Consider the following 144179-nt stretch of genomic DNA (forward strand, 5'->3'; position numbering starts at 1 on the left):
ATTCGATCCCGGGTCTCCAGGATCGCGCCCTGGGCCAAAGGCAGGCGCCAAACCGCTGCGCCACCCAGGGATCCCTAAATAAAATCTTTAAAAAAATTAAAAAAAATAAAATTAGAGAATGTACAGCTACTTGGATCCTATTAATAAGTCTTCTAGGTCCTTGCTATTCGAAGTGGCATCACCTGAGGGCTTTCTAGAAATTAGAAATACAGATTCTTGCTATTACCTAAAACTTAATGGATCAGAATGTTAAGAAAATCTCAAAATGACCCATACACAATGAGAATTACTCTTTTAGGCATTAAATTAAATCACCATAATAAAAAAATGAGCCAAACACAATAGAATGCTTTGATTTGCCATATTCATTTGCCTTTGCTAATGAAATCCTACTCCTTAGAATCCATACTTATTTCCTAAAACAATTGGAAGCCTCTTGAGAACAACAATCCTATTTTGCACTAGAAAAGAAATTTCAGCATGATGTAGGAGAGGCAGTGGATGAGTGTGATGAGTGTAGTTATGTTACTAAACTGGGGTCCTTGATTCTAATTCTGTCTTTGTAACTTAACTATGGTATCTTGGAATCTTTTGGGGACCTCAGTTGTTTCTTAATGTCTTGTTATTGATGACAAAAATCCTTTTTTAACCCCAACAGTTAAAACTAAATATTGTTGGTAATGTAGAAGTATATTTAATAGTTTTATGTAGGAAGTCACATAGCAGAGATTTTCTGTGAAATGGGGAGAAAGAAATTTCAACTTAGACTCCAATTTGAAAATTATTCTTTTACATATGAAAAAAAGAGTTCAAAGACTTCTTCCCTTTTCATTCTATAAAAAGAACACTTTGGAAAGAGATTCAGTGGCCACACTCTTAAATAGATAAATAAAAACTCTTAAATAAATAAAGACATACATACATACTTTTGTTTAAAAACAAAAACAAAAGTTTGGAAAGGTGGCAGAGGTAGTAGTGTATATTTTGAACCTTCTCAGGAACGTGTAGAAACAGAGAAAAAAAAAAAGAAACAGAGAAATAAGACAGAAAAATCAAAACCCACCAAACTTTAACAGTAATTGCAGGTGGGTAAGTATGTATTTAACTCTCAATATTACGGTGTGGGGAAAGACCATCAAGGGCTGGCAGACCACACATTTGCCAGCAGTTGCACTGTGAGGCCCAGAGGACTGGTTAGAACAGCCGCTGAAGTAGGAGGTGGGCTTCACACCTCCAATGTGTGGTGGAGGCAAGGAAACTGCAGTAAGGTTGAATAATTATGAAGTGGTCTGGGACCCATGAAATCTCAAAACTAGCCAACGAAAACTTCTCACGATAAAGATCTATTAGTTTTCTCTTGCTGCGTAACAAATTACCACAAACTTAGCAACTTAACACAATGTACATTACTAAGGAGTAGGGAAACAAGAATTCTGACTTGAGTAACTTTGGAGAACAGTGTTTTGACTGCAAACTGTGAGACTAAAGGCAAAACACACTACACATAGATACTGTTTTCTAGTTGGCAGAGTTGTTTCTATGTCTATATGGGTTAACAATTCTGAAACTCTTGAATGTGTATACTAGAATTGAACAAATTAATGGATGGTAGATGATAGAAGGCAGACTTCTCATTGTTGGAAAGAGAGGTGTGGATAGGCAAAAGGAAAAGGGCTAGAATGAACCAGACTGTACTGCATTGGAGCAAAGATATCAGTACAAACTCATGTTTAGCTTGCTACAAATATAGCCATATAGGTACAGAAATAATAATAGATATGTAAGTGTACATGAGTTCATACCTCATATATTTCCTAGCTCTGTCCACCGGGAGGACATAGAAGTCATGACACTCAGTAACAATGAGCAAACTCAGTTTCCAGATCTTGGTTTCTTTTTCTTTTTTTTTTTTTTTCTTTTTTCTTTTCTTTTCTTTCTTTTTTTTTTTTTTTTTTTTATAAATGATTGGCCATCTGATGCATAGGTCCAAAGTCATTTTTTTAAGATTTTTTTTTTATTATTATTCATGAGAGATACAGAGAGAAAGACAGAAACACAGACAGAGGGAGAAGCAGGCTCCCTGCAGGGACCCCGATGCTGGACTTGATCCCAGGACCCTGGGATCATACCCTGAGCCTAGGGCAGATGCTCAACCACTGAGCCACTCAGGCATCCCTCCAGATCTTGGTTTCAATATAATTTGCCAATAAAAGGAACCAGGGCTCCTTGGATATGGCTATGTCAAGGGATGGGCCAAGGAATCTATGAATAAGCCAAGGTCATCTTGTAGTGTCTTAAAATAAAGATACAAGCACTAAAAACACCAGAAGTATTGGGGCATGCCAAAGGGATGCAGAAGGTAGCCTGAAAGAGCTCTCAGTGGACAAAGTTGGGATATTTTGAGCAACGAAATATCCAATGTTGTATTGGGTTATTGCTCAAAGTATAAAGCAGATACCTATGAATCAATACTGAAATAGTTATATGATTGATGTCTGCAATCTTCCTCTTAAAACTTATCACCTAAGTCTAATCATGAGAAAAACACTGACAAGCCCCAATTGAAAGACATTCTACAAAATAACTGACCAATATTCTTCAGTACTTTAAAGATCATCAACCAAGAAAAATAAGAGAAACTTTCACAGTCCAAAAAAGGCTAAGGAGACATAGTGACTAAATGTCATGTGGTATACTGGGTAATATCCTAGGCCAGAAAAAGGACCTTAAGGAAAAAGTAATAAAACTGGTGACAGATTGTACCATGATGATGTAACATTTTAGCAACAGGAGAAATGGGGTATGGGTTATGTGAGGTACCAAGGGAGAGAGACTCCAGCAAGACTGGCACTATAATTTTATGCAACATAATCACATAATCACACATGTAATCATATATATTCCATCACTGTGTCCCTGTATTATTGAAAGCCTGTACTGAGAAAAGTTTGTGGGCAGAGCAATCCAAATTGAGAAGGTCAGAGATAAAAGAAGCAAAGGAAGAAAAGTATTCAGAAAAAAGTGGAGGAAGGACACAGACCCTGCAGCCCTCATAAAATATAAGGCCAATTTTTAAAAACACTGGAAAAATAGAATAAGAGAGAGATGGACAGAGAGAGAGAGTTTTTGTCAAAACTCATCAGACTGTGCACATAGAATGGTATGTTTTATTTTATGCAAATTATACCTCATAAAGATGACTAAAAATTAAAATATAAAACCATGAGACTCCTGCTAGGTAGGGTCTGAATGCTTGTGCACTCCCAAAATTCATATGTTGGAATTCCAATGGGAAAGGTAATCATATTAGAAAGTGGGGCCCATAGAAAGTGATTAGGTCATGAAGGAGCTTTGTGCTTATACAAGAGGCCCGAGAGAGTTTCCTTGCCCTATCTGCAATGTGCGCTTCCCTTCCTCTCTCCAACACAATAGACCTGCAGTCTGCTCTGGAGGAGGAGCTTCGCCAGAACCTGAGCATGCTGGCAACCTGAACGTGGACTTCAAGCCTCCGGAACTGTAAGAAAGAAATTTCTGGGGTTTGTGAGCCACCTGGGATGTAGTATTTTTTTTTTTTTATAGCAGCCTGAATGGACTACAAATACTTCTTTGCAAACTTTATGAAAGAAATTTTCAAAAGGAGTAAGTTAACCAAAATTCACATGGAAATAGATGAAAGTTTAAATTACCATAGAAGAAAAAGAGAAAAAAATGTGCAAAAAAAAGTGACAAGCCCAGATGCATTCACAGATGAATTCCAACAAAGCTTTAAAGGTCAATAATCATAATTCTACTTTAACTCTTTTATACTATAGAGGTAATACAATTTTCAAATTTATTTTACTTAGATTGTATACCAAAGATTTCTCAAATCTGTTAAAGATCATAGGGCCAGAAAAGAAAGCTGAAGCTCAATCTTACTGATGACTATTAATATAAATATCCCTAATAAAATGTGGCCAATTATACAGCATATTCAAGTGGTGTTTATTTCAGAGATGAATAATAGCTTAATATTAGGAAATCCATTAATATTATTCATTGAATTAACAAAACAAGGAAGGAGTATTATACAATCATCTCTGTAACTGCAGGAAACATATTTGGCAAAATTCATCACCCTTTTATATTTAAAAACCCTCAGTATAATAAAATTATGAGGATTCTTATTTAACACAATCAGATATGTACCTTAGATCAAAAACCAAAATGAGGTTTTTGCTAAAGTCAGGAATAGACAAAGATGCCAATTCCCCAGAATATGTGCTGTAGATATTAAGGAATTTAATTAGAAAACAGAAAGGAATCAGAGGCATGGGAATTAGAAAGGCAGAGGAATAATACATCTGAAAAGCCCAAAGGAATCCATGGGGGAAAACTATTACCAAACTAAGATAATTTAATAAAATAGTAGTTTATAGAGTCAATATAAAAAATTAAGTCTTCATGTATACTACCAAAAAAGGATAAAACCTAAAATGGAAGAAAAGACCTTTTTTATATTATAGATGATGATAATGAATGATACACAGATGGTGGTTAAAGTATGAACTTCATAAGAAATGCATAGGGACAACCATGAAAATCCTGACCTAGAAATAAGTCAGGGAGAAGCAATGAAGGATGGCTAACCCTATTTGGTATTATAAAATATATAAAGACGTCATAGTTAAACAGTGTAATACTAGCCTATTCCTGGCTTGCAAAACCAATGTGGCAAAAAGTCATAAAAATACTCAATTGTATATTGAAATGTAGTTTCTAAAATCAGTGAAGGTAATATAAGTGTATAGTCACATTAAAAATAAGATAAGGTTGTATTCCTTTATAACATGACAAATGAAAAAGAATTTCCAATTCATCAAAAATTTCTATGTAAATGTGAAAGCATAAAGGTTCTAGAAGAAAACATCAGTGCTTCTCTCTATAACATGGGCATAGGGAAACATTTCATAACTATTTTTAAAATCCATAAATAACAAGGGAAACAACTGATAACTTTGTGTGTGTGTGTATATATATATATATAATTTATAAAAAGAAATGTAGATTTTCCAAAATTATATTAATAAATATTCAGTTCACTCATAATAAGGGAAATACAAATTAGAAGTTCACTAGTATGCCAGGTCCAAGATATTCCAAAGGTTAACAAAAGAAAATGTTGAGTCTGTAGTAAAATCAACATTCTTGTTAGGTAGCCATGGAAGAGTATACAATTCCAATGGAGAGGTATTTAGGCAATATCTAGTAATACTAATGATGCATTTTTGCCTTTTGATACAGTCCTCTCTCTTCTGGGAATCTCTTCTTAACTTCTAGTGATAAATATATGAGAAATATATGCAGGAGACTATTATTGTAGTACTATGATGGTACCATCTTTAGTGGTCTGAAATCTATGAAACTACAGCCATATATTGGAATACTAAATAGTTTAAAAAATATGACTGAAAAAAAAAATATGACTGAAAAAAAAAATATGACTGAAATACTTCCAATGCATATTGGTTAAAACAAAAGGGCAAGCAAAGAATGTATATAGCATGAAACTTTTTTCAAGGCAGATTGGTATATACAAATACACAAGACACATTTGCTTATCTCAAAATTTTAAAAAGTGGGAGGGACAACTACAGTATTCAAGAAATGGTTATCCATGTAAAAGAGAAATGAAGAGGGTGTGTGTATCTGTGTAATCAATAGAAACTAGACGTACCTCCTACCTCTGAATATATGCACTTTGTAGTTTTGACTTTGGAGTAGCATAGATATTTCATATAATTAAAAATGCTTTTAAAAAGTGTCATCTATAAAAACTTAAAGCAAAATAAAACAAATTTAATAATATATATAGTTGATATTTTGAGGAACAATTCCAAGAACACTTTAAAATCCAGTAATTTGCTAAATATACCTAGTTTATATACCTGACAAAGTGTTGGTGTCATTGGGAAAGTGGGTTTCCACTTAGAAGAAACACAATACAACAATAAGATTAGGGAGGTTAAGTCAAAACCCTAAGTCCTGAATATGAATAAAATAGGGAAGTAAGATTTCTAGTTTTTACTAGAAATAGTCTTTAGAAATAAAATATATTAATCTTAGTTCCATGTTTTATTGGTCTGGTCAGAAACCAAAACAAACCAGTAATAATAAACACTCAGTAATCAGATTTTGGTATCTAAATGCCTTTCCAACACTGAGGAAGCATTTTCCTTGGAAAAATGCTGATTTCAAATTTGGAGCATGAAATGTACAAGGTGATTCCAGAAAATCTTGCCATGCTGCTTAAAAAAAGATTATAAGGACTTCTTGGGTCATAACCAAAGAACTCTGCCACAAACTTTATCAGAGCATCAGCGCATAAAATAATTGCAATATTATTGAAATATTGAAACTGAAATATATATGACTAAAGTGTTTAGGATGATTATTTAAAAAGAAAAATGAGATCAAAACCTAAGACACCATTGGTCATCCTAATACAGACTGACTATACATTTTGGTTTACCAAGGGCAGGCATTCTGGCTTTTTCTGTTGTCCCAGTATAATAAATAGTGTCCCCTGTTACTTAAAATATGTCTAGGTTTAGACAATTAATTATGTGTTTAATTTACCTTTGAGTAATGCCAGAAAGCCAGCATATTAAATAAAAACTTGGCAAATAAAGTAAAATTGAATGGAGTAAAACAGAATATAACTGTTTTTTGGGTTAACTAACTAGTAGTTGAGACAGTGTTTTCATTATGAAATATCTCAATTAACTACTGCATAAAGATTAAGATTTAAAAATTTTTTGAGTCTACAAAGATAAGGTCATTTATTCATGCTATGTTATTGGATTTAAAAGCAAAGATACACTGCTGTCAGTTTTGAACACCAAGGCCAGACATTCCTCCTCGCATTTATAATGGTAAATTCATACATTTGCATACATAGGAAATCAAAATACATAGTACAGCAGATCTTGATGACAGGAAAATTGCTGTCCTGGTCACGCAAAGCAACCCCATCCCTAGCCCTGGGGTCAGCAGAGACCCTGCCCAGGCTGAGGTGGCACGAAATTGACAAAATTTTTAAACCACAGGTTTTTTAGCCTGGATTTAATAAATAAATTTAGGCAATCAATGATCTTCAGTAAGGGAGCATACCAGATATTGTATCTTTTCTCTTAGAATTATACCACATTACTTACAAAATATTTTACCCCAAAACTTAAATCTTATCAACTTTTTTTTTAAAATTTTTTTTCTAGGGAAGTGTGGGTGGCTCAGCAGTTTAGCATCTGCCTTCTGCCCAGGGAGTGATCTTGGAGTCCCGGGATCAGGTCCCACATCGTGTTCCCTGAATGGAGCCTGCTTCTCCCTCTGTCTGTGTCTCTGCCTCTCTCTCTCTCTCTATGTCTATCATGAATAAATAAATAAAATCTTAAAAAAATAAAATATTATGGGACAACTATGTAAACTGATTGGCTATTTATGATATCAAGGAATTAAAACATTTTAGATGTATAATATATTGAAATACATTTCAATAAGCCCTTCATTTTAGAAATATACCACTGATATATTTATGGATAGATAAGTATGTGGCCCAAAGTTTTATTCAAAAGAATTGGCGGGAGGAGATTGTAAGGGTTATAGGTAAAGTCTTTGAAGCATATGTTTGTAATTATGGAAGCTGGATGAGAGATGACTGACAATTATGTGTGGAGGGATTATTATATTATTCTCTCTCCTTCACATGTCTGAAAATTTCCACAATAACAAGTTTACCTAAAACCGCAGAAAAAAATTGGATACATGCTTATTTACCTAAGTAGTGTAACAGAAATACATTTTAATAGTTGTATATCTTCTTTGGGACAAGTCCTACTTCTCTCTATTCAAGGAAACTCGAATTGGAGATGAGTAGAGCGAGACATTTCTTCCATACATGAAACATCTTATTCTCATTCACTCAGACCCGAAAGGGAGAATGAAGCCCATTCATGTAATTCCTAGACACTGCTACCCTTATAAAATAAAAATTCCTTCAGAAATAGGCTTTTCTTTGTAATCTGGTATTAAGTGGTAATGCTATTTTGTTCCTAAAAGGAAAGTCATTAAAAAATTCAATAACTGAAAATATACCCATATATGGTCTATTTCAGGACACAAAAGTGAAAAAAATTATATCTGGACACAAATTATTTTCTGCCAAACTGAAGTCTGCAAAATAATAATAAATAATAATAATAATAATAATAAATAACAAAGACTGAAAGAGCGATTAAATTTATTGCTTTTTATAGCATGAGGAACATGCTGATACTTTAATGATTTCTGCTAAAATATTAAAACACTCTACCTTTAAGTTTAATCACCACCTTGTTTAAAGAATCTCTTTTATCAGAGCCTGTGTCTTATAAGAACATATTATATACACTACCATTTGAAATCTCTATAGTAAGTACATTTTGTGGATAATAATATTTCCTTCTCTTTTTTTAATAACTTGAGGATCAGGAAATAGTTGGCCACATTTAAACTAACTTTATCAAAAGAGGAAAATCTGAGAGCTTAGCACATGGAATCAATGCTCTATTTTAACCAATAAAATAATATTCTATAAACTGAGGGAAAGGAGAAACCATTAACAGTAATACTAAGCATGTTTTTGTTTTGAAAATTTTTATTGACTATAAATTTTTCATGTGCTTTAGAAAATTATATAGCAAAAGAGATCAAGTTTTAAGGAGTGGAGAGAGCGTCAATAGCATTAAAACATTTCCTTTGACCAGACTCCTTTTAAGATATCTCATATGATATTCCTGCAGTTACTCTGATCACATAATAGAGCTTATTTAGAATATTGGAGATTCTGGTCTCATTGAATCAAAGGAGGAAGATGTAAAATTTTGGCCACAAATCTCAGATTCTTTAAAAGTGTACTATTTTTGTGTTTCATTTTAATGTTTAGATCATTTCCTCTTTTAGGCTGTGAGTTGAAGAATGCCCGAAGACTTTATAACAAGTCCACTGAAAACCAATGAATAATCTCATAAAAGATATATGCAGTTTGGGAAAGGTATCTTGTTCATTTTATATTCCCTTCATGATTCCATAATACACATAAAAATATGGTCTATTATTTAAAAAGTTATGTATAAAAGATTCGGATAGGAAAAGAAACGGTAATTGGCCTCAAAGTCTTTCATCTCTGATCATTAGAAACTCAAAAGGGCAATGTATTTATCATCTACTCATCATATCCTTCAGAAAAATAGCATTGGTGTGTAACAAGAGTGACTGGTATACCTCATATTTACTGGGTAATTGGGGGAAAATTAACTATAATTTTTGGTATACTCTCAAATTAAAGCAATATGTTACCCAGTTCAAACTACCCAACAGTCTGATAGGCAGTGTTATCTGGGTAAACCAGAGATCTTTCCCTCTGTAGCTTATTTTTAGATGCATTTGGTTCTGAGCTTTGTGGTAAAGTATAGCAGCTTTTTTATTTTAATTTTATGTCTGAGTTGTAAAGTTCCATTCTCCTTCTTTTATAGAATTAGAAAGTTTTTTTTTAAGATTTTATTTATTTATTCATGAGAGAGACAGAAGGGCAGAGACACAGGCAGAGGGAGAAACAGACTCCATGCAGGGAGCCCGACGTGGGACTGCATCCCGGGACTCCAGGATTGGGCTGAAGGCGGTGCTAAACCGCTGAGCCACCCAGGCTGCTCAGAATTAGAAAGTTTTTATCATAGATATTGTGATTATAAAATGTTGATAGAAAAACACAAGTATCCAAAAACATTCTAAATTGTATGACTAAAGTTCAGGTAAGAAGAAAGTTGCTCCCTTAATGGTAAATTTGCTGGGGAAGGCGTGGTTGCCTCAGTCAGTTAAGTGCCTGACTCTTGATTTCAGCCCCGGTCATGATCTCAGGGTCATGAGATCAGCCCTGTGCTGGGAGTGGAGCCTACATAGAATTCTCTCTTCCTCACCCTCTGCTCCTCCCCAATCCCTCTCTCTTTACCTAAAAAAAAAAAAAAAAAAAAAAAAGTTTTTTTTCTCGTAAGAAAAAGTATAATACCTAAATGAGGTTTATTTTCATTACTTTCAGAAGGAAAGGGACCTCAAATGTTAATTTGGAATAGCTCACATTTAGGTTAATGTAATTCTTAACTTTGATATAGTCAGATCTAATTAATTCTGAATCAAAGGCTGTCAAAGATAACAATTAAATATCAAGTGCTAGGGTAGGATGCCTATTTAGAAACTTGAGTTTTCCCTATGCCAGGTGAAAATTGATATCTTCGTCATGTAAATTAGGAAGACTTTTATGGAAAAAAAAAGATAAAGTGAAATGTAAGGCAATCAGTGTATATGATTGCTATATATTCTTATTGACAATGATTACATAGACTCAAGTATGTTATAAGAAAAATAAGGAAGAAGATCTAGTTAATAATCATGTTTGTTAACTAAATAACTCTTTGTGGGCCTCTTAAGTTGTATTACTCCTTATATTTTTGACCAGGTGTGTGTGTGCATGCACTCATCCTCATTATTTATTTTTTGAAAATCAGTCCTATCTTTGAATTCTCTGGATAATCACCTTAATTATGTTCTCTTCTCACACAGAGTATAACAATAGAGACTTGACAATGGCCACTAACAAGTCCCAATTAATTAAAACACACATACACACACACACACACAGTTCTTGATCATTTGATTTGGTAAGGTAGTATTTTAATCCACTTTCTCATTCTGACAAGCCAGGATGGAATATTTAAATTTATTGTATACATTTTTTCTCAAATATAAATTAACCAAAAGTGATGATGCATGAATTCAAAATTAGAGACTCAAGTATTTAATGATTATGTACATTTCCTCTAAACATGAATGTGATGGATGTGGCACTTCTGAAGGTCATTAATATTGGGGAAATTGATGAGTTATTTATTTTGTGAATATTAATAAACCTACACTTGTCTTTATAAAAAATATTACTAGTACTATGGCTACTTTTTATATTAGGTCTGATTATTTTTATTCTATTCCTTATTGCCTTTATCTGAAAAAAGAATGAGAAAAGAGAATACTTTGTGGTTCTGGATTTTAAAAATGAGCACATGATAGATGTGCATTGGGATTTAATCAGTAAAGTTTATTAATCTGTATTTGGTGCAATCACCTTTAGAAGCAGAATGGTATGATGGATAAAATTGAGCACTGAGTGGTGCAGTCGGATGAACATCTGATTCTTGGTTTCAGCTCAGATCCTGATCTCAGGGTCATCAGATCAAGCTCCCTATATCAAGCTCTGTACTCAGTGCAGTGTCTACTTAAGACTCTCTCTCCATTTCCCTCTACCCTTCCCCACCACTCTCTCTCTCCCTCTCTAAATAAAAAAGTTGGCCTGTTAAGAAAGCAAATGCTCTTAAAAAAGCAACAACAGAGAATATGAGTACAATTTCAATACGAAATAAGTTCCCTCATGACTCTGACATATCCTCTAGGTATTTTTGTGAATGCTATTTCAACTATCTATGCCTCAGTGTCTTGGTGGTCGAATTAGTAATTCAAGCTAGGTGATAAGAGAAAAAAAGATAATAACAGCACTTAATATTTGCTACTGGGCATTGTGATGTATTATTGGCATGCATTATTTCATTAATTCTCAAAAAAAAATCCAAGACAGAGATATCCCCTTTTTCCAAATAAGGATATTCATGCTTGGTGGCAAAGCTAACTGGACAAGGTGATATAACTTAAAAGATTGTTGAATCTTTTAAGTCTGTATTCTTTCAGCCTATGTTTTTAAATACTATGGTACTCAATGATTTTAAGTACTTTTACTATGCACAACTAATGCACTATTTTAGTGGTGATATTAGATTAACATTTGATTTCTGAACATCTGGGGCCTTTCATAGATTTATCCATCTTAGTAAATTATACTTCGCTTAGTATTTTTCAGCCCCAAATCATGGAGCCAGACTTTACTCCTCTTCTTTAACATCCTACATCCAAATCTGGAGTAAATTCTGGTGACGCACCTTTAATCACTGGCTAATGTAATTTATTAAAAATATGTTAGATGCTTTGTATTACTGTTTTTACTTTGCATTTAGGCTTTGATAGCATGTTTTATGTTTTGTTATGTGAATCAAATCTGTTAGGTTACATATTTAAAAATTCCTTTATCAAGATTCATTTGTAAAAAAATGCTATATTAAGCATGCATAAAAATGAGACTTCTCAATTATAAAGAAAATGGTGTCTCTAGATGTTATTTTTATATCGTGCTTGTTATATTTCAACAATAATCTTTCTCAAATAGGTTTGCTTGTGTCACAAATATAATCCCATCTTTAAAAGCATTTTAGCAGATTTTAATAGGAAAATAGTGTTGTTATAGGAAAATAAACGATTACTGCAAACTATTTTTTACTTCATACAACATGCATATCCATGCTTTTTCTCTAAAATCTGGAAATGATACATTTTAAGAGTCAGAGTCTATAAATGTGAAAGAGGCAGGAAAGCACACATTTAAAATTGAGTGTCAACTCTAAGCAATTAATAATGGCAGCCTGGAGCATCGTGTTGAAAATTCTTGCCTGTATTCAGGGTCAGAGTGAAGATCTCCTTGTCCGCTTAGTGCTGTCGGCCACAGGCATTGAAGAGGGGGGAGGCAGCATGACCCGTATTCACCATCTGTGAACTGACCTCTTTTTAAAACTTCTGAATAGTAACTTCCAGTACAGATGGGATATATGGCACTCATCTCTGCTTTCAAAGTACTTAGCATAGAGATGTGTACATACTATATATAATATATGTAATATATATTATAATATATTGAATATATTCATAATATATTGAATAACTGGATAAAATTAAGAAATCATTTACTTTTCTTAAAATATAAATTCAAATAATGCCACGCATTTAAAAAAATCATTCTAAGCGAAAGAAGCATGTGTCAAAATACATGATTATGACTGTGAAGATGTTTGTAGGTTCCTTGGCAATCTTTCCTTACCCCCAAGGGTAACAATATTCTGGTTTATATTTATAACTTTTGCTTACAATTGTTTTGCATCTATGTGTGTTTTGTACTCTTTTATATATGTTTGAGTTTGTGTAAATATTATGCTCTATATCTTCTTCAATAACTTGTTGTTATACTGAATGTAATTTTTGTGATATTCATTTGTATTTACTCATGTAGTGGCAATTCAATTATTTTCACTACCACATGCTATACCTGTATATGTACTTCACAATTTATTTATACATTTCCCATTGAAGAATAGCTTTGATATTTCCCAGATTTGCTATTATTTATAAGGCTGCTATAGACAATCTATATATAACACATCCTACATACCTGTAAAAAAATTATCTAGGGTATATGTCCAGGATTAAAATTTCTGAATAATAGAATATATTTAATCAGTAATGTTTATTAATCTGTATGTGGTGCAATCACCTTTCAAAGCAGAATGGTATGATGGATAAAATGGGGCACTGGGTGGTGAGGCCTGTGGAGCACTACCCAGTGGTGCTCTTCAATTTAATAGAGTGATGGCAGTTGTGTTTCAAAAGGGTTAGTACCAGATTTTACAAACACATGTGCCCTGCATAAGAAATCTTGCTGTTCCACATCCATGTTAACACTTGGTACCGTCAAATTTTTCATTTTTGCCAATCTGGTTACTGAAATACTATGATAATCTGATTTTAACTTATATTTATTTTTTTAAAGATTTTATTTATTTATTCATGAAAGACAAAGAGAGAGAGGCAGAGACATAGACAAAGGGAGAAGCAGGCACCATACAGGGAGCCCGATGTGGGACTCAATTCCAAGACTCCGGGATCATGCCCTGAACCAAAGGCAGATGCTCAACAGCTGAGCCACCTAGGCATCCCTTAACTTATATTTCTTTAGTTATCATTGAAGTGCTATCATTGAAGTGCATTGGTACTTTTCATATATTTATTGATCATTCATGTCTTATCTTCTATGAAATATCTGTTCAGGATTTTTGCCCTTAACTTGATTGGAATTTTTATTGATCTTTTCTAGGTTTCTCTTCATTATTGTACAAATTCATTTTTTTATTCTTTGCACTAACCCTTTGCTTGTTATCATTTTAGCAAACATTTTTCCTCAGTTTATGGCTTGTCTTAACTTTTTAATAGTAGCCTTAAACTTTTGTAAGCTTTTAAGTTGAGTGAAGTAAAGTGGATGTTTTTTGTGTCTTTATTCACTATATATCCGGTAATGTATGTATTGCTATATGTTGTAGGTTATGGGGTTATACCTTGAAACAAAGCAGATAGAAATCTCTGCTGCTATAGAAAATAGCTCATAGTGTGTAAATGTGTGTTGGAGATGGTGGCAATCAATAAATGTAGAAAATGTTAGAAGGAGATATCAAATGGATGAAAAATAAACTGATGAGAGGGAGTTATGGCTATAGGAATAAGTGAGTGTATCTTTAGATAGAATGACTAGGGAAAGCCATCCTAAGGAAGTGAGTGAGATTTAAATAAGTACTAGAAAAGGATTGAGAAGGATTCTCAAGGATTGAGATATTCAAGTCTCTGATGAAAGAGTGTCCAACTCAAAGGGAAGAGAGAGCAAAAAGTTCCTTAGGGAGGAATGTGTTTGGTTTGTCATAGAGTAAATAAAAGAAAAAGTAGTTAGAAAAAAATTAGAGTGGTGGTCAGGATGGTGGTGTCAGATTCTGTAGGACTATGAAGACTATTTTATGATCTTTGCTTTTTACACTGTGATGAGAAATTATTGGAGGATTTTAAGCAGAACAGAGATATGATCAGACTTAACATTCACCTTGGCTTCTGTGTTAAACACAGATAAAAAAGGGGCAATGGTGGAACTGGTGAGACCACTTAGAAAATTTTCATTCTGATCCAGGAGAGAAAAGAAGGTGGTATAGGCAATGGTGCCAGCTGTGGAGGTAAAGAATAATAGTGTTCAGATTCTGGAGATAATTTTAGCCAACTGATAGGATTTGCAGGAGAAACTACAAGAATGGAGTTGCCATTTATTGAGATAAAGTTTATTGGGGAAAGACTGTTTGGAATGGAGAAGCTTTGTTTTGGGCTTCTTTAATTTGTGTTGTCTATTCTTCACAGAAATAGAAATGTTCACTAGACATTTGCAGATGGGTGCCTAGATCAGAGCAAATAAACTGGAGTATTCAGCACATAGAAAGCCATGAGTGCAGGAGAGAGAGAAGCTTGAGAAGCAAGACATAGGACATGCCAATATTTTGAAGTCAGTGAGATAATGAAGACACAATAAAAGTGTGTGGTGTCCCAGATTCCAAGTGAAAAAGTATCAAGAAAGAATGAAGGATCTATGCTGCTTAAAAGTCAAGAAGATGTGGACAGAGAATTTTCTGTTCAATAAATGTTTACCTTAGGAAATATTGACGTTGAAGCCCGTAAAGATATATTCTTATATTCTCTTCCCCAAAGTTCCAAATTTTGTCGGGTTTTTTGTTTTTGTTTTTGTTTTGCATTTAAATCTCTAATTTACCCTGACCAGCTTTTTGTGTGTGGAATAAGCTTACTGGTATCTGCAATATCCTGGTCAACTCACTGCTATAATGAGAACAAATATAATTTTAATCTTCACAAAACAAATGTTTCTCCCTCATGAAACAGTCCAAATCAGATCATGAGCAGCTCATTCTACTCAGTGATTCAGACATACATACATACATACATATATACATGTATTTATTTATTTATTTTAAAGCATTTATTTATTTATTTATTTATTTTAAAGCTTTTATTTATTTATTCATGAGACACACTACTTCTCAGAGACATAGGTAGAGGGAAAAACAGACTCCCTGCAGGGATCTTTATGTGGAACTCAATGCCAGGACCCATAGATCATGACCTGAGTCAAGGTGGGTGCTCAACCACTGAGCCACCCAGGTGCCCCAGGGATTCAGATATTTAGAGTCCTTTCACTCTTCAAAGTCCTAAGCATTTTCTCCACTCAGCAGGCAACTAGAAATAAAGAATGAAAGCTCAGGAGAATGTTTTATGGAACATCTTGGAAAAGATGTACACACACCTGCTCATGTTAGCATGGCCAGCACTCAGCTGCAAGGCCATGTCTCGCCACAAGAATTCTAAGAAATATGGTCTCAGTGTGTGCCTGGGAGTAAAAGAAATATACAATTTGATTGTAAATAATCAAATCAGAAATTGTAAGTAGCCATTTTCTGTCACAGGATCTACTTTAAAAATTATGACTTTCATAAGTCATAGGCATGGGGTCTGAGAACAGAAGACTTAATTTAAGAACACAGTTATATAATTCATGGCAATGGATGTGTTTCAGTAAAACTTAGTGAAATTTCCTCATTTTGTTAAAATGATGTTGGAAAACCTTACACCTTCCTTAAAAAATTCTGAAACCATTCATTATACAAAAATAGTATTACAGTAAGAATTTAACAAATAACAATTTTTAAATAGTATACAATAAACTACATATTGTAAGCGTTTGTTACACAAAATTTAAAGACAAAATGATTTTCCACAAAAGTGAAGATAATATTGTATCATTTATTCAATACATCATACTTTTATTTTAATATTAATACTTTACTACATAAGAGATATTATTCTCACCAATATGACTGCATTTAATTATTATTTAATTACTAACTGCCTAAATTATTATTTAGGTTATCAAGAAGTATGATTGCCCTTTAAAAATGTCCTTCAAAATAAAATTATCTAAGTAAGAAGGCTTTATTCTAAAATAAAAAAAATAAATTCAGAACTAATATAACATTAATATTTTATACATATTTTGCTTTAATATTGCATCAGAAGCAAATTAGAATCCAAGCCCAGATTCACGGTTTGAATATTAATTGGTGAAGCTTCATGGACCTTTTCCAAGAGTTTGTTAAATCTCAAGTAACTATCATTAAATTGTAAGGAGTAGAAAATGCCTATATTGGAAACTAGAATTTTATTAGGTCAGTATATGAGGTACAAATACCCCCAAGTTAATATCAACAAAAATTCCTGATATGCCAGCAGAAAAATAATATATAGTTTTAGTACTGAACCTCAGAATCATGCTTTTCCATTGGAAAAATATTTTGCCTTTAATATGAGTATTTTTGTCAATAGGCAAGGGAGCCTCATATTTAGGTAAACAAACTCAAAATATATATCAAAATAAAGATGTTTTAAAGTAATATTTGAGATCTTGTGTGTGTGTTTAAAGATTTTATTTATTTATTCATGAGGGACACAGAGAGAGAGGCAGAGACATAGGCAGAGGGAGAAACAGGCTCCTAGCAGGGAGCCTGATGTGGACCTTGATCCCCCAGAATGTGAAATCACACGCTGAGCCAAAGGCAGAGTATCCCTTGAGGAGCCACCCAGACATCCCTTTTTGTATGGTTTTTATTTAGACTTTTAACTTTAGCAGTTTAACATGACACAAGTTCATTAATAAATATCCTAAGTCTATGATACTTCTCAGAAATATAATCTTAATAAATAAATGAAAAGGCTTAAATGAGTATTTTTTTTAAATAAGGAACACTGGTGTCAAGCTAGGTACCAGTTTTGATAGGAATATACTTATCGTAATTTGAAATATCATACTTTGAAATGTAATATTTTGTTTCCAATTAATTAAATGTTATTTTATTTCTTTTCTCCTTGTCTGAATTAACTAAAATGTTATTTTAGTTGCTGATAGTAATTTTTAACTTCCCAATTTTATCTCCAAGTATTTGTATATTTTATAATAAAAATAACAATTAAAAGAAAATACTAAAAATCTGATGCTTTATTAGGATAAACAGAATTAAATTTACAGCAAGTGCTCAATTCCTTGTTTGTTAATAAAGACACACATGTACATGCGTACGTATACAGAATGTCAGTGTAGACAGCATCCTATGTTGTAAGGGTAAATATTCTGGATTCAGATAGTTGTGGTTGAATCTAGATTCCACCTGTATGAACTGTATTGTGGCTTAATTGCAAAATTATTCTCAAATCAAAACTTATTATCTAATAGAGATGGATGTAACACTTGTCCAAAAAGGTTGGTTGTAAGGATTAAATAAAAATAAGATCTGATATATGCTTGGTTCAGGCTTGGGCATTAAAGTACTCAGTAACTGGTAGCTACTCTGATAAATTCAAAGGAGACTCTGAGCTTTCAGAAAGCAACCTCTTAAAATACAAAATTCTGTATGAGTTTCATTGTTGCACTGGCATCAAATTAACTTGAGCATGTCAGATTTGTGTAATAGTTCTGTCATGTAAGAAAAATAGGTTTTGGTCTGAAGGCTCTAGATTTAAGATTTTATTTTAGCAGCACCGAAAATAAATATATTATTATTACTAATTTATTATTACTAAATTATTAAATATAAATACTAAAATTATCATTTAGTATGACAAGTAAAAGTGCATTGTATATATTTGCATACCCTAACAAAAATAGGTAAAATGTATATAATAGTGTATCTCTCTACATTTACAGAAATATTTGTACATTTTTCTTCTAACATAGCTACATATAAAGATAACCATAATTATGAGGGTATTCATATATGTATACATGCTATATATCATGACTACAAGTAATTAAAAATATGAAATATTTTAGAGCTTACATATAGTAATGAGGTTAATTTTCTTAGCAGTGGTTACTTCAAGAGCTTCTCACTGCTTAAAATACTATTGAAGAGATTGTTTGATTCTGCTAAATTTTTGGAAAACCTCCAAGTTAGCAAGTATGCATTATTTTGGAATATGCCTTAAAACCAGTAAGATTATTGTAATCTATCATATAAAACATACATGGAATTCTGTCTTATGTATTGTTAAGAACAGGTTCTACAACTGTGAAGATGAATTCAGGCAGGAGAAAGAAATAAGGAAATTTCTTACTTGACTAGCACAAATATGATATGACATTGGTACACTGTAGAGCAGGCATATATTTATAGAGATTTTTTTTCCTTGTCAGGAGTATTGTTTTCGTGTCTCAAAAAAGAGATCCCGTTCATCATGGTCTCATATGTTCATTAATGTGAATACACTGATGGACATAAATAGATACCTGAGAAGTCTACATATTTGTTACTTGTTCCTCTCAAAATATTTGTCTTTTAAAGTATCTGTAATATTTAAATTTTTCTTCCCATCTTTTGACCTAAAATATGATTTGGAATAATATTGTTCCTATTCCACATGGTATTTTTAAAAATATTTGACTGATTACTGTTTTTCTTACTCAACTGTCTCTTCTGTCTCTCTTCTGTGTGTCTCTTCTGTGTGTTAATATACAGATTTTAAAATTTTTGTTAGTCTGGCTTCAAATCATTCTACCATTATAGCAACTTTTCTGTTTGATATTCTTCGTACCTGAAATATGAGATGAAGCATAGTATAGTGGATAAAAGCATAAATCCTCATGCTATTCTGCTTCTACCACTTACTAGCTGGATTATCTTATGCGACCTATTTAACCTCTGTCTGCCTCAATTTTCCCATCTGTACAATGGAGATACAAATCTCATGATTGTAAAGTCTATCTGAGATACAAATAAAGTTATTTTTTTATTATTATGAAATCCTGAACTCACTATTTAATTTGATACTTTAGTTATTATATTATCAAACAATAGACTTAAAGAGATAAAGGATGTGCAGGGAATTAAGGCCAGGGGTATGCATGATGAAGCATATATTGACATGGGGAAATAAAAGCGAAGATACGGATGCATATGAGACTTTCCTCCATAGATAGTGAAAGTTGTTAGCTTTGTGGAGAAGATGAACATGGATTCTTGCTTTACATATGGGGAATCTTGGGAAATCTATGATTGACCTTGTATCATGCTTATTGACCAGGTAGTTTTGATGTTTATTCTATCATGTTTAAGCATCTTCCATTTTCTCATCATAGATTTATTGCATTGTGTGGTGATTTCTGGTCATTTGTTAAATTCTAGTCTAGACTGTGTGTTCTGTGTAGATATATTTTTCTTTTTGTGCACTCTGATATTTCCCAACCAATACCCTTGGAAAATTCTGAATGAAAGTTTTGAATGAATTTTGATTAGAGTGTAAATATGTTCATAGGTAGAGCTGAAGGATATTGTTTTTCTGAGCTATCTATGCAATGATGGAAATCCTTGTCCAAACTCAGATTTGCCAAATATTCCAAAACTTTCCTTTTTAAAAATAAGAGTAGAAATAATACATCTGGAAGAATCTAAGAAAAGCACAAAATAAAAATTGAGAGCAGGAAACTAAATTTTGGGGGAGGAATGAAAACTTTGGAAAAGAAAGATAAATATGAGAAGGAAATATCCACTAGTAAATGGAATTAATTGGATTTGCTACACCTGGGTGACTTGAGATACAAATAATTTTCTATCTAAAGATAAACTCTATGCATTTATCCATGGCCACAAAAGGAGACTTATAAGGCAAGAAAAAGTGTTATAGGTAATTTTTAAGCTTTTAGGTTTTTGCCTATTCACATTTACAAAAATAACAAAGTACTATTTTTCTCTTATGGAATACTCAGAAATTGTAATGGTTTGAAGACCTTACTTTTCTCCTGGTCACTTTTATTTCTTGTATTAGTAGATTGTGTTTTTCCTCTCTCAATTGATTTTCAACAACAACAACAAAACAGACTTGGAAAAATATAATTCCCAGGAGACTTGTTAATCTAAATGAGATAGCTTGAAAATAAAAACAAAAGGAGAAAAAAAAAAAAAACAAAAGGAGATTGAAAAAGCGTAAATCAGATTCTCTGAATTGTCACATGAATGAAGAAGGCCACAAATAATTTCTTAGAAGAGATATCCAAACAAAAGTGATCAGAATACAAATAATGAACAAGATACAAATTTTCAGGGCAGCCCTGGTGGCTCAGTGGTTTAGCGCTGCCTTCAGCCCAGGTTGTGATCCTGGAGACCTGGGATCAAGTCCCGTGTCAGGCTCCCTGCATGGAGTCTGCTTCTTCCTCTGCCTGCATCTCTGACTCTCTCTGTCTCTCATGAATAAATAAATAAAATCTTTTAAAAAAGATAAATATTTTCAAAAGAAGATATTTTTTACTTTATTGGTATTGATTGGCTTGATAAAGTTAGACCCACAAATAGAGGGTTGCAATGACTTATAATCATTGTGAAAAGAATATGCCTGAGGGCACCTGGCTGGCTTAGTCACAGGAACATGGGATTCTTGATTTCAGGGTGTTGAGTTTGAGCCCCACATTGGGTGTAGATTAGTAAAAAAATAAGAAGAATAAGATACTAAATACTATATATATATATATATATATATAATATTTGGAACAACATAACTCTCTCTCTCTCTCTATATATATATATATATATACATATATACATATATATGTGTGTGTGTGTGTGTGTGTGTGTGTATCAATGGGAGAATGGTAGTAACATCAGATCAAGTAAAAATTCCCTAAATTTGATAGTGAAAACATGAACAAAAATATATGGGTGCAAAAAAATCTGGGCAGAATAAAAGTTAAATTTTTATGGGAGTGTGAACTAATGAATGTTACCTAAACATGGCTATTTAAAATGACATTCATAGCCATGGCCTAATTCTTCTCCATTAGATTCTAGAATTTATAGATTTTACCAGCTTTAGTTTTTAGAAAAATTTATAACTGCCTGCAGGTGGACATGTGGGAACTTTTACTACAAACACTTGACCAGATATAGATCACAAAATGGAGCAGCAAAGAGCACATAATTCTATGGGGACTTCAAAATATAAGTTAGACACTAAGAGAAAATGTTGATTTTTTTCCCTTGCTAACAATTTCATCTCTCAGAAGGTAAAGGAAAAAATAATGAGAACTGCTAATATAGATCCAAATAAATCAACACAGAGAATATGTTATATGAAATCACAGTGATGTGACTTTAGAGAAACTGATTACATCATATGTGATTACATGTGCTGTTCTAAGTGATACTTTCAACTATTATAAGTGAATAAATGAAGTTGGAAAAATTGTTCTACAAGAAGCTCTCAAATGGTGTTTTGATCATACAATCATGAATGACCTTGGTGGAAAAAAATATGGGACACTGTATACAAAGACCAAAGGGCTTTCTATGGCATTCTTTATGAACACAAATTAAAAATTAAAATATGCCTGTGGTGCCTGGGTGGCTTACATGGCCAAATCTTGATTTCAGCTCAGGTCATGAACTTGAGGTCCTGGGATCAAGTTCTGTATCAGGCTCCTCATTTAGTGAGGAGTCTACTTCAGATTTCTCTCCTTCTGCCCTCCCCATCACTAAAATAATTAACAAATCTTTAAAAAATATATACCAAAGATATAGAGAAGAGTTAGAGAAAATGAGAAAACACTAGCGAGTGTATTTCAGAACAGAAATAGAGTGATTCTCAAAGTGCAATTATTATTTTCAAAGTCCTTGAAGAAAATAAAGCTTTCTAGTTATATTGTGAGCAGGATTGTGAAAATTCTTCTAGGTTAAATACTATGAGAATAAAGCAAAAGAGGGAAAGATTACCTTCTTAACTTCAATTTTGTTCCCATCTCTTCTGTCAAGGAGAATAATCTTCATGTGGAAGAGCAAAACTAAAATGGTGAAGAGGAATTAAAATTTAAAGTCATGAAGAGATAGGAAGAGAAGAAAAGTAAAACAATTCTCCAGATGACTTCACTTTTCTGGCTCAGAAAATATCTAATTTAGGGCACTGAGTAATTTTGAAGATAAGATCAATGTCAGTAATCTTTGAGGAGTTATTGATAATAGAATAGCTGCCATGGGAATAAAGAAAGGCAAATGTCCCAAGTTTCTGAAAAGGTTAGGCAGTGTCTTAAAACTGTAGACCAGGGATCTTGACATTTATGCTCAGTAAAATATTTCAAGGGAATACGAAATGGATGGATGGTTTTGAGCACTGAGAAAGGTCATGATTAGCAGTAGTCAGCATACGTTCACCAAGAATAAGGTGTGGTAGACTCTTCATTCCCTATAGTTGACATGTTGACTAGGTCAGTAGTCCAGAGGACTCAAATGGAAATAGCCCATCTGGATTAACAAGGTATTTTCACTCTTCTTTTGTGCAAGATAAAACTGCATAAACTATATGGCAATAGTGATGGGCAGACTCATCAATAATTTAATGATCTTAGCTAATGAATATTAACTACTTAAGGACATAATCCTAGGAGAAATAAGATTACCTGCACTTTTTTAAAGCTTTTTTTTTTCCCCCAGTACCATGAAGGACATGTTAGGTGACTGCAATGATAGGTGTTTCAGATTTCATGTCATGAGTCCAAGCAATAAAGATTGATATACATTCATCTATAAAAGTGAAGTAGTGGTAAACTATAGCATGTGACATTTATAAGACACCAGCTCACCAGGCAGATACTTGCAGCAAAGTTGGAAACATAGGCTCTCTTTATGATCTAGGAAAGTACTTAAAATCCCCAAATTTGGGATGATAAATCTGGTACCCTAAGGGAAAAGATTCAATGTAGTCCATACCCTTTAAAACCAGCAAGGAATTCAAGTCATAGAAGACCTTGTAGTTTGAAACATTCTTGAGACAGTTGGGAATAAGAACAGGGTGGCTTTGTAACCAAAGAAGTCAAATTGGAATTAAGAGTAACTGTAACAGTGTGCAGAACCAATGTAAGATTCCAAAGAATACAACAATCAAGATTCAGAAATGGGATTTTTACAAAAACAACCAACAATCTAAGAGTTAATTTGAAATATCATGAGCTTTCTGGCTTTGCAGAACTAGAAATCTTTTTTTAAAAATATTTTTCATTTATTTATTCATGAGAGACACAGAGAGAGAAGCAGAGACATACGCAGAGGGAGAAGCAGGCTCATTGAGGGAAGCCTGATGCAGAACTCGATCCCCAGACCCTAGAATGACTCCCTGAGCTGAAAGCAGACACTCAACCACTGAGCCACCCAGGCATCCCAGAGCTAGAATTCTTTTATAAATATAATTACTGTGATCTAAAAAACACATAACACAAGATTTACCATCTTGACTATTTTTTTTTTAATTTTTATTTACTTATGATAGTCACAGAGAGAGAGAGAGAGAGAGAGGCAGAGACACAGGCAGAGGGAGAAGCAGGCTCCATGCACCGGGAGCCCGATGTGGGATTCGATCCCGTGTCTCCAGGATCACGCCCTGGGCCAAAGGCAGGCGCCAAACCGCTGCGCCACCCAGGGATCCCCATCTTGACTATTTTTAAGGGTAAGTTTACTAGGTTAAGGATATTCACATTGTTGTGAAATGAGTCTCCAAAAATTTTTTATCCTGCTAATCTGAAACCATGCTATAGCTTTTGACAGAATTTTTCCTCCTTTTTTTAAGAGTGAATTATATTCCATTGTGTATATATATATATGCCATATTGTATTTATTTATAGATTTTATTTATTTATTTTTAAATATTTTATTTATTTATTCATGAGATACACAGAGAGAGAGAGAGAGAGAGAGAGGGAGAGAGAGAGGCAGAGACACAGGCAGAAGGAGAAGCAGGCTCCATGCAGGGAGCTTGATGTGGGACTCGATCCCAGGTCTCCAGGGTCACACCCTGGACTAAAGGTGGCGCTAAACCACTGAGCAACCCGGGCTGCCCTATATGCCACATATTAATCCCTTTATTAATCAATGGACATTTGAATTGTTTCTACCTTTTGGCTATTATAAATAGTACTACTCTAAATAGATGCACACAAATATTTCCTCAAGACTCTGCTTTCAATTATTTTGGATATATTTACAGAAATAGTATTGCTGGATCATATTGTAGTTCAAATTTTAATTTTTTAAGGAACTTAATACCATGTCCATAGCAATTGTACCACTGTACAATCACACCAACAGTTCATGAGGGTTTCAATTATTCCATATCCTCATTTTTTCTTCCTTCTTTCCTTCTTTCCTTCCTTCCTCCCTCCTTTCTTTCTTTCTTCCTTTCTTTCTCCTTTCTTTCTTTCTTTCCCTTTCTTTCTTTCTTTTGTGGCATGTTCTGTACATGTCTATTGGGTCTAATTGGTCTACAGTGTTATTCATGTACTCTTTCCTTATTGATCTTCTGTTTGATTATTCTATGCTGTTATTGAAAGTAGGATATTTAGGCCTCCTACAGTAATTATCATATTTCTGTCTATTTTTCTCTTCCGTTCTGTCAAAGTTCACTTCATATATTTAGAAGCTCCAAAGCCTCATACATAAATATTTATTGTCATATATTCTTCCTGAATTGCCTTTTTTTTTTATCATTATATAATGACCTTCTTTGTCTCTTATAACAGTTTTTGATGGACTTAATCTGGTATGGAGGGTATTTTCATGGTTGTTCTGCCTTATGCCATGTGGGCAGAGGGGCCTAGACAAATGTGCCAAATGCTGTGACTCTTACCTCTTTTTTTTTTTTTTTTTTTAGATTTTTAAAATTTATTTATTCATGAGAGCGACAGAGAGAAGCAGAAACATAGGCAGAGGGAGAAACAGGTTCCATGCAGGGAGCCTGATGTGGGACTCAATCCCAGGACTTCAGGACCACACCCTGGGCCAAAGGCAGGCACTAAACTGCTGAGCCACCCAGGGATCCCTGACTCTTACGTCTTTTGCTGGAATCCGTTTTTAGCTTTATAATGACCTGAGTACTATAGCTTCTAGGCTGGTTTCTAGAAATCTCATAGATGTATTCTACTCTGTATTTTTGCTAAGTCAGTGTCTCTGTGGAAGAAGGATGATCTGTGCCTTCTAGTTTGCCATCTTGTTTTTGTCACTCTGGAGATGGAATTTTGAAAGTTCTTCACCACAAACAAGAGAGGTGGTAATCTAGTCCTATTTTAAGCTACTCTAGTGAAATCTTATGTGACATTTTATTCGTTTTTGGAAAGTACATATTAAAAACAATATTAACTAACTAGACCATGTCTACAGAAGAGAATCCAGAATTGTAAAGGACCCAAAATTACATCATGTAAAAGCAAGAAAAAGAGCCTGGAATACCAAAAGAAATCCAAAAATGATGGCTTATGAGATTATGTTTGATAATCTTCATATTTAAACCTTTGTACTTAGCAGGGACTCAGGGGACTCAACAAGTATAACTCATTTTGAAAATGATTGCAGTATTATGGATTAGTAATGTATAATATTACCTTCAGCCAGTTGGGATAATGTATCTGTTCCCATTACCATGAATCAGCATTTGTATGTAAGTTGATATGACTATCTGTTTTGATATCTAATGATACCAAAAATACAAGAATCAGCATGCTGTTTATATTCACATAATAAATAAAAGAAAGCTTCATATATTTAAATCAGCTATCATGTTTTGAAACTAACTTAATCTTGCTAAATAGTTCTAGACATAGTCTCCTAAATTCATTCACTTATTAAAAAAAACTGTTCTATCTGTGGTATCTGAGAGATTAGGGTTCAATTAAGGTTAATTTATACCACAGAAAAGAAAAACACAGCAAACCATAGCTTTTCATCCTAGAGAGTTTGAACCAGCATATCACTAAATATGTGTTTTAGGAATAATGGAAACTTGGAGATTTTTTTATTAAATGTAAATAACTGCTAGAACCCTAAAAAGATATTTGATGAAGAAAGGTTTTAATGAATGTTTTCTTTGGAGCTATTTAATTTCACCATTGAGAATATGAACAATGTTGAAAACTGGTCAATGATATATAGATTTTTCAGTTATAAATTATAATTATAGTTACAACTAATTGAGATCCCACAATATTTAAGACATTCAATCAATTTACGTGTGATTATTTTATTGTATATTTATTTTTATTTATTTATATATTTTATTAATTCAACAAGTATTTTTCAAGGGCAAGCAAGCTGAAGTGTCCTCAGTTGAAAAAACTCCAACCAAATGGAAAAAATCAATGTTTTATTTAACTTCCTGTGGGTAAATCTCTATTTTGTGGGGGGAGATATTTGGTATATTAAAATACTTAAAAAATGAGTTGAAGATCTCTTAGAGGCCATGGAATCTCAGATAGGAATCCATCACCCTCAATGATTGTTAAACTGTCTCCCAACTTTTGTAATCTTATGAGTCTTCCTTTCTTTAAAACATTAAAGTAAAAATTTCACATTGTTTTCCTGAATAAGAAAGAAATAGAGTCTAAACTAATCAATTCCAATACAATTCATGTTGTTATTTTCATCAGAAACCTAAGTTAACAATCCTTTTTTGAGATGTATCTTTTTCATTCAATTGAAATCTCAAAAGAGTTACAGATATTTTTTTCTCTTTCACGTATAAAATAGATAATGGACCTCTTAGTATTTCTCAAGACTCCTTTTCTAGGAATATACAGTTATTATTATCTTCTTCTTGATTGTGGGCTGTGGAGGAATAGGCAAAAAAGTGTGTTTTAGTTTCAAAAAGATTGGAATATAGAATGGTTACCTTTTAAAAGGCAACATGATGAAAGGTGTATACCAATGACTAGTGGAAAACCACTGTTTAAAATGAATACTTTCATGTTTACAAATTATTTCTAGAGTCACAGATTGTTTTTATTCTCACAGAAAAGTCATACCTTTCTAATTTATTATGAATTTTTATTATTATTAGCCTTTATATATTCCCTAAATTGTATGTATTCATAATACTAGTATATTATTAGTTTGGTGTCTTAACTCACCCAATTCCAATAATACTCTTTTTTTGGGAAAATACTCTATGATATTCAATTATCTATGTAAATGTTCAGCGTAACTTGGAGATTTTATTTTTTTACATTTTTTAGCTGAGAATCTTGAAGCTTAAGTGACTTGCACAAGGTAAATCTAATTAATAGGAGATTTGCTTTAAAAAAAAAGATTTGTGGGATCCCTGGGTGGCGCAGCGGTTTGGCGCCTGCCTTTGGCCCAGGTCGCAGTCCTGGAGACCCGGGATTGAATCCCACATTGGGCTCCCGGGGCATGAAGCCTGCTTCTCCCTCTGCCTGTGTCTCTGCCTCTCTCTCTCTCTCTGTGACTATCATAAATAAATTTAAAAACTAAAAACAAAAAAAGATTTGCTTTTGTAACTTAAGTATACTGTTTTAAAATTCATCTTGATTCATTAATTTACCAATTTATTTATCCCATGACTACTTAATGAGATGTATGTAACAAGAAAGACTTGCAAAATCCCTGCTTCCTGAGAATACTCATGGTACTGTAGGAGCAAGACAATCAGTTCATGTACAAACAAACCAGAATATTTCAAAGAGGTATGAAAGAAAAAAGTAGAGTGCTGAGAGAGACTGATGGGCCTAGGGGAGAAGGTTGGCACCTTATAGACAAAATTGTCAAGGATAGTGTCTTTTAAGCAATAATATATTACTTTAGAAATGAAAAATGAGAAGAAAAAAGTAGTCTGTAGAGCTGGGGGAAGCTGTTCCATGCAAAAGAAATAGGAAGGTCAAAAGTTCTCAGGTAATAAACAGCTTGTCTCGTGTGATTAACAGAAAGAGTTCAGTCCATAAGAAGGAGATAGAAAAAGAAGCCAAAATCTAATAAATAATGGATAGGGTAGAGAGCAAGAGGCTGTAAAGATATGCAGAAGTCAGATCATGCCATCTTAAGAGTAATTGGAGAAGGAGGCAGGATTCAATGGATTCTGGAATGTTCAGAGACTGGCTTTTCAATTTTAACAAGTGTACTGGAATAGACTTAGATCCTATACAACCAGGAAAAGATCTCTAATGATCTAGATTGCAAGAATGTAAACTTTTAGGTATATTTTTTCTCTCATTCTCATTATGATGATATTAAACAGGATCATACAGGAAAAGATTGTACAAGAGAAGAGGATAAACTGGCGTGTATGTGTGTGTGTGTGTGTGTGTGTGTGTGTGTGTGTATGCGTTTCAAGCTTTAGTGTCTTATCACTATAAAAAAGGCAAATGATTAAAAAACTTTTTTTTTTATAAAATTTGTAGAATAAACATCCGTTTATTCCTAAATAGTAGCAATAAGTGTCATGACTTTTCTTTAAAAACATCAAAATGAGGCAGGCCGGGGGGCTCGGCGGTTTAGTGCCACCTTCAGCCCAGGGTGTGATCCTGGAGACCTGGGATCAAGTCCCATGTCAGGCACCCTGCATGGAGCTTGCTTCTCCCTCTGCCTGTGTCTCTGCCTCTCTCTCTTTGTGTGTGTCTCTCATGAATAAATAAATAAAATCTTTAAAAAAATAAAAATAAACATCAAAATGTTTTGATATGAATATCTTTCTTTTTCTAGGTTTTTTAATTAAATCCAAGAGCATTGCACAAAGGCTGCTCAACCATTTTGTAAACTAGTACATATTCCTTGTATATTTTGTGCACTGGAACAAAATTGTGAGATGATTACATGGTCAAGGTGACAGGTTTCACTGTGAAAGCAGCTCTCAAATTCTTTGCCTCTAGAACCTCTCAATACTCTTAAAATTGAGTACTCCTAAAGTTTTGAGTAAGTGGATTATATCTCTATATATTTACCATGAATTTTTAAAATATCTACTTATTAATTATTTTAGAAATAGCAATAAGTCCATAATATATTACCATAAATAAGATTTTTTTAATTCTAAGTTTCATAAAACAAAATTGCTGAGATTAGCATTATGTACATTCTTGCAAAACTTGTTAAAAGCTTACACAATAAATTCTTGTGTTTATTCCTACAAGCAATCTGTCATAATATACTGTCTTGGTTAACATATATAAGAGAAAAATCAAATAGGTTGGAAATGAAGGTATACTTCAATATTTTTCAGATAATTGTGGATATTCTTCTTTGGTCGTATATGAAAACTAAGTTGTGGTCCTTTCAAGGTTAGTTGCAGTGTCGAATCTGAAGCTATACCAATCAACCATTCTCACTGCATTTTGTTAAAATCCACTCGTCTATCTTGCACTTTAAATGAATCTTTGCCCATGCATTATGTTGTATCATTATGCATTGGTGTTTTGGAAAATAACAGTTCATTGAGTTTTGCACGTGCTTCAAATATAGTCCTATTTTCTTGTATGTTAAAGTAATATCCATTAATACCATCCCCTCTCTTATTACAAAAAATCTTTATGAATTGGGAAACAAACAGGCTCTGAATTTTACTTCCCATTATTTTTGCTCCATCAAAATACTTTTGACATTGCAGACCCCATTGCATTCAAATCATCTCTTGGAGCCTCCCAAGGGTCGACAGAGCATATTTTGAGAACTACTGCACTGTGACACAGGTCAAAATAAGTTTATTATTAGAGCATTTTGAAGACTTTGAAGAGGTTTAAGTAGAGGAATCATATGATCTGAGTTAAAATTTTAAAAAATCAATCTGGTTACTAATTGAAAAAGGGTTACTTGAGGGGGAGATCAATTAGGAGAAAATTTCAGTAACATAAAAGAAGAGTTAATGGTGATGTAGACTGGGGTGGTATCCGTGGAAATAGAAGTAAAAGGGTAAAATATTTGAAAGTAGAAACATGGAGTTGCTAATGGGTTATGTGGAAATCAAAATTCACTTCATGGTGACATTTATTTGGTAGCTTAGGAGAAAAGTATTTTGAAGAGTAACTAAAGGTCCTTTCCATATAATATGAATTAGGGAAATACATAACCATCTGTCTTGAAGGAAAAGTAAGTGTCTTCTTTTGAATAGTGCCCCTGTGTATTTGACCTTTCTAAACTTCCTGTACTAATGCTAGCAACTTTTTATATTTTGTGGAATTTTCTGTGTAGACAATCATGTTGTCTGACCACAGAACATTTCATCCTTTTAAGTTTGAATGCCTTTTATATATTTTCCTTGCCTTATTGCTCTTCTGAGATAAAGGCATCTTACCTGGGATTTTCTTTATCTGTTGCTAGAAAGTTTTCAATTATCAATTCATTTTCTTTTCTTTTTTGAAAAAAAGATTTCATGTATTTATTCATGAAAGACACACACAAAGAGGCAGAGACATAGCAGAGGGAGAAGCAGGCTCCCTATGGGGAGCCTGATACAGGGCTTAATCCCAGGATTCCAGTATCACAACCCGAACCAAAGTCAGAGACACTCAACCGCTGAGCCACCCAGGTGCCCTTCAATTCATTTTCCTTACCAGATATAACACAATTTGTGTCCTCACACAGTTAATGCATTTCTTCTAAGCAAATTTACTGAAGAGATAGAGAGCAAGAGTAGATACAGAGCATCTGGGAGACTCAGAAAGAAAAGAGGAATGAGTGTCACCCTTGCTTGGGGTTTGGCTTTTCACTGAGGATTGTGGTCTGGTGAAATGTCTTCTCATGCATCCGAGATCAAAGACAAGTGTTTAGATGTCTTCCATAAGTCACTAATGCCCTGGAGCCAGGGGTTTTGGTGAGTGGATGGTCTTTGAAAATGTTCATGATGACCCTGCCCAGTTGCTCCTTAGATGTTATCATTTTGCTGGAAGACTCCAAAGAAATCAAGAACTCCTTGACCTTTACAAGGAGAGCATACATTGTTCTATAAGGCATGTGTGAGGTGGGGTTGTAGGTCCTAACAAGAGCAGAAACAGGAAAAAGAACAAAAAAGCAGTTTTTTAATGGAGCATCCTTTAGTTTCCCTATATATATTTTGCTATAACAAAATACAAGTGACTGGATGGCTTAAACAGTTAAAATTTATTATTCACAGTTCTGGAGTCTAGATATCCATCAATCCATGTCAGTAGATTGAGTTTCTTCTAAGCTGTCTCTCTCCTTGGCTGCCTTGCTCTGTGTCCTCACATGGTCTTTCCACTGTATGTGTACCTATGCTTTCCCTTTGTGTGTCCTAATCTCCTCTTCTTACAAGAACCCCAGTCAGATTGGATTAAGACCCACCTTATTGGGCTCATTTTAACTTAATTATCTCTTTAAAGGCCCCATATTTAGAGCCAATATTCTGAAGTACTTGGGGTTAGGGATTTCACGCATAAATTTTGGGGTGACATAATTGACCCTATCACACAAATATTTAGAGACTTCCCGTATAGCTTTCTGTTACTAATTTTCTAGTTTCGTTTTACCGTGGTCTGAGAACATAATTTGCTTAATTTCAATTCTTTTAATTTTGTTAAGGATTTTTTTTTTTACCTTCAGAATATTATCTATCTTGATGAACATTTCACGTACAAATTAAAATTAAAATTAAAATGAATATGTATTCTGCTAATAGAGTGTCCTATAGATGCTAGTTAAGTCCATTTGGTTGATAATAATTTTCAAGTTGTCTATATCTTTACTGATTTCCTGACCACTTATACTACCATTTACTGACAGAGGAATGTTGACGTTTCTGAATACAATTGTAAAGTTGTCTATTTACCTTTTCAGTTCTATCAGATTTTGTATCTTACATTTTAAATCTCTCTTATTAGGTGCATAGACATTTAGTGTTGTATCATTTTGAAAACTTGACCTTTGGCTAATATATAATGACCTTCTTTTATCCTTGGCAATATTCCTTGAAGAATTTGTCTAATACTAATGTACTTATTCCAGATGGGTATGGCTTTTGTTGTTGCTATGATTACCCTTAGCACATCACAGGTTTAAATTATTTGGTGTTACTTTGTGTTAGAGCTGGGGCTGGTGTGCCAGAGGATTTTTCTCAATGTCTAATCTGCTTTTAGCTGTAAGTCTTCCCTTTGTCCTTGCTCTCGTCCCTTTATTAGAAGAAGCCTGCTTTCACTTGTTAATTCAGTGCTTGTTGGCCTGATGATGAAGGTGGAGGAGAATGTCGTCTGTTGTTCTGATTTAAGAGTATGTATTAATCTTAAGCATTGTACTGCTTTCCTGGGTCTCTTTGGTGTTGGGTCTTATCAGTGATCCTGTCTTATTGACTACTATAGGAGACTACCAGTGGTCTATGTTAAGGATAAATTCATGTTTCTCTGCAGGGGTAAAGAATTTTTTTTTAAAAAAAATTTTCCCTCCATTTCCTTTCCTTTAGCTTCAATTCATTTTATTGTGCCTTAAGGGCATCACAGTTATCAGCTCTTTCTCAGTTGTAGAAGGCTTTTGCTTCATAGAAAGATGGATCTGGGCAGGGCTTTGTGCCTTTCCTGCAGTGGCTACAATTTTTCTTCCCCATGCCTGTATCAAAAGGGATACTTTAAAACAAAACAAAACAAAACAAAACAAAACAAAACACCAAAAAGGATACTTTCTTAGGATCTTTGTTTTGCTCTCAGTTTTTCTTGCAAGTACCAATGAGGTCAGTGGAAAAGAACCTGTAGAGCCTGTAGAGTGGGTGTAAATTTCTTTTGTGTCTGCAGTTATTAGGGCTTCTACATTGTCCTGCAAGCTTCTACATTGTTATGCTACATTGCATAACATTGTTATGCAAAAATAGGCAAGTAGCAATTTGTTAAAAAATAATTTAAGTGAAGAGTTTACACCACTTACATGGTGTCCAGCATCATCTACTCCAGATAAACAAGTACTCACATCAGTGTCTCACCTATGGTGAATTGTGTTTCCTTAAATTTTAGGTTAGTTATTTGACTTGTAACCTCAGTTGTGATGGATGTAAAAAAACCTGTGAACTTAACATTCTGCAACATTATTTTGTCGTATGGATAGGAGTGATGCTCTTTCTGACTTTCATCCTAAGCAGATACCAGATTTACTTTTGAACTCTCGAAACAGAAAGGTTTTATTGCATTAATCTTTAGATTCAAAACTTCTTAGACCCTAGTTTGAACTACTAGATATAAACATGCCTAAAATACTGCTATAACTTTGCTTTTTGCAGGTTCTTCATTACATCAAGATGCTATAATATGTGCCTTTGATATCACACTAAGAAATTATCCATACACACTTGCCATTCAACTCTAATCCTTACTTTTGTTTATAAAGATCATACCATCAGAGAAATTTGGGACAAGTATTATATTTTTAATTTTTTGGAAGTCAAGATAAATTAGTCTTTTCTTATATACATACTTTCTTCCTTAACTAGCTGTAGCAAATATTGATTTCCTCTTATATAAACCTCATAATGTACCAAAAGGTTGAGTTGTTTTTACAATAAAAGACCCTATTACTTAGTATTATCCCATGAAATTTAACAACTATGAAATTGAAACAATTTGGTATACAGGTCATCTTTTGAACCTTCTTATCTATAGGGGATTAAATAGTTAATCAGACAATAATTTGAAAGAATTACCACTTATAATAACATATAATTTATTTGAGTCATTTCCATAATTTTATCTTTGAAGTCCTTCAAGTCTTTTAGAAAGATTCTTTCTAATTTCAGTATTCCTTCGATTATTCTTTCAGTTTGAACTATAATGCTTATATGTTTACCATTAGTTAATTTAATATCTTGGTTGTTTATCTCAAAATAAAATTTGAATTTAGGTACTCCATAAAATATCCATGAAAGAATGGGATTGAAAATTTCTCATTTTCAATAATTCTTTTTTTTTCTTTTTTAAATTGATTCTTTAACAGATTCCAGCCTTAATTATATTAGAAGAATTTTTAATTGTCATTTTAACTTTTCTTCTAAAGAAATTGCATTAAATAGAAGCAATGATTTATTGAACAGCTAAAAAGTCTGTATTTTAATGAGTGGTGGGTTTTCAATCATTATGACTCACATTTTTAGCTTATATTTTTATTTCATCTTACCTGTTATTTATTGTTCTATTCACTTGGTGATCTGTCTACTCAAAAATTTCCTTTGAGATGTGCCACTTCCAGTAATAGTGGAATAGGAAACAGGAAAACTCACACACTGAAAAAAAAAAAGCTGGAAAAATAAATCTGAAGACACTGGAAAGTTAAAAAGCTAACAAGGAATTATGGGGTCAAGATCTAGGAAGGTTGGAAAGTAAAGGAACCCTGCCTGAAAGGTGAACCCATCATTTTAGGCTCCTCTCACTTAAGAGATTTTGTTCTCTTTGCAGATTTTGAGGACTATTGAAGGGGTGGCTGAATTTGAGAAGTGGGACAAAGACTTATGGAGCCAGAGGATGAAAACCTAATCCAGGGCCCTCAGGTTTTATATTAGGTCCTCAGGGTCTATAAACTAGGAGTAAGGGTTAATCAGAAGTAGTTTAGTCATTACATGGACTGAAGTACAGTTTCAACCCATCTCCTTGCAATGAACTCTATGATCTGAAATTGCAAGCACCCCTAGCTATCTTCAAGAACAAAAGCATATTCTCTCTGAAGGAAGATATAATCGTTTTAGACCTCAAATTATTTCTAAACATTATAAATCCTGGCACCATGTTAAAATAACAAGGAATATAATAAAAGTACATGTTTTAGAACCTTAGAAAAACAATGGAAGTAGAAATATAGATTTAAGTAGTTCCAGAAAATGGAGTCATGAGACACTGACTCAAGTGGCTGAACTTGTTAAGTTTAAGGATTTCCAAGAATATGGAGAATTTTCACAGAGGACTGGAATATGCAAAAATAAGGCAAATAAAAATTTAGGAACCAAAATTTAGGAACCAAGAAAATTTAAAACTCTGAGTGTGTTTAATGTTAGATTTGACATGGATTCAGAGATCATTATTTGTATAAAATTTAAGACAGAGAAATATCCAGAAGAAGCATGGAAAAACAAAAGGATAGAAAATGCATTTAAAAAATCACAAGGGAGAGATGAAATACTGAAACGATTTTACATATATGAAAGAGGAGTTATAGAAAGAGAGGGGAGAGCCAATGGAGCAGAAGCAATGTTTGAAAATATAATGCTAATGAGAATTGTCTGGAACTGATAAATGACATCAAGCTTCAAGAATCATTGTGAACCTCATGCAGAATAAGTACAAAGAAAGCTAGAGAAAAATTCAAAGTTAGCAATTACAGAGAGAATATGTTAAAAAGTTCAATGAGGGAAAAAATATATATTACTCTAAAAACAGCAAAGATTTGGAGTGTATGGGTTGCTCCATCATGTCTGACTCTTGATTTCAACTCCCATCATGATCCTGGAGTCCTGGGATCAAGTGCCATGTGGGGCCCCCTGCTAAGCCGGAAGTCTGCTTGAGATTCTCTCCCTCTGCCCTTCCCCTCATTCTCTCTCTCTCTCTCTCTCTCAAATAAGTAAATAAATCTTCAAAAAGTATAAGTAAATAAAAATAGCAAAAATTAGCTCAATACCTGTCTTCTCGATGACAACAAAAATAACAAAGCTGAAAGTCAGAACGTTGGAAAAATGATATCCTTTAAGTACTGAAAGAATGTTGGGAAATTCCTTAGTATATTGAGGTTGAACAGGGATGTAGATAAGTATAGGAATAGTTATGAGACAAAAAGGAATCACTGCAAATCGAAGTTCTGAAACAGAAAAGGTATCATCTGGCTCACGAGAGAGAAAAAGGAACAACAGGTCCCTAGATTCCACAGAGTTTCCACAGCAAGCTCTCTTTTTGCTTTAAACGAACTTATAGACTCCGTTTCTTTGAGACAAAAGAGTCTCCCTGAAAGACAGCTAAAACTTTGGTTAGAACAGCCAAAAATTGACACGAGGAGGACACTTGGGATACTGCTTTGTAATGATTCTTCCTTCTTTCTTATAAACTGCAAATGGTACTAACAGACTGTGTCTATAACAGATTCTACTAATAACTCTGTGCTCCTTTCATAAAATAGGTTGGGTATCTTCATGAAGGAATTTAAAAAAAGTGTGTCTAGAGTCTCTTGTGGCTTTGAAAGCATCATGCTTGCTTACTATTTCTGTTCCTTTAAGAACTTTAAAAGAACAGGGCACTACTGCTTCTCAAGTGACCTGAAGAATTTTGCTGGATGTTACCATTGTTTCAGCATTTGCTAAAAGAAATCCTAAAAGCAGCAGGTGCAATTGTGTCCCTTCGAATGAATGATGTCTCAATTGGGCCTTCAGGTGGGCAGCTGAAGGAGGGAGCAACTGTAATGTTCCTAATCCCTAGATTAGTAAACCTGCTCTGGGGTCTAAAAACATTTGGAAGATTAAATGGTCTCTTTTCCATGTAGTCAGCTAGAAGCATTGCAATTTCTGTTTGGATTTTGTTTGACAACGCTTGAACAACCAAAGAAAAGGCATGAACATATTTATACCCACTATTTTTCCCTGACTACCATTAAAAATATATATTAATGTACAGTCTGGTGCAGAGAAGGAGGCAGCCTCTAGTTCGGTCATCATGGCATGTGGACCACTTTCAGCATGGGCAGAATGGATTTAGCATCAAATGGGAAAGGGCATTGTGGTCAGTGCTTCTCAAAGTAGGGTCTGGTAATACTAGTTTCATAATAATACTAAGAGGTATTTTGCCTTTTCACTCATTTTCTCCGAAATGCACAGTGAGTTTTCCAGAAGCTATGTATGATTTGTGCTATCACAACAGACTGAACACAGAGCAGATATAAAAATCCATCTGTCTTCTATTAAGGCAGGTAATGAACATATTTGAAAATCTAAAACAACAACCAAAAAAAAAACTATTTTTTCTTTAATTTTGGGAAAGGTTTTTTAAATAAAGTATGTTATTTATGTTAACATAAAGTGAATTTTGTATTACTGTTTTAAACTTAATAAATAAATCTTTTTAAAGTGCCTGTTTTTTCTTCTAATGTGGTATGTATTAAGAAATGCAACTCATATAAACAAAAATTCTTTGGAGTCCTCAATAATTCTTCTGAATGTACAAGGACTCTGAGATCCAAACCTGTATAAGCTTTTATATTAGGTATTTTCTTAATAAAATGACCAGTTCTTTAACTTTTTATATCTTTTCTATGAAAAATAACGATACTTTGTATATACTTTAACAACTCTCTCAGGTTTCTTTCTTTCTTAAAGATCTTTATTTATTTGACAGAGAGAGTGCACAAGCAGGGGAAATAGCAGGGGGAGAAGGCTCTGCAGGGAGTCCCAGGACCCTGGGATCATGACCTGAACCAAAGGCTGACGCTTAGGCAACTGAGCCACCCAGGTGCCCCAACAACTTTCTCAGGTTTCTCTAAGCAGTTAAGTTAACATTTTCAAATTGCCTAACCGCGTGTTGTTGTTGTTGTTGCTCATTCATACTCTTGAACCTATCCTGCTCAGTTATTACTGTGAAAACTATGCTCATTCCATGCTCAAATTTTCTACCACATCCACAACCACTGAATGCAGTTTAGGTATATCATTTTCCTAAAATTGAGGTATAGTAACTTTTCTTGAAAAAAGTCTTTTTCATTTTAATTCCAGCACGATTTATTGAATATCTACTGTATATTTCCTCCTAGCCATTGAAAATAATAATATAAATAGTACGATGATGAAGTACATTATTTTCAGTTGGTAGGAAATAATACATAAAATTATCAAAGAATTATGAGGCAATACATAAACACAAAATAGTGCACCTTGATGGAGAATTGGTATAATAGAATGTTTAACTTTCACGTTTTTCATATTACTTTTTTAAAGTACCTAGGTTGAAAGTTTTGAAATACATGGTTTCATTTCTATTAGTGACCACAAAGATGTGGCACGAAAACGTAAAAAAAAGTAATGGCAAACATGAAGACATAGAAAAAAAAAACCATAGTATTTTCCGAAATATCTATTATATAGTTTAGAGTATATAATATAAAGTTCCGTGTTTCCTAAACATATGTATCAATCAAGATTCTTCAGAAACACATACAAACATACAGATTTGTTTTTAAGGAATTGGTTCATGCGATTGTGGAAGTTGGCAAGGGTGAAATCTGTAGAATATATATCAAAAGGCTAGAAATTTAGTCAGGATTTAATGCTGCAGTCTTGAGGCAGAATTTCTTCTCTGGGAAACTTCAGCTTTTGTTCTGACAGCCTTTAATTGTTTGGATGCGGTCCCACCAAGATGATCAAGGACAGTGTCCTTTAGTTAAAGTCAATCGATTGCAAATCTCAACTATATCTACCAAATACCTTCCCAGCAACACCTCGATTAGTGTTCGATGAAAGAACTGGGTACCGTAGCCCAGCCAAATTGATGTATAAAGCTAACCATCGCAATATACTACTGTATTTTTCTCTGTGTGATAAAAGTGAGAAAATGGGGGAAAGAACAGGGCAAACAAACAGAAAAAGTGGAAATGATTGTTTCCAACGGAATGTTTAGCATTCATTATAATCAGTAGCATGAGAATTTAATTAATGCAAAGGTCAAGTTCAGTTCAGATCCAGACACAGCATCTACATTTTGCCAGCCACAAAGGCTCTGGGATTTATCCATAATGTAATCCCAATGACTATAATCTAGGAGAGAAGACAGGTATGTAGATCATCTTCAGCATCCAACTGCAAGTTTGAACGCCTACAGAAGCAACAACATTCCAAATAATATATATTGTATCTGTGTTTTTCAGATCAATACACAATCCTTTCAGGATATCCTAAGAATGAAAAGTTTCTAAGACTTTTCCCCCACCGTTTGCTACAGGTTATTTCCTTATCAGAACAGAAAAGCCATGATTAAAACAACAGCAATGACAAAAAGGTATTAGCAACATATTGCCTGCCTGTGAAAGTTAGGGTGTATCAGGAAAGGCGATTTTGCTGGGAGGGGGCTGAGCATGAAACTGTGCACAGCAGAGTCACATTTCTCATCTCCTTTTTTGGTCTGCATTCTATTGACAGAATCTGTGACAAGAAACTCAACAGTTGTGTTGTTCCCAGATTGAAGGGCTTGTATTTGTAGCCGTCCCATCTTTTGTTAGAAGTAAGCTCTAATACAAAGTTGACGGAGGATACCATTATCCACTGATAGTCTTAAGATCATATTACCCAGATAATCTTGTCTTTCTTCTCCCAAACTCTTGGGTAGAATCCAAGAAAAGAAAGAGGTGCCGAATTACTACATTTGTTATTGTACAGGGCTGTAACTCAACCCTCATTGTCCTTCATTATTTTTTCAAGCCATCAGGGCTAATTGACAGCAAGCTTTTATATCTAGATTTGTTCCCATTAGAAGTCCTTGTGTCCTTGACTACACAGGTAAGGTAAGAACTTTAATTACTGCAGTAATTAGATGTATTGAGGCAGCTGTGCTTTGGTTTAACCAAAAGTAAAGCTCAGAAATGAGCTATCTTTCTGCAACTCTGATAGGGATGCTATGCTTAGTGTCATTTTCTGAACAATCAAAAACATGGCAAGGAGGCAAAAACATGGCTTCAGTCTGAGGAAATTCTGCCCCTTTTCCAATTCTAATCACCTTCCTTACTTTATCCCTAGTTTGTTATTTATTTTTTATAGTCTTCACTTATTATTATAGCAGAACACTGAGATCTGTAAGGAAAATACTATGAAAGACACAGGATTAGCTTTGAAAAATCCATAGCCTTATGGTATTAACAAGAAACCAAAAAAAAAAAAAATCTCTAATGTAGTACGATGGCAAATTAATTGATTATGTACCATATATTACCATTTGGTTTAGTTTATGTGACAAGAATACATGCAGATAAGTATGTGCCACCTAAATGTACATGTTTTCACCTGCATTAACTAACCCCGCCTTACCTGATCGATGCCGGAAAATATTTTTTTTCTTTAAGATAATTCCTACTCTCTTAAAAGAGAGTATTTTAAATACATGGAAGATATGAGATATTAATTTTTGGTTGAATATTGAATTCATTGAAAATCCTCTAAAGCGTGATTCTAAAAGTAAATAGATCAAGAACTTACAATCTGTATAGATGGGCTTTGTCAATTCAAAATTACACTTTCATAACTTGAAACGCATTGGTCTAATATATTCCATAATCTGGTGTGCTAAAGAGAAATCTAAAGTCAATTTGATTTAACCTTTTTGTAAATGCCTTGTTTTTTCCCCCTCTATTATTATATATGTTGTTCTCATTGTCAGTTGCTGCTCTGGTTGTGTATTGATGGATTAAAAAAAAAAAAGCCAAGCCAAAACTTTAGTGGCTTAGAAAACAATTGTAATTTACTTATTCACAAATTGACATTTTGGGCCATGTTTGGCATGGATGGCTAATTTCTTATGTCCATAGCATCAGCTAAAGTGGCTCAACTAGGGCTGAGGACCCACGTCCAAGATGGCTTCCATCATGTGGCTGGCAATTTGTGTGTATTACCACCAAAAGAAGGGGGAGTGATGGCACATTATATTCACTGTTCCATAATAATTCTGAAATCGATCCAAGCTCATATTCCAGTTCATTTAGTAGGGCTTAGTACTCCTGCCTAGGAATGATTCTTTATAGGGTTTTGTTCTGACCTGTGGGTTCTTGGTTTTACCTTTTGAGTCCTCTCGTCTTTTCCATAAAGAATGGTTATTATTTGCTGCTGAGTAGTTTTATCAGCTTGCTTTATCTTACAGTGGTCCAGGGACCTAAAGGTCATTTTTCATTTCATACTGTCACTGTTCAATTAAGTACAAGGCAGCAGTGTTTTCAACCACAGAATTCCCTTAAAAATTCAGTGGATTTTTAAATGAATCTTATTTTGTTCATCCAGCCAAAGTCATAACCAACAACTGTTTTGGGTAAGTTCTCTTCCATCTTTGGCTTTGCATAGAGAAGACCTGTCATCTTGATATTTAAGATTATTAGAGGACATTATCTGACTGAGGGAATTTCTGAAACAATTTTTGAATCTGCAGAGGCATTGAAATGATGCCATATTTCCACCTTGGATTTATATTTGCTCTGGAGTTCATTTTCATTTGAGGAACTTGGGGAGGCCAATAGTATTATCATCATTTAAAAAAATTTTGGGGGGGCAGCCCGGGTGGCTTAATGGTTTAGCACTGCCTTCAGCCCAGGGCGCAGTCCTGGAGACCCGGGATTGAGTCCCACGTCAGACTCCCTGCATGGAGCCTGCTTCTCCCTCTGCTTCTCTCTCTCTCTCTCTCTCTCACTCTCTCTCTCTCTCTGTCTCTCATAAATAAATAAAAATAAAAATCTTTAAAAAATCTATTAAAATGTTTTTGAACTCAGTAAGAGTTTATATCTCTCCTTAATTTCACTTGAAGATTAAACAATAACTTTTTTTTCAAGATTTTATTTATTTATCCATGAAAGGCACAGAGAGATAGAGATACAGGCAGAGGGAGAAGCAGGCTCCATGCAGGGAGCCCAACATGGGACTTGATCCTGGGTCTCTAAGACCACACCCAAGCTGAAGGAGGCACTAAACTGCTGAGCCACCTGGGCTGCCCAAACAATAACTTTTTTAACTCACTTCTTTGCTTTCTTATTTTATCAAAATCAGTAGGAAGGACTCAGATGGCAAGTACCCTGTCTATGAACCTCATAGTTAAGTCAGACCGGTAATTAGGTCTGTTTTCTACCTTCATATTAACAAAGACCAAGTGTGGTTATGCTGTTTGTCTCTATGTAATAAGGGTTTCTATTCCTCCAGCTCCCAAAAATATCTTCATATACCTTAAGCCATCAATCACCAAGCCATAAAATATCTACTAATATTCTCTTCAAGTTATTTTATCTTTCCCTAACACCTTTCTCAAAGTACTTTCAGCTTCCACCTGCTACCTGGGCCCCAAGCAACATGTCTTATATTTCAGTATGATAGCACCCTATTTCTAATTAACAAAAATGGTTCTGGTTACCTATTGCTACTCAAAAACTACCTCAAAACTTTATGACTTAAAACAAAAGTAGCATTACTTTTGATCATGATTTTCCAATTTGGTGAAAGGCTTAACAGAAATAGCTTCTCTCTCTCTTCCATTTGGCATCAGTTGGGGGCAAAGGATAGAGATTGGACCGACCGGAAGATGTTCACAAATTTGCCCATTGATGGCTATTTGTGGAGACCTTCACTGGGAGTGGTTCCTGGAACACCTACACATGGCTTTTCCATTTGTCCTGGGTTTGTTCACAATGCAGGGGCTAGGTTCCATAGGTAAGTATTCTGAGAGCCAGACAAAAGCCACATCACCTTTTATAACCAAGTCTTATAGGTTACATAACACTATATCTGCCATATTTTATATATCTGCACAGTGAAATAGAGCCACACATTTTCAAGGTAGAGAAAATAGACTGTGTCATTTTACGAAGGAATAGCAAAATTCAGGAACAGCATATGGAATTGAAAATATTGCTCTTTACATTGTAGTAACTTATGGATGAAATATTTGCTAGTTGTGTTACAGATTAAGTAAAATTAGATTATAGATTATCTATATTTATCTAAGATTATAGATTAAATGAAATTAAATAATATGAATTAGCAAATCACATATGGACAAGCAATCAATGCTATCTAAAATAAGAAAATTCTGCTAAAATCTTAACCAGTAGCAATATATCATTTAAATCCTAGAGGGACAACAGGGACCATAATTATAAACAAATGTAAAAATTCCTAATGAGGGACATTTTAATGATCCAGTAAACAACCCTCTTCATAGTATGATAGAATTTCAAAAATATTTCTTCTATATTCTGATTAAAACTAACCCAGTTACTTGTATTAACATCTTTAAATTTAGTCATTGGTCCCTGGAAAAACTTCATTGCGTGCCAAAGTGAAGTAAATATATTAGCTCCAGATAAGATATTTCGCTTTTAGAGCATCAGAATTATTTGGAACTTACTCTACAAACTGTAACAAGATACTTCTAAAACAATCTTGAACTCTACATAAATTAGCCCAATGTAAACCTAGCACAGTAAGGACAGAAAGACCAATTTTAATCACCTTCTACAATATCATTCCAACACTTTTGATGCTACCCACAGCCTCCTGAGAATTACAATGTTTACAAATATAATTTTCACATCATCATACTTAACCACATACCACTTTTTAATTATTAATGAAATGTTCATTTTTATTTCACAACAAAAGTGTCTTCATTTAAAAACTAGAATAAGGCAAAAAAATAAAACTACTTATAATTTTACTTAAAGAAAAAATCATATGCTAATATTTTACAATATTGCTCTAGTCAATTTTTTCTTGTTCTACATCCCTACCTTCTCTTGTCTATGCTCTTCTTTCTCGTCTGTCCTCTATAATTATCATACACAGCATTTTTTGTCGGTGTTAGTCACTGTGCTTGAAAGTCATGATTAAAAAATTTATATACAGTTAAATGTGATAATACTCTACACCTGTATTTAAATAATTTCATATGTTTCAACATATGAAGTTTATGTGTCCCTTCTATATGTTTAAACATTTATTATCACAGAGTCATACATCTCTTATTAGAAATGGATCTTTTGTATGTAATTAGCATTGCTTCTTTTGCTGGAGATTTTGAGGTTAGAAACTAGAGTCTGCATCTGGTCATGTGAACTCTCTGAACATCACTAAAGTCCCTCCAAGTCTCTAAGGGGAATGGAGTAAATCATGACATCTATTCAGAGACATTTCATAAGTGAACATATTTCTGATTATGAAATCCATTCAATTTAAACACATTTGAAGCGTTGCTTATGCCTATGAAAGAGCAAGCACAATTCTAGAGGGAAATGGGTTGCACCAGTGGTTTTTATATTAAAGGAATGTTTGCTTCAAAATATGATTTATATTATTTAAAAGTTCTCTTTCAGCGATGTTTCAGTCTGGATTTCAAGTCTCATCACACTCCCACTGTTTTCTGACTTCTTAAGAGCCACTGAGATAGTATGCCATGATCAAAACCCAGTGTGCTTGAACAAGTTAACTGCTTAGTAAAAACATTATCTCTAGGAAAAAAAAAGGACAGGTACAGGGACAACCATCAGCAAGATTTTTGTTGTGGCAGGATGATTTTTTTTCAAACTTCCCATATTAAAGGGGAAGCTCAGATAGCAAAAGGTACACATTTCAAAGGTATTTTCAAACAGAGAGTTTCTTTTCTGTGTCTGTTACCTGAATGAGTAATGCATCGTAAGGGATAACTGACCAAGAAATGGATTTTAAGCACGCAATGTAGTTGGACTTTTCCTCTTTTTCATTTGAATCTTGTTCGATGACCATTTTTTTCAGATGCTTTCAAATGTTTCCAATCTATCATAAGAGACTTCTTCTTATACAGCACAGTCCCTCTGTCTAGTGGGCACATCTCAGCATGACTCCAGTGTTTATAGGGGGGCATGATTCCTAATAGCCTCGTTTTTCAACTGCAAGCAGAATAAAGGCTAATTGCAACAAACCACCTCAGTTTAGTAAAACTAGAAGTCTCCTGGCCAGTCAGACAAATCCATTAGGATTTTATTGGGTCCTAAAAAGAGTTATGTGATTCCCTAGGATCCAATCCTTGTCAATCAGGCATGGTAAATTGGATTCTTGAATAGGGAAATCCCTTAGGGAGAGTAGATGTTATCTAGATCAGATGCAGTGATTTTTTCGACTCTGTGCTCACTAGGTTCTGTTCTCTCTTTAGTGAACCAATAAAACCATAATAAGTATTGATTAACCCATTACTGAGCATTATCCACTGGCTTCTGCCTGGCTGTATTTAAACACTACATTGTACTTTCACAGCGCCACTGTACAGACACTTGCCTAGCTTTGGCCCTCTTGCCAAGATGGTACCAAGGGCATTTCCTTTCAGCGAAAACGAAGTATTTCTATTGCATTACCTCTATCAGTTTCTAAGATATTCCACTGGTTTTCTGGAGACAAAACTCATGCAATTGGTTCTGGTACAATTGCATATTGTACATTTATGCAATTATGTACACATTGTACATGTTTGCATACAATTATTGCATACAATATGTACATATTGTACATATATGCTTAATTCAAGAGTTTTAATATTTTCAAATCTCAGGTAATATTTTCCACTGGGGGAAAGATAAAAACTTCATCACAAGACCTAAGGAAGTTTTCCATGTTGATAAAAAAACTGTCTTGTACGTTAGTCTAGCATCGTGTGTCTTTTAACAAATGATGTAACCCTCTGTTTATTTATGATGTCAGGATAGGGAGTTTTCATTAGCCCACAGCTTGATTTCATTACCTATTGAAAACTTCATAACATTCTGGAGACCTCCAAATTATAGTTTGCTTGATGTCATGAAGTCTTAGTGGAGGTGTTTAAAGATTCCCCTGTAAATTGACTCTTTATGCGTGAAGATAAAATTTCTGGCAAGTCTGATCTATAATATTTTCAGAAATTCCTTCCAAGTACTAGCCATTTTGTGGCTCTCTGATCTTTTTTCTGTGTGCTACTTAATAGTTAGAAATGCAAAGATCAGCCAGATAAATTAAGTTTGATTAGAGGGGACAAGGTCATGTGCTGAATGGAGATGGGTCAATCTCAGGCATCAGAGCAAAATACACGTATTTTTTACATTCGCATGAGCTATTATGTGTTTAGAAACTATTTTGCTTCATACTTATTCTGACAGCATACAGTTTTTAGAAAAAAATATGCTTTCGGAAATTGATGTGTATTTATGTTATTTTGGAGTTTATAGTTTCTAAGGCTACGTTGCCTTTTGTGTTCATTATGGAATAGTCATTTGATCAAGTGATTTTCAATACATTGTCAAAATAAATTACATTCACTTCATTAGATGTACAGGAAGTGTAGCTAAAGCAGGGACAAGTATTAATTTAGGACTCTGCAGAAACTGACACTCCATCTTATGACCCTGAGGCTGTATTATTCAAGATACCTAGTGATGGAAGGAAGTCTGTCTCCATAGCAATTACCTAAATCTTTTATCAGTCATTTCTGGAAAGAAAATTAGAGCAATTGTGTCAGGATGGTCATATGGGCAGAAATTGCACACTCATTCAAACCACTTATGTGTCTGACTTTGTCCTTGCTTGATCGCTGCTTTTGTTTACTACTCTGTGTTTGAAAGCTTGATTGGACATGAGCAGATGTGCCAAACTGTAACCACAAAAGCTTGGCCTTTTGTTTTTTTCTTTCTTTTTTTCTTTCTTCTTTCTTTCTTTCTTTCTTTCTTTCTTTCTTTCTTTCTTTCTTTCTCTTTCTTTCTTCCTTCCTTCCTTCCTTCCTTCCTTCCTTCCTTCCTTCCTTCCTTTTTCTCCTTCTTTCTTTCTTCCCTTCTTACTTGCTTGCTTTTTCTTTCCTTCTCCTTTCTTTTTCTTAGCAATACCACTAATTTAGACTGCTTCTGTCTACTAAGCAAATTACTCAGATAAGGCTAACAGTATTAAGGAAATTCAATGATATATAGTAAAATAAGTTGCAGCAGTTCTTTGTCTTTATGAATATAAACACAGTAACATTTAATAGTCAGGTAATTGCCAACCTGAAATTTTGTAGAAAATTTTGCAAAGAATGTATTTCTCTTTGTCATATTATATGACATGTGTATATTAATTGTTTAGATAATCGATGTCACACCAGTAAACGTGTCAGTGTGGAGGGCCATTGTCTAAATACAATTACATTGATCCAGCCTAGAAGTTTTAAAAATATTCAGACAAGTTAAAGGAAGAGTTTCAGTTGCACTGTGGGAAAAGCTTCAAAAATCCCTCTGAACATTTAGATTTTTGCCCCGTTGGATTTTGAAATAAGAATAAAAAGCTTAACTCTTGATCAATAAGAGTTGCAGTTTTCATTGAGTGGTATGAACAACACAGTCTAAGCTCTCCCTTCAATTCCTTGTTCGGGAAAATTTACAATTAATGGCTTTCTACAACAGCAGAGATATCCCCTTCTTCATGACTCAGCTAGGGACCTGCCAGACTAATCTATTCCCAGTGGGCTGGCCATGGTCCTTTACTCTATCTGTCTTAGCATATTGATTTCTGAGCTGTCTTATTGGTTCCTAACATAATTATAGCAGGAGTGGGTCTCTTAGTACAGCTAATACATTTACACCATGGCATCTAGGGGAGCTTATTATAACGGCATCCGGTAGTGCCGTTATAGTTAAGGGTCAGTTTCTATTTATATTATAAACCTCATTCTTCAGGGAGTATATATATTAGCAGTTTTAACTTATATTTAAAGAAACAAAAAAGGCTGGCTTTGTGTCATCCAAGATTCACACATATCTGCCCTTGAAAGTTAATAAAACTGAAGTCTCCATGCTTGCCATACTTCTGGCATTTTCAGGAAAACAAATGATATTTTCTATTCTTATGGGATCTTTGACTTAGCAACTAATTTGACATGTAGTTCACTTGTGGTATCAATAGAGGTGTTTTTTATGTCCTAAACATTTTATGAATAGCATATATGATTACGTTTTCATCTTCAGAAGTTATGATGACTTCCAGGCCCCAAAGATTAAATAAATATGTTTATCCACCAAACGGAGATTTGACAGAAGCAATATTTTTTGAAATAGAAAAATTACTAAGATGATCGGTTAATGAGATATTCATAATAGAGAACTCTTTCTAAACATAGTAGCACAATATGTAAAGAAAGAAGTGTAGTCCATATCGGGCAATTTTGTTCACTTTGCAAAATTTAAGACACACAGATTTTAAACGAGTGACTAAGTTTGGTTTGCACTTTGTAGATTTGAAAAATACGAAGCTGCTTTGTCTCAAAAACAGCATGGTAACTTGGGAGTTTGGAGATCTGAACACAGATGACTCCCTTAATTTCTGGATATGTGTTTGAGGCTTTCAGGGTAATGGCTTATTAGTGGACATTATACTGAGGCATTGTATCCCAGGACCTTCAAATTCAATATAAATTTCAGGATATTCTAAAACTTCCTTTCCAGATTTTAGATGTTTTCTCGGACCATTCTTATAGTGATGAAATATGGTGCTTACGATCCAAAGTGAAATCTTTAATTTTCCCATAACTTTATTTATGCTATGTAAGCTCTAATTAAACTATGATGAAATGAAATTCATGTAATACTCAAATTGGCCCTGGAATTATTTCTATTTTTATATATCAAAACAGTATAAGAAATTGATAATATACTTAATATTACATATATAATATACTTAATATTACATATACATTTAAATATATATATATAACTGGCATATACTATATATTGATAGACTTTTCTAAGTCAAGATTTACTTCTCTAAGGAAAATGAAGTTGTAATCTGAACATCCATTTATAAATTGTGTTGTATCAGTTTTTGTACTTCCCCTTGCTAAAGTACAAAATTTCATCTAATATTATTGGGATGTGGTTTGATTCATCCATTTCTCCTATTTTTATGGCAAACATTGTTCTAAAAACAGAGAGTGGGAAAAGATTCAAAAATAAAAAGAATAAACCATTCCTATTGCACAAAAGCTTAGTGTTTAGAAAAAGGGAATGTTATAAATGCCATAATGGAGGTAAGTAAAAAATATTGAGAGATTTAGAGCCCAGATGAGATAGTGATGATTCTGATAAACAGTCAAGAAAGGCTTAAAGGGAGGCACCTAGGTAGCTAAGTGTTGAGCATCTGCCTTAGGCTCAGGTCGTGATCCTGGGGTCCTGGGATCAAGTCCTGCTTCTCCCTCTGCCTGTCTCTGCCTCTCTTTGTGTCTCTCATGAATAAATAAATAAAATCTTTTTAAAAAAGAAAGGCTTAAAGAAGGATATAATATGGAAGCTATGTTTTTGAAAGATACGTAGATAGTTTGACTGTATAGTAAGTAGCTTCAAACTACCGGCTGATCAGTTGATTTGTCAGTGTATTTATTCACCTGTCATACGGTCCTCCTTGCATAGAAGGCTGTTTTCAATGAACATGTATATGGAAACATCTATTTTTTCTCATTCTCTTTTCTTTTAATTTATGGTAGAGTAGGAATCCAAGTAACACCCTTCAGGACTACACAAGGAGCAAAAACTAATTAGAATCTGTGTGGCCACTTTAATGGCTCTGTTATAAATAAAATGCAAGTATGTTAATTCATATACTTTACAGATTCTATTTTAGACACTCAGAGCACCTCTTTTTTTAATTACTGCTGCATTTCAGTTGTAGGAGTTTGCTAATTAGTTTATTTCAGAGTCGGTAGACATTTAAGTTATAATTTTTTGGTCAACTATACTTCAATAAAAAATAAAATTAAAAATTAAAAAACACATTCTCTGGTGTTGGCCTTACTGGTTCAATTCCCAGGACTCTCCTTGACTCCTTAATGTATGACCCAGGGCAAGTTCTTGACCCTTCTTGCCTCAGTTTCCCCATTTGTGAAGTGGAGGTACTAAGAGCAGCTATCCTATAAGGTAACTTGTCTGTGAGGACTAACAAGGCTAATCATTTCTTTGGGGGTTAATGGGATCAGGCCTAGCACATAGTAGGCACATATCTTTTAAGCATTTGCTATTATGTAATGTTCTATACAATTAGACATCAAACTCTCTAGTCACTCCATTGTATTGTTATCAGTTGAATCCCAAATAGATGATAAACTCCATGAGGACAGAAGCCAAACTTTTCTGAGCATATTCTCTAATGCTGAGGAATCTGGGCTTTATTCTGTTATCTGATTTGATGATAAGGCACCACGGGATTTCATCCAGGGAGGGTTGTATTCAGATTTGGGTTTTCAAAAAGGTAATTCTGGCACCCAGGGGATGATTTTGTAAAGAGAGAGCATAGTGGGTTGAATTGTGTCCCCCTAAAATTCATGTCCACCAAGAACCTCAGAATGTGATCTTATTTAGATACAGAGTCTATGCAGATATGATTAGTTAAGATCAAGATGAGATCATAGCAGATGAGGGAAGGACAGAAAGTCAATGACTGGCATTTTTATAAGAAGAAGAAAGGAAACAGAGACACAGAAAGAAGGCACGTGAAGACAGAGGCAGAGATTGGAGTTGTGTGGCTATGAGCCAAGAAATGCCAGAAGTTGGAAGAGATGAGGGAGGATTCTTCCCTAGAGCTTTCAGAGGGAGCATAGTTTTGTAGACACGTTAATTTCAGATTTCTAGCCATCAGAACTGTGAGAGAATAACTTTTTATTGTTTCAAGCAATAAAAAAGAAAAAGAAAAAAGAAAACAAATTTTTGGTCATTGTGTAAGTGTAGCAGAACAAATCTGTGTTGCCCTTTTCTTCCTAGTAGATATCACAGCTGGACTTGAGTTAGCTGTGACCAAGTGACTGCCACCTAGTCAATCTACTGAGATAGGAAGGGATACCTGCCATTTATAGGAAAAGGCCCTTAGGACGTGAATGCACTTCCATGCTCTCTGTTTGCTCTTCTTGGGCTGGATAATATGGCCCTAGTGAGTGGTAAAACCACAGAATGGAAGGTACTTGAAGGCCATGAATCATCATGTGGAGAAGAGCCGTCCCCTAAACTTGCATTTACACCAACCAGGAACACCGTGTGAGGTGCTGTACGACTGTACAAGACATGCATATTTGTCACTGTACCCGGGACCACTTAAATTAGCACAATATATTATGAGTGTCTAGCTATACACGAAATATATAAATATATTTGTTTTTTATTAGTGCTAATTTTATAGATTATGCATATTACATTTCAATTTCCGGGATTTTCCGTAATTTTGTTCTTATTCTTTAATAGATTTTTAAAAGCTGCTATTTATTTATTTATTTATTTACTTACTTACTCACTTAGCTTTGATTTGTTTTCTTCAGAGAAGTCTTAGGGAAGACAAATGCAATGACTGTATGGGATGCAGGGTTACTAATCAGTTTTTAAATAAATTGAAAAACTCAGCTCAAATAATCAATTAGTAACTGCAGGCAGTTCAAATTTTTTACCAAATGGGCTAATAGTTTTCTACCCATAGAGATCCAGCCCAGCCCATTAAAAATCTTTCTTTAAAAAAAAAAGATGATATTTATTTATTCGTGAGAGATGCAGAGAGAGGCAGAGACATAGGCAGAAGGAGAAGCAGGTGCCTCACAGGGAGCCTGAACTGGGATCATGCCCTGAGCTAAAGGCAGACGCTCAACCACTGAGCCACCCAGGCATCCCTAAATATCTCTTTCTTATTTTAAGTTTAGGGCTGTAGATCAATGAACATAGAGAGATGCATATAATCAGAGAAATGAATTCCTCATGATGCTACCAACAGGTATATCTTTGAAGTTTACAAAATAGATAAAATTAGAATAAACTTTAAAGAGTTTAGCATTTCAGCCAGTCCTCTTGAGTGACTTAGATTTTTCTCAAAACATTTCACTAAACAACTAGATTTCTTTTCACACTAAAAATAAACTTTCGACATTTAACTTATTAAAAAAAAACATTTTGTGAGTTCCCTATGGAGCATGGAACTGTAGCTGTACTGGCACAGGAATTTTACAAATAATGAGGTGAAAACAGCTTAACCAAAATTTTCAAATCTTCAAAAGCATCCTACTCTGGTTTATAATAGAAGTGCCTACAGATCCTCAGTCACAGCAAGATGGCTGGGCACGGCAGCAATACAATTCATATTCATAAAACAAGCTTTTTCTTGGTAAAGATGGCTTTACATCTCCTGTCATAACAAAGAAGAATTGCCAACTATTTATTTCAGTGTTCCTAATTGTTGTCAAAATGTGACCTAAAACTCTGACACAGAATTTTTCAAAGTCAGGCTTGCAGAAGGCACGTGCATTTATCAACATTTATCCCACATTCACCTACACGGCAGCACTTGGACTGGCCTGTTTTTATTTAATTCTCAAGATTTTGTTGTTAATGGGAAAACCGTCCCATAAATTAGGGAGGTGCTCCATTACAAGCCTGACAGAGATTGATTTTGGTTCTGCCGCTGGTCACTACCAGCAAACTGAAGGCCACAGGACCCGCAACTCCAGCTAATGCTCCTCACTTCAAAGGTGATGGGGAACACGTGGCCCTTAAGAAGTGAGGGATGTGGGGCCACACGGCCACCTGCTGTTTGTGTTGCAGTAGGAGCACTCCCCTCCCCACCACGTGATAGGCTAAGGTAACTGTAAATAGTTTGAGTATAAATCTCACAAAAATGAAACAGAACAAATTAAAGACTCAGCCATTGAATTGTAAAGCAAGAAAATGGATCTTTCTGAAGTTGTAGCCAACCACCCTGGGGACACACACACACACACAAAACACGACTCCCCTCTAAAAGACAATAGACCCGAGATGTGAACTTAAAAAAATCCAACTTAGTTCAGCTAAATGTCACGAATTCTTTCCTGAAACTCATTAAAAGTCAGATTCTATCTACTGGAAATGTAAAACAATTGTAAAATAAAATAGTATAATAAAGAAATGTCTGTATTCTAGTTCTTTGAGAAAGAAATTACCATGAAGTTTAAAAAATATGATTTTTCTTTGACTTGCGGATAGACAACCCATTTGGATAAGATTTAAATCCTTTTCAAATTTTTCAAAATAACTACTACTATTATTATTATTTTTAAATTTTATTTATTTCTTCATGAGAGACACAGAGACATAGGCAGAGGGAGAAGCAGGATCCCCACAGGGAGGCCAATGGGGACTCCATCCCAGGACCCCAGATCACTACCTGAGTCAAAGGCACATGCTCAACCACTGAGCCACCAGGTGTCCCTAAAATAACCACTGTTATTATTAAAGGACTTATTTAATATGTTTAGAAAAGTTCAGGTAGCTTTTCTGCCTAAAAAACCGGCAAGTGATAGTTTGGATCGCAAACTACATTTAGAGGTAAAGTAAAATATATCAAACTATGATATAAGAGAAATTGTGGTTGTTTTGATACACAGGAAGGGTCCCTTCTTACTCTGATGGCATGTGTCGCTAGAATAACAGTCTCCTCCAAAATCTTGTATCACATTTTGACCACTAAACAAAAGCATTCCATTCTATTTTTTGACAATAGATTGTTTCCATAATTACATAAAGCAAAATAAATGTAAAAGTTAAAAAATGGAGGACTCAGGCATAGTGAAGTCCCATGGTCAAACAAAGTGTCTAGATTATGAGGCTTATTAAGGATACTTAAGGCATTAAACAAAATGCCCTAAATCTGATGTATTGCTTTCAAGGATTCAAAAAGACATTTTAGGGGCACCTGGGTGGCTCAGTGGTTGAGCATCTGCCTTAGGCTCAGGGCATGATCCCGGGGTCCTGGGATCCAGTCCCACAACAGGCTCACCACAGGGAGCCTGCTTCTCCCTCTGCCTATGTCTCTGCCTCTTTCTGTCTCTCATGAATAAATAAATAAAATCTTTAAAAATAAATGAAAAATAATAAATGAAAAGGACTTAGAAATATGCAAATATGCAATATATCAGTTTAGGGTTCTGATATCTACTTAGCTATCATTCTAGAGCTTCAAATTGCAGTGCTCATATAACTAAAGAGACAGTATAGATAAAATATTGTGTCTTTTCCTTATCCATTCCCTAGTCAGTAAATTAAATAATTATTGAAATGCATCAATTCCATTGCCAAATCTGAACTAGAAGGGTAAATATCTCAAATTTCTCTTCAAAAATTATATTTGATCTATATTTTCAATAATATGAAAGCAAAACAATATATATGTTATTTATAGTTTTAGAGCTTTTGTTTGTTTTTGTTGGGCAGTATAGTGCTAGGATATTTGTGTGTTGTGGAGACAATAAAACTTAACAATGTTTCTCTGGAACTGAAATACACAGCTCAGATTTTTCTATGAGAAAGGAATAAAATCAATTTTCTTAGGAGCAAATATAAACTGAAAGTGTTTTCAAGAGAAATAAAACTGTAATGCCCTAAAATTTAAAGTTCCTTTCTTTTTAAAAGTAACATCATGGGGCCTTGGGATTATTTTTCTGCTTTGCATTGTTTTCAAAGTTGCCTAATGGCAAGCATGGAATGCACATTGACTACAACTGTGTTTTGTAAGCAGGCTTCATGAAATAGCACATTTGTTGGGAGCCGAGGATGAATATCACTATAGTTATTAAATTACTGTTCTTTAAAAAACATTAGACAAATAACAGGAAATCACGCTGTGCAGCAAGATAATATAATAAGGCTTCAATTATAAGAGTTACGAACAATAAGTGAGCCTCTAAATGGCAAAGTTGAAAGTGGCCTTTTATTGTAACTTAGCATTTTCATGGTTTAGAACTTCAATCACTATTTCTTCAACAACAACAAAATATGGATTGTGTTTATCTATATGGTATACATAATTTTTAATAAACCTATAGGGTAGTAGCATTTGAGGAAAATTACTTTGTAATTTTGTAATTTAACGAATGATATTTGCAGCTGCATTTTAGTTTCTAGCAACTGAACCATTTATCAGCTTAGCTAGTTACAAATTTCTGTTTTGGTCTTAATGTTACCTTTTAGAATATGGTTTCAAAGAAAACTGAAAATGTGGAGGATGTCACCTGGGCATTGGATAGAGTGACAAGTTTATACCTACCAAGCTTCACAATATAGGACATGTAGGACATGTCCTATAGGAATATAGGACATGTAAACAACTTTTTTTTTTAAGATTTATTTATTTATTTATGATAGACCAAGAGGAGGTTACATGAGAGAAAGAGAGAGAGAGAGACAGACAGACAGAGACAGAGACACAGGAGGAGGGAGAAGCAGGCTCCATGCCAGGAGCCTGACGCGGGACTCGATCCCGGGACTCCAGGATCGCGCCCTGGGCCAAAGGCAGGCACTAAATCGCTGAGCCACCCAGGGATTCCCAACATCTTTTAAAATGTTTAGAAATTCAAAAGTCTTCTGTCAGAATAACTTAATCATTCTCATTCATTTGATGTAGCAACAATTAATCCTCAAGTTACCTTTTAATTACCCCACTGATTAGAAAAATCCTTCTTAAACATCCAGTACCTCTGAAAACATTCTTTCATTGCAAGACTAGTTTACTACGTCTGTACTCTAGTATCTCCCCTACATTCTGTGACAGCTTCCATGGAAATAATAATAACTATCTTTCTTGATCATTGACTCTGTGCCAGGCATGTGCGTGCTATTTCATTTGTTTCAACAGCTTCCTATATAGAAGTGAGCACTATTGATGTTCTCATTTCACAATGACTTACTAAAGGCAAGGCTGCAAAGTTATCAGCTAAAAATTAGTGGAGTTGGGTCTGTACTCTAGATATTTCTAATTGCAGAGCTCATTCTCCTTAATCATTCTTGCATGTTGTTTGTCACTTTAGGGATGAAATCATAAAGATTTAGTTCAAGGATAATCTAAGTAATAAATACCACTCTATGTCAGAGATGCCCTTCTACTCTAGATTGTCCATTTAAAAGAAAACCAAACCAAACAACAACAACCAACCAAGCCTGTGTACTTTGGTTCTATATACAGATAGGCTGAGTAACTTCCAAGAAATTTCCTGAGCCCTGCATGAAGAATTGGCAAGGAAGGATGGGAGTATACGTTGCTATGTACAATAGTTTGCATTAGTGATCCCAATTTTTACTTCTCCATTCATAAATCCTTTTGCCATGGCCTCATCATGGGTAGAGTGTACATTTCATCTTCTCTGACTTTGAGCTTGGGTATGTGAACTTTTTGGCCAATGAGAAATGGGCACAAGTAATAGTGTGCCAGGTTTCATGCTGGAGCCATAGGAGATCTCACACATTTATGCTTGCTGTCTTGTATCTTTTTCATTGCCAGAAGAAGAATATGCTCTGGCAAGCCTGTTGGTCTCAGGAAGATACAGAGCAAAGTTGCCCAAATGGACATAGTGGACTTAGCCCAGAGCAACCAAAACCCAGCCAGACCACAGATATGTGAGTGATAATAGATTATGTTGCTCTAAACCACTGGCTTTGAGGTGCTTTTTGTGGCTAATTCATCATGAGTAGGGAAAGAATCACATTGAATTAGCATTAGTTCAGTGATTACTATTCCAGTAAATAAAATATAGTATTGTATTGGTCAGTAAGACCTTGCCACCATGATATTTTGATTCCTAATATTTCTAAATTTTATCCTGTTAGGTAAGATAAAGTTATGGGTTCATGAGATTAGAAATATGCTTTTTTGACCAGGTTTAAACCTCTATTTCTGTCATAACAAGCTGCTGGATCAGTGAAGAACTGGCTGGGATCCTAGTATAGTAGTATAGGCAGGGAGGTAGCAGGAAAGAGGCACTCTAATGAATTAGTGTGTTAGTATATAACATTCCTCCTTTAAGGATAACTAACATACTGAGACTAAATTTAATGTGATTCTCTACAAGGAATCCATATTGTAAAGCTACATAACCCAACGGGACACTAAAATCATATTTACTACTCTCTATCTCTTCTAGCTATATCCTCTAGCTAACTCATAGAACTTTCAGTAATGACTGTTAAGAATTAAAACCGATATGTCCCAATGCCAAAAGTTCTCAGGATAAACTCCCATATAATCATAGCCTAAGTTCAAGATGAGACAACAAAGGTAAAAGGACAGCTATGGCCCAGGTCCTTGTGGCCAAAGAGCTGCCTTTAAGTTAACCTATGAAGGCAAAAGATATTATAAGTTATGATGTTTGGCTTGCCCTTGAATGCAGCTCAGAGATCCTGCTAAATGACTCTGGCCAGGCTCCTTGGTAATCATCCCAGCATGCATTCTAAAGCTTCATTACTATTCTGAGAATTCCTTCTTCTACCACCCTTTTTTTATTCAGAACAATGCCTTTTATTTTTATTTCACATAGAAAATGGAGGTTACATGAACTACCTCAATTTTCTGCCCTTCCATTTGTATACCTATTAGCATTGGCACCAATCTCAGAAATTCTTCCTATACAAAGCGTCTCTTCTAATGCAATGCTAATTTATTCATATGAGCTCTTGATTCCTGAGTCCTCAACCTTTCATTTTCCACCGAATCCTTTAGTACACAAGCATGCTGACATATCTGCCACTTCCACACACTTCCCAACTCACTCTCCTCTCTTAGCTATCTCCATATTACTCTGATTTTGAACCAGGCTTACAGAAAGAGTAGATAAACTTCCAGTCCAGCCTTAATAGAGTTATTCATATCAGGCTAATTTTCCACCTGATCCAAATGCAAAAGTGGAACAAAATACATAACAAAACTGCTTAGAAGCATCACAGAAAAGCCAATGCAAAAGGATTTGAGGAGCCATAATTCTACAAGAAAGAACACACAGAAGTGAGTTTTTCACTAATATCTGCTTTTTACAGGAGTGATTCATCACTTCTTGCTAGAGAGAATGGACTTCTTTCAAAGATAGTCAGTCTCCTTGTGCTGAAGAGAAAGAGATTGGAGTCAGGGCCTGCCAAAGCAACTAGAACTTGAGGAAAGAAATCCTATAGAGAGTGATTTGTAGAAGATTAAACTCAGAAATGGAATATTATTTGGCAATGAAAAGGAATGAAGTATTTATATGCTATGACCTGCATGTTGTAATTTATCAAATAACTTCAGAGATTAATTTTAAGTAAATTTTCAGTAAGCCAATTAATAAAAAAGAAAAATGAAATAAAAATGCTTGAATAACCCATAACTAATAAATAATGGAGAAATGATAAGACAAGGTAAAGAAGAACAGAAAACGAGCAAACAAAAAAAAATTTTAATTACTATGTTAATACTTACATGAAATATAACTGGAATATATAATTCAATTAAATGTCAAAGGCTTCCAGACCAAAAAAATAAATAAATACGTGCTGTTGATAGGAAATATATGTTACATATAAGGACAAATAAAAATGTAAGAACTATTAAATATGAAAACACTAACAGAAGAAAAAGCTGGGTAGCTATATTAGGTGTAGAAAAGGTGAACCTTAAGGCAAAAGTATTACAAGATATAAAGGGAAGCATCTGATATTTAAAAAGGTCAATTCAAGGATCCCTGGGTGGCGCAGCGGTTTGGCGCCTGCCTTTGGCCCAGGGCGCAATCCTGGAGACCTGGGATCGAATCCCACATCGGGCTCCCAGTGCATGGAGCCTGCTTCTCCCTCTGCCTATGTCTCTGCCTCTCTCTCTCTCTGTGTGACTATCATAAATTAAAAAACAATTTTTTAAATAAAATAAAAAAGGTCAATTCAATAGAAAGATACAGTATTCCTAGTTGCATACACCTACCAGAGTGACAAATTTATGAAATAGAAATTACAGCACTAAGAGGAGAATTAGACAAATCTACAATCCTATTTAGAGAGTGAAACATACTACTCTCAGCAATTGTAAAAGAACAGAAAAATATTTGAATAAGATTAAACTTAATTTGAGCAACATAAATAACCAATTTAAACTAATTATATAACAAACACTATATCCACCAGTGGCAAAATACCTATTCTTTTCAAGTACTAAGATGCATTTATCTGGTTAGATAAAGTAAGTGAACATGTAACGAGCTGATAAATAAGGAAAAGGAATTATAACATTTTAATAATAATCCAAAAGAAGTCAGTAAAAGAGAAATGATGGGACAAAAAAAATGAAAATATGAAATGGACATAAAATACATTTTAAAAGGACACAGTACTTATAAAATTCAATAGTAACTACATAAAATATAAATTGGAAAAATAATTCAATTTTTGTGAATAGGAAAATTCACTGTTATCTTTTTTAAAAAAGATTTTATTTATTTTAGAGAGAGAGAGAGCAGAGGGAGGAGCAGAAGGGGAGGGGAATGGTAGGGCAAGGAATCTCAAAGTGAGCATGGTCCAATGCAGGTCTCAATCCCTGGACCCTGAAATCTTGAGCCAAAATCAAGAGTCACTTCTTAGTTATAGAAACTAAGTACTGTAGTGGTGTAAGAATAGACAAAAAGACAAAACAAAATCCACTGACTGACACCTGTGTAACAGTCATGAAAGGATTTCTTTTCTATAAATGGAGCTGTTCTTATATCTATATAAAAAAAACTTGATCCACGCATCATACATAAATTACAGATCCATCATATGCTTTTATGTAAGAACCAAAACAGGGCAGCCCGGGTGGCTCAGTGGTTTAGCGCCTGTCTTCTGCCCAGGTTATGATCCTGGGATCCCTGGATCAAGTCCCACATCGGGCTCCCTGCATGGAGCCTGCTTCTCCCTCTGCCTGTGTCTCTGCCTCTCTCTCTCTCTCTCTGTGTCTCTCATGAATAAATAAATAAAATCTTAAAAAAAAAAAAGAACCAAAACAATACAGCTTGCAGAAGGAAAGAGGAGAATATCCTTATAACCTTGAGCTGGGCAAGATATAATAAATAGTACATATGAATATTAATAACTCAAACTTCGTCAAAATTAATATTACAAAATTCTCTTTTCTAAAATACCTTTCATTAAGGGAGAGAAAAAGCATGTCATAATATGGGAGAACATATTTGCAATGCAAAATTGAAAAAGACACATATTCAGAATACATATGGAACTCCAACAAATCAATAATAAAAAAATAGATGATCAAATAGAAAAGTCATCAAAAATTCTGATTCTGTATTTTTTTATGTTTTGAGTTTTTTTTTTAAATTCTAGTTAATTAACATATAGTGTAATATTGACTTCAGGAGTAGGATTTAGTGACTCATCACTTACATACAACACCCAGTGCTTATCACTACCAGTGCCCTTCTTAATACCCATCACCCATTTAGCTCATTTCCCACCCACCACCCCTCTATCAGTTGGTTCTCTATCTTTAAGAGTCTCTTATGGTTTTTTTTCCCTCTCTTTTTCTTTTCCCTTTTCCTATGCTCATCTGTTTGTTTCTTAAATTCCACATATGAATGAAATCGTATGGTACTTGTGTTTCTCTGGCTTATTTTGCTTAACTTAATAAACTCTAGCTCCATCCACATAATTACAATGGCGACATTTCATTCCTTTTGATGGCTGAGTAATATTCCATTGCATATATGTACCACATCTTCTTTATATATATTCATTAGTCAGTGGACGTTTGTGCTCTTTCTATGATTTGGCTATTGTTGATGATGTTGCTTTGAACATCGGGGTGCATGTGCCTCTCTATTCAGTACTTTTGTATCCTTTGGGTAAATATGTCGTAGTGCAACTTCTGGGTCATAGGGTAGCTCCAGTTTTAACTTCTTGGGGAACCTCTATACTGTTTCCCAAAGTGAGTGCATCAGGTTACATTCCCATCAACCACGTAAGAGGGTTCCCTTTTCTCTGCATCCTTGCCAATAAATGTTTCACATGTTGTTGATTTTAGCCATTCTGACCAATGTGCAGTGATATCTCATTATACTATTGATTTGTATTTCCCTGATGATAGGTGATGTTGAGCATCTTTTCATGTGTCTGTTATCCATCTGGCTGTCTTCTTTGGAAAAATGTCTATTCATGTCTTTGCCCATTTCTTGATTGGATTATTTGTTTTGGGGGTGTTGAGTTTGATAAGTTCTTTATGGATTTTAGATACTGACCCTTCATCATATATGTCATCTGCAAATATCTTCCCTCACTCCGTAGGTTGTCTTTTAGTTTTGTTGATTGTTTCCTTTGCTGTGTAGAAGCTTTTCATCTTGAAGTCCCAATAGTTAATTTTTGCTTTTGTTTCCCTTGCCTCTGGAGGCATGTCTAATAAGAAGTTGCTATGGCTGAGGTTAAAGAGGTTGATGCCTGTGTTCTCCTCTAGGATTTTGATGGTTCCTTGTCTCACGATTTAGGTCTTTCATCCAATTTGAATTTATTTCACGAATGAATGCTAACAAAATTAAGCTTCAGTAAGATGCAAATTAAAATCACAATGAAACAGAGCACACAAGTGTCAGACAGGCAAATATAAAAAAGGTGGAAAACACAAATGTTAACAAAGATACCTAACAACTCTCATACTTTTGCTGATGGCAGGGTTAATCAGTGCAACCACTTTGGAAAATTCTGGTGTTTTCCTATTACAACTAAACATACACCTACATTATGATCTAACAATTTCATTCTTAGATATTTACACAAAAGAAATGGGTACAAAGGTCCCAAACGATGGGATGTGAATTGTCACAAAAGAATGTGAACTGCTGCAATGGTTGTAGTAACTGACAACTTGAAGTAACTGTAATAACCAAAAACTCTTCACCAATAGACTAAAAAAATGAGCAGTTTAAAAATTTTTAGTATATTCATACCATGGAATACAACAGAATGCAAAAGAGCAAATTAAAGCTAGATGCAACAACATAAATTTCACAGTCCAAATTTGAGAGAAGGAAGCTAGACACAAAATAGCATGTTTTACATGATAGTATTTGTATGAGGTTAAAGAACAGGCAAATGCAATCTATTGTGATAGAAATCAGTAGAGTGGTTGTCTCCTGGGGCTAGGAGGGTATGAATAGGAGGAGGCACATGGGAGCCTTCTGGGTGCTGATATTTCCTGTCTTGAGTTGGGTGGTTGTTACACACGCATATCTAAACATACATATTCACTGAGCCTGTCCCCTGCAGCTCAATCTCTCTCTCTCTCTCTCTCTCTCTCTCTCTCTCTCTAACTGCCTTTACTCTCTCTTGATGTTTCACTATGACCACTTCACTATCTGCTGCATCCAGGTTTATCTCTCTCCACTCCACTGAATCTACTACCCTGATTAGGTTAATTAGTCACAACCCTTTTACCCAATGCAATGGGTATTTAAAAATTCTGACATTCCTTAGCCTCTATGTTGCATTTTTCATCATGTGTTGCTAGTCCCTCCCTCACTACTGCTCGCTCACCAGACTACCAGTTTCTGCTGCCTCCCTGCCCTTTCATGTTCTCGTAAGGAGGTGGCCAGCATTTCTGATAGCACAGAGGTTGCCTTTGTGCACATTATTTTAAAATGCCCCCTCAGGGCAGATGGATTACAATAAGGTATTTGCTCTGAACAAATGAATTGGCAAAAGAACTTCTCTATTTGATCTGAACCAGCCGTGCTGCAGGGATGATGGCCCTGCAAATGGACAGAGCCGTATTTCAGCCCTATTTTTTTTTTTTTTTCCCTTTACCCTTTGGCTGGAAGCCCTTGTGTGGAACTTCATCTGTATAACAATTCCTTGTGATATCTTGCCTGGAATCAGTTATCAAAATCTTTCTTAGTGTGAGTCTCAATTCAAGTATGAATTTGTCTGTGATACACCCCCAGCCTTCAGACCCCTGACACTGGCATCCACTTGCTCAGTATCATCTGCCAGTCTAAAGCAGCTAATCCATTTTTATTGTGATTGCATGTTTCCTTCCGATCTGTACTGTAACTCATGAGGGCCAAGATTGTGTCTTTTCAGTTCTGTAAATTCAGGAACATACACATATTGTGACCTATAAATGCAACCAGTAAATATGGGTAGAATAAACTAATGAATAAATCTAGTAGCAACCACAAAATAATAATCTCTACAAGAAACATGCAGTGACTGAAATGGCAGCATCAGATCCAAACTGAGGAAACATTAATGTCTAGAGTTTTTGAAAGTTAGTGGATTTACAAAGGATAAAAAAGAAAAGTTAAAGTAATGAAAGGCTAAAGTGTTAGGCTACATGAAACACCCAAGGCCACTAGAAACTCACTTCACTTATATTTATGCAGTGTATGTTTAATAGGTTTTAAATACTCTTCCCATCAATGTCTGATATTTTCCAAACTAAATAAGATTTAAGATTCTTATCTATCTAAATTTGGCTAATTTTATGAATTCTCAAACTTAGACTTTTTTTTTAAAAGATTTTATTTATTTATTCATGAGAATACACAGAGAGGAGAGAGAGAGAGGCAGAGACACAGGCAGAGGGAGAAGCAGGCTCCATGCAGGGAGCCTGATGTGGGACTCAATCCCAGGTCTCCAGGATCAGGCCCTAGGCTGAAGGCGGCGCTAAACCACTGAGCCACCCGGGCTGCCCTCTAACTTAGACATTTTAAAGAACTTGTTGGACAAAGTAACGCAATATCATCATTTGTTTTCAGATAATGAAAAGAAAAGTGCTGGGTAAAATTAACTAACCCATCCCCAAGCATTTCTACTTAAAGACTCAACACTAGATTCAATGACACAAAAATATATAATGGCACAGAAACTGAGATTTTGAAGATATTTTGCAATATTTCCAAAGCTTGTGTTTTGAATTTCATTTCTGCAGCAACTCCTATGAGTAAAATTCATCTTTCTAATTTTAAGGCAATCAAAGAATTTCATTAAAGATTTTCTATGAGGGAGGCCCGGGTGGCTCAGCATTTTAGCGCTGCCTTCAGCCCAGGGCATGATTCTGGAGGCCCAGGTTCAAGTCCCATGTTGGGCTCCTTGCATGGAGCCTGCTTCTCCCTCTGCCTGTGTCTCTGCCTCTGTGTGTGTGTGTGTGTGTGTGTGTGATGAATAAATAAATACAATCTTTAAAAAATTTTTTTGTATGAGTCCATTATTTATACAAGACATTGTGCTATGCACTATAGGTGACATAAGAGTAAGTAAGTTATTAAGGCATTCCCCATCTTGAGGGAGGGGGAGACATATACACATAGATCAAGGATTTGAGACACAGGCATTACTTTGCTTGACCTTCCACTATATCCCTGATCAACAGTGAAAACCTGACAGATTACACCACCTCCAGGTGTAAGAAACAATAGCCAATTCTTATTAAAAGTGAATGGTCAATTAACTATTATTTTGGAAGAATCCTGTTGACTGAATGCTTCCCATGTTGAATTCTTGGTAAAAGATGTTCTGAAAAAAAAAAAGACTCATTAGTAGTGGAGTCCCCTCATTAACGAACATTCCCATATCTGGCTTCCCCCTCTCCAATATTGATTAAACAAAGAAAGTTGATCTCTGGATCTTTACTACTGTTCACACTCATAAGTTCATGTGTCATGTGACGTCTCAGGAAGAATTCAATGCATAGTATCACTGCTGTGGCTCTTCACTTATATTGGTTCTTCCTTTTGTAGTTAAGCTGGGACATGTCCGTGACATCTTTTCAGTGTGAGAAGATTATTTTGCTCTCACTGCCTCTTATTCTGCTTCTACTTTTACTTCTACCTCTTAGGTTCAGAATTCTTAGCCTTCTCAAGCAGATGAACTACAGCAATTTCTCCTCCTCTAAAAGTTCTACATTTCAAGGTGCACTCAGACACAGAATTATAGTGGGGCACAGATGTGAAAGTTGACGATGTAGAGGAGCTTTGAGATTCTCCTTCTCTATCCTTCTGTCTCAGGAAAGCATCCCATATGTCTGCTCTCAAAACTCTAATCTTCCCCTCTCCTTGTAAGTGCAATTTACCAAAAATATGCTTTCTTTTAAACTCTGACTGGAGAAAGAGAGAAAGAGGAAGATAGGAAGAGCTAGGAGGCCCGTTCTTGTCAACTTTGTAGAGAAAATTATGTTTTAGAAAAGTTTTTTTTTTCTTGGAATATAAACAATGGAAATTTTTTACTCAGAATGCTTTGTGTTGTCTGCCATTAAAAAATGTTATTATAATTGTGCTTAGATAATTTTTTAAAAAGATTTTATTTATTTATTCATGAGAGACACAGAGAGAGGCAGAGACACAGGCAGAGGGAGAAGCAGGCTCCATGCACCGGGAGCCCGACATGGCATCCGATCCCGGGTCTCCAGGATCATGCCCTGGGCCAAAGGCAGGCGCTAAACCGCTGCGCCACCCAGGGATCCCTGTGCTTAGATAATTGACCTGTGTTTTACATGGAAAAATATTCAGTCACTTTATTCATAATTAGGTTATTTTCAAGTTTTTCTGAAATAATAAGAGTGATAAGCAATTTGAAGTTTAGGAATGAAGTAAAAGATTTCTGATTGATATAATGACCTTTTACTTAAATTATATTTTAGTCTACTTTGTTTTGGTGTGTTTTGCTTGTTTTTAGTATATTGTTGAAGGTTCTTAGTTGAGAAATAGGTAAAATGTTATTTACAAGTGGTAATGGGGTCCTAATCTATGCTATTGAAGAACCAGAGGGATGAGTGCAAAGATACTGCAAAGATAGAATTGATGGTATCAAGGAATTAATTGCTTGAAAAAAGAGAGAGTGATAGTCTTGCCTGAGAGACTAGGAAAACAGGAAGAATAGTTTTGAAGGAGACACCTGTAGAATTTGAAAGTGCTCCAGATGCCCGATGAGAGACATTTTACAATGCAGTAAAAACACAGGTCCTAACACAGGTTAGGGAATATGCAACATCTAGAGACAAGGTTTTCACAGTCATTTACATGGAAGTGAAAAAATGGTGACAAGTGTTTGAAATTACCAAACTAAAGTGTGTAAGGAAAGAGAGGAGTAGATGCAAATATGCCAGGAAGAGTGAGAGAAAGATAATAAATTTAGGAAGATGATTAAAATGCAGATTTGCAGAAGGTGAACAAGAGGAATCATTGAGAGAATGTGTCCAACTATGTCAATGGTGATTAAGAATTCAGAAAATTAGATGACGGGCAATGGATTGAGGAAGAATCACAGTATAGGAAGTGTTAGCATGAAGAAAAGCTGAAATGCACAAGACTGATGGGAAAGAGTTGGGTAGACTAAATATATATGATAGAATAGTGAGACAATTGTTGAAGAAGGATTCCAGAGAATAGCATGGAATTAATTGTCACAAATAGAAGGTTGGTTTTAAAAAGAAGTTGTTTGTTTGTTTGTTTGATTGATTGATTTCTCTAATTTCTGAAGAAAAGAGCAAAAATAATGGTGCTTACGGACCAGGAGAATTTGAACAATAGGAAAAAAATTTGAAGTTAATTCTTATCCAAAATTTCAATACAGTAAGAGTCAAAAGTACCTACTCAGAGAAATGTAATATGTTTGAGGACTTGGGGCAAGATGACTGGTATAGTTGATGTGCAAAGTGGGAGTAAAAGATTGAGAGTAACTTAAAATCCAACTAAGACTGGCTTGGATAAATTTAAAGGGTAACCATTGTAAATGCTTTCCTCCTACCCCAGAAATACAACCCAAGAGTCAGGATTTTTTCTTTAAAATGTGCATTTGAATCTAACTGATATTGCCTGAAGTTATCAAAATGTACAAAAAACAAAAACAAAAACAAAAACAAAAACAAAGGAATATGGAATCATGTGGGACAAGGAGGAGGAATATCCACCTGTATTAAAGAATAGAGCCAATAGATTCAAAATCATAATAAACCAAATTCAAAAGACATGAATAAATAACAAATTAAAGATTCAGTAAATTAATAAATTTTTCAAATATTTATGGGAAATTACAAAATGTATTTATAAATTTTTGACTAAATTTTATTTTCAATAAAAGCTGAGTGCTAAAAAGCTCATTTAGAAATAGATCAGAAATTCCTTCAACAGAACAAGAGGAAACATAAAGGTGGTGGGGGCATGCTACGAAGTGTCTAACATTACCCCATATAAGGAAGAAAATGGAGAGAACATCATTAATGTATGTGATATTTATATCAATCTTGCCAAAAATCAAAGTAGTCTGAACTCTCCCCAGAGTTGCCCTCATAAGTACTTGAAAGAAAAAGAGAAAAGATAGCATATTAAGCAGGAGCAGATGCTATAGCCAGATTGGAATAATAAACAACAAAAAGAAACCACGTCCAGCATGATGCATTACTACTTGAGAGAGCAAATCTTGCAACTTCAACAGGAGGAATCTAAGAGATTTGGGTGGAATAAGAGAAACAGGGAACAGGTGCAATAGCAGAAGTTCACCTGTCTTGAAAATGGGAGCCTACCTAGTCTCTGTTCCTATTTAATTAAGTAGACAGGAAGTAACTCATCTGTGAGAGATCAAATAAAATATTGTCTTAATTTTCATCCAGCTAAGAATTTTTATTGGTAAATGCAACTGAGGCAGATGGGAAAACTGAAGCCGTTTGCAAGAGAGTCATTACAATACAGTGCATGACAGCTTGAGCTGAAGAAAAGAGAAGAAAAGGAATGAAACATTGAGGGAGAGAGAGAATGAGGTAGGGTCAATGAATTTTGTTTACATCAAGATAGAAGACTTTTCTGGATGAAGCAAAGTAAGAAGGAAAAAGATTATCATTGGAAAGCAGGGTTTTAGTATTGGAGATTTTGGAAATTAGGTAATCGTAGTCTAAGATCGCACTGTGGGAAGTGGAGGTGCAATGGAAGAAAAAGTCATGGGAGGAATAGGTACACTGGAGTGTGTCAGGTATGTCCTTCATATCTACTTTGAAGCCTGCATGTATGATGAAAGCAGTCGGAGTAGAAAAGAATGCGAGTCTAGAAGTCCTCATTTATGCATTAAGTGGTCATAATAATTAGAACAAACAAAAGAGAAACACCTGCCAGTTTCTTTCACCCTTGCCAGGAACTGGTAAGTGTACATCCTCATTGAACTCCAGCATTTCTTCCTTGATAAAGCATCTGGAAAGACAGGACAGAATGAAGGCATTTACAACTCTTAGATTCAATGGCTTTAGAATCTATTGGTTTTCAAATGCCCTTAACTGGCACATTGAGGGGGTAGAAGGAGCTGACAATAACCTTCCTGTGCAGTCATTTTCCCGTGTCACCAAGGAAATGGCTCACCCGCTATGAAATAAGAAGACAATGAACCCCGCTACTGGTGTTTAATGAATATACAAGTGAAGTTGGAGTTACACACTTTGGAGGATGAGTGAAAGAAGGGCCAGTGTAAGGGAGAAAGCAAGGCCATGTATTATTTGGAGTCATGGGGAGAGGTAGAACTACTTGTACACTAATCTCTCATCGACAGAGTTTTTTGCCCCTCCATTCCAACACAACACAGTAAATCAAACTTTGATTCAGTTCAGCATTATGTCTTTACGGAGACTCCCCTTCAGCCTTTAGGACTCATATATGCCATGTGACTATTCACACTAATTTTTCAGCTGTCATTAGTCTACCTTTCTTGTGCAAAGCAGATAGAACCAAGTAGGTGCCCAAGACACTGGCAGGAAAATTGTCAAATTTAGTGTAGTATAAAGGAAGATTTTGAGCCAAGAGGTAGAATTTTGAGCGAGTGACAGTTAGTGATCAGCAATGAAAAAGGAGAGAAGATGCTACATCTGAGGGTATGAGCCTCAACGGAGGTCAAGCAGAGAGAATCTAGACTCTTGAAGGAACTCCAGGTAACAGAGCAGGCAACTACTCCGTCGTCTGGCAATGAAGTACCTGGGCTGTAGAAGGAAAAGTTACTTCCACTGGAGAGGCCTGCTTCTGAAGCAGTGATCTTACTTGAAACATCTTGTTTCAAGTAAATCAAGGAGGTGGCAAAGAGGAAGTTGAAAATATGAAAAAGTTAACTGACTACAGAAGAAATTTATAGAAATTTCTGGTGAAACTGATGTTCAGGCAAGATTTCAAGAGAAGACGGAAAGGGGAGGTTTGTACTTCTAGCAGTGACCTTGTAAAACGGAAGCGGTAGGTATTTTGGGAGGTTCTAACAGTTTCTGCCAAAAAGGTAGGTGATTTTTTTCTGATGCAGGACTCCAAAATAGTTCACTCAGTGCTCCAGCACTTTATAGGGAGGGGCTCCCACAAATTACATGGGGAACCATTTCCTCAGATACCTTTAAAATGCACCTTATAGAGGGGCCTGACTGGCTCTGTCAGTGGAGCCTGCAAACTCTTGACTTCAGGGGTTATGAGTTTGAGCCCCATGTTGGGTATAAAGATTACATAAAGATAAAGTCTTTAAAAAATAAAATAAATTAAATGTAGCTTATATCTCAATTTTCTCTTCACCAGCACTAAGTGGTTAGTTACTCACTCACTTGCATCCATTGATTTTATATTCTGATCTGAAGTTGTGCTCCTTTCTTTACCAGGACTTTACTTTAAATAATATCAGTAAAAGACCAAGGGCTTAGTAGAATACTCCGTCCTAGGTCTCAGCAATAACAAAGGATTTCTGATAATGATAGGCATAAAAATAGTAAAACAGTATCTTCTCTATTGTTAGCAGACACGCTCATTAGACATTCCCTCAGGTGAGACATTGTTTTGTTTCTCTATCCCTCAATCAGGTGACTGGTTTTATAACTAGGATTAAGGCACCTTAATGGAATGAGGACTGAGACTAAGGGGTAGCAAATCGGTACGGGCTGGTCTCCTCAAGAGAAAGCACTTTGAGGCCTTGTGTAGGTGATAGGTAGGTCATGCGTGGACACACTCAAGAGGATTGTGGAGTGCACATTTGTCAGAGGCTTGAGTCCTTGTCCTAAAGGTGCAGTGAAAAATGAATCATATTATTGAAGATTTGGGAGTACTGTCCAGTCTTTTCATGATTGGAAACAAATTTAGTGAGTTAACTAAAAATGTATATCATAATCCAAATAAGTGGGCAGGGTCCCCAAATAGTGATTCTAATAATTGAAAGCTCAAGGGCATCCCATGACTATCTTAGTTTAGGCATCATAGAGTCAGATTCAACCAACATTTGCTGGGGGCCTACGATGTAGCAGCAATAGTGCAGCATGTCACCTTACCTCATCCCCATAAGGATTCCTGCCCCTGCCATCTTCACAAGGGGTAAATGATTTGCAACATTTAAGAATTGGATTCAGGCCCTTTGACTTCAAGCTTTGTATTTTTTCTACTATATCCGACCATCATTCAAGACAATAGTTTGTTTTGGAGTAGAAAACTAACTGGTTCTTAGAGCATAATAACATCTATTTATTAGTAGTGCTGTTTCCTGTTTACTTATTTAGTATCTCCCTCATTCCGAAGTGACAGAACCACCCATGCAAATAATTAAGAAAATTTGAGCAAGGAGAGAATTAAAGTAGGGAATTCAATCAAAACTCATATACAAGATACATTAATGTTTTTTTATTGCAAGTGGAAAGGTTTTGAGCTTACTAGCAATCAGGTAGAGAGAGGGAGGGGGAATTAATGCTGTGTACTTGCCCTGTTAGAGCATTTTACACACTATAGTACAACTTTTGCCTCCTTGTTTGAGTTACCGTGTAAACTGTGATAAAAAACAATTAAGGTCTTGTTTCCAAATAGATCTCCAGCACTTCCCACTCTTCTTAGTACGCGGTGGAATCTCAATAAATATTTGTTGAGTAAATGAAAGAATAAATGGCCAAATGAATAACCATGAAAGCCATCAATCATCCTATAAAAATATAAAAGGAATTGTAGGAATTACCTCCTGAGTATTTTTGCAATAGTTTGCTCCCACTGCCACGCTAAAGGGAATGGATATCCTTCACATAATTGTGGCTCATAAATCAGTGTTGCTTTGTACCTTTCTCTTTCTTAAATTCACTGTCGGTAGAGCTTTTCTTCCCATCAGACTTCTCACCTTTAATGCTCAGCACAAATTGAAATGTATCCAAAACTTTCCTCCCTCTGTTATTTTTAAACAAATGAAGAGATATCTCTGATGAGATTTTTAGTCAAGTATAGACAGAAGTTTGAACAAAAAGAAAACAATGTCAGCCACTTTACAATCAAATGATTATTTTACATAATTTATGATATATTTTATCTATTTTAACTCCACAGTAGTGTGTTGCCTAAATATCATCGAATATATTTTAATGTAAGGCCAGGTCCTCAGTGTTGGGCAGCTTCATTTCCCCATAATATTTAGAGAGATTCTGTAACACTAAAAAGTATCATGTAATAAACAACTTATGGTAGGGTCCGTGAACAATTTATCAGAGTGTGCCTTTCCTTTTTAAAGCTTTCTAATCCCAGAGATAAGAATTTCCTATATTTTCTTTTAGCCATCCTAAATTAGGCAGATTTTTCTGATCCACTAATTAAGGCCACCAGTTATTTAGAAAATACATTGAATTTGACACATATGAAATATTTTTTTTCCTTACAGGACAGTATTTTCAAATATATATAATCCTTGGAAGTTTTAATAAAAGTTTTAAATTGCCTTAATTCAATAAACACCATATTCATTATTGAAGCACAATAGCTATTAGACAAATAGACAATGTAGTTCTAGTCTGAATTTATAAGGGATCTTCAAAGATAAAGTGGAATTTCCTCAAGAAGTCTAAAAGAAAATGCACCTATACCCCATACCATTTTTCCCAAAGAAAGTAAAAAAAAAAAAAAAAATTGAAGTTAAAATATCCCACCTTTCTTGCCCACTGTTCTATTTTGCATTTGCCTTTTGTTTCCCAAGTATTGATATGCAAATGATAAAAAAGAATAAACCGTTTCTTAATTTTGTACAGCCAAACATTTAAATTTCACAAATTAGAAAAGTATGTGTATTCACTATTGTACAAATTGTTCTGTGAAATAACTCTAAAAATCATAGTTTATATGCTACATTTGTATGTGGTTGTGTGGTTTTTAAAGAAAGACTTCAGCAGCTCATAATGTGGTAGTTATTAAGAAAGCAGAATTTTTTCCATGAATAGTGAAGGGGCATGTTTATAAAATCTGTACTACAGAAATAGAGCATGAAGTAGGGAGGCATGACTTTTTTAAGGAGTTGTTTCTTTCTCTTTCTAAACACTTACTAGAGACTATCATTAACTCATACGACTTTTTTAGACTGAGGTGTTGATATAAGAATCTAGGATAAGTCCAATGAAAATTTCATTATTGCCAATTAGAATTCTCTAGTGGGGTTTAAACCAGTAATGATTTTCAATTAGTATAATTTAAAATAAGATAATGTAGATTTTACAACACAAATATTCAATCTCTCTTTTCAATAGTTTCTAGTTCATTAAAACTTCACCAACGTATACATATATTTGAGGCCACAATTAGTTTCTCTGAATTTGAGAATTCACTACTCAGTGATGGCAACAGGGCTTCCATTAGTGCGCCCTAAAATGTTTATATTAAATCTGTTAAAAGCTCTCAGTAATACAATGATTTCTTGAAACTTAACAGTGATTTTTCTTTTTTGTGATTTTCGTTAATTTGCACAGTAAATGACTAACCACAAATTGTTTAAGAATTCTTTGCTTTCGTTTAAACCCTCTAGTCTCTAACCTCTAATTTCTGGAGAAGAAAAAAAAAAGCACTAATACATGAGCCAAGGTATGTTCTGGCTTGGTTTGCAAAGTTCTATGAGGAAGAATCCAAAGCAAACCAGAAAACTTTCACTTCATTACAACTGCATTAGGGTTAGAAGTCTAGTCTCCTCTCATAGTTGTTTTATGAGGTGATAATGAGGGGAAAATTCTCTGGCCTAGACAATAACACATATTTTAAAGTGGGTTAGAACAGATCATTTCAACCTACCCAACTCAATGATAAAAAGGGGTTTGAATGACATCTTCTGGTTGAGAATAAATTGACTGTTTTAAAGATAAAAAGAATGAAGAATCAAAGCATATTAATATATCTATCAAATTAAAGGTTGTATTTTTAGGAAGAAAGAAAGAAAAGAAAGAGAAGGAAAGAAAGAGAAGAAAAGAAAAAAGAAAAAAAGAAAAAAAGAAAAGAAGGAAAAGAAAGAAAGAAAATAAAAGAAAAGAAAAGAAAAGAAAAGAAAAGAAAAGAAAAGAAAAGAAAAGAAAAGAAAAGAAAATCACTTTGGCTTTCTTTAACATTTGGAGATGAATAAAACTGAATTCACTATTGATAATCCAACTCTTTCAACTTATGTATGATATTGTTCATACTATTGTATAATATTCTGATGTAGTTTCCAGAGGAAAAAATATATTGTCGTTGTCAAGAAGGAAATTGAACATAAACCATGAAGAATATCAAATAAGCTACTTAAATTGAAAAATGTAAATTATAGTTCTCTTTGCATTAAAGTAGTGTGTATATCACCTTGTTAATGTTCCACTGTAGAAATTAACAAGGAAGAGGAAACTATTAGTACCATCTCTTGGAGAAACTGATCACTACCACAATAAATTTTGTGTATTCACCTGCCATCCTTTCTCTCCTCTCCTAATACTTAGCAGGATATTTTTTTAATTCACAGAACCTTGGGTTCTGGTACCCATGGTAGGATATATCATGGTGACATGGACAGATATGATAATAGTAATTCTGATCTCTTTGACTGGGTATAACAATCTAATGATAATAATAATGATAACATAATATTGTCCTAATGTGCCATTTTAAACTTTGATAACACTTTTACATGCATCATCCATAAGTCCTCACATTAATTCTGAAAGAAAACTGAGGCTCTTTAAGTGAATTTATTCATCTGACAAATCACACATCGACTAAGTAAAGGAGTTGAGAAAGTAATCTCCCCAAATATAACTGAGTACAACTAAAAGATATTTTATAAAACTTTTGAAAAGCCTTGGAAATCTTTTCTTAGATTGCATAACGAATAGTAGTACTCAGCAATATTTAAAGAATGAATAAATTAAGTCATTAATGGATCAAACCATCCATTCATTGTAGCACTACATTAGGTGAGTTTCTAGAGATAGGAGTTTCTTATACCTAAAAAAACTACAGTGAGATCTGGAAAGATAACATTGCATAGGATCTAAAGCACAAAATATCCCAGTAAAAATTGTCATTTGTTTATTCAAGTAGGTATTCAAATTGGAATCTGGAAATATAAAAAAATTAAGTGCACAAACATTTTTGGTTCCAATTCACACTCAAATGGAAATAATTTTCTCCTTTTAGAAAGTGCTAAATATATTTCATACCACAAAAGATTCTTCAAATCCATAAGAAAGACATAAATACAGCAACTTAAATAATTATATCAGCTATAACCTTAAAAACATCACTGCTTTACACTTACAATATATTGAAATGTTAGTTGAGGAAGAAGAGACCACATCTTTAATTTCCTCAGTTGATGCTTTGAGATACAGGTATCTTGCTTTATACATTGTTATCACTTATAAAATTCATGTTTAAAATAAAGAATTATCATCAGGTAAGGGAGGGGAAACTAAATGGGAAGTCACCAGAGAGGGAAACAAACCATGAGAGACTCTTAACTATAGGAATCAACTGAGGGCCGCTAGAGTAGAGGTGTGGATTGGGTAATTGGGTGATGCATTAAGGAGGGCATGTGATGTGATGAGCTCTGGGTGTTATATACAATTGGTAAGTTATTGAACACTGTATCTGAAACTAAGTATGTAGTAATGTTGGCTAATTTAATTTGAATTAAAAAATTAAGTTAAATAATTACCTTTTTAAATAGAAAAAAAAAGTTGGTGCCACCACAAAGTGAACACATTGATGATAATAACAAAGGAATGGAGAAAGCTGGTGTTCAGCTGTGAATTTTTTCCAAGGATAGGTAATTCAGACCCCAGTTTTATTCCTAATAGTACGTGCTTAGATTTAATGTTGAATAAAGCATGATAGAAGGAGTCTGTGAATGAGGAAGGATAAATGCTAATTAACTTGAATTGATCTGATGTTGTTCATTAGTGTTAAATATTCCTGAATTGCCACTGCCTGCAGATCCCAAACGAAAAATCTCCCCATCTAGCTTTGCATATTTAGTAGCATATGGAGTCTTGTCAGGCAGGCAGCCAGGAACTTCCTCATCTACTTCATTCTGAAGCAAAGGGGTTGCCCCTAATTTAGTACCTTGAACTGATTCTATTTAGTGTGTAATCTGCCTTAATTGCTATTAAGATACAGAATTTTATAAAACAGCTGTTTAATACCATTTGTGAGTTAATGAGAATCATCATGTGGAATAGAAAAGGCATAAAAATTTCAAAAACAGCTTATTTTGAAAGTCAATTTCTTAATTAATAGTGTTACAGAATTTTCCTAGAGTTTTTGAAGTTAAATTCTTCAAGTTTTTCAATTATGGGGAAGTTTGCTATGGAAGTTTGGTACCAAAATTAAGAAACAATATGCTGACGAAAAATCTTTTGTGTTTATTGCCCAAGAAATAAATGTTAAGATATTTTCATTCTTTTTTTCATCCAAAATTAGTACAGTTGATGAAAGTGTTAAATTCTTGAAGAAATTTATAATTAATACAATATACATTGATGAGGACAGATTTGTACCCACTGTTGTAATGGGGTCTTTCTTTTAGGGTATAAGACTCCTTTAGGGTATTCCATGGAACCAAATCTGGGATCCCTTAATATGCCCAGAAAAATGTTCCAGAAATTTGGGAACATATTCCCATGAAAATACTGTTTGTGATGTGCAGGTGACAAATTATCATCAAATGGCTGGGATTTTTCCTACACACCTTTAGGTCTATCCATAAATTATGATTCCTGCTTGGATTACAGAGAATTCTTTAATATCTCAAGAAAACTGGGTGATGGACATTAAGGAGGACATGTGATGTAATAAGCACTAGGTATTATATAAGATTGATGAATCACTGACATGTACCTCTGAACCTATAGCACATTATATGTTAATTACTTGTATTTAAATGAAATTTTTAAACAGTTAATATAAGAAAAAAATATTCAAAGATGTAGGGATTTTATATCACAGCTGGGTATCTTAAGAGAATATATTACATGAAAATTTCTGAGAATTAGACCTGTTTTTATTATTATTATTATTATTATTATTATTATTATTAATCCCTTGGACTTAGACAATATAAACTATAGAGTTGTGTGAGTGACAGTGATGTTGAATTACTATCAGGACAAGATATCTCTTAATCTTACAGTATTTAGCAATTAATTATAGTGAAAAGAACACCAGGAAAAAAAATTAACTCTTCTTGTCTAAGAACAAAATAAACTAAAAAAACAAACTTGTTCTTGTCTAAGTCTTGGAGACCATCATATTTCCTTCCAGATTAAAATAACATAATCGGTCTAATGGAAAATTGTCATGTTTGTGCATTTTGCTATTACATGGAGAAATTCACCCTTACCTTCCATTTCATCTAGGCCAAACACAGCCTTCTTTGGTAGGGAACTGATCCTGATCCAGAGAAAAAGTATCTAAGGATTTCATATAATCATTATGTGCTTAAAACAAAAAGATTTTTTTTAGACTTTATTTATTTATTCATGAGAGACACAGAGAGAGAGAGAGAGGCAGAGACATAGGGAGAGAGAGAAGCAGGCTCCATGCAGGGAGCCCAATGGGACTCAATCCCAGGACTCCAGAATCACGCCCTGGGCAGTAGGCAGACACTCAACCGCTGAACCACCCAGGCGGCCCAAAAACATAAAGATGTTAACAAAATCCATAAGCCTAACTGGGAAAAACTGAGTATATTAGACCAATACTGTGAGCCAACCTTAAGTAGTTCATTGAGAGGTTGGAGCTGCCTTTTGATTTATTTTTGGTGATAAAAGAAATAAGATATCGGTTCTGTAGTAAAGTTCTGTGCCATAAAAACAAATATAAAGTAAAAAAATTTAAGTGCTAATTTAATTAGAGTTCGCATAACATATATGTTAGAAACATTGGTAACTGAACACTATTTATTTGTAGTTCATTTGTCAATATCAACAAAATATTTTCATTCTGCCAGTCTTCTATTTTTTGTTGGAAATGATGCTTTCTTATTTTTTGAGAATAATTGACTTTTATTTATAATAAAATATAATAAAATTATTTATTTTAATTGTAGATTTAAACTGGTTATTCAGTAAGCAAATATCAATACCTAAAAATGATGATATACTTTCTAGGAATGCCCCAGGATGCAAAAATTATAATGGAAAGGTAGATGAATTTGAATACATGGCATATAGTGGTACTGTATGGCTGAAATAAAATATGCATATTTAGTTCGACCTCAATATTTTAAAATTACTCTACTTTACTTTCTAATAGATTTTGAAATTTGTTAGCAAAAACCCTTTATAATCTATTTGTAGGAAAAGCATAAGAATTTGGCTGTTATGTTTTTACCAATCAGAAGCTAGAATACTATAGGTAAATACAGGTTTACATGTAAATATAAATCCTACATTTTTCAAAGCCCTCCCCCTCCCATGCCAATTTTAAATATTTTCTTAATCCTATAGTAAATACACAGGTATTTAGGATATGTTTCTAGACTTTCGATTCTGTTCCTATATTCACCATGTGTTTCTGATCCAGATGTTTGGACCTCTGGGGCCTTGGTAATCCTAAAAGGATTGCCCCTCTTAAGGCTAGCCAGTTTCTAGAATTGGTAAATGACTTGCCTGGGACCAGGGCTTTCATATGCAAACCAAACAATCTAGAGCCCACCATTCTACCTCCTTTATTGGACTTTTTGGGCCACTATTTCCCTATCATACTCTCCCCCCGAACAACTCCAACACCCCAAAGCCTGCTGTAATTAAATTAACCAATTATAAGTCTGCTAACCCTGCCTTGACCATTCCTTCTCATCAATACACAATGAAGACTTCTGCTCACATTTTTTTTCCCACTCCTTTCTGTCTCTTGACTGACCCTGGTGCTTTCCCATGTGACCTGGCATGGCATGGCATGTCTCTTCTGGGAATTGCGAAGTACACAGTATTTTTTTCAATATCAGTCATCTTCTGATCTGTTGGCCTTACCATTCATGAATAATCCTAAAACTCTCATTTTAAAACAGTTCCATTGCTCTGTGATTCTAATCCTATTCTAACAGATACTTTTTCTGTTTAGGATTTTGTAATATCCTTAAAAATTTTGTAATACAAAAACCCTCTCGCTATTTTTTGCATCCAATCTTAATATGGTTGGCTGAATTAGGATCTGAAAAAGTGAACATGAGTGTGCTCGAAGAAAGACTCTTCAAATATATGTTCTACATAAAGCCAGTGGAGGAAAATGTTACACTTAATATTTAGAAATATCTGTAGTGGCTCAGCAGTTTAGGACTGCCTTTAGCCCAGGGCCTGATCCTGGAAAACCAGGATTGAGTCCCACGTCAGGCTCCCTGCATGGAGCCTGCTTCTCCCTCTGCCCCTGTCTCTGTCTCTCTCTCTCTCTGTCTTTCGTGAATGGATGAATAAAATCTTTAAATAAATATATCTGTAATAATAGAAACCAGAGTGGTAAAGAAAATAAGTATAAAACTAGAATGTCAGAAGGTAGGATTTTGGTCCTAAATCTAAGTAACTTTATGACCTTAGAAGCATCATTAATCTTTCTTAGCCTCCTGTCTATCATACTGTAGAGAGAATGAGATCTTCTCCCAGTTAAAATTCTTAGATCTATCATTCTAATGGTATCATTCTACCCTCCACCAAATACATGTCTTATGTAGGGCAGGGATTTCCACAGAGATGTTCCATATAAGTTTGTGGGGATGAATTTCTGGTCCCCATGCACACTCTCATGGTCATCACATTCATGGTCACATTCTTGCTATGCACCTTTGTTTTCAGTGTGTGCTTTCTCAGCATGCTTTCATCCTCATTAGGATCATATGTGTTTCCTTCTGTTCCCTCATACTGAAGATAAATGATTTTCCTCCATCCCCAAATGTTCCTTATTATTAAACTTTGATGTTCAAGACAAGTTCATCTTCATTGTGGCAATTGCTTTGATCTTTATGATGTAAATCTACATCACAATGATTTAGCTGAAAAAATAGTTTTGTTCTGACTTATGCATAAAATTATTTAATAAGATACAGTAATGATAGAGACTTCATGCAAGGCAACTGAAAATTCCGTGAAATATACTGAACATCTATGATCATTTGAAAGAATGAGCAACTTTTTACACATTACAAAATAGTCAAAATCCTTATTTTCCTGAGAAGCTACAACAAAACAGGAGAATCTCATCATTGTCAAGATTTATTCTATGTAATGAATTCTGTGACAATATTGAATACAAACAATAATGTTATCCTGCATATCAGTGATAAGTAATTTTGCTGTTTCCTGAAATTAATAAACTTAAATTCATCATTGATGAAGAAAATGGAATATTTAAGATCACTCTTTTCATTGACAACTGATATGCATTTTCTAATGCTCATTAGAGTTCTAAGGAAGTCTAGGCAAACCTCTAGACTTTTGCTCTGAATCTGCAAAGAACAGAATCCTTCTTGTGACACATTTTTATTTTGTGGGTTTATATTTTTAACTAAGTGATAATTCTAAAAATCTAGAGGTGAGACTTAAGGATTTCAGGCTCCCACAGAATTTCAAACACTGAAGCACTAGGGGAGCATACTGGTAATGTACTTTCTATAGACATTTGTGTCTGAATAAGTTTTGCTTCAATATTAAAAGTCAGCAGGATGAGATAAATAGGGAAAATATACAGTATAGTTGACACAGTGTCTTAGTCCATTTGGATTGCTATAACAAGATATCAGACTGAGTGGCTTATATACAACAAAAATATATTTCTCACAGTTCTGGAAGCTGGGAAGGCGAAGATCAAGGCACTAGCAAATTCGGTGTCTGGCAGAGCCTGATTCATGCATAGTGTTCTCTTCTCATCATATCCCAATGTGGTAGAAGAGACAAAAGAGCTCTCTGGGGTCTCTTTTATAAGTGCACTTTTTTATAAGTGACATAACCACCTCTTAAAGACCCATCTCTAAATATCATCACATTGGGGGTTAGGTTTCAATGTGGGAATGTTGAGGGTACACAAAGCTTCAGTCTATATCAATGTCACATCTGAGAGTCAAAAAATGTACGACCAAGCTTATATAAGAAGTAACAACACCATTAAAAATGAGTCAACCCCCCCCCCCCCACACACACACATACACACAACTAAATGAACAGAAAATATCCCTGACATTACTTAATCAGGGTAGGAAAAAATCCATTAATACTTGGTCTGGGGTATAAGAACATGCAGTATTGGAGTGTTTCAAAAAAGAATCAATGGTATTGTATAATTGTAGATTTGATTTAATAAAGGTTCAGAAACAAGTTTCATGTGGGTACAGCAGTTACTGTCTGTTATACTATATGACAGCATCAGAAAAGCTACTCTAAAGATATCAAATAATATTACTACAGATTAAAGGCCAGCCTGTATGCATGAACTGCTGAAGGCTGGGAATTGGCTGCACTTTTCCTATTAATAGTAAAGTGAATCTAATCCCTTTAAAGGTCCTGAGATGTTATTCACTTACTGCTTCGTGCCTTTGTCATGTTTATAAATAATAAAGGGATTAGTAGTTACCACTTAAATGCCTGTAGTATATTTTCAACATATTTTTAGTAATGAAAATTTTACTTTAATGTTATTTTATGTAATCAATTGTAGGATTTCCTAGTCTGCTACTCAAAAATGATGTCCATTTTGAAATCTGTAGTAATTGCAACCACGTACTGGGCACCTTCCAATAGGACAAATCTATAAGTTGTAGGTATCGGTGCTTCCATTTTATAGGGAACTAATTGAAGCCTAGAGACATTACCCTGGTGGACATTGTCACACACTGCCCAGATGCCCTGTTGTGGGGAGTGCTGCTAGCAGACAGCCTTCATCTGTGAGTCCCCAAGGATTTTTTCAGCTGTGGAGAGCAACTCATGCAAAGTTAGAGCCCTTTCTTCAGTGGTCCTCAGCCAAAGGCTGGTCGACACTGGAATATCCAGACCTGACCATCACTGAAGGTCTGTTTGAGGTCCAGAGTTCTACAGGGCTTTTCTTCATGCATCCCAACTCAATTTGTTCCCTTCTGCTCACTCTGGCTTCTTTTCCCCTCTTTTCCACAAGTGTTAATCCCAAGGGCACAGATCCATAAATATCTTGAATGTTTGTCTCTCTCAGAGTCTCTTTTCTGAGCAGCCTGACACTTATTGCCCAAGGTTATTGAGCAAACAGATAAACTGCGCAGGATTTGAACTCACGTTTATACAGCTCCAAGTCTGCTCTCCTACTTTTACTCTATACTCAGAGGCTTCTCATTCTATGAAGTACGATTGTTTCATTGAATCTTCCAGATAGTTTCAAAATTCTACCCACTTACAAAGCATCTCAGTGGATAACTAAATTTTCACTGGACTTAGCCACATTCAAATTATCACACAACTGCCTAATTATAGGCATGTGGTAATTTCAGTCCTAATTAAATTATTGTCATCCCATGGTCCCATTTCTAATTAGCCTTCTCATTTCTTTGAAGTTGTATTTTAGCTTACAAGTGGCTAACTTGTACGGTTGCTCTAATTGTGCACACAAATTTAGTGCGGTTTAAAAAGATGACCTAGAAATGTGCTTTTAAATACATCAAACCCGTATTATAAACATTGTATTTTATCATTTGTACCTGTTCAGATTTACTTGAAAAATCTCTGGCACACTTTAACAACTGGATTTGTATTATCTGAAGCCTGACAGCTCTCAAAATAAGGTTTTAAATATAAAAGCAATTTCTAAGCTTTCAGCAAGATCATAACAATAGATCCATTTGCTTGTGGAATTAGCATCATACCTCAACACTATCAATATGTCTGTGTAGGTTAGCAAAAACATACCTTGATTGCAAGGAATGCTCCACATCTCAAAATGACTGTTACTTTGCATGCATCATGACTAATGAACACACGCCTCTTTGCAAAGAGCATTGTTTCTGGAGGAAATAAACTGTCACTAGTAATGTGTGTTGATTGTTCAGATCCCCTATTCAATGAGAAACATCGATGGTTTTTATTTGTTATTTGTACCTGGTAGAAAATAACCCCAGAATCCACTCTTTCTCAGATTTATTTCCCAGAAAGAGTATTCTTGGGGAATACAGAAGAATCTACATGGCTAAGTGCCCTGTGATCTGGGAAGTTATTTCACCAGAGCAGCTGCTGCTGCCTTTGCAGGGAATGGGCGGGGAAATTCTTTTAAATTAATTCTTTGGGCTGTTCTGAACCCAGACCTCAGCCCACCTTCAGATGTGTACCTCTGTCCTGGACACCAGAAGGGCTGTTTGAGTTTGGACTGAGCTGTCAGCCTCTCCCACTGGTGTCATCTCTTTCTCTTTTTCTCTTTCTTTCTTTTTCTTTTCCTTTTTTTTTTTTTTCTCCTTTCAAAGCTCCATTGTTGCAGAAGCTCAGCAATGGGCAGGGACTGAGGAACTCTTTGAAAGGAGACCTAGCTCTACTTTGCCATGGGGCCGAGCAGCACTAAGCAAAACCCACCTCACATCTGTCTAAATCACACTGAAGCGAATGAACTTTTAAACAAATGAGCTGCGTGTTTTTCTCTAATGCTTATTACTAGCTGTGCAGTGAGGCTGCACCAATTTCAAAGGCTTTTCAATTCCTGCACAGAACTGAGAGGCTGTAGCAATGGTCCTTTGAAGAGAAAACACCGCTGTTGGGACAAGCGTGCAGCTTGGGCTTGACTCAAAGACCTCCAAAAGTGACAGGGAACAGCAGAGGGGATGGTTCTGGCTACAAGCAGCTCAAGAAATTAATATAAAAAAGGCTTTCCTGTCCCCTACTGCAAATATTTTTCTCTTGCAAGAGGAATCCTTGGAACTTGTCATACATATGAATTCTCTTTCTACCCCAAAGGAGCTAACTTTCATACCTGCCTTTTGGCATCACTCTAGATTTTAGACATTTTAATAACTACCTCTGATTTAAAAAACAACCACAACAGCAACAACAACAACAAAAACCCACTAAAACCAAAAGACAATTTTTGCTACAGCCAGGCCTCTCCATTTTCCTAATTTGACATTTTGTTAGGCATTTCTAAGAGAGGTTTATTTATTTATTTTATTTTGTTCTTTTTACTCTCTATAAAAGGATTTCAAAAAGAATCATGTATACAGTGAAAATATTTATCAAGTTAAAGATATAAACTAAGGAGATCATTTTAATGTATTTTACTTGAAAGGAATCCACAATACAAGCTTCAATCAACAGCATTTTGAAGAGTGCTTTGGTATGTTAATTAAAAATCATTCTAATCTGTTCAACCACAGAACTTCTATTTGTCAGGCCTTCACTAGGACAGTTCAAGTTACCTAAAAGTGATGAAGCTATATTTCTTCAAGAATATCTTATAATTTGGACTTTTCACTCATTTATCCCAACCATTCTCTTTGATCCGAATTACTGAGGTTTAGTGTTGAAATTTAGAATAACTCAGAAATTCTGGGCAAAAGGAAAAAAGCTCCAGAGTAAAATAGAACAAAATTTTACGTTAAATATTTCTAAAACTATGGCCGCTGCCCAAGGGTCTCATAGAAATTCTGGGAACTCAAAACATCACTTCATAGTACAGAGAATATTCGTAAAGATTCTAAGTCTCCATAAATGAATTCAACATGGAGTTACAAAAGAATAGATTTGTGGAATCAGATAGACTCTGCTTTATTTGTAGCATTGTCACTTGAGGAAATGGACATCTTGGTCAATCTTTTTAACCTTGAGGAGTCTCAATTCTTCATGAAAAGTGGAAAAAAGACTGGTGAAAGAAAATATGGAAATAATTCTCCAGATATTATATAACCGGTAAATATTAGTTTTATTTCCTCATTTAATTAAACACTTTAAAAATTGAGTTCAAATATATTTTATTTAAAACTATCAAAAAGTGTTTGTGATAGACATTTATTAAAAAAGAAACCCTCTATTTGGCTTCTTAAGATTTATTCCCAATGGTCAGATTGTTATAGGTATTAGATTACTATCACAAAACAGTTTTTGCAACTTGGGAAACCAATTCAATGGAAGTATAACTTAACTAAAATAAGTGTTCAGTTTGTTAAGTATGAACAGATAGATACAGATGATACAGATAAAGGTAAGATACCTAGATAGATATAGATACAGATATAAATATGCCAAGTAATTACACTATTAAATCAAGATAAAAACATTCCCAACATTCCCCCAAATTCCTTAATTGTCACTCCCTAGTTGGTTCCCAAGCTCCCACTGCTATAGGCTGACTGTGTCACCCTAAAATTCATGTATTGAAATCTAATCCCCAGTGAGATGGTATTAGGAGATGGGATTTATGGAAGTGATGTGGTCATGAGGGTGAAGCCCTCAAAAATGGGATTAGTGTCCTTATAAAAGAGACTCTAGGGCAGCCTGGGTGGCTCAGCGGTTTAATGCCTGCCTTCAGCCCAAGGCTGATCCTGGAGGCCAGGGACTGAATCCCATGTTGAGCTCCCTTCATGGAGCCTGCTTCTCCCTGGACCTGTGTCTCTGCCTCTCCCTTTCTGTCTCTCATGAATGAATAATTAAAATCTTAAAGAGAGAGAGAGAGACTCTAGAGAACACCCTCATCCATTTTACCATATGAGAACAGAGTGAAACAATCTACTGTCCATAGACTAAGAGGAAGGCTCTCACCAGGCACTACTGGTGCCTTAATTTAGGACTTCCTAGCCTCTGGAACTTCAAGAAATAAATTTCTATTGTTTTTAACCCATCCAGGTCTACAGGGTTTTTTTGTTGTTGTTGTTATAGCCGCCCCAATGAATTGAGACACCCCCAAATCCAAGGATGATCTGTTTTCTTTCACAGATTAGTCTTGCCTTCTCTAGAATTTCATGTAAGTGTAATAATACATATACGTGCTCTTCTGTGTCTGACCTTACTTGTTCAACATAATTTGAAATGTTTCATTTCGTTGTATGGATCGGAGGACTTACTTGCCGACTAGTATTCCATTAAATGGCTATACCACAAGTTTTTTATCTAGTCATCCATTGATGGATATTTGTATTGCTTCTAGTTTGGGACTGTCATGAATAGAAGTGTTCTGAAATTTTCTGTACAACTTTTTTACAAACGTGTTTTCATTCTCTTTGTTAAATAATGTAGAAATGGAATTCCTATTCCTTGATCATGTTAAATGTATGTTTGATTTAAAGAAATTGCTAAACAGTTTTTTCAGGTTTTATGATCCCAGCATTATACAAGAGTTCCAGTTTTTTTATTCCTAATGAACATGTCAGCCTTAGTGTTTGGTAGTGTATTATTGTGATTTTAATTTGAATTTTCTTGCAGTGACATTGCATGTCATTTCATATATTTATTAGTCCTTTGTGTTGTGACATTTCTGTTTCAGTCTTCTTGTCCACATTTTTTTGTCCACATTTTAATTAGGCTTTTCCTCTTATTTTTGATTTTTAAAGTTCTTTAGATATTCTTAATGCAAATCCTTTTGTCAGATATATGTATTGTAAATATTTATCTCAGTATTTGACTTACCTTTTCACCTAAATAGCACTTTTTTATATAGAGCCTATTTTAAATTTTATAAAGTCCAACTTACAGTTTTTTTTCTTTTATGATTAATGTTCTATGTGTACTCCCTATGAAACCTTGACCTAGACCAAGGTTATGCAAATATTCCTCTAGGTTTTCTTCTACAGATTTTACAGCTTTAATTTCACTTTACATTAACTTTGTGTATGGTGTGTGGTATGTTTGAGGTTGCTTTGTGTCCATCTGGATAGCCCATTATTTAACTGTTCTTTGAAAAGATTATTCATTCTCCATCGTATTACCTTAGCACCTTTGTGGAAAATCACTTGGCCATACATGTGTGGGTCTATTTCTGGACACACTATTCTGTTTCATTGATCCTTATTCACTCCTTTATTAGTCTAACTTTACAGTAAGCCTTGAAATCACATACAGGAAATCCTCCTACTATGTTCATTTTGTTTAAATCATTTTGGCAATTCTTTCTTGCCTTTCAATATAAATTTTAGAAGTACCTTGTCATTTGCTGCAGACAAGTGTGCTAGGAGTTTAAATGTAATTGCCTTGACTCTGTAGATCAACTTGGGGAGAAATGAACATCTTGACAATAATGTGACCTCCAATCAACAAGATGGTCTGTCTCATTTATTATATATCCTTAAGTTTCAGTCCCTTACATTTTTTTAGATTTTATACACATTTGGCTAAATGTACTTCTAAATATATCACACTTTTTATGCTTTTGTGAATGGCATTTTAAATTTTTATTTTTCATTTGTTTGTTGCTAGTATATAGAAATGAAATTGACTTTTTATGTGAGCTCTTACCCTGTGTACTTGCTAAACTCACTTATTAGTTATTTTTTTAAAGTTTTTATTTATTTATTCATGAGAGACACACAGAGAGAGAGAGCGAGAGAGAGAGAGAGAGAGAGAGAGAGAGACAGGCACAGGCACAGGCACAGGCACAGGGAGAAGCAGGCTCCATGCAGGGAACCTGATGTGGGACTTGATCCCGGGACTCCAGGATCAGGCCCTGGGCTGAAGGTGGCCCTAAACCACTGAGCCACCCAGGGATCCCCTCACTTATCAGTTGTAATAGTTTTTGTTGATCTTTCCAATTGTCTGTCTACATTTTCATGTCATCTTCAAATAAAAAGCAATTTTTCTTCTACCATTCCAATCTGTACATATTTATTTATTTATTTATTTATTTATTTATTTAATTACTGCAACAGTTAGACTTTTTCATATAATGTCAAATACAAGTAGGAGAGGGAACATCTTTGGCTATTTTGGGGTCGTAGGGGAAAATCATAGTCTTTCACAATTAGTATCTCTTTATCAAAGTTAGAGTGTCTTTCTGTCCTTGTTTGTTGACCGTTTTTGTCATTAATTGGTATTGAATTTTGTCAAATTTATTTTCTGCTTCTCTCAAAATGATCATTTTTTTTTTCTTTCCTTTTTTTTTTTTCTATTATGGTCAAATACATGATTGAGTTTTGAGCCTTAAAATAACCTTTCATTCCTGGGGTTAGTCCACTTGGTCATGATGTATTATACTTTTATGTATCCTTAAATTTGCTTGCTATGTCGGTATTAAAGATTTTTATTGCTTATATACATAGGGATCTTGTTAGATATAGGTGATATAGATAGATATAGATAGATAGATATAGATATAGATAGATATAGATATAGATATAGATTAGTTTCTGGTTTTGATATCAGGATGATAGTGGCCTCTCAAATTGATTGTGAAGTGTTCCTTCTCTTTTTTCAAAGAAATCATGTAGGGGTAATATAATTTTCTTTTTAAATGTCTGTTAGAATTTTTCATCAAAGCCATTTAGGCCTGGATAATCTTTACTTTTCAATTACAAATTCAGTTCTTAAAATACTCTTATGATTGTTCAGCTTTTTTATAGCCTTTTTGAGTATTGTTAATAATTTCTATCTTTCAAAACATTTGCTTATTTCATGTATGTGGTAGAGATTAATGGCATAAATTGTCTTCTTTTTCTTAATCAGGGTTGCTAAAAAACTCATCATTTAAAATTTTTTTCAAAGAAATATTTATTTATTTTCTTTCTTATTTATTTTCCCTCTTAATTGCTCATTTTCTACTAACTGATTTCTTCTAATTTTTATTAATCCTTTCCTTCTATTGGTTTTGTATTTAATTTGCTTTCTTTTTCTTGTTTATTGAGGTCAGCACTTAACAACATTGACTTTGTCTTCTTTTTTTTCTTGTCTACTGTAAATGTGTACACTATCTCCCTCTCAATACTGCTGGATCAATATCCCACAGCTTTGGGTAAAATGAGTTGTTAATACTCCTCAGATTAAAATATTCTCTTAATATTATCTAATTTCCATGATGATTTCTTTTTTGGATGATGGCTTATTTGAAAGTATGTAGTCAACATTTCAAATATAGGGCAGCCCAGGTGGCTAAGCGGTTTAACGCCACCTTTGGTCCTGGAGACCCGGAATCCAGTCCCACGTCAGACTCCCTGCGTGAAGCCTGCTTCTCCCTCTGCCTGTGTCTTTGCCATTCTCTCTCTCTGTGTGTCTCTCATGAGTAAATAAATAAAATCTTAAAAAATAAAATAAAATAAAAATTTCAAATATAAGGATTTTTCAGATACTTTCTGTAATTGACTTCAAATTCAATTCTATCGTGGTCGGAGAATATACTTTGTAAGATTTAATTTTTTAAAAATTGACGAAAACTCATTTTATGACCTGGTGTATAGTTTATCTCTGTGAAAGTTCCATCTACACCTAAAGAAGAATCTGTATTTTGCATAAAATTCTGTGAATATCAAATAGATACAGTTGGTTGTTAGTGTTTTTTGAGTCACTTAGATATATACTTACTCTTTTTTAGTTTAGTTTTTCTATCAACTTTTAGGAAGATAATGTTGAAAGTTTCAAGCATAAATATAAATTATTAAAATCCTATGTGGAAAATATCAGAAAGGGAGACAGAGCATGAGAGACTCCTAACTCTGGGAAACGAACAAGGGGTGGTGTAAAGGGAGGTGGACGGGGGGGTGGGGTGACTGGGTGACAGGCACTGAGGGGGGCACTTGATGGGATGAGCACTGGGTGTTATGCTATATGTTGGCAAATTGAACCTCAGTTAAAAAAATATGTTAAAAAATCAATAAAAAAATTTAAAAATAAATAAATAACAGGGAAAAAAATCCTGTGGATTTTATCTATATTCTGCTCTCAATATTACCTTTCCAAATGTTACATGTTATCCTAAACAAAATGCAAACATTTTATTTTGAGATTCTATTTGCAGAAAAGAAACAATATCTTTGAATTTAAAAAATAACCTCAAAATAAGCTTAAATTGATGTTAAAGTTAATATGGTTAAATAAATTTCAGTAGAATGCTGAACTATTTTATGAGAAAATAATTCTATGTAGAATATGCTTATTTACTTTTGTAATATGATTAAAAATATTACTAGTTTTAATTTGCATTACCTTCTAGCAGAACACCAAAATAACTTATATGGACCATAGGCAATATAAATGTACTGCATTACTCTATATTAAAATAACATATTATCTGTTACTTCATATATATGTTATTATAAAATAATAGCTAATACAAATGAAGAGTAATAGTTGTTGATAAATGTTTTTATATATCCTGGTGATCTGTGCAAATGCTGTATTAAAGGGAGGATAGAAATGAAAATAACTGTTAAGCACATTTTTTAAATTCCCAATAAACTCAGATTATATAACTTAAAATATCATTGCCACCAATATCATTTCACTGAAATTCAACTGATTTTCATATCTACATTTGTCTTGCTTTACATTAGAAAACCAAAAATAATTATGAGTGTTTTTGCATGTCCTGGTAATGATAAAGATGACAAATCATCTTGAATACACATATTCAAAAACATACTACTAGGGCACCTGGGTGGCTCAGCAATTGAGTGTCCAGGATGGAGTCCTGCATCGGGCTCCCTGCATGGAGCCTGCTTCTCCCTCTACCTGTGTCTCTGCCTCTCTCTGTGTGTGTGTCTTTCATGAATAAATAAAAATAAAATCTTAAAAAAAAAACCACAACATATTCCTCAAAGAATTTCTTTACCTGTTATTCAGTAATGGTTATATAACTTTTTAGCCCCTCCCCCACTTTCTCTTCTTTCCCATACACCAAAGAGAAAAAGCAAGTACACAAAACGATATTATATAGGATAGAACTTGAGAAGTAAGATACTCTAAATGAGGCTAGCAATAATATGTAGCAATTATGGAGGGACACATTTCATCAGACTTCGGTAAAAATCAACTAAGCGTTGAGCACCATGCTGGGCATGAAGGGTTTCTCCTCTCAAAATTCATACACTGAGAAAGAGAGATATGTATATGTTTTCAGTATAAAACAGAAGTGTACTGAGGGATGCACACCCAAGATGATATGGGAGGGCAGCTGAGACTTTAACATATGGTCTTATGGAAAAAAAACATAGTTGTTTTTTAAGTATGAAAAAGAAATACAGGAAAATAAAGATAAAAAATATTCTGGGAAGAGAATATTAGAAAGAATGGACACACTAGCCACTAGTCAGCATAGCACAAGGAATTATTATTAGTTCAGTACCTCTAGATAATTCAATGGGGTGCAAAAAACTGTTTAAGAACCAGGTTATAGAAGGATTTGTAAGTTCTGCCAAAGTAGGTAAGATAATCCAATAGGAAATAAAAAGTTATTGAAGAGTTTTAAAGAGGTGCTTCACATGCTAGTTAAGCATGATTTTAGGTAGATCAAGTTAAGAAGAATAAAATCAAAGAAAAAGAGATGAGTTGGTAGCTACTGTGACAGTGTTGCCAAGAAATAAAGCAGGTCTAAACCAAGATCATGCTAACAGGGTTTATTTATTTATTTATTTTATTTATTTATGATAGTCACAGAGAGAGAGAGAGAGGCAGAGACACAGGCAGAGGGAGAAGCAGGCTCCATGCACCGGGAGCCCGACGTGGGATTCGATCCCGGGTCTCCAGGATCGCGCCCTGGGCCAAATGCAAGCGCCAAACCGCTGCACCACCCAGGGATCCCCGCTAACAGGGTTTAAAAACAGGGTAAGGGTGACCCTGTCGGGACCCCTCTCACTTCTGAGAGCTTTCTCTGTATCTCTGCTTAATAAACTGCTCTTGCTTAAAAAAAAAAAAAAAAAAAAAAAAAAAAAAACAGGGTAAAAATTAGAACAATATTTAGAAGCTAACCTCTTTGAGATTTGTCCATTGACTGATTATGATTATGGAACATAAAGGAAAAAGGAAAAAAAAGTCTGATTTCTATATTTCGGTTAAGTGAATATATTAGAAGTCATCAACCCATAAACTATAATTTCCTGAGATCATCACATATCACAAGTAAACATGTGGAGATATTATTTGTTCCTAAAGACACCAAGATTAAAACCCTGTGAAATACCAATGTGTAGAAAGCTGGACAAAAGAGTCAAGGTGTTACGAAGAGATGAAGAAAACCAGATAAAGAGGGGCTGGGTACAAGTCAAGAGAGTCAAGAGCATGATCAACATTGCCCAAGGCAGCAGAGAAGTGGTAGTAGATTTGATAATGAGGTCATGTGGATCTTGAGTGTTTGCCAGGAGGTGGTGGGGACAGGAAGTAATTAAATGAATGTGGGCAGGGAACAGGAAGAAGACACAACAAATGTGGACTTACTCTTGTGAAAAGCTTGAGTATACCTTTTATAGGTGTTAAGCAAATGAGCTTCAGTATCAGCTTATCAGGGTTGGAACCTTGTTTTTATCATAAAAAATGTGCCTTTGGGCAATTTGGAGTCTCTTAAGCATCAGTTACCCTAAATGTAAATGGAGAATAAGAACATCTATTTTATGGGGTTATGATGTGCATTAAATGAGATGATATGCTAAAAATAAATGGCATGGACCTGCTACGTAGTGTGCATATAGTTATCAGTGTGCACAAATTTCATGAAGGTCTCTTTTTGTTTCATTGTCAATTTTAGAGTGTATTTTTTTGTTGTTCATGTCATTTCAAATAACATATTTATCAAATTTTCAAAAATTTTTATTTCTCCTAGACCCCAGACCTACGTCTTTGATTGTATCTCTCAGATCATGGCACAGTATCACTATTATTTCATTTATTTATTTGTTTTTTTAATTATTACTGTTGATGTTTATTCTTTTAGCCCTGTACATCAATCTCCTCTTCTCCTGTCACAAATAAAACCACATTATGTTTTGTATTTGTATCCTAACAACATGGTTTCTTGTGTTTTTGGTTTTTTGTTTTTTCTTGGTTTTTTTTTTTTTATTTATGATAGTCACACACAGAGAGAGTGTTTTTTCTTTATTTATTTATGATAGTTACAGAGAGAGAGAGAGAGAGAGAGAGGCAGAGACACAGGCTGAGGGAGAAGCAGGCTCCATGCACCGGGAGCCCAACGTGGGATTCGATCCCGGGTCTCCAGGATTGCGCCCTGGGCCAAAGGCAGGCGCCAAACCGCTGTGCCACCCAGGGATCCCCATCTTGTGTTTTTTTACATACATTTTTAATTTGTCTAAATGGTTTCATGTAATGTGACTGTTTCTTACTTTTTTATAACAAACTATGTTTTTAAACATCTAACTATGTGGTACAAAGTCTCCTAAATCAAGAGTTATGTATTTATGTATCCAACTGCCTTCATGAACCGTGTGTGTGTTCATGCCATTTGCCTATTCTTATACTGATGGACAGAGATTGTTTCCAATTTCTGCCACTACAAGTGATATTTTCACAAACATTCTGTAAATGATCTGAACTTTCATCACATTTCTTTGAGACATGAATACCCTGAGTGGAGTTGCTTCACTCTTTGCAAGGTATAGTAATGTGAAATTTGCCTGTCTAGTCCATGTGCTTCCAAACTGGCTGTACCAGCCTATGCTCCCATGAGCAGCACGTGAGGAGTTCCCAATTTGCCTTGCCTCCACCAGCATTTGGCACTAACCTTCTTTCCAATGTTTTTTGGTCAATTGATATAAAGTCATATGTTGTTATTTCAATTTGCATAATCATAGAAATGTATAATGATTTTGAATCTATCTTCATGAGATTGTTAAAAGTTCTGATTTTATGCTTATTTTTTTTGCAACTATTCACCAAATTATGGGCCTAGAACAAAAATGAAAATATGATAACTCGCTGAATGAAGGTAATGAAACTCATTCCCCGATTCGTTATAGGTTTTATTTTATTTTATTTTTTTAAAGATGCATTTATTGGGGATCCTGGGTGGCTCAGTGGTTTAGCACCTGTCTTCTGCCCAGGGCGTGATCCTAGAGTCCTGGGATCAAGTCCCACTTCAGGCTCCTTGCATGGAGCCTGCTTATCCCTCTGCCTGTGTCTCTGCCTCTCTCTCTCTCTCTCTCTCTCGCTCTCGCTCTTGCTCTCTCTCAGTCTGTGTCTCTCATGAATAAATAAAATCTTTAAAAAAAATAAAGATGCATTTATTTATTTGAGAGAGAAACAGAGAGAGAAAGAGAGTAGGGGAAAGGACAGAGGTGGAGGGAGGGAGAGAATCTCAAGCTGACTCCCCTGCTGAGTGCAGAGCCCAATTTTGGGGCTTAATCTTAAGACCTGGAGATCATGACCTGAGGCCAAATCAAGAGTCAGATGTTTAATGGATGAGACAACCATGCACCCCTATGTACATATTTAAATCAGAAAATATTAAAGTGAGAAGTGATATTAGCCACTGAGACCATGCTTTTGGTTTTAAATGTAGGGATAATTTCAAATTTGGGAGAATTTTTGGAATTATAACAAAATTATAAAGAAATTTTGGCTGGGGCTATAGCATAGTATCACAACTGATATGATACTCCTATATTTGCTAATGGTGTCTGCTTCTGTATAATCTACAATTACCTATCCCTTAGCAACTAGCTTATAATTAACTTTAGCTTCCCCTTATTCTTTTCCAAATTCTCGAACAACTCTCACCATTTTCCAGAAATCTCTTAAACAGCCAGTTTTAGGATAATCATCCAGAAATCACCACCCTCATTTAAGACAAGACTCTATCTCTGTCACTGTCTTGTTTTGTTAGATACTAGGTGCTTTTGTAATGATTTTTTTTTTTTTGAAAGAGCTCTGACATCAGGTGGTCCCTTTCCCATAGGCCTAAAGGTCCCATAGATAAAAATGCAAAGGTAGATACATACTTGCTTTTTTCTATTTATGGTAGTAGATTGAATTTCAATTTAGAGTGTAATTTACACCTCTCCAATTTATTGAAGCAAAACACCCCAAGCAACAAGAAAATCTGGTTTCCCTGATTTCTTGCTGCTCTTCTGTCCAATTAGCTTTTTATTTATTTCTTCCCCATAGCCTAAACACAGCACAATTACTTAATTTTATTTTCTAACACTATTTTCTTTTAGTAGACTCCAAGAAGAAAAATTTCTCACTTTGAATGTAGGATCCCTATATGCTTCTAATGGATATTTGTCCAATATAACATATGCTGGATTCCAGTTCATATGTAATTAATATGTACTTAATTCTTCCCTGGTGTTATTAGCAAGAGATTTTCTTTATACATCTTGGTGACTCATTAAACATAACAGTTGCATCATTAGGTTTGTGGGTGTTTTAAAAAACTTTTAAACAGACTAATGATTAATAGTATTAAAAAAAAAAAAAACACCTTAGCCCAAGAATTTTTTTTCTGTAATCTCTTTCCCTATCACCTTTAGGTGAGGATGGCAGTGTGGAGTAGGGGGTAGACTAACTCAGTATCATACAGACATAAAATTGGTTTTATATTGTAGGTTCTGCTTCCTATGCTACTGCTTTATATAGTCCAAAGGTTTCCTATAAACTACTACTTAAATTCCAACTAGTATTACAAGCAATTATAACTTGGTCTTGATACAAATAGATGTGCCTTTCAGAGAGATAACTCCCAATCCAACGCTTCATCACAACTGCAACCTTTATTTTGCCACAAAACACTTAATTCACATAATCATGAAGGTACTTAACTGAGACCAAACACTAAAAGGACTCAAAGAAAGAAAACTGGCATACTTTGGATTTTACCCTACCCATCCCATACCCATTTTCTTAATACATTAAAAGACAATCATTTATTTTATTTCTATTCTCTATGGTGCTCAAGTAGATACACAATCACCAGATCTCTTTTCTGCTATCGAGACCCTCAAAAAATCAAGTTTTATTTCTATTCTTGTTTTTAGCCTAAGTCCTTGAGATGGTTATAAGACCTTTGGAAGAACATTTATTGTCAACTGGTCTTTTATAATTCTGATTTTATATGTAAACTTTCTTCTGTTTTATTTCAGTGAATAGATTTATTATGTTTTTCTATATCAATCTTGTTATAATGAAAACTATGATGTTTGATTGGTTTTTATTACTTTTTGTAGACTTTGTCTTAGCTGGTTCTTGATGACTAAGAAAATCAGTTCTGAAGCAAGCATAAGGAAGCTCTTTGTCTTCTGAAAGAAAATAGCTCTTTAAGCACTTAAAATTACACTTTTTAAAAGTATGTCAAAATATTGTGCTACTGTGATATATTCATCTTTGTAGCTTTTAACTAGCTGAGAATCTGTACCACTGTGGATTTGTAGAAAACACTGTTAAAATACTGTTTTCAGTATTGAAACCTAGAGACTGGCTAGTCCCCAGAACATTTAATGGTGCTAGAGAGCCCTCTGGGTAAATATCTGTGTTTCATCATTCAGGCAATGTTGACAAGCTCATTGAAGCAGACATTTTTACTGCACTTAATATATTTTGCTTTTTCCTTTCTCTATGTTCATCTATATGTTTTTTGATGATAAGAGCTGAGGAAAAGCCATGGTTTCAGGCTGGACAAGTCTGTTCTGAGTAGCTCATTTCACTATAATTTCCAGGTCCTTTCACTTGCTTTCATTGTATTATTAAACTTTCCAGAAGAATACAGAAAGGGGTACATTTACTGTCTTCTCAGTCACAGTTAACATGGCACTATCTCTATATCATAGCACATTGAAAATACTATCTTGCCTCCAGTGGGGATGCACTTGAGTGGTATAGCAATAGTGGCCCATAAGGGATGAACTAAAATCTAGATGAAGGATGAAAAATATCTTTTTCATTTGTGATCTGAGAGAAAAATGACTATTCTATGAATTTGATTGTTTTCCAGCTTTGTTTGATGATAAATTCTTATCTTTTTAATACATTCTACTTTCACTGGGCAAAATATTTTCAAGACATTCACAAACATGATATTATTTTCATCTTTTGTATTTAAGCTTTAAGTAAATATTTGGCAGTTAATATAGTCAGTTTGTCTTTGTAATTGGTAGAACATAATTTTGTTAGATGCTCAAGAGCTGTTTCAGTTTCCTCTTTTAGAATAATTTTTTTTTCAAGTTACTGGTATAATTACATTTTCACACTTGGAATAGTATACTGGCTACTGTTTTAACCTTTTAGTTTTCTGTTACATACCCTGGTAAAACTCATCTATATGTGATAGTTGAACCTTCCTCACCTCAGTTTTACAGTGAAATTAATCCTTAGTGCCCAAGATATTCACTGTATGTAATGAATGAACTTCTATGTATCTAGCATGATACATACATCCTTGGGAGAGTTGACAAAATAGTCATTCAAATCATATCCAGTAGGGTTTACATCTTTTGTAAAACTCCAGTTATGAAAAATCAGAATTTAAGATATTTTCAAATTTTTCCTTCTTCAAATAAAATTTCATGTTGAAGCTAAAATGGAAATCAAATGAAATCTGAGCCTTTCTGGATGAAATAGAAGAGGTTCCTGGAGAAACCCTATAGGTGGCTTTAAGCAGTGCCCATAGGTGGATGGTACACAGTTACAAAGCTGTAGTGTTATGAGTGAGTAGTGGAGATGCCTTAAGCTCTGATGGCTAAAGATACTATGCAACATGTGCTTCATAGACGTCTATCATGTCCTTTTGGAATAATGAGTTACATTTTTTTTTAGTTAATTTTTTTTTAGGAAAAAAAAACATATTCTAGACAGCTCTGGTAAAATCCAAGGTGACTACTTATTTCTGGAATGATGGACTAAACATAGTTTTCCCTATTAAGTACAATTAAAAGCTCTAGATACTACATATTTAAAAAATGAAAACAAAAAATATAGGTTCTGACAAATAGAAGGAAGAATGAACCAGTGAACTTGGGACTCAAACGTAACACAGTGGTGAGTTAACTGGGCTTCCTTTTTCTTCATATAACTAATCCTAGAGCTGAAGAAGGTGGTGACCTAGAAATGCCAACAAACACAAATCAAAAAGATGTCAACAAAAGACTGTTCTCTGGCCAAATACCAAGAAATGGGTAGCTTAGCAAGACAGAAAAATATTATAGTAACCACTTTGGTTCAGCCAGACACCACTGAAAAAACAAGGCCTTACCCCTAGCCCTTCGAGCAAAGGCTGAATGAGGTTCCTAGACTCACGTAGGACAATACCAGGTAAAAAACCAGGTGGCAATGAGCCTTCTCACCTTGTGCTGTAAAGACCACAAGGGGAGCCTGTAATTTCATCAGCTGGCAGTAAAATGTGATATCAGTAAGATGATATCAGAGGACTAGAAGAAAGTTCAAAATTGCATCACTACTCAGTGGTGATGAGGCCACATTGCCATCACTATGGGGTTAGTAGAGTTCAAGTGCAGAGGACAAATAAGGCACTCTTACTTCTTCCAACCAGGGCGGTACTTGTGGAGGTCTAGTGGAAAGCACAAATTCCCACCTCCATCAGGCAGTAACGTGGATTCATTCCCTTAAGTGTCAAAGGAGGTCATGAGGAAACCCCTACCATATTTAATGTCACCTACCAGTGAGAAGATAGTGCCTTCTTCTTCCCCTGTCAGAGAGGTGTTAGAATAAACTGATCCAAACTTATTTAAATAAAATCCAGAATCTCATTACATAATACCTAAATGTTCAGGATGCAGTATGAAATCATTTGTAATAGCAAGGACAAAAAAGGATTTCAAACCTAATGAGAAAAACAAAAGGACAATCAGTAATTTCCAACACAAAAATGACAGAGATGTCAGAATTAACTGAAAAGATATAAAAGTAATCATCATAAAATTCCTTTAATGGGAATTAGAAAAATAAGTCACAAAGATGTTTGCAGCAAATTTGGAAAATGGAAGTGTCTTAAAAAAAAGAAAAAAAAAAGAAAGATATATAGAAGAAACAAATGGAAATTTTGGAACTGAAAAACTCAGCAATTGAAATAAAAACTCAATTTATGTGCACAAAAGGAGAATAAACAGACAGAATAAAGAATCTGAGAACTGGAAGAACAATAGAGTTTACTCAATCTGATAAACAGAAAATATATTGAAAAAAAAAATTTGAACAAAGCCTCAGAATTCTGTGAAACTATGGTAAAGGATTAAGCATCTGTGTCATGAGAGTCCAGAAGGAGATGAGAAAAAAACAGGGCTGAAAAAATAATTGAAGAAGTAACAGCTGAAAAAGTTCCCATGGGGCTCCTGCGTGGCTCAGTTGGATGAAGACCAACTCTTGGTTTAGGCTCAGGTCATAATATCAGGGTTGTGAGATGAGCCCTACATCAGGCTCTGTACTCAGTGTGGAGTCTGCTTGAGGATTCTCTCTCTCTCTCTCTCCATCTTTGTCCCTCCCCCCACTTGCGCACTCTCTCTCTAAAATAATTCCAAATGTGGTGAAAGACATACATTTACAGGTTAAAAAATTGAGCTAGCTTTAAACATGATAAGCTCAAGAAACCCAAAATAAGGGACACTTCTGAATTAAATCCAAAATAAGCACTGGAAAACACTGAAAGAAATGATAACTCATCTACAGAAGCAAAACAGTTTGAACCACCACAGATTTCTTATTAGAAACCATAGAAACTGAAAGAAAGTGCTGAAAAATAAAACAAAAGAAAACAAAACTATCAACTCAGAATCTTATATTGTCGGTAATATCTTTCAGGAATGAAGAAGATATATATACATAAGGAAACTAAAAGTATTTTTGCCAGCAGACCTATATTAAAAGAATGGTTAAAGGAAATTCTGTAAATAGAAAAGAATAATAAAAGAAATCCAGGAACATCATAAAGGAATAAAGAACACAATAAGCAAAACTATGAGTGTATATAATAGACTTTCCTCTTCCTCTTGAGTTTTTTTTAAAGATTTTTTATTTATTTATTCATGAGAGACACAGAGAGAGAGAGACAGACAGACAGACAGACAGAGGGAGAAGCAGGCTCCATGCAGGGAGCCTGATGTGGGACTTGATTTCGAGACTTCAGGATCACGCCCTGGGATGAAGGCAGGTACTAAACTGCTGAGCCACCCAGAGATTCCTCCCTCTTGAGTTTTTTAATAGTGCTAAGTGGTTGGAGCTAAAACTATAATATTGCTTGATGTTGTTCTAAATGTATATAGAGGAAATATATAAGAAATTTATTTCATAAATGGAAGTGAATAAAAGGATTGAAAAAGAGATAAGGCTCCTACGCTTCACATACTAGTATAATGAGAGCACCAGGATAAATTATATACATATAATAAAATACTTAGAGAAACAAGTGGGAAAAAAATCCATACAAAGATTTACACTAAAAAATGCTATAGGGGATCCCTGGGTGGCGCAGCGGTTTGGCGCCTGCCTTTGGCCCAGGGCGCGATCCTGGAGCCCCGGGATCGAATCCCACATCAGGCTCCCGGTGCATGGAGCCTGCTTCTCCCTCTGCCTGTGTCTCTGCCTCTCTCTCTCTCTGTGACTATCATAAATAAATAAAAAATTAAAAAAAAATTAAAAAAAAAATAAAAATAAAAATCTAAAAAAAAAAAAAAAATGCTATAAATAAATCAGAATGAAATTCTAAGAAAAAAAAAAAAGTAAAATAGCCCCTAGAAAAGTAGGTAAAGAAAGCAGAGGTATGAAAAAGAGAGCACAAAGAGAAAAAAAAAAATGGCAAGACTGACACATAAAAATACTAATCATTAAATTAAACACAAATGGTCTAAATGCAACAATTTAAATACAAAATGTCAGAATTGATTACAAAACACGATACAACTATATACTGTCTACAAGAAACACAAATATAAGAATATAAACAGGTTAAAGTAAAAGGATGGTAAGTTAAATCATACAAACATTAAACAAAAGATAACCAAAGTGACTATACTAAATAAAATTACCAGAGACAGGGAGAGGCACTATATAATGATACGATACAAGGGACCAATCCAGTATGAAGAAATGTAATCCTAAATGTGTATGCACCAGAAAACAGAGAGGCAAAATACATAAAGTAAAAACTGACAGAATTAGAAAAAAAGAAATAGATAAATTCACAATTATGATTAAAGACTTCAACACCCATCTCTCAACAACTGATAGAACTAGACATAAAATGAGCAGTATAAAAACTCAACAAGGATGCCTGGGTGGCCCAGTGGTTAACAGCCTGCCTTCAGCCCAGGGCGTGATCCTGGAGTCCTGGGATCAAGTCCCACATCTGGCTCCCTGCATGGAGCCTGCTTCTCCCTCTTCCTGTCTGTGTGTGTGTGTGTGTGTGTGTGTATATGAAATAAATAAATAAATAAATAAATAAATAAATAAATAAATAAATAAATAAAATTTAAAAAAATCAACAACACCATCAAGCAACAGTATCTAATTGAAGCTGCCAACACTGCTCCCCAAAACAGCAGTACAGGCATACTTTAATAGTGCCCATTGAACATATGCCAAGATAGTCCATATATTGGCCATAAACCTCAATAAATTTTAAATTTATATAATACAAAATGTGTTCTCTGGCCACAAAGGGAACAAACTAGAAATCAATAGCAAGAGTATAATAGGAAAATACCAAACAAAAACTAGCCAGCACATTAAGCCAAAGAAGGAGAACTCTTTAAAAAGTACATTGAACTGAATGGAAATGAAAATACAACATATCAACATTTGTAAGGCACAGCTAGAGCAGTACTGGGAGGGAAATTCAAATCTCATGTATTAGAAAAGCTTATACTTTAAACAACTACCTCAAGAACATAGGAAAACAAGAGCAAAATAAACCCAAAGCAAGCAAATGGAAAGACATGACAAAGATTAAAAAAAAATTGATTAAATGAAAAAAAGTAACACAATAGAGAAATGAAACAAATAGCTAGTTCTTTGGTGAGATTAGTAAAATTATCAAACCTCAAGCAAGACTGATGAAGAAAAGAAGAGAGAAGACACAAATTTCTAATATCTGGAACATAAGAGGAAATATCATTACAGGCCCTGCAGACATCAAAAGGATAACAAAGGGATACTAGAAACATTTCTACATCGATGAATTTGGCAATTTAGGTAACATAGACCAATTCCTCTTTTAACACAAACTACCAAAAAACAGAATCAAGCAGAAATAGAAAATATCAATAAACTTACAACTGCTGAGGAAATTGAATCCATAATTTAAAAATCTCCCTTAAAAGAAATACCCCAGGCTCTGATGGGGTAACTGAAAAATTTTACCAAACAATGAAGAAATTAATTCTACATAATATTCCAGACCCTAAGATAGAACACTTTCCAATTAATCTTCTAAAGCCTGTATTATCCTGATACCAAAACCAATGAAAAAATCAGTATTTCTTATGAATATAGAATCAAAACTCTTATTAAAATATTACCAAATGGAATTCAGTAATATAAAAAATAATTATACACCATGCCAAGTGGGATTTATTCCAGGGATGCAAGGTTGGCTCAGTGTTTAAAAACAGTGTAATCTACTACATTAACTAGCTAAAGAAGAAAAATCACAAATTCATATACCAGAAAAAAAAATTCAACATATTTCAACACACATTCATACCAAAAATCCTCAGAAGAATAGGAAGAGAGAAGAAATTCCTCAACTTGATAAAGAACAGCAACAACAGCAAAAACTATAGCCAACTTTATACCTATCGGTGAAAAATTAAATGTTTTATCCCTGAGATTGGAAAGGACGTCTGCTGTCAACACTTTTATTCATGAATGTTGGTAAATACAAGAAAAGAAAACAATAGGCATATAGGGTGGAAAAAAAAGAAGTGAGCTTTCTGTTTTCAAGTGATGTAATTGTCTATGTAGAAAATCCCAAGGAATCTATGAGAAAATCCATAAAGAATTATACATGAGTCCCCAAGTCACATCATCCAAAATAAACCTACGCATCAAATGTATTTCTATATATACTAGCAATTAACACATGGATTCCAACATTAAAAATATGATATCATTTGCAATATAAAAAAAGAAAACTAAACATTCAGGTACCATGTAAACTAGCAATTTCGCTCCTTGGGCTTTTATTCCAGAGAAATAAAAATTTATTTTTACATACCAAAAAGTGAAAATGATGTTAATAGAAGTTTTATTTATATCGCAAAAAAAAAATAAAGAAGCAACTCAGATTTCTTTCATGAGGCGAGTATTTCAAATAATGTGGCAAATCCATACCAAGGAGTATTGCTCAGCTGTAAAAAAGAATGACCTATTGGTACATGCAATAACCTTGATGAATTTCCAGAGAGTTAAGAGTAGAAAAAAAGCCAATATGAAGTCTGATTTCATTCATATAAAATTATTGAAATGATAAAATTATGAAAAGGTGTACAGATTACTAGGATTTGCCAGTGGTTAAGGAGTGGTGGGGATGGGAGGGAATTTGGGGTATATACAAAATAGCAATACAAGTGATGCTTGACGTAGTGGATGTGCTCCATGTCCTGACTACCAGTATCAATACCTTGGCTTCAATGTGGAAATACAGTTATGCAAGATGTTAGCAATGGAGGAAATTAAAGAGTATGTGAAATCTCTCTGTATTATTATTATTTTTTTTTAAATTTATTTATGATAGTCACACAGAGAGAGAGAGAGAGAGAGGCAGAGACACAGGCAGAGGGAGAAGCAGGCTCCATGCACCAGGAGCCTGACGTGGGATTCGATCCCGGGTTTCCAGGATCGCGCCCTGGGCCAAAGGCAGGCGCTAAACCGCTGTGCCACCCAGGGATCCCCTCTCTGTATTATTTCTTACAACTACATGTGAATCTAAAATTTTCTCAAAATAATACAAAGTGCAGATAGTGTGGAAAAGAAAGCTTTTACACATGCTTTTCTCCTGGTATCACCAGTACGTTGGCAGATTATTTCCACAGTGAGATTTTCGTTACCATATTAAATGCTTAGTGTCATTTAACATGGACATGTGCCAAAAGTAAATACGGTCTAATTATAATGTTTAAGTGTGTTCTTTGCTGAAGAGTTTGATTCTCACCAAACATATCCAGCAATGAGAGTCAAACAACCAATTTGCATCATCAACCTGCAATTAGCTCACATACACTTTCCTCCTGCCTTTTCAGTGAGGAAATGTTTTCAAAATAACAACAATGTGCATATAGTTTCACTAAATTTGTACTTGCCTATTCAATTAATAAAGCCATTTTGGACATGCAGTATGTATTTAGTATAGGCAGAAAAACAATAATTGTCTTTAGAGTCGTTTAGTTTAAGGGTAATAAAAAAAGATGTCAGTGATTCTAGAAATACAACATCATAACCAAGTTATGACACATTCCATCTTAAACCTCCGTAATATGTAATGAATGAAATTCATTTTACCAAATCTTGAAAATATTATGTGTCAGGACATCTGGGCTGAAATGTCCTCCTTAAAAAAAAAAAGTAAAAATAAATAAATAAAAACATTACCGCCCTAGTTTGAAACTTATATCAAATTAAGCCACTCTAGATTAGAATTTTCATGATTATATACTTGTCTCCTTCATATTTTCAAAAGCAATGTTATTGTACAAAGGAAACTTTTCTATGAATACTTGAAAAACAATATGGTACTGAGTGCCTTCAAAATTATCCTTTTGTCTCTGACCAGTGTACATGCCAAAGAAAATTAAAGCACGAGAGTGAGTGAACCCTTCAATGGGCAAAATGATTTGGTAAGGATCACAATTTCGGTCAGATCAATTACACTCTATTGAAGAGCATAAGACAATAGTAATGCTACTTACATTTTGGCATTGCTGAAACATTCTTTGCTTTTCACTGGAGCCTAGGGAAAATGATGTAATTATTAAGTATAATAACACTTTTTGAAAAAGAGATTGTTTCATTGGATCAAAAGACAGGCTGCCAAATTTATCCATGTTCCTTCCTTTTTCTTTTTCTTCATAAAGCAAAAGTAATTGCTCTCTGTTTATTCTTTGCCTATTCTATGAAACTTATTTTGAAGGTAGTCATACAAAATGTTCGCGTGGACAATAAGAGGTACTTTGTAGACTAGGTGTTATTTAATTAAATATGAAAAGCTAATTTAAAATGATCCTATGGCCGCAATAATGAGACAGCTCTGACTGAAGGCCACTAGAATGCTTTTAGCATCCCCCTCCACAGTGGGCGGAGGGGAAGAGGAGTCCTCTCTTCACAAATCAATCTTCATCTCTACTGACTTATCCTGGGAAGTACATTCGACATTATTTTAGCTTCCATTTCCTCATTTCCCTTTGATTGATTAGAGTAGTATGAAACGTCTGAAATAAAGTGTTCTTTAAAATATATATATTTAATTTATATGTATAAATACAGATGTATGTCTATTTAAAGATGTAAAAGAGTCAGAGAAGATATTACAATCACAAATTATGTCATTATTTTATTAAGGTGGCAAAATACAACTAGGGCTATTTTTGAATCATCATCATTCAATTATTAGCTGAACACTACAGGAAAAATGGAACAGAGCATTGAGGCTACTGAACAGCATAGATCTACACTATCTATTTAACAGTAAAATCAAAATTTTCTTCAAAATTAGAAGTCAATCAATCCTTTTCCTTTGGCAAATCCTACTACATCATGTTCCATGTCCTTTTTAGTTATAGCTGTTAGTGTAACAATATATTTAACACCAAATTTAGTCATCCTTGAATTATGCTGCTTGAATACTTATCTCTCTCAGCCAGTTTGTATTTAGGTGCTACTATTATCCAAAGGGTTATTGATCTATGGTTGATATTAATTCAATGGTCAACATAAATGCACTGAGCAGAGCTATAGTTACACAGCTAAGTGGGTGCCTCTCCTGAAAAGATTTTAAAACTATTTTAGTTGTATGACTGAGGACCAGGATCACAGTATCTCCAGATTAGCACCTTAGCACATTAAAAAATGTAAAGTTTTAAAGAATTCCATGGGCAAATAAGTTAAACAAATGTAAAATTAAACAATTTTCAGGTTGTTTTACTGCAGGGTATTTCAAACTCTATCATATTCATGAGTATATTAAGTGGAGAGACTTTGGGAAATACTAATCTTTCCATGGGAAAGAAAAGTTCTCTATATGAAAAAAATACAATATAAATAATGTTCTCTTTTCCAACAGACACGAACAAAATTGCCCGACGAAGTCATCGAACCCAGGTACACAAGAATAATGCATTTAAAAGAATCATCTGCTGCCCATTTTTCATTTGTTGTGATATTTGATCCAAACTATTTCATGTCTCCCATTTAACTTCTTGAATAAAAAATTAAAGCTAAAAGCAGGTCTAGTACAGGAGAAGAGCTGCAGAGGGCCAGAGCTAGGCCAGTGGGCTCTATTTTTGAAGCAGCCTTTTATTTCTGCATCTCTGATATCCAAGGCATAGCTTTCAAAAACACTTCTCTTGTGACTAGGTTGCTTTTATCTTTCCCATTTTATTAAAAGAGTTAAATGGAAGGTATTCAGAAACTCCAATTTAGCTTTTATTTTTCAATAAAAATGACAGTCGAAAAACAGTAGAGCCACAGGAGAGGCAGGGCAACCTGGCGCAGAGGGGGTGGATGCCCGCTGAGCTGGGACTACAAAGTGTTTGGATAACACACTCACCAGGCTTTCTAAATACCTTGGTGAGACACTATAAGAAGAGGGCAAATAATAGTCCTCATCTTTGAATTCACCCGAGCTCTTTCTACTGTCATGAAATTTTTATTTAAAGAAATCTAAAAAGGAGACCATTTGAATATGGTTCTTGAATACTCTAATACTTGTTTTGGTCTGATGGCTTTGTGCCATACCTTAGGAAGGGTAAATTTCACATCTTCATTTTAAGTCAGATAGCTTCTCCCTTAGACCTCTCTCACTAATCACAATGCTCATTTGACAATGTGCCCTTGAGTAAGATTTACTGAATTTATACAGTGATGTCCTCAACTACTAACATGAACTGCCTCCATAAATAATCTTCTCAAGCATCACATGATTAGAAAAGACTTAAGTTTGACAAAAATGCCATGATTCGTACACATTTTCAGAATACCTCAATCTCATTTTCCTAAGATATATGATATTTAGGAGATTTAGAAGAACACAATGCATTGACTTATTTGATCTTTTGCCAGCACCATGCAGTGTAACGGTGGTTCTGCCCACTAGTTTAACGATGGTGTGTGTATATAGATAATACTACTAATTGGCAGATTATGATAGAAAAACATCCACATGAATCCAATATGATAATATAACGTACTGAATCAAATATAACAAATTTTGCAAATATTATATCAGTCTTGTTTTTAAAAATCCTAAATGGGATAGAATTTAACTTTGGTGTTGACAAATGGAGACCCAGAGGTAAATAGTGGAGGTTGAAACAAAGGAAGGGGCAGACCTTTCCATTATGCAGCCCTGGAAGAGAGGTTCAGAGTAGACCCTTGGGTCTACTTTTCTAAGATGCAGCTTTTGTGATCTTGGTAGCAGATCTGAGTGTCACACCAGGCTTTGTCTAACTCCTGGATGGAGCTATTTTGCATTGAGTGAAAGCTGAAGAATCCTGGGTTTTTCAGTGGCCCCTTGTACACCCAAGCTTTTTGCACTCAGATCAGCTGAGTTAAAGTATCAGTGAAAATGAGTTTCTACAAGAAACATGGAAGTTTCCAAGTTTCTGTTGTTCTGAGTTAGTCCCACTGAGAAATCAATGTTACAAATGTGAACTGTTTTCCAATTTTCAGCTTACAAAGTCAAACATCATCTCTTTATTAATTAGGTACCACACTGCCATGTACATATACTATATGAATAACTGTATGATATTAATTCAAATGCATCCAAGTGCTGGTTTTAAGGTTTTACAACTTAAGTGTTAAGGTTGATTGGCTTTTCCATTAGGAAAAGAAAAATACACAAACTATTTTAATCTCATTTTAAAGGCATTACATTTGCAGTGTATGGTAGAAAGTAAGATGCTAGACTCACTTTAGACTGTCTAGGAGTTGAAACCCATTTGCTAGCTGTGTGACTTGGAGCAAATTATTTGACTTCTCTGTGTTTCAATTTTCTCATTTGAGAAAGAGATGATAATAATTCCCATGTATAGTTATTCTTTATTTTAAAAGAATTAATCTTTATAAACTATTGTAAAAGTATTTGAAATGTAATAAGCACCTTGTTAGACATTATTAAAATGTGACATGCTAGATAAAGCATACTATTTTTCTTTGTTCACCTGGTTATCAGATTAATGTTCTAGCACATTTCACCTTCAGTCCAGTCTTAGTAATAGTTACTCTAGAAACAGAAATGTTTATTCAACCCTGTTTTTTACCAATAGTTAAAAGTTCATCAAGAAGTAAAATTAACCAGAAGGATATAATAAATGGAGTTAGTGGGAAAAACCCTCCATGATTCCAATGTCTGAATTTTCAGGACATCTTCTGGTTGTCCCTTGGTATTCCTTTTATCACCTTGGTATTCCTTTTATCACCTAGAAGATTACCCAACAGATTTCACTTGATAGATATTTGTTTACTTGTGAATATACAAATTATTTTGACTTAGGCATTTTTAGTGGAGAGAAAATATTGTAAAAGTCGGCTTTATATTTACTACAAAATACTATACTTAAAAAAAGAGTTACAAGGCCAAATGTCTTAAATTTACAAAGGATTGCATCAAATAACTTTGAAAATCAAAATGCAATCATTACAAAAATTTCTTTAATATGTTGACACATTTGTGGTAACTGCTGTAAGTCAAAAAAAAAAAAAAAAACAGACATACCATGTGGGTTACTTAACTTCCATTATAGAAACAAGATTAACTCTTACACGCCTCCTTCCCTAATGAAAGAAGCCATCTGCTTTATTCAAAAAGATTCCTGGAATTGTGACTCTTCCTTGGTTCCTATATTACAGTTTCCATTTGGTAACATTGGCTAATTAATAGAATGATTGCATTTTGTCTATTTTGACTTTATAGAATGAAAGCTTCTTAAGAGATGTGATAACACCAGAAATGATATTCCAAAGGACATATGATTCTATCACCTAGAGATAACTCATTACTTAGGCAGAAAGAATTGCTGTTAAGGATGGAATATAAGATGCAGAACCTTTATGACTATCTTAAAGACATTTAAATTTCAACATATCCTACTGCCCACTGCCTGAGGAAGTGGAAAAATAAGCTTATTGCCTAGATAATTCAGAGTAACCATTCGCTTTGTGAGAATTGTCTGGAAAAAGTGTATCAGTTTTCTTTTTTCAAGTTATAAAGCTTTTTTGCTGAAATTTGAGAAGCACTGTTTTGACTAGTTGAAGACACTCAGGAACTCCTGTGCCCTCTTTAAATTCATCACCACTTTAAACTGTCATGTTTGTAGCATTGGCTGAAGTTTAGTTTCCAAACAGGTTCGATTTTTAACTTTAATTGTGAAAATAATATACGATCATTAGGAAAAATCCAAACAATGAAGGCTTATATAGAAGTAAAGGCATCTGCATTCAAACACCTGTCCCCCTGACTCTGCATTAAACCAGTCAGCAAATATTACCAGGTTCACAGTTTGACAGTGTACATTCATGTACAATATATCTACTAGGGTGTAGATAATATACAATTGATATATGCAAATGACTACAGATATTGTTCTACTTTTGGCTTTTTTAGTTAACACTACATTTTGGAGATATTTCCATGCCAATACAATGAAGCTTTCATAATGTTTCAAAGCATTGATACACCAAAATTTCTGCAACAGTTCCTGCCTTAAGGAATTGTTATACCAAAATTTTTTCCACAATTCCTGCATTAAGGAACATTCTAGGGGCTTTCACATTTGTGATTTGATGCACTATTTAGTAAACCTTACATATAAATCTATGTGAATATATGTGGACATTTTGACAGATATTGCTGAGTTGTTCTGCATAAAGACTATACAAATTCACATTCTTACTAATAGTCATACCTGATTTGCCAACTGCCCACATTATTAGCATATCACATGTTCAAATCAGTTGATGGGGAAGCAAGAGCTTGTACTACAAATCTCAAGTAGAAGAGAAATTTTTGAGCTGAAATGTTACTTAAGACTTAGGAATTAAGCAAGGAAATGGAGTTAATAACTCAGACAGAACAAATAGAACATCCAAAGGTCTGGAATTGAGAGCAACTGGTGCATGACAGGGAGGAAAGGAAGCATGTCAGAGTGAATGAGGAGTGGTCTGATTTTAAAATATTTTGCCTGGTCCTAAAACTTCCTTAAAGGCAGGGTGGTTTTACTCTTTATTTGGCTGACCATTTATGAATTCTGGCTTAGGATGATGCTTTGCTTATTGGTGTTAATGTTAAGCTGAAATGTGAATCAGAAACAACTAGAGGACCATTCCCTAGAAGCATCTGTTTTCACGAGGTATTCTCTGAAGAAAGTGACTAGTTCACTCATGACAAATTTCATGGTGGAAATTTCAAAATAGAAGGAGATGCCATGATTGGATGCCAATTTAAGTCAAGTGTAGGCTTTGGTACCTCTTAAATTACATAGCATAAAATAATATTGTTTTTTCTCCTATAGGACCAATTTTGGTAGCACAAAACATTAACAACACTGAAATTTTTGGTAAGTTTAACATGGATGCCATTTGGCATATGATTAAATAAATCAAATTAAAATTGAGAATAGTGGTTTCTAAATATTTGTCATATTATAAACTTGATATTTTTATTAGGAAATAATAACTAGGAAACCTTAAATATAAATATTCACATACACTTAATTTTTGGAATGCAAACTTATCTAACTGCCCACTTATCTAAAAAATTGCTCATGTTCTATTAAAAAAGTGTACAAATATACTTTTTACTAACATTTTTTTATGAATTTATGCTATGTATTTCACAAAGGCTTCATGATCAACAATCACTCATCTTATATCTGTACTTAATTATTTAATCTTCTCTCTAATTGATATAGGGCAACTGATATAACAGGATAAATATACTAAAGATCACACTGAGAAGCTGAATTCTGTCTTCAAACTCATTTTATCTCAGTAATGTAAAATGTGACAAACTTATCTTACTGCTTTTGATACCATAATGTTATGTAAATGTCCTAAAATAAATAAATAAGATATGCCCTTGAAAAAGGTGTACATTGAGAATATGGAACTGTTTCAGATAAGAGGTGGTTGTCAATATTTACAAAACTCAATTCAATTTAAAAGAACAATGGGGGATCCCTGGGTGGCGCAGCGGTTTGGCGCCTGCCTTTGGCCCAGGGCGCGATCCTGGAGACTCGGGATCGAATCCCACATCAGGCTCCCGGTGCATGGAGCCTGCTTCTCCCTCTGCCTATGTCTCTGCCTCTCTCTCTCTCTCACTGTGTGCCTATCATAAATAAATAAAAAAATTAAAAAAAAATTAAAAAAAATAAATAAAAAAAATAAAAGAAAAATGGTTTTTCAAAGACACATGGTGTAGTAAGAAAGTGAGAAGATGTGAAGACTGGAAGATTTCTTTGGATAGGAACAAAAGTGGGGATATATCATACTTTTTTTTTTTAACTAAACTCATATGAAATTATAGATTCACACTTTTACTAAAAGGGGGAGGAAAAATTCCTCCACATTTGATCAGTGATACATCAATGAAGAGAAAGCTCAACTACAAGGGAAATTGGTGACTCTGGATGCAGCCAGAAATTTTATTTTACATGAAAACAGAGGATAATCTAAATTTTTTGCCCTGATGTTTTCATTCCTATGGCTGATATGTGGCAGAGAGCTCAAATTAGAAGAAAATATATCTAAAGGCAAACTTACAATGGAAAGTCAAACTCCTAAGTATTGCTTCAGTTAGTCTCATCAATAGTGACACAAGCTTTGTGAATAATGCTCAATTATTGTTAGAACTTCAATGCAACTATCTCTTAGATTCTTCCAGTTTTGCTTGTTATTTTCCAGTTATTCCCAAACATTTATTTTGCCTATTCGTATAATAATTTAGGTCACTTTGAATTTCTTTTGTGTCTTGTGTAAGTGACTTTTCTTTCTAGTTACTCTGATGTTTGGCATAGTGTTCTGACTAACATTGAATGAATACATTTAACCTTCTCTTGAAGACTTTAGACTTGCCAAGAGGTCTGAAGACAAACATGATATAAGCTATCAGAGGAGTTTTCCCTTTATGGGCACTGTCAAGTGTTTTTCTGGTCTGCCACAAGATAATTATTTTTTAAAATAAACTTAAATATTAACATTGATACTAACATATTGTAATATTTACCATTCAAATTGAATAGAGTCAAAGAATTATATCCCACTTTAAAATTTCAAAGCTACAGATTTGAGTTAATTTTTAAATTTTTTTTGAGAGAGAGAGAATGAGTGAGTTCAGGGGTGGAGAGTGGGGGTCAGAAGAGCGGTGGAGAGACAGAGGGAGAGAGAATTTAAGGTATGGCTCCACACCATTGAGTGTGGAGCCATCACAGGGCTTGATCTCACAACCTTGAGATCATGACCTGAGCTAAAATCAAGAGTCAGACACTTGATTGACTGAGTGACTCAGGTGCCCTAATTAACTCTAAGTGAACTGATTTTCTCTCCTTCTGGACAGAAATACTTAATAACTTTCTAACTCTTGTAGTCAATCAATTTTATTCTTAAAATACATGCTTTGAATTAAATATATATGCGTGTATATATTTTCACAAAAAGAAAAAAGTACATTTTTTATATTTTTTGCAAAACTATTTCCTACATTCTTACGATTAGCTTGTGTTAATAAATATACAAAAGTTTCAAATTTAATATATATTTCCATTCTCATTGAGGTACAATAAAAATTATGAAGATGATCTTCAGCAACACATTTAATTTTTTATTCTTTTGGTCCTTTCTGTAGCCTATCCTTACACCTGCCTAATAACAGTGATCATTGATAAGCCTTACAGATAAATATGTATTTCTGACCCCTCTGTAGTTTGATTTATTATTGGGAACAATTACTAATTTATAGTATTTACTATGATTTGAAGCGCATCATTTAAATCAATAATTAGAAATATAATTTTTACAGAAGTGTCAAAGAGAAATTCTGGTTTTGGGGGAATCCGAAAGTAATAGCTCGATTAATATTGAAGACATTTTTTTAAATAATACATTTATTTTTTATTGGTGTTCAATTTGCCAACATACAGAATAACACCCAGTGCTCATCCCCTCAAGTGCCCCCCTCAGTGCCCGTCACCCATTCACCCTCACCCCCCGCCCTCCTCCCTTTCCTCCACCCCTAGTTCGTTTCCCAGAGTTAGGAGTCTTCATGTTCTGTCTCCCTTCCTGATATTTCCCACACATTTCTTCTCCCTTCCCTCATATTCCCTTTCACTATTATTTATATTCCCCAAATGAATGAGAACATACACTGTTTGTCCTTCTCCGATTGACTTACTTCACTCAGCATAATACCCTCCAGTTCCATCCACGTTGAAGCAAATGGTGGGTATTTGTCGTTTCTAATTGCTGAGTAATATTCCATTGTATACATAAACCACATCTTCTTTATCCATTCATCTTTCGATGTACACCGAGGCTCCTTCACAGTTTGGCTATTGTGGCCATTGCTGCTAGAAGCATCGGGGTGCAGGTGTCCCGGCGTTTCATTGCATCTGAATCTTTGGGGTAAATCCCCAACAGTGCAATTGCTGGGTCGTAGGGCAGGTCTATTTTTAACTCTTTGAGGAACCTCCACACAGTTTTCCAGAGTGGCTGCACCAGTTCACATTCCCACCAACAGTGCAGGAGGGTTCCCTTTTCTCCGCATCCTCTCCAACATTTGTGGTTTCCTGCCTTGTTAATGTTCCCCATTCTGACTGGTGTGAGGTGGGATCTCATTGTGGTTTTGATTTGTATTTCCCTGAGGGCAAGTGATGTGGAGCATTTTCTCATGTGCATGTTGGCCATGTGACGACATTTTAGAGAACTCTTTTTACTGAGTTTTAAAGATAAAGATTTGGATTAGCATCCAAATGTGAAGAATAGTTTCTTAAAATAGCAGGCACTTCACTCTGCCTTGAACCATTATTATTAGAAGTCAGTTACATTAAAACAATTTTGCTGATCACCCAGAAAATAAAACTCAACTGGTTTACTCCTCCAAAAGTCTAAATCACAATTCTTTTTCAAACATATGCTCAGTCACAGTGTACGAATTCATCTCTGAAAGAATTATGATAAAGCTATCCAGCAAGGAATTCTGTGATTTGTACTGCAAACTTTTTTTAATAGTAGTAGGAAAGAATATAATCTATTTTTCTAAATATTTGTTTTTCCAATTCTGTTCAGTGCCTATATTTCCAAAGGAGTATTGTTTAGTTTTGTTTGTTTTTAAACCAACTTAAAAAAATGTCAAGGTGCGTACAGCAGATGCTCATATACAACTCTGTGGTCTTACATTACTCCTTCACTTTCTCCTTCCTTAAATCAATTGCAGTCATTTCCCATTATAATAAATCCTCTTTGTGCTTTGTTTAGCCTTCGTCACTTAATTCTTAGTTGTTTTGTTTTATTTTCTTCCTTTCACAGAATATTCTAAATCATTCCCTCTTATTTCCACCTCCTTTTCCACTACAAATCATAATTCTGATCATTGATCATAATTCATATTATACTAATTACCACAGCCATCTCTTTTAACATCTTTATTTTTCTATTCACTTGAAGTTTTGTCACATTTATGTATGCTGAAGCAGCAATAAATATTCTGTACTCTTGGCTCTGTTCTCTTTCATTATATGCTTCTCTTTCACCTGATTATAACTCCTCACACTTCTTTTTGTATTTGTTGTATCCTGGAATATTTATATTTATTAGTTTCTCTATTGTTTGGTAGGCCCTATTATTATCAGTCTCACATCATAAGTATGCTACTTTTAATTATTTACATTGACTTTTATATTTCTTTCTTCAAACTATTTTGAAATATCTGTTATCTTACTCTGACTAATATATAAGACAACTGAGGGGCTCCTGAGTGGCTCAGTGGTTGAGTGTTTGTCTTTAGCTCGAGTCATGATTCTGGGGTTCTGGAATTGAGTTCCACATCAGGGTGTCCACAGAAAGCCCCACATAGCCCTCTGTCTATGTCTTTGCCTCTCTCTCTGTGTCTCTCAATAATAAATAAATAAAAACATATATATATATATATATATATATATATATATATATATATACAAACACACACACACACATATGGCATCTGAGAGAAACTACTTACTTTAATGTGTGGCCAAAAAGAATTATACTAACATTCATTATTGGCAATTTTTGAATTGATATAAGAGTACATTTTCTTAACCTGTTTCTTTTCTCTTTCTCTCTCTTTTTTTTTTTTTTTAACTGATGTCCAACTCCCTTCTTAGTCTACAGACCTACAGTTTAATGATTATTGAGTTATCTTAGATAAGATAAACCAGTTCCTAGGATTCAATATATTGTCTGTTCTTGGCTTTCTAATTTAAGCCCACAGACAGAAGAGATAATAGTTTCTCATGACCAACCAAAGTTTTAGTCTGAAAAAAAGGAAAGAGAGTGGGAGCAATAGGTGAGGGAGAGAAAGGCAGTTCCGGGTTTCGGTTAATTCATGCCAGTTTTCAAGTGCTTATTATTAGATCTAAAGCACAAATGGAAGAGATTTATCTCTTTAAAATCAGTGATAGTCACTGGGTTCTTTTATAAGAAGTCCACCATTATGCAGACTGATTTCTTTCCTATAGCCTGAATCTTAAATTGCTTATTTAAAAACAGACACCAGAAAACCACATAAATTGACTCTCTCTCTCTCTCTCTCTCTCTCTCTGTAGATTTTAACACCCCTTGGTGTCCATTCCATTTCTAATGTGTTTGAGAATCTATCCATTTCTTTCTATACTCTTTCTTTTTAATGTGCTGTCATGTTTGTTGCACCATTATTCACAATAGCCAAGATATGAAAACAATCAAATGTCCATCAATGGATAAATAAATAAATAAGATGTGGAATATATATGCAATGAAATATTATTCAGCAATGAGAAAGAAAATTATCTGGCCATTTGCCACAACATGAATGAACCTCAAGCATGTTATGCTAAGATAAACCAGATCGAGAAATAAAAATACTGTATGATATCACTTATTTGTGGAGTCTAAAAAAATTGAAGTTGTAAAAATAGATAGTAAAATGGTGGTTACCAGGGTACAGTGGCCGGTGGTGGGGATGGGGTGGATAAGACTGCTATCCTTCCAGTCTATAAACTCACCACCAGTAGCCAATAAGCCATAGGGATCTTCCCATACTCTTATATTTCTACGTGGCTAGAATTTTAAATTAAATGTGGAATCTGACTCCAATGATAGCAGCCCCAGTCTTGAGAAAAATAAAATCCATGATGTTGGCAATTCCATTCTCCTGTTTCTTTCTGATGTCATTTCTCTAATTTCAGTAGGATCATAAGGCCACCTAAGGTCCTGTGTTGCTATTATTATCAGACAATTTTCTGGTTGTTCTTTGCTCTTGAGATCTTCTTACCCATGATTCTTTGGGAAAAGAACATTGTTAGTATTCTCACTTTCACCATATTTGGTTCCTGAAAATTCCCCTTGGGAGGATTCCTCACTTGCCTCTTGAGATATTTTCCAGTCTTGCAACTTAAACTTCCTAAAGTAACAAAAACATCTCTCTTATAAATTAGTGCTTACTTAAATATTGGGAGATTTCTCCCTACACAACACTGTTTTTCTTTGATTTTTGCATTTTGCTGATATGGGGTGATAGTGATAACACAAATGTCCATTTTCACTATGATTTCTTTTTCCTGACATGACGCCCTTTCTTGTCCTTTCAGGTGGTCTTTTGCCTGATTCCTTTTAATGCAGTTCCATTGGGCTTGTCAATATTAATGTATTTTTGCTACTGCCTTTAAATGTAACTGTATTCAATTAATTGAAATATATTTATTTTCCTTTTTTCCTCTTTCCCAGATTACTTGTTCAGAATGCAATACTATGATATAATACTTAGTGTCAGTTCCATTTCTCACTAACTTGTCTTTCTTTAGAATCCATGGCAGTTTTGTGAACAATTGTTTTAATACTTTATGAATTATATTATGGTCATTTTGTTGCACAAAGTGGAATATGCATACCATTGAAACTGTGGCTGCAATAGTAGGAATAGTAAAAGGTCTTGAAACTTCCTAGACAATCAATTCTACCCAAAACTTTGGGAGAAAATTATTTAGTATAAGTAAAGACAATATCGATGTATTGTAGTATAAACATGTAGACATTTTTTAAAAGGCAAAGATAAAGCTTTAAAGAAATGTCATGATTAATTCAGCAATTTTGATTTAAGCTCGACAAATGAATGGAAGTTTGTTTTTATTCTTCTCTGCCATTATTGACAGATGCTACTAAATACTGATTCCAAATGTCTTGAAATAATTCTATCAATTAACTAGTTTCTTTGCTTCTAAGCAAAGGTACTTTAGAATGAGGAATTAACAAATATGTTTCCTTAGCCTTTATGTTTTAGCATATCATTACCAGTTTGAAAATTATTAAAAATAGTCATTTTCAACATCCAGAAACTTTGATAAGGAAATAATTAAAAATACATATAATACTTCCACACAAAGATGATAATCACTTTGAAAATCAATCTTCAGCCATACTTTCAGAAACTTCATTCATCAAGGATACCACCTCTAGTAGTAATAAAAGTTAAAAAAAAAAAAAAAGAACAACCAAAAATATCCCATGTGGAAAAAGAAATAAATTTCATTAAAATATGTTTGAACTAATTAGTTAATTAATAATCACACAGGTATTTTAAAAATCAAGTTTTCAAATAACATTTAATAAAATTAGAAAATGCTCATGGTCTTTTTAAATTAAGTGAAAATCTATAAATTTCTTGATAATATGGGCTAAATTTTTATTTAAAATATGTGTATTTTATCATATATATTATATATACATATAAATAAACACATATGAACACAACACACAGATATGTTAACATGTTAGAAATGCTCTGTCATATTGATAGAATTTGTTGATTTTTATTTTGCTTATTTTTTCTCTATTTTTTCTCAATAACCCTACATTTTATAATCAGAAAAAAATTCTATTATAGTATTTAATAAAAACTGTCATAATCTATTATATGCTCTTTTAGAATAGTGACTATATCCTGTTCATCTTTGAGTCACTAAAATGAAAGCTAAAACCATCTACAGCACACAGCTTATTCTCTGTATTAACATAACTGGACTCAACCATTAGGCTGTCTTCACCAACGTCACTTTACTATTCCAGTGTCTTCATCAACATAAGTTTACTATTCCAGGAAATTCTTGCCCAGGAAGATAAGTTGCATGTAACTTTATTGTTCATTTGGAAACTTCCTGGAAAAAAATCACATAAATGGACATCAAACTATTAGACTTTTCAATAGATAGCATATGACTATTTAGTCTTCAAGACTCTTTGTAAAACCTCACCTCAAGACCCTCCCCTTGCTATGTCCAGTAATACAAACTATTATATGCTAATTCTTTCTCAATTCCACTTATCCCTTCTCCTTCCATCCCCACACTGAAAAATCCTTATAAAACCAGATTCTAAAACCACATAAATACCCTAACTTTGATTTCCCTCTTCCAAGAGGTTAGGATGACACTGTCAGGGTAGTCCTCTCACTTACAATGTAAGACTAAATTTACCTTTGTTTTATCAATAGGTTTCTTTGTCAAAGGCTCTTTTAGGGAAATCACCACTTGACAGAAGTGTGAATAGTACAGAGCTTTACATATATTAGGAATTCAAAAAGTATATATTGAAATAATGTTCAAATGTAATTCACCGAATCATTGTCAATGTCTTTGTATTTCTAAGAATTTTAATCTGTGACTCTATCCACTTTGAAGACAAGCATAAAATTGCAATTTACTTATCTTTTGGTATTGGTGGATGCGTTTCATTAAAGTAATTTAACTTATACTTTGATTATTTGCTCTAATTTCAAAAAGCATACTTCAGTGGTTATTGTCCAGGCTGAGAAAATATTTCTGTATTGTTTCTTTTTCTTTACTTCCCATTGAAAATTTAACAATTTAACATCCAGCTATCTTTGATTAATGTAATTAATTGTCATTATCTGAGCTTTCTTGCTTTGAAATATTAGCCTAATAATAGAATTCAGTGGAGCTATTGAGAAATGGAGTGGATACTTGATTTCTTAAGGCTTGTCTTTGAAATTGTTATTTCTAGATCTTAGGGAGGCAAGCCTTCTTTCTTCACCAGATTAGAGCCAAAGTGCTAAAAACTGTGCACCAAGAGTCAAACTTTAAGTCACGTATAGTAATCAGCACATATTAATGCCGAGTCATTTCAAAGAGAAAGTTTCTGTAAGGATTCCTTTTAGAAGGTATTGACATATATAAAGACAGAACGTATTGATGGATAGTGGTAATTGTGGTGGTCCCTGTTATGAAAGTAAAGACAAGAAGAACACTACCGGAAGCAAATGGATACACCTGGGCAAAGTATCCACGTCTTTTAGGCACTGTCAAAAATAGTACTTCACAAATTGTAACGTGCATACAAATCTGATCATAGGGGAATTCTGATTCCTATCTGAAGATCTCGAGTGAGGCTTGAAGTTGTGCATATTAAAAAAAACCTGCCAGGTGATACTAGCACACTTTGAATAGCAAGGATTTAATTGAAAAGAACTCCTGCTCATGAACATGCCTTGATTTATCTCTGCATTTTTTTCAATTCAGGTTCATCAAACTAACTTCTGATTGTAACATAGCTTCTTTTTTCATTTATCTAAATAACAGTGTTGTTAATCCCAAGATTACATACACTTTTACTTATAAGTTAATATGTAGACTATGTCTGCATTTATGTTTGCAAGTTTGGTTAACATGACTTGTTTCTATCAGATGGAATTAATTCATGTTTTTTTTAAGATTTTATTTATTTATTCATGACACACAGAGATCGAGAGAGAGAGAGAGAGGCAGAGACACTGGCAGAGGGAGAAGCAGGCTCCATGCAGTGAGCCTGATGTGGGACTAGATCCCGGGACTCTAGGATCACACCCTGGGCAGGTGTTAAACAACTGAGCCACCCAGGGATCCCCAGATAGAGTTAATTCAAATAATAATAGCAAAGCTTTGCTGAGTACTTACTCTGTGACAGGCATTATGATCATCTGGATATATAGTACAAACTCATCTAATCTTCACAACAATTGTGATGAGGTACTTTTATGAACCTCACTTCACAGATGAGAAGATTTTGGGTTTTGGAAGGTTAAGTAATTTGCCTTAAAAACAAAAGAAAACAAACAAGCAAAACAAAACCATTAGCAAATGAACAACAGAACCATGATTGTAACTCAGGCAGTCTGATCCTGTGGTAGCAGAATAATGGCTCCCTTAGGTAAGTTCCTCTGATTCCCTGAATGAGTATTTTAGTTTCCATGTCAAAAGGGACTTTGAATACATGACTAAGTTAAAGATCTTGACATGGGGAGATCCTCTCCGCTTATCCAGGTGGGCTCAATGGAGCCACAAGAGTCCCCATAAGAGAGAGACCACAAAATCCTAGTGTGTAAAAGGAGATATGATGCTGGAAACAGGCTGACCTGCTGTGAGTTGAGGATGGAGAAAAAGAAATGCAGGGGATCTCTAGAAATTGGAAAAGACATAAAACCAGATTGGCTCCTAAAGTCTCTAGAAGGAATATAGCCCTACCTACACCTTGATTATAGGACTACACCTTGATTTTGAACACAAAATAAATTTGTGTTAAGACACAAAGTGTGTGGTAATTTGTTATAGCAATGATAGGAAACTGAGACAGCACCCAAAGCTCAAAGCTTCAACCAGTTGTTGTGGTCTCATAATGATTGAAAGGCAGGGAAAATGGAAAAGAGAAACTGAAAATAGCCTGCAGGGAGAAAGAAGCAAGAGAACTGATGACCACTGAGGAGTAACAATTTATTCAGGGGTTGCTCTGTATAAGGCACTGTGCTTGACCCTTTGTAAATGATACTCTATCTGGCCTTTGTGACAATGTTTTAATGAAGACTATTTTTAGTACAGTTTAAAATTCATAGCAAAATTGAACATTTTCTCTCTACCCCAATTCTTATACACATACAGCTTCCCTTAGTATCAACAGTCCCCACCAGAGCGGCACATTTGCAAAAGTTGTGAACCTAAACAAACACATTATCCTCACCCCAATTCCAAAGATTACAATACAGTCAATTTGTGGTGTCATAAATCGGTGTACAGTCACATGTATTCATCTTCCTGGCATCATAGAGTATTTTCTCTGCCCTAAAAAAGCTCTGGGCTCTCCCTCTTCATCTTTTCCCTACCCCAAAACTCTGGCAACCACTGATATGTTCATTATGTTAGTAGTTCTTGCCTTTTCCAGAATGTCATATAGTTGGAATCACAATGTGTAGCCTTTGAGATTGGCTTATTTCATTTAGCAATATGCATTTGTATGTTCTCTATGCCTTCATGGTTGGTTAGCTCATTTGTTTTTACTACTGAATCATATTCCATTGTCTGTGTGTACCACAGTTTATCTATTCATTCACTTCCCTAATGCTTCCACGTTTGATCAACTATGAATAAAGCTTCTAGAAATATCCATGGGCAGGTTTTTGTGTGGACATAAAGTTTCAACTCCGTTGAGTAAATATGAAGGAGTGCAAGAGTATTTTTAGTTTTGTAAGACTACTCAACTGGGACACCTGGGTGGCATGATCCCAGAGTCGCGGGATCAAGTCCCACACCCAGCTCCCTGCATAGAGCCTCCTTCTCCCTCTGCCTATGTCTCTGCCTCTCTCTCTGTGTGTTCTCATGAATAAATAAATAAAATCTTAAAAAAAAAAGAAACTACTCGACTGTCTTCCAAAGTAGCTGTATTTTTTTTTTGTATTCCCACCAACAGTGAATGAAAGTTCTGTTGCTCTACATCCTCACCAGCATTTGTTATTGCCAGAGCTCCAGATTTTAGCCATTCTAACAGTGGTATCTCAGTGTTGTCTCAGATAAATTTTGAAGGAATGTCTCTCATGGTGGAGAATGTTTTCATTAGAGAATGAATTTGACTCGAGGCACTGACACAAGTATCCAAAGTCATGTCTTGAGTCCAAAGAGAACAACCTCACTGAGACATATTTTATGGTTTAAGAGAGGGAAAGGGAGAGATTTAAAATAATAATATGGGTTTTGTTTTTGGAATTTTAAACTTATTCTAAGGGCAGAGATATGTTTCATAAATCATATGGCAAACTGGGTTCACTGAGGTAAATCTATAGTTTCTAAGTCGAGAACTTTTGAAAAAAAACATTCACTTGAAATTTAAGTACAAATATGTTTGTTAAAAATATGAACTTGTTGCATTGTGGGCACAGATCACATTTAAATCCATTTATTTTGCTTTTGATAGAGTGGCACAAATGGCACAAAATGTAAATAAATCTGAGTTCCTCAACTTGGGGCAATATAGATATAGTACGGTATTCTAAGTGAGCAGATAAATCTGGAGTTTAGGTAAATGAATGGGGATTATAAATAATAAGAAGCTGTTTTAACTATAAGGTTTATTATGGTGTTTTCCAGATAATCTTTTAAAGATCTATTTAGTAATGTAAGTGGGAGAAAAAAGATGGAATCCTCAATGGAATCTAGTTAAAAAGTTTGAAAATTCTTTTTTCATCTGTACATCCTTAGAGATTATATACTGTCTTCCTGTGATATTTTATTGTATTTACTATTCCATTTAGTACAAATGAATAATATACTTTAAAAGAAGAATACAATATATTGCCCTCCCTAAGTATTGGGTCAATTTATTCTCTTTCTCTAAAACAACTTATAATGTTCTCTTCAAAGCTGGCACTGCTTCCAAAACGTTTTAGGTTACAGTGTTCTCTAATCCTTTGTTTTACCACTAACCATTCTCATTAGCATCCAATTTGTGAGGAAAGTTGTCCAAAAAAAATTCTATTCTTCACATCCTGATCATGCTAATAATCCATGATTGTTACTAACTTTTTATTTCAGTTTCAGTTTCAGTTATGAATTACTCTCTTCCACTTAGTTGGGGATCGCTTGAGACTTATTAATTAACAATTGGAATCTCTTTGCATTCACTGGTAGCTCAGAATTTCGCCATGTATTTGACAACATCGAATTCAACCCAATTCCTGCAACATTTGTTTAAGATATACTCAGAACTAGACAGAGTGCTAAATTCTGTAAGGATTGTAAAATGATGAATGAAATATCCTTTGTTTAAAGGAGTCTTATGAGGGAGAATGGCATGTACATAAATAGCTTTTTTAAAAAATTGAAGTATAATTATCATACAGTGTTATATTAGTTTCAAGTGTACAATAGAATCATTCGACAATTCTATACATTTCTCTGTGTTCATAAAGATAAGTGTATTCTAAATCCCTTTTATCTATTTCACGCATCTCTCCACCCACCTAAATAGCTTTTTGAAAAGGCGAAAGATTAATTCTGGAGTCAATACAAATGACAAAAGATGGCAGATATGTCCTTTGAATTCCATGCCCAGATTTACTGAAATCACAGCCTTTGGCTTCTTCTACATCCCTTGGTGACAATTAGGTTTAATGGCCTCATTTTTTTGAGGGGGATCAGAGAAAAGAATAAAATATTTTGATCTTTCTATAAACTGTTGTTTTTCTTCATATGTGTTACTAAATTTTTTATAACAGTTCATTTCCCTTTACTGTCCAGGAAATCATATATTTATCATGTAAAGATCTTTATAACAATATACTTTGATTTAGCTACCCATGCTTCTTGAATATTGGAAATATTTGAACTTTTTAATAAAAAAAACTCTAAGAATCTGTGCTCACACAAAATTACTCCTAGTCAATTGAGTAATGGGCTATATTTTAGATTAACGCACACATTTTATATTTTCATACACCTTATAATAAGATTATTGCATTTGCTTTTTCACAATGATTCTTAGATTCCAAAGCTTTGGAAATCTTATTTCAAATATGAAACTTTTGAATGCATTTAAGTCTATCTAGGCCAAGTTGATATATTATCACTTATTTCCTTCATCAAGAACTCTAAGTAGTAGCATTTGAAGGAGAGCTGCTCATGTTGCTCCTTAAAACTTCCTGTAAACTGATAGTAGAAAAATCTCATACTGCACAATAAAGCTTATATTGCACTCCACTTCTACCACTGATGAAAAATTTGTATTTAATGCTTATATCTGCTCTTAGAAACTATACAGATACATTTAAATTCAACAATGCATTGAAGTGTAGCTTAGTCGATTGAGCATTTAGCTCTCAGTTTTAGCTCAGGTCGTGATCTCATGGGTTGTGGGATCCAGCCCTGTATCAAGCTTTGGGCTCCATGTTTAGGAGAGAGTTTTCTTGAATATTCTCTCCCTCAGCTCCTCCTCCCATTCTCTCTTCCTCTGCCCAATACATACATACATACATACATACATACATACATACATACATAAATCTTTAAAAAAAATAAGCAAGTAATTAAGGTAATGAAAGCTCCATCTGCTTCAGAAAATTTGCATTAGTCCCACCTGTAAATTAAAGATTTCTCCTATTCTATTCTTACCAATAAAGAAATAGTTTTCTCGTTACTAGCTCTTATATCACAAGACCCACCCCCCCCCAAAAAAAAATTGTACCAGCAGTAAATGAAAGTAAGTGCAAAAAGATATTGAAAATATTAGCTTTTTGGTGATAGTTCTTCATATATCTTATTATGGAATTTACAGAAATACCTTCAAATACCATTTACTTTTAACTTTAATCCTTTCAGATCTTGAAACTATACCAAAAAGTATTGAAATTACTCTAAAAAGAGGTTGCTACCATTGTCACCCTCTTTGCATCTTTCTGTGGTCCCAAGAAGAAAGATGGGCAGCTAGTTGCAGAGATTTACTCCCCAACTCCAGCTTTCATAATGGAATATCCCTACCAGCATACCATTCTTCCCAATTCTCCTGAAGGAAAAGATTAGTTCCACTCATAAATGTGTAAGAATTTATGCCATTTCTGGTTTCATGTGATTACATCATGAATCAATCAGGAGCCAATAGTCAATAAATATTTACTGAATCCATGTTATTGGTAGGAAAATGGCCACTTGACATCAGTGTGGGGGCTTAGACCCCAACAGTTCTAAAGTTACTTGGCTGTACAAAATTTGGAGCTCAAAAAAGTAAAGAAATGGATTTTATGGAAATATCCACCTACATCCCCTCAGTTAATGGGATTTATTGGTTTCTAAAGCCATCCTGAGAAAAATAATGTGAACTATATTCATCGTTGGAATGCAGATGAATAAAAAAACAGGCCTGGTGACTATGGTAGCCCCAATATATATTGAGGAATAAATGGTCTTGTCCCTCAAATATCAAGGGAGAAGAGGGACCCAAGTCTGTGTGATCTTGGCAAAGATCCTCCTCTTTCATCCCTTCATTCACTTTTAAGGATTTCATTCTTTGAGCACCACCTATCATTTTTTTTTTTTTAGCTTTTTCTCTTCTATTATTGCACTCAATTCATTCTCTGATTTCATCAGACAAGCAATTTATCTTACCACTTTTTCTTGTCCTTCATTAAGCCACATGTCTTCCTTCTCATTCTCACCTGGATCCAATGTCCCACTTTATAATCAGCAACTTACATAAAAATATACTAGATATCACAAAAACTCTACCTCTCTAAAGGTTCCAATCATATAATACCTGGAATACAGGCTTTAATTTATAGGACTGTATCTACCTACCATTTTATCCATAGCACAACATATATCATCTGACACATAATAGGTGCTCCATAATTATTGGTTGAATACATAAGTAAATACACATGTATCAAAATTATTTGAGAGGCATAGATTTTTAAAAATCTGAAATTTATCAAATGTGTTATTGGAAACTACAAATAAAATTTTTGTAATTTTATAAATGGTAAAGGGAAGTTAAACAGATAAAATTTATTTGTATATATTTTCATCAAAGTAACTAGAAAATGATGTGTCATAAAATGTGTCCCTTAAATAGCTGTCAATTCTATCAAGTATGCTAAGTTACAAAACTTTATTTTTTTTATTTCTACAATTGACTGTGTATAGTTGAGGTAAATGTGACTGTGCAGTCACCCACCCCACAGGTTGCTATTTCCTTATCAAGCATCATTGCAGTTGTTTTGGTCCAGCCTCAGCTCCCCAGGCTTTGAGGGGAAATATCAAAACCATAGTACTGTATAGAAATAGACAACATGCCCTTAATGCTGGTGGCCAAGGTAAAGATTGATTGTACTCTTAACTTTTCCCTTCAACATTTTCTCTCAGCTCTTAATGTAACCAGCTCAGAATCCTGAGTATCCAAGTACTTTTTTTAATGCAACAACTTATTATCCTAATATATTATCCAAATTCCTTAAGGTTATTTCTGTGAGATTCTAAAATCCTAGTGTTGTAATAGATATTTGAGGTTCATTTGGTCCCACTTTCAAACATTGGTGTTGCTAACTACAAAATCACTTGAGAATCCCATTGGCTATGAAATTTCTATTTTAAGAAGAACAGCTACATCAACCAATAATACTTTCCACTGTATTAACTCCAAAGGTTAGTCTTTAGTCTCCATTTTCCTTGGACTTTCTCCAACATTTGTCTTTTTTTCAAAACTCTCTTACCAAATTTCTCATGATAGCCATTCTCCATTATAATAGAATGGTTGAATATTCAAAATTCAGATAAATGTTAGAGACTCTATAAAGACAATCTGATTCTAAATATCCCTCTCTTGTACTCCTATCCCCCACACACCTACTACCACTCACGTGCCAGATTAGATAAGAAAGAGATAAGAATGCAGTTGAGCTTTGGAGTCAGAAGACCTAGTATCTATTTCTTACTCCCTTATTTAATAGCAGAAGCTCATTAAAAGATTGAAACCTAATCACAGAACTGTAGAACACTTCCTTCTCCCTGGCACGTCATCACCACATTTCTAAAGGCCTATTTACAGTAGTCCCTTTTACTTAATACACACTGTCTGGCTATCAAGAAAATATTACAAGGCATACCAAGGGCAAAAAGCACAATCTGAGTAGATAAAGCATCAGAACTAGACTTAGCCAGAGATATTGGAATTATCTGATCAGGAATTTAAAACAATGATGGTTAAAATGCGGAGGGCTGTAATGGATAAAGCGGACAGCATACAAGAACAGATGAGCAGTATAAGCAGGGAGACGAGAACCCTAAGAAAGAGCCAAAAGGAAATGCCAGAGATAAATCAATTTAACAGAAATGAAGAATCCTTTGTGGGTTTATTAACAATCAGATGTGCTTGCTCAAAATTGGAAAGGCAGAAGTAAGGTGGAGGTGATCTTCCTCAATCTTTGGCTTCATTTTTCCTTGCTCACCAGCAAATTTATGGAGTTGATTTTTTTTTTTTTTCTTGTGGCAGCATTCTGGGATTCTTTCTCCAGCTTCGCGGGTACAGGGAGGAAGCTGTGGCATGAAGAATGATGACAAATGACATCTTGATTCTGGCTTTCTGACTCCTAAATTGCAGAAGCAAGGCTATAGCTCGCTGCCCTAATCACTCCAAGGAATTTGCAAGCTCCTACTTCCCTGCATCGGATTTTTTCATGCTTAAAACAGCTAGAATCATGTTTAATTTTCTGCACTGACAGAACTTTTAATTGGCATTTCTCCTTTCACTCTTGCCCCATAGAGTCATTTCTTTACATAGCGGCCAGAAGGATCAAGTCATCAACTCCCCTGCTTAACATCCTCTGATCACCTTCCATCTGATTTAAAATTAATTCCATATTCTTTACCACAATTTATAAACCCACTTGTGGTGTGTTCCCTGCCTCCCTCTCTGACCACATCTTCTTACCAGGTTCCCCCCTGGTCATTCTGCTCCAGCTGCTCTGACGTGCTCTGACTTCTGAGTATACCAAACTTGTTTCATCTCAATATATTTTCACTTTTTATTTTCTCTTCCTGGAATGCTTTATGTTCAGATCTTTCTTTGCTGTCTCCTGTACTTTATTCATACCTCACCGCAAACACCCCCTATGAAACATGCCTTCACTCCCTGAATTTATGCTATATGTCTACTGGTTTTTTGGCCCATCTCTCCTACTAGAATAAAAATCTCATGAGGACAGGAACATTGCCTGTCTTATTCATCACTACATTCATAGCTCCTGGAATAGTTCTTGCCATATGAAAAAAAAAAACTCAAAAAAAATCACGTAGATTACATAAATAATCTTTACATTACAGAGTGACATCAGTTTTTACAAAAACTTTTGGCCAAGGAGGAAACATATCTAAATACAAGCAGATTTGGGCTATTTAAAAATGCTATTAAGACTGGCTTTGGAATGCTTCTTCACTCATTCAAATCCACTAGTGTTCCAGTGCTTTGGACTGAATTGGAAGTTTTGATGTGTTACATCTCAGTCACTTATTAGGTATTCAGTATGTGCCTACTGCTGCTACATTTATAAGTGAAAGTTAGATTTATAGGTCAAAATAATCTCACATAAATGCAACTTTTGTTACGGGGATGACCTACTATCAGTCCGTTGTTTCACACACGGCTCATTCAGCTTCATAACAAACGTCTTCTTGAGCTCAGCACAAAGATGGAAACACTCCTTGTGGGGCCCAATTCTATACCTCTTATTGAAGTCATTAAGGGCTTGTGGGGAATATTTGTAGAGTAAAGGCGGCAAGGTCAAGCCCAAGATTACTACTTTACTTGGAAAATGAGAAACACTCTAAGATGTAAACACATAATGTACACTTTAAAATATCCAGAGGTAGTTATTGCTTCTGTGTGAAGGGGAAGAATATTCTGTTAAAAGCATTGCGATCTTACTAAAAGTGAGACCCCCTCGGTCTGGCCTTACTGAACCCTAGTTTATTTTTCATGGTTGCTCCAGAAACAGTCTTAAAAAAAAGACTAATACCATTCAGGCAACGTTCCTTTTGTTATTTTTATTGGTGCTGCTTTCATTCAACAATAAAACCTCAAGACATTGTTTTCTTATTCAGTATGTAAATGTTGCCATTAACTCATGCCAGGAAGAAAGAAAATTGGGAAGAATGATGAAAAGTTTCATTAATTTAAGTATGTTGATAGAATACATTTATATTCCAAGTGGTATAAACCAGTCATCTTAATGTTTTATTTTCTGATCAAAATGTTGATTTAGCTTTTAAATATTCTGTATATATACACGCCATAGAAATTAGGAATATAGGCATCTTCCTTTAGTTGATATTAGCATATTATTGAATTCTGAATGGGTTCCAGAAAACTATGGAAATTGCTCTTTAAATTACTGCCCTAACGAACTGCTCAACATCATGCAGGTCAAAAATCAAATAATTGTTTTTGGCTGACATTTTCCAGTGTTCAAATGGGCAAAACTGCATAATCATTTCCTGCAGACCAGTTATCCTATTATTTGGGAGTGTTAAAAAACAAAATTTAACTGAGTAAGTTTGAAGATCTAATTAGCTTTATTCAATGAATCACGAATCAAGCAGCCTCCCATTTAGCAAATGAAAGGAGCTCCAAAGTTCTATACAAAATGGAAGGTTCTCAGAGGCAGAAGGGGCAGGAAAAAAAAAGTTTTCTAACAGAATGGTTTGCTTCAGACAAGATCATCTTTCCTGGAGGAAGGGCAGCAATTTATCGTGCAGATTATCTTGCTAGTGCTGATCAGGTAACTCCAGATAAAGTGATTAAAAATCACACTCCTAGGAGAAGCTGAAATTGCTATTAGGTTAGATATTACATCTAGGTTTGCTGATGCTGGGTTTAGCATTGGTGAGACTCTACTTTGGGTCTGTTGTCTGCTCTGTTGCTTTAGCATGTCATCACAAAAAATTATTTAAAATTAATTAACTGACAGGTGCCAAAGTGAAGCTATTTTATGATTAATAAACTTTTGGGGAAAAAATCACTATGAAAATACTTTTCAATAGGTAGGCCATAGTTGTATCAATAACTTTGTAAAAAAGTTTCTCCTCTTGCTACAAAAGCACTAAATTAGCTGAAGACTGAAGGCTTTAAATTAAAAGCCAACTAGGACTAGTTGATTATAAATGGGGAGTTTTGAATTTAGATGCAAATATGATGCGTCAATTGGAGAAGTGTGATTTTATTTCTTTGAGGATTCAGGGTTTGTTTTAATCTTGACTACTTGCCTTGTGTGTGTGTGTGTGTGTGTGTGTGTGTGTGTGTATGGAAAATTTACAGTTAAGTGCTCAGACTTTAAGAATATAAGTCAATAAATTTTCACAAACAAAATAGACCCAAATAACAGGCAATCATTGTTTCAGTTTTTGTTGAAGATTTGACTAGTTTTAAATTTCATGTAAATAATAACAAAGAGTGTGCATTCACTTGTGTCTTGGCTTTTATGGCTCAGTATAATATTTTGTTTTGTTTTAAGATTCCTTCTTATTATTGTTCCATATATCATTGACTTTAGTTCTCTCTTCTTAACGCTGTAAACCTTTAAAAATATAAATTTCCCTCTATGGCCTGCTTTGTATGCATCCCAAATATTTCAACATTTTTTCTTGCTAACATTCATCATTCATTCATTTGGAATATTTTCCAATTTTTCTTTTTTTTCTATGAACCATGTACTCCTTAGAAGTTTGCTGTTCAATTTTTAAATATTGGTTGGTATTTCTAGTATCTTATTGGTACTGATGTCTAATGTAATGTCATTATAGTCAAAGAAAACACTGAAGTTCAAATTTTTCAAAATGTATTGAAGATTATTTATGCCCTAAGATAAGATTTATCTTAACAAATATCCCATGTGCATATGAAAACAATATTTAGACTATAGATTTTGGTGGGAATATCATATAAATCTTACATTGACCTTGGTTGATCATGTTGTTCAAATTTATATCTTTACTGATTTTTACCTACTTGTTATATCAACTATGATAGTGGGTGTTAAAAATTTCAGCTATGGCTTTGGATTTGGCTAATTTTACCTTTGAATATATCACTTTTGCTTCATATGTTTTGGCACTTACAGTGCTTATATTTTCCTAGTGAACTGCCCATTTACTTTACAATAGTCATCCCCTTTTTTTTCTGGTAAGATCCCTTGATCTGAGCTAACTTATCTAATACTAAAATAGTCACATCAGCTTTTCTATGCTTGTGTGTGTAATATGCCTTTTGCCTTCCTTTTTTTCTTGACCTATCTGTGTCTTTATAAGTGGATCCAATATATATATATTATTATATAATATATATATATTATTATATAATATATATATATATATTTATACCTAGTCTGACTATATTCTTTTACTTATAGTATTTATTGGTAGTATTATACTAATAATATAATTAGTATAATTTTATTATGTCTACCATCTTCCTCTTTAGTTATCAGTTGATCTATCTTATTTATTTCTTTTTATCTATTTTATTACCCTCTTTTATATCTGTTGGGTATTTTCTAGTATTTCATTTTAGCTCCACCATTGGCTTATTATTAGTTCTTTGATTTATTTTTCAGTCATTACTTTAGAGATTACAATATAAATGTTTAACACACTACAACCTAACTAAAGTTAACAATTACTCTTTATAAAAACTATAAAAACTTTAAGAAAATGATTAGATTTAGTTCTATCATTTTTGTACTTTTGTCACATAATTTTTTAATAATACATTATAAGGCATACAACACAATATTGTTCTTGTTTTAAATATTCAATTAACATTTAAATATTAAAACAAGGAAAAAGACAATTTTGTATATTTACACATATCTCCCATTTTTGGCACCTTCTATTCTTTCCTATATATCTCACTTTCCATTTATTGACATTTCATTTCTTTGTAGACTGAAGAACTTCCTTTAGCATATTTTACGAGAGAGTAAATTTATCTCAGCTTATATTTATCTGCAAATGTTTTTACTTCACCCACATGTGTGAAGAGTATTTTTTCCAGATAAACAGTCTTAAGTTGACACAATTTTTCAATGATAGATGTGATCTAAGAGACATACTAATCATTTGTTCTTAAAGATTTTCCATTTATATCTGTATGAATTTGAGCCCTGGAAATATCTATAATTATTACCTCACTACAGATTTCATTTAGTTAAGCATTAGCATAATATCATTGACTTCTATGTTCATAAAAATCTTAATGAAGAAACTCTTTTGCATCTTCTATAAAACCTCTACTAAATATGTTGTTTGTCACTGTCTTTCACATGAAGATTCATAATCCTGTTAGAGTTTAGAGATAGAACAAAAGTTTAACTGAGAATATAGATTTCCTTTAATCCTATATTTTTATGAACCATTATATTTTCCTTTTTACCTTGAGAGTCAAAACTAATCTTAAAGACCAGTCAGAGTAATTAAATTAGCATAGATGTGGAGCAAAAAAGGAAACTGCTTTCTGTATGTGATAGTACTGTGTTTTCATTGTATTCCTTTTTTAAAGTACTCAGGGTATAAATCAGAGAAATATGTAGCTATTCTATAAATCTATACTCTCCATTTGGAAAAAATAACACAAACCAAAAAATTTTATATATGTTCAATTCATTTCTATTAGTAGGGGTGTCTCACCAAGCTGTGATGCCACAATCAGGGCTTTCTGAAAAATATCTCTTGCCTAGAGCTATGCCTATGTCATAGTTAAGGGGGCTGAAGGTCAAAAGGTATACAAATGAGTACAAAGAGAGATTAGGAAAATTTTATTATAAGTTTTGAGAACTAGAGTACAACACAATTGGCCAATAGTGGGAACAATGAAATGACGCTCAATGAACAAGTAGAAGATGGGTCTATTAAAACCCCAGGGTAAATATCATGCTACTTGTGCCTGAATTCTGTATATTCATTCTAACGTGATAGGCATTCTGGCTTTATAAGGAAAAAATTGATAATATATAAATAGAAAAAAATAGAATAAAACCATAGAGATAAAAAAGCATTTAAAAAATGAGTTGGGGCTTTTTAAAGATCTGTAGACAAGTAGAATGAAAATGATACATGGTTTGTCCAACTTTGAACTTGCCCTTTCCTTTATTTGTAGAAGCATATCTACTGAATACTTAATATGAAGAAGGCATTTATACTGGGGAAAATTAAACATAGATACATTCTTATAGAGATGTCCTTTTTATTCATTAGAGAAATTTAGATAAGTTCATAAACATCTAGAGTCCAAGGTAAATGTGATCTGTGCTACAAGGTGAAAGAAGAATGAAGTTATTTCCAGTTAAGTGTTCACATGTGATATCACAGGTGTTCTAGACCTTGAAAAGATGGGATATAGCAAGTCAGTGGTATAAGTAAGGATAAAGCATTAATGCTGTGTGTTCTTATATCTTATTCAATTTTGAAATGATAGCATTAAGATGAAGATTTGGTGGTAGCTGTAGTGGTGGTGGTAAACAATGATTATATATTCCATTTTATAGAGAACCTGGCACAATCCTATTTTGTAAATTTCAGTGTTTTGGAAATGATGGTCATTATATATGTTGACCTTAAATATTTTTTTTTTGACCTTAATTTAATACTTTATGTAATTAAAATACACTTCAGTACAACTAATTTCTCTGTTGACTCCAGGGGCAAAAATACTGTCTCCCTCCCCCCGTAATGCATCAAACACTCCCTTGGTCTCACTGTATACTGTGATCCTCCACCAGCTTTGCCATAGTAGTAGTTGGAAAAGGATTTAATCCTGTCATGGGACAATTTGCACTATTTAGGGAAAGAACATAGTAACTGGGGGTTACATAAAGGGTCTTCTGGCCAGCAACTCTATTGCAGCTCATCCTGTAATCATAGGATGAATGACATGCTCATTTATTTCTTTTGAAATACTTATTAGTCACAGCAGTGGGATTTTCCCAGGAGCAAATAGCTGACCAATTCTTGCTACAGTTTAATAGAACTTCTTGGCCTCGGGGATCACTCTAACTGGGGATTCCATTTGCACAGGTACATGACACGCCAAGGAAGAAAGCAAAGGTGAACTCTGCCTTAGCCTGCCCAGGTCTCTGTGGGTGACCTCTCAATAAAGGAGGAAAACTGTTTGAAGCCCTGGCAGTGCCTGGCCGACATAGTGACCAACTGAAGTCCTTCGAGGAAAGAAGATATGAGGAGAAGTGTTTAAACTCTGTCTGACTTGTTTAGCAACATAGGCAATCAGTTTCTCTGGGAAATTATGGATACATGTAATCCTTGGGGAAGGCTGGAAAATTTCTGCTTTTTAAAAAAAATAATGTAAATATGAAAGATGAAGCTTCTTAATCTTTGAATATTCTAACATGTCACATTTATTATGAATTTGAAAATGTCATTAAAAAAAAACAACAGAACTGTGCTACATGCGAAGAATAGAGGCATCTTTAGGAAACATGCCTCTTATTGTACCTTCTTCTTTAACTATTCCTCTGGCCACAGCATTCATTCTCTCTGGTTCAACTGCTTTCTTGTACCTGACTGTATAGCATAAAGATTTTAAGTTTCATGAAGGCAGGGATTTGATCCGGCTTATCTTTGCCTCACTAGAGTCTAACATGATTCCTGGTTTGACAGGCACAGCTTAGTAAATACTAAGTGTTTAATACAATCACTCAACCATGTGCTCATTTATGCTCATTTGTTTAGATGTTTCACAATAATAACATTTTCCCAAATTGAAAGTCCGACTGGTGACACAATCAAAACAACTATAATTCTCTCTCTACCTAATTCATCTAAAGTGATAAAATAAGTGGAAAGCTTCAGAATCATCTTTTAATCATTGGTATTTGAAAACTTCACATGAGTTTTTAAAGTTACTACAGCTTACTGCAGCTATACAACATGGATAAGACCAAAATGCATAAGTTATGGCCCTTCAGCTGTATTGAGAGTATTTCCGGTAGAGAATGAAAACTTCATAATTAAGAGCTCATACTTATAGAACAATTGTTCTAGTTGTTCTTTTAAATATTTTAAGTATATTACCTTGGGGCACCTGGCAGCTCAGTGGTTGAGTGTCTGCCTTTGGTGCAGGTAGTGATCCTGGGGTCCCCGGATGGAGTCCTACAACCAGCTCCCCACAGGGAGCCTGCTTCTCCCTTTGCCTATGTCTTGCCTCTCTCTGTGTGTCTCTCATGAGTAAATACATAAAACTCTTTTTTTAAAAAAACTATATTATCTCATTTAATCATTTAAAAGAAAAAAATTAGGTGGGTGCTATTATTATCCTTATGAGCAAATTGAGTCATAAGAAAGCTAATTGCCCAATATTCTATCAATTACAGAATTTAGATAGACCCAGAGGCTGAACTCTGAATAACTGCCATGCTGGTTATTGTTCTTGTTATTGTATACTAAGATTTTTTTAAAAAGCTATTGACTGTATGTTTTTAAAAATGGGCTAACAATATTTTCAGCTAAATTTTTCTTAGCTGGAGTTTCTTTCAGAGCCAGGTAATGTTAACAACTTTGGGAAACAAAGACAAAAGAAGGATTGGTGAGTTATTCGAGTTTGTAATGAAAAGGAGATTGATAGGAATTTATTGTAATGATTCCTGGGAAGGCAAATAGAAGTGGTAGAGAAAAATCCAGGCTTTCAGTTATTTAAAACCAGTAAGTCTTTTCTTCTGGGTTTTTGCTCTCATAGCAGCTTACTGGCACCTATGCTTTTCCCCTGTACTTCATCCCATTTTCATTTTTCAGTTTTCAAGCATGTTGGGAATATTTCTTTCTCCTTCCGCCTCTTCTCCCTACATCCGACTGATATATTTGTTGTGGTAATTTGAGTGAATAAAGCTTTGCTCATTAAGCTGCAAATCCAGGTGAAATGCATTGCATTTTCAAGAATTTAATGAGTGAATTAATTTTGTAAAAGGACCCACAGGTTTTGGTTAGGCCACGTGGCATGCAATCAGGAACCAAAGGCCAAAGTTTCTTGACTGGAGTCTAAATGGCAAGGAAAGGGGTCTAGGAGTTGATGAAAGGACATGGAGCATAGGTATCCCCATATGGAATTGGCAGAAACAAAACGACCAATAAGTTCAGTCAATATCTGGTAACAACCTTTGCTCAATTAGCATAGTGATGCTTAGAAAATATCACTGTCACTTAGGAGGCGAGAAAAAGAACTGACTAGTGTTACTGATGAGTTAAGTTTTTGATGCATGAAGTGGGAAAAGTAAATGGAACATTCTAGGTAAATTATTTAAAAGGTTAAAGAAAATACAGAGAAGCAATTTAGGAGAGGTCATAGCCAGATATAGTGCAGTGGGAGTCATTTGGATACAAATTATACAACGCAATGCCATGCAAGTGGTTAAGATCACTGAGAAAACACAAAGGGAATAGAATTAAGAAAAAGACTATGATTTAAGGGTTAGGGCTGGAATTTAGATGGTGTTTTCAGCTTGGGAATAGGATAAAGAAGACCAAAAAGTAAAAGCAATATGCCAAAGAAATTCTAGAAAGATTTAAATGGCCCATTGTGTTACCAAATATTCAATTTTGGTATTTTCTGTTTATTGTGTGCTATTTTTAAAATAGTAACACTTGGGGCACCTGGGTGGCTCAATTGGTTTATCTTCCAATTCTTGATTTCAGCTTACATCACGATCTCAAGGTCATGATCTCAAGGTTATGAGTTCAAGCCCCACATCAGGCACCATGCTCAATGTGGAGTCTGCTTAAGATTTTTTTTGCTCTCCCTCTGCCCCTTCCCCCATTCTCTGTCTCAACAATAAATAAACAAAATCTTTAAAATAGTAGCTCTTACATCTAACTCTCCCTCTCATTCATATAGTACTGACTGGGCCAGCTCTGTATGTTTCTGTGTGATGAATCATCAGAACTTGGTTTCATGGGGCTTGTGTTTTATTTATTTCTTCAGCAAAAACAGTAAATTTTTATTCAGGCAAGTTGAAAACATTCATGTGACAGAAATACAAACCCTGTAATGAACTTTAAAAATAAATTTACTACCCAGTGATCATACCCTCCTGATCATTGGGCCTAGATTGTTTGAATGAAAATGAGCCTGTGGGATTGGGCTGGTTTCTCCCCATCCTGGGCAGTACCTGAGAATGAAGCCAACTCTGAGCATCTCAAGCTGTGAAATGGGTTCTGGTAATATCATTTGCAACCATCAAGTGGTAGCTGTTACCAGCCTTATTACTGTACTTTTTGGTTAAACGAGCAAATAATTTCCTTTCACTTCTAAAATTATTTTGAGTGCTTATTTTTGATAGTTCAAAAATAAAAGAATCATATGTGATGCATGGATAGTTTCATCACACTTTTTTTGCTAACCTTTCTCATGGACTGAAACCGATGGCAATAAATGGGCAGAGATTATGTCCCCATTTGCCTTCATAAAGCTGGAAACAAAGCTGGAAACAAAATAAAGCTGGAAACAGAAAATAAAACAATTGAAGGTAAATCTTACCTTCACGCAGGCATTGAACCTTAGATTTTTCATCATTAGGCTCCCTGTTCTCATTAACAGAGTCAAACGGATTCAGATATTTTAAAATACCCTATTAACAACAAAAATACTTCAACTCCACATTCATTCAAAGCATTTTGCAAAGATTGTGTGTGTGGGTTGTTAGATGGGTGTGTGTGGGCGTGTGTGTGTACTACAAGGTGAAAAACAGTCTATGCCTTAATTTTACGTCACATATTTTGCTACTATAATTCGGATGGGGTTCTTGGTGTGTGTCACTTTAGTACACATGATTAATGTATACTATTGTACTACATATACTTAAATTGAGCGCTAGAAATTGTTTTAATCATGCCTTAATATATATTGAAGAGGCAGAGTATGAAACAAATCCAAATGTTTTTCTAGAAAATCAGTTATTTTTAAGTAGTCAGGTAATCATATTGCATGTACTAATGTATTTCAATCTAATTGATCCATTAGGTCACTTTTTAAGTTACTTTTTACTGTCAGTTTTATACAGCTGGACTTTGTTTTGTAGCAGATAAAACAGGTATGTGTCTGTAAAATTGCAATGCTTATTTATTTAGTAATTCAATAAATACTCACTGCACCTCTTCGATATTCTAGATACTTTGCAAAGTGCTGGGGAAACAGTAGTGAAAAAGATCATGGTTATTCCTGCCTTCAAAGGGCTCTATCCTAGTGAAGATTTGAAGGCACTAAATAGCATGTAACAGTAGTATGTAAGCTCTGTGAAGCCTGGAATTTTTGTCTCTCTTTTTAACTGTTGTACCTAGAACAGAATAGCCCCGCCACAGGTATTTGTTAAATGATTAAATAAAAGAATAAATGAATTTGATATAAAGTCCTATAGAACTATATAACAGAGAGATTTAACTTAGTGTGGGGTCAAGGAGGTCCTTCTGTTCAAGTAAAAAAGCAGAGCCATGGTAATTAACCTTATAGAAAAAAATCTAAGGATAGTATTCAAACGTAAGCATAGACTAGTAACGGAAGAAAGCAGTCAATACTCATCCCAGATGACCTAAGGTAAAAGAGCAAGGGTTGACAGGACACTTGATCAAGTGGATAAAAAGGATTTAGTGGCAATGGAATGAGCAGCTTCCAAGCCTATGGAGAAGATTATGATTATAGAGATTCAAGTGTCTATCATTTACAATAATGCTTGATTAGAGGCTTGTCTCTAGGTCCCAACTAAAGGAACACTGATAAACGATAATGGAGACTTTCACCCCAATACATTTTGAAATACCTTGCTAATTGCTTCCTTAACTCTATTCTCTCCTCACTTTAATCTGTCCTACTTACGCTTGCAAAAACCTCCTCACTGGGCTGAGTAACAAGGAAACATTGTGAGAGAAATTATTCAAAGCACAATAAGTGATGATAACCCCAAAGTTCCCAATTCTTTTCTTTCACAAGGGAGTATGGTGATCCATATTAATCATGTCTAGATTCCTATAATTATTCCCAAACAAAAACAGTAATGGATGAAGGTTGACCATTACTGGCACCTCACAATCATCTCCAGCAACAAAGTAGAAAGGAGAAGGAGTTACTTGACTTATAAGTTTGGGAATTGGTTTGACTTTTAAAATTTTGTTTGTATTCATTGGACAAATACTATCACTTTGTGGTGGTCCTAGAGGAAAAATATCTGCTTTTCTATTATTACTATTAACTTGATCTTTCAAGTTATTGTTTTGGTGAACATATTTGCCTAAGAAGATGCACAATCTGCTTGTGCCTATGTTGATTTTAGGAGTCCTTTTGGAGGAAATAAGAGAGTAGTCAACTGGAATTTTCTAAGAACTCTCTCTTTGAGAAAGCTAATACCTGGTTACCTCACCTCTCTTCCTTGACAATGTCAAAGACTTAAAGGTCTATTTCCTGGAATTAAAAAATGATGAGAGAAGTTGAGACAGACTTGAAAATTTTTTTTAAAAATAAGATGACAGGAAACAAAATGGCCACAAGTTCTATTTGAAAGCAGGGGAAACTTGCTAGAGCTTTAGTGTTTCAAATCCCTACCAGTCCCTCCTTGAAATTCTCAGATTTTGTTTGGACTTTTCAAGTATGCTCAGTGCTCATTAAAATACAGAAGAAAACTGGTGGAGTCACATATCAGTAGGAATGGGGCCCAATCAAAGGTCAGGTCTTACTGAGACAGTTTGTATCAGCTCTACTTTAATGACTAAATGCAGCCTTCTTCTTAATTTTCTCTTGCATCAGCATTTAAACAGAGATCTGTAAAATCCTAATTACTGAGTGGAGTAACATTATCTGCCTTTATCCTCTGTTAACAGATATTATTTTTGCTTATTTCAGGAGCCCTGCCAGAAATTACCTACTGTATGCTCAATTATCCACCTCCCCACAGTAACACATTATTTTAATATAAACTTTTCACTGTAGTCAGCAACTATTGTGTATTTTCTTTAAATTGAGTTGTCATATCTTATTATAAAATATAAAAGGAAATGGCTGGAACTCTTAGGGTTAGGCAGATTCATTTTACTGTGGTTTGGCTTCTATTTGCAGCATGTTTTCTATCCAGCAAGCCTTAACACGACCATGGGAAAACAGAAGAATCTATGAAATAAACAAAATAGTTAAAATGAGAAATATGCACTGTGTGTCAATTGGACTAAGCCATTTTTTAAAAATTAAGTGCAGATCCTCCATAGTGCTAACCTACTGTGCTATGCAAAAAATGTAAATATGTCCTTAATATGAAGATTAATATCTAGGTTAAATCAGTTTCAGGTTTCCTGCCTGATAACAAATCTCATTTACATTCTGAATACCAAATGGGGCTGAGCCAAAAATGTTTGCAAGCTATTTTTTCTTTCTTTTTTTGAGTTCAATCTGAACATAGAGTGACAATCTTTAAAGGTCCTCATTGATTGTGGTTTATTATTCAATTATCTAGATGCTGAGCTCAAGAGTAAATGGGAATTCCTCATTACAATCTCACTATGAAATCAAGAAATGTAGACTAAATATGTCAAAATATCTCTTCCACAGTATCTTCTGAACCTCCTGATGTTATAATATTGGTTATCAAAATAGCAGGCTAGATAATTAAAACAAGGATTTAAAATATAGGACCACTTCTAGTTCCTGAAAAAGTGATAAATTATAGTCTATTATCTGCTTTCCCACAATGCAGGTAATAGCTTATTTTAAAGGAAAGTGAAAGAATGCTAATGAATTATTAATCAGCATGGTTCTTGCTTGCTTTTAATAATGTTAACTTCCAGCATAATTCATACTCACAAATATGACTTCTACTGACCAACATGTAAATTTGATTACTCAAGACATTTAAATCTTTATTTCAATCATTTATATGTTTGAAAGGACTATTCCATAGAGTCTCTCTCAACAATTAGGATAAAAATCTTATATTTCACAAGGACACGCTGATGGCAATGATAATTAGCCAGACAAACCACAACCATTTGTATTTGCTACTACTGTCATTTATGTAAAAGCATTTCAGAAAGAGCCAAATTCATATACTTGATACGTGCTTGAATTCATAAATTGTTTTAAAAGTACTCAGGTTAAAAAAAAAAGGAAGGCCCATTGGCAGAGTGTGAAGAAATCAAATTATCATATCTTTGTTTACATTTTGAGTCAAAATGCTCAAGAATGATTTTTTCTGGTTTTTATGGGCTCCCAATTTGGAAACTCTGATTTTTTTAAAATAAATGATACAGGATTGTTAGTTGATATATTTGTTGAAGGTTGGGTCAGTAGAGTATTCTTCAATGTTTGCCAGGTCTTACTTCTCTGGCAAAAGTATGTAATATGATCTCGGTTCATTGAAAAAAAAAAAGTCACAATACTTTATTTATTTAGACTTTAGCTATCTGGGAAGCTCTCCAGACAAGTACAAGTGATCTCAGACCCACTGTGAGTCTAGAATAAATTTCAACAATAAACTAAGTGGGGCTTCCTTCCATGTAACCTCTTATACAGTAAGGACATACATGTTTTATTAAAGTAGATAATATTAAAGAAAAATAGTCTCAGAGAACACATGCATTTCAGCTAATATCACTGCATATCAGACTTCCCTAAAACTTAATGGCTGTAATAGCAGTGATTTTATTTGCTGACAGTTCTGGGGAGTTAAAAGTTTAGACACAGTTGGGTGGATCTTGTATACCATATGGCATCACCAGGGATCTCCCATTAGGTTTAAATCAGAGCACAGATTTCAGAACTGGCAAACCTGGTAAAAATTCTAGCTTCTCTACCTCTGTACCTTTTGTCAAATCACTTGGCTTCTCTAAACTTCACCTATTCATCTGTAAAATAATAATATCAACTCTTTAGAGAAAGGATCTTCTAGCCTATTTTGGCCAGATTATCAAGCACTGATAAGCCAAAAATATCTCTGGTTAGAGACACTGTGTTAAGAGAAAAACTACCATTCCTCCTTTTAGATATTTCTATCTCAGATTCTTAGATGTATGTCTTCTACTCCAAATGCAATGGTGGAATCAACTAGTTAAGACAGGACTCTGCAGGAATCCTTGTCTGGGCTGGTTCCTTAAAATTGGAGGCTTAAATGGACCCAGGGATTCTCTTGTGATCTGTTTCATCTCCCTCTCTCTGCAAGCATATGTAAGTGTGTGGATCCCAAAGTTTATTTTTATTTTTATTTTTTTTAAAGATTTTATTTATTTATTCATGAGAGAGACAGAGAGAGAGAAAGAGAGAGGCAAAGACACAGGCAGATGGAGACCAAAGTTTATTTTTAGATGGATGTTTGAAACTCCATTTAGGGCTTGGGCCTAGGCCACATTCATTGGTTTGACTATTTTTTTTAATTAAATTAATTAGCATATAGTGTATTAATAGTTTCAGAGGTAGAATTCAGTGATGCATCAGTCTTAAATAATACCCAATGCTCATTACATTATGTGCCCTCCTTAATGTCCATCACCCAGTTACCCCCTTGTCCCAAACCCCCTCCCTTCCAGCAACCCTCAGTTTGTTTCCTATGATTAAGAGTCTCTTATAATTTGTCTACCTTTCTGATTTTTGTCTTATTTTATTTTTTCCTCCATTCTCCTATGATCCTCTGTTTTGTTATTAAATTCCACATATGAGTAAGATCATGCGATAATTGTCTTTCTCTGATTGACATATTTTGCTTAGCATAATACACTCTAGTTCCACCCATGTCATTGCAAATGGCAAGATATCATCTTTTTGATGGCTAAGTAGTATTTCACTGTGTGTGTATGTATGTATACATACATACATACATACATACAGTGGAATATATATATATATTACATACATATATGACATGATATATGACATATCATATATATATATATATATATATATATATATATCTTGTTTATCCATTCATCTGTCAGTGAACATCTGGGCTCTTTCTATAGTTTGGCTATTGTGAATATTGCTGCTATAAACATTAAGGTGCAAATGCCCCTTTAGATCACTACATTTATTTCTCTGGGATAAATACCTGGTAACACCATTCCTGGGTCATAGGGTAGATCTATTTTCAACTTTTTGAGTAACCTCCATACTGTTTTCCTGAGTGGTTGTACCGGCTTCTATTCCCACCAGCAGTGTAAGAAGGTTCCCCTTTTTCCTCATTCTCACCAACATCTATCATTTCCTGACTTGTTAATTTTAGCCATTCTGACTGGTGTGAAGTGGTATCTCATTGTGGTTTTGATTTGTATTTCCTTGATGCTGAGTGATGTTGAGTATTTTTTCATGTGTCTTTTGACCATTTGTATGTCTTCTTTGGAGAAATGTCCATTCATGTGTTCTTCCTATTTCTTCATCTGATTATTTGTTCTTTAGGTGTTGAGTTCGATAAATTCTTCATAGATTTTGGATACTAGCCTTTTACCTGATAAGACATTTGCAGATATATTCTTCCATTCTTCTCAGTTTGACTTTCATTTAAGCTTTCCTTATTCTCAGCAACTTGTGTGACTCTTACTAAAGTCATTTCTTCTTTCTCAGTAAGCTATTAAAAAATAATTCAATACTACTCTACTAGGAATTCTATTAGAAGGAGAGGTGATTCAGACATTTCTGAACCTCTAGCTATTACCCCTTAATAATAACCCCAAAATAGCTCCATAAGCTTTTAAAATATTACTTTGCAGTGTTTTGAGAATCAGAAAGTACTCATTCAACTTAAGTTGCCTTCCTCTTTTGTAAGTCAATTTTTAAGGTATTTATTGTATGAAAGAGAAAGTTTATGAACTTTTGCATATGAGACTTAACTTGGGAACTAAATATAAAAATTCTATTCTTACACAATTTTCATAAGTTTAATATGTATCTAAACTACTAAGAAAGATGTAGCTGATTACAAGTTGTAGCAATAGCTAAAAACAACACAGGCACAAAGTCACACAGTGAGTTTTTAATTTTCTTTTTTTTCCAAAGATTTAATTTATTTATTCATAAAAGACATACAGAGAGAGAGGCAGAGACATAGGCAGAGAGAGAGAAGCAGGCTCCATGCAGGGAGCCTTATGTGGGACTCAATCCCAGGACTCCAGGACCAAGCCCTGAGCTGAAGGCAGGCACTAAACCACAGAGCCATCCAGGCTTCCCCAATTTTTAATTTTCAATACAATTCTTGTTGCTTTTTCAAACATTTATTGAGCCACACTGCATACCACACTGCATTTTGCATGATTTGTAGAGAAGAATGCAAACTTTACATTTAATGAGTTTACTGTCTAGTTAGTGGGTTGGGGGCTGGGAAGGATAGTGAATTATGACATAGATGGGCACCAATACTCTAAATGTGATGACTTCTTTGATAGTGGTAAGTAGATGGCACTATGGACGCACCAAGAACTCTCTAAATTTAGGTAGGGTGAAGGGAAAGCTTCAGAGAATAGCCTTGTTGTCTATCATTCTGGCTTGACACCACAGGCATGTTGCATGATATCATCAGGCCTGATCTTCACAGATAAAGTGAAAAATTATTAGAACAATTATCAGAGAACATTAGAATTGTAAGGCAGTGAAAATACTCTACACCATACTGTAATGGACACACATCATTGTACGTTTGCCCTGACCCATAGAACGTAAAACACTAAGAGTGAACTCTAATTCACCTATGGGCTTTATAATGCGTCAATGTAGGTTCATCAGTGATAACCATGTACCAGTCTAGTGAGGGGTGTAGATAATGGAGAAG

The sequence above is a fragment of the Vulpes lagopus genome, chromosome 9, assembly GCF_018345385.1.
Source record: "Vulpes lagopus strain Blue_001 chromosome 9, ASM1834538v1, whole genome shotgun sequence".
NCBI classification, from domain to species: domain Eukaryota; kingdom Metazoa; phylum Chordata; class Mammalia; order Carnivora; family Canidae; genus Vulpes; species Vulpes lagopus.